Genomic DNA, 144,179 nt, shown 5'->3' on the forward strand with positions numbered 1-144,179 from the left:
GTTGAAGGCTGCAGAGAGGTTGAGTACGATCAGGGCTGAGGTGTGTCCTTGGTTAAGGAGGGTGCGTATGTCTTCTGTGGCTGCGAGTAGAGCGGTCTCAGTGCTGTGGTTGCTGCAGAATCCGGATTGGGAGGGGTCTAGGATGGAGTTTCCTCCGATGAATTTCGTTAGTCGGAGGTTGACAGTCTTCTCTGTGACTTTTGCCGTGAAGGGGAGGAGGTAGATAGGTTGTAGTTCTTGAGGTCCGATGGATCTGCTGTGCGCTTCTTGAGTAGGGGTCTACCTTCTGTGCATTTCCAGTCATCTGGAAAGATGCTGGTGGTGTTGATTGTGCGTCGTAGTTCCGTAGCGATGGTGGTGGTTGTGGTTCTGTGGAAAATGTGCATGGGCAGGGGTCCGTGGGGGCTCCCGAGTGGATGCTTTCATGGTCGATGCGGTGTCTTCGGTGGTGGACTGGGTTCCAGGAGGAGATGGTGGGCTGGCTGGGGTTGCTGGAGGGGGGAGTGGTTTCAGAGTAGGGTGTCTGGTCGCTGAAGTTGTTGTGGAGGCCCTTGATGTTCTGATGGAAGTAGGAGCCGAGCTTGTTGCAGAGGTCCTGGGAGGGGTTGATATCCGTGGTTTTGTTGGGGGGTTTGGGGAATTCCTGGATGATGCTGAAGAGCTCCTTGGAGCTGCTGGAGTTGGCAAGAATCTTGTTCTGGATGAAGGTCCATTTCGTGGATCGGAAGCGTTGGTGGTATTCTGTCATAGTGTTCTTGTAGGTGATGCAGTCCTCCGAGGATTTGCTGTTTCTCCAGTTCTTCTTGAGATATCTGCAGGTGCGTCTAGATTCTTGGAGTTTGGCGGTGAACCAGGTAGTTTTTCTGGGGCTCATATTTGTTGGGGGTAGGTAGGGGTGCAAGCTTGTCTGCGCAGTTGGAGATCCATCTGTGGAGTTCTTTGACTACGAGGTTGTCATTGGTCGGGGTGGCGTAGGCATCGCGGTTGAGGGTGAACTTCAGCTGCTCCTCAGTAATTGTTCTCCAGTTTCTTCCTGTAGGTTGGGGTGCAGGTTTGGACGCCGTGGGTTTGTCGATGTGGAAGTGTACGCAGTGGAGGTCCTTGCATGGGGGTTGCATGGTGCGGCTGAAGTGAATGTTACCTCCTATGAAGATGGGTTAGAGGGTGTGTCCTGCCTTGTGGGTGGGGGTGGTGACAAGTTGTTTCAGTCCGAGGTTGGTGAGGTTGTCCAGGAGGGTGGCGGAGTGATGCTGTTGAGGTGGAAGTCGAGGTCTCCGATGAGTATGTAGTCTGTGGAAGCAATGGCGTGGGGTCCTTTGAGGTTGGCGAAGGTGGTGGTAAACGCAGTTCGAGGTCCAGGAGGTCTGTAGCTGAGGGTGCTTCTTAGGGTCCTTCTGGGACTGGTCTGGATCTTGAAATAGAGGGGTTCGGTGGTGGCAGGCTGTCACTTGAACTCAAGGTCATGAGTCGGAGGGCGCTCTTGTGTACGATGGCAAGTCCTCCTCCTGGGCGGTCCTTCCTCTTGATCTTGTATTCGTCGGGCGGAGGCGATGTCGGGGCGGTGCAGGTTTCTGTGAAGAAGGTGATGTCTGGTGAGAGGGTGTCGATGAAGTCCCAGATCTCTATGGCATGGCTGTCCATGGAGTGCATGTTGAGGAGGATACACCTCAGGACTTCAGTGGTATTGGTGTCCGACGTGAGTGCGGGTGCCGTAGGGGTGCAGATGGAGGTGAAGGTCTGGCGGCAGTGATGGCAGGAGAACTGGCCGTGGGTGATGTTTGGCGTGGAAGCTGGCAGTTGTTCTTGTCGGGGTTGAATGCAAGGAGGGCAGCTCTGTCGTAGCGGTGGGTGGCTGGAGATCCAGGGTCCCTGGCACTGAATATAGATGGGCTGCGAACGGGTGCATGCGGGCTTGCCTTTGGTACACCTTTGGCGTGCAGCGACCGCCATTAACTAGGGAAGGGGGAGGGAAGCACAGCTGGGTGGTGGGAGAGGGAAACCAGCAGGGGGAAGGCCATGGGCAGCAGCGGTGGGGAAAACCCGTGCAAAGAGGACACAACAGAACAACAGGAAAGACAGATAAATAAAAATAAAAATCAGGCAAAGAGGCACACATCAAAAAAGAAGAATAACAAGACACCAGGGCACAGTAATAACAGACACACACAAGGACAGCACAAAAACGGACACAGGCAGAGAGGCAGACATAGGCCTCGAACACCTACTGGTAGAGGTGACGCGGGTCGGCGGCGGTGGCAATACAGCAGAGCTGCTGGGGGAGAGAGCAGGTCCCTGGTCAGGGGTCTTGCTCGTGCTCCCTCTCAGTGGCTGTCATTAAATAGGGAAGGGAAGTGCAGCTGGGAGGCGGGAGCTGGAAACCAGCAGGTGGAGGGGCCACAGGGGCAGCAGGAAAAACCTGTGCACAGAGGACACAACAGAACAACAGGAAAGACCGGAAAGACAGATAAAGAGGCACCAATCAAAAAAGCACAATAACAAGGCACCAAGGCACAGTAATAACAGACACAGACAAAGACAGCACAAAATCGGACACAAGCAGAGAGGCAGACAGAGGCCTCAAACACCTACTGGCGGACCATGCCGGGTGGGATAATCCTCGCCTCCGTGTCCTTAATAGAATTGCAAATTCTTGTCGCGAATGCTTGCAAATTTGTGATTCTATTGCAGGACCGGAGGCTTCAGATTATGCTTGTTTAACGCTTATTAAATACAACAGAGGTAATATCTCCCACCGGCTTATAATACGTTTTAAAGGTCGATTCTGATGACCAATCTGCACTACGTATTATATCCTGAATGCTGGAACCCAACATAAATGACTTTGAGGCCATGACTCCTCTGACTGAATGAGCACCAAAAATGGTGAAGTTTACACCAGCTTCCTTCATGACATAACGAAGCCATCTGGCAATGGTGGCAGCTGCCACCGCTTTAAAAGTCTTTTGTATGGCAATCAATAACTGAGCAACAACTATTAATACAGAGTTCCCCAGGTAAAGTCAACTAAATGACTGGCATGAGCCTCTCTCTCATTGAGTCAGGCAGAAAGGGTGAGTGTTGTGAACCCTTTTCGGAATTTTTAGGGATACCTCACACAGGTCACCGGTTGGACGACACTTGTAATCCCACCCGGTGATCGTCCAGCGTCATCATCGGTATCCTGCCCCTGCGACAGACTGGCGGTGCAATGCCTGTCGGGCAACAACAGATGTCGCACTTTGGCGGGGATCTTCTATTCCTTAGCCAAAGGGTGTGTGGGTGTGAGGGGCCTAAAAAAGAAGGGGTTTATGGTTGTGCAATAGTGAGCGTGAGTGTGATTTAAAAAAAGTCAGTAGAGTCCAAATAATGGGTTTTTAATGGCATGGCTCACTGCTTTATTAAAATAATAAGGGGTATTGAGGCGGGACAGTCAAGGTAGTAAAGCCTCATTCAACCCTTAGTGAACATATGGTCAACATGTTACTCGCCACGAAGGCAATTCGTCAGGACCAAAAAACAGTGCTCATATAATTGCAGGGGATCCCTCAGTGATCAGAGGGATCCAGTATACGACCTGGTGTGTGTCGTATGGTGATCCTTCGTCAGGACCCTTCCCAGAACTGAGTAGGAGAGAGGAGAAGAAGGGTGTCATCAAAAGATTATATATATCTCTGTATCCCTCGGCAGACCTTACATGCACAATTAACATGCTGGTATAGTGTAGCGAGGTGTCGATGGGTCTGTAGAGGCCCCATCATGAAGAGACATGTGAATGAGAGAGAGACAAAAAGCCATTGAAGAGAACGTGGAATTACCGCGTTCTGTGACTGTCAGGAGTATACATTTGGTGGGCATGCAGTAGATCTGCCCTGGGATATGGCATGCACAATAGTTTATACCAAATCATTTTGCTGAAACACGCCATGGGTTTACATTCTTGTGATATAAACGGCTGGGAATTTGCCCATTAGCACACGTGATTTCAAGCAGTATTTGAGACAACATTAAGGAGAGAAAAACATATTTTTTACAGGTTCTTGACAGATTCCAAGACGATCACTAGATGGCGTCAGTGTGCTGAAATAAGACTAAACCTTATCGTGAACCACCAAACATGCCGGGATAATGTAGCGCAAATGATCTCAGTCAGGACCTTACACGTATTCCTAATAGTGAAGCTCCCTCGCGCTGACCTGGTGGGGCCAGAACTCGGTGTGAGACACCTGAAAAGAGTAAGTTTTGCCGCCGGGTTAAGGGTTGGTTGGTCAGCGCGTCTTACCGTTTGGCCTGCTTCAAGCTCGGTCCCTGCCACGGCGGTCAGAGGAAAACGCTCGCGGAGGTCATAGCACGGAGCAGAGCGCCTTACCTGATTGTTCTTGGCAGAGGGCGTCTAGGCACCTACCCCTCCCACTCCGGATGATACCGCAGGACAGCCGGTGGAGCCGTAACGTCCCACGGTCTCTAGTTAAGACCGGGAAGCGCGGGCATCAGGTGGGCGTGTCCAGGGCGTGTTGCCTGGCAACGGAGCGCCGTGAGTGGACAGCGAAGATTCCCTCGTAGTATGTCAAAGGGGGAAAAAATGGGTGCCATCTTGGAAGGGGGAAGTAGTGTATAAAAACACTGTTAATATTGCTAGGGAGGTGGTAGTGGGTTCGTATACATATCCCTATGTGCTAGCTTCAGGGACGGGGGTGATTTTTTGTCTTGACTCGAACAGTTTCTGACGTAATAAGGACAAAGTAGTCCCAGCATTCAGCTATCTGGTGAGCATTGTCCAGGGCACCGCATCGTTGAGACCATTTTCATCGGTGTGTAGACGGTGCACCCATCTCTGCTCCAGTCTGAACAGGGCTTGTTGGTTCATTCCAGGTTGACACTCTAGGACAGTCCACCGTATGTCTTCAGTGGTGTGGTTGTGTTCCTTACAGTGGTCATATAGCCTGGTGTGTGTGTGAATCGGAAACAATCACTACCTCTCTTTACAAGAAGGATACTGACAGAAACAGTTTACTCCTCTACCAAAGCCACCATACAAAAGCTTTGCGGGACAATTTGCCTTTTGGGCAATTCCTTCGAATACGGAGAAACTGCAGCTCTGTCCAAAACTTCAAACAAGAGGCCCAGACTCTGCAACACAAGCTCCAGGACAGGGGATACCCCACACGATTGCTGAAGAAATCGCTCAAACGAGCATTGAATAATAATGGGAGATGCCCTACTCGAGGTTCATCCAAAAGAACCAGATGACACCATCACCTGTGTCACCTCTTACACCAGGCATTCTTCGTTCATTAAAAAAGCTGTGACCACACATTGGGGTATCTTGAACTCTGCAGGGATGGAACTGGCGCGACCACGGTTTGCTTTCAAGAGGACCACGAACCTGAAAGACACACTGATCCACACCCGCCCAAAGAAATCGTGTACTCGACCTGTCAGGACTCTATGGGATCTTCCCCCGGTCACTGGACACTACAGGTGTGGTTCTTGTGTAGTATGCCCCCAAACGATCCAAGGTAAAACTATTGAACTCCAAGGGGATTTCACCTGGACTATAAACAAACACACCAACTGCAACAGCTCGAGATGTATATATATCTTGGTGTGCCCCTGCAAGATGCTGTACATCGGGATGACGATGCGTCCTGTCAAACAACGCATCATGGAGCACAATAGTAATATCCGATGTACAAAAACACACACCAGGCTATATGACCACTGTAAGGAACACAACCACACCACTGAAGACATACGGTGGACTGTCCTAGAGTGTCAACCTGGAATGAACCAACAAGCCCTGTTCAGACTGGAGCAGAGATGGGTGCACCGTCTACACACCGATGAAAATGGTCTCAACGATGCGGTGCCCTGGACAATGCTCACCAGATAGCTGAATGCTGGGACTACTTTGTCCTTATTACGTCAGAAACTGTTCGAGTCAAGACAAAAAATCACCCCCGTCCCTGAAGCTAGCACATAGGGATATGTATACGAACCCACTACCACCTCCCTAGCAATATTAACAGTGTTTTTATACACTACTTCCCCCTTCCAAGATGGCACCCATTTTTTCCCCCTTTGACATACTACGAGGGAATCTTCGCTGTCCACTCACGGCGCTCCGTTGCCAGGCAACACGCCCTGGACACGCCCACCTGATGCCCGCGCTTCCCGGTCTTAACTAGAGACCGTGGGACGTTACGGCTCCACCGGCTGTCCTGCGGTATCATCCGGAGTGGGAGGGGTAGGTGCCTAGACGCCCTCTGCCAAGAACAATCAGGTAAGGCGCTCTGCTCCGTGCTATGACCTCCGCGAGCGTTTTCCTCTGACCGCCGTGGCTGGGACCGAGCTTGAAGCAGGCCAAACGGTAAGACGCGCTGACCAACCAACCCTTAACCCGGCGGCAAAACTTACTCTTTTCAGGTGTCTCACACCGAGTTCTGGCCCCACCAGGTCAGCGCGAGGGAGCTTCACTATTAGGAATACGGGTAAGGTCCTGACTGAGATCATTTGCGCTACATTATCCCGGCATGTTTGGTGGTTCACGATAAGGTTTAGTCTTATTTCAGCACACTGACGCCATCTAGTGATCGTCTTGGAATCTGTCAAGAACCTGTAAAAAATATGTTTTTCTCTCCTTAATGTTGTCTCAAATACTGCTTGAAATCACGTGTGCTAATGGGCAAATTCCCAGCCGTTTATATCACAAGAATGTAAACCCATGGCGTGTTTCAGCAAAATGATTTGGTATAAACTATTGTGCATGCCATATCGCAGGGCAGATCTACTGCATGCCCACCAAATGTATACTCCTGACAGTCACAGAACGCGGTAATTCCACGTTCTCTTCAATGGCTTTTTGTCTCTCTCTCATTCACATGTCTCTTCATGATGGGGCCTCTACAGACCCATCGACACCTCGCTACACTATACCAGCATGTTAATTGTGCATGTAAGGTCTGCCGAGGGATACAGAGATATATATAATCTTTTGATGACACCCTTCTTCTCCTCTCTCCTACTCAGTTCTGGGAAGGGTCCTGACGAAGGATCACCATACGACACACACCAGGTCGTATACTGGATCCCTCTGATCACTGAGGGATCCCCTGCAATTATATGAGCACTGTTTTTTGGTCCTGACGAATTGCCTTCGTGGCGAGAAACATGTTGACCATATGTTCACTAAGGGTTGAATGAGGCTTTACTACCTTGACTGTCCCGCCTCAATACCCCTTATTATTTTAATAAAGCAGTGAGCCATGCCATTAAAAACCCATTATTTGGACTCTACTGACTTTTTTTAAATCACACTCACGCTCACTATTGCACAACCATAAACCCCTTCTTTTTTAGGCCCCTCACACCCACACACCCTTTGGCTAAGGAATAGAAGATCCCAGCCAAAGTGCGACATCTGTTGTTGCCCGACAGGCATTGCACCGCCAGTCTGTCGCAGGGGCAGGATACCGATGATGACGCTGGACGATCACCGGGTGGGATTACAAGTGTCGTCCAACCGGTGACCTGTGTGAGGTATCCCTAAAAATTCCGAAAAGGGTTCACAACACTCACCCTTTCTGCCTGACTCAATGAGAGAGAGGCTCATGCCAGTCATTTAGTTGACTTTACCTGGGGAACTCTGTATTAATAGTTGTTGGTTAGTCTTTCTGGGACAGATACATTGGACCCCGTTAACAATTGTCCTAACTCCTTGCTTCCCCCTTATTGATACAAAATCAATAACTGAGAACAGCCCTGCGGTCTATTAGCCGCTGTATATTCCTCATAAATTTTCAAACATTTTACAACACATAATTTGTCATTCTCTCGAAAAGCATTATATGAAATGTGTCGAGATAATGTCTTGGTGCGTCCTGAAATGGAAAAATAAACTCATTCCGGAGTAAATACTCTACCTGTAATATCCAGCGCTCGCACGTCCGATGACCTCCTGCATGCCGAGAGGCAGAGTAACATGGCCAGTTTAGCTGAAAACTGCTTTCTGGATAAAAGGGAATTTACCGGCCATTTGTTAAATAACTCTAGAACCAGCGACACAGCCCACAACCCGGTGTATTTGGGTTTCGGTGGATTTGCCACCCTGATTTCTTTAAGCAATTTGCACACCACTGGGTGCATGCCTATTGGTTTTCCATCTAGCTGAGCATGGCCTGCTGAGATGGCCGATCTAAAATTATTGACTGACCTATAAGCCAACCCCTCAGAAGCTTTATCCGATAAAAAATTCAGCACATGGGGTAGTTCTGACCCCACGGGATCCAGATGTCGTTCCAGGCATCAATCCACCCATCTCTTCCAGGCCGAGGAGTATCTTTTCCGCGTGGATGGTGCCCATGCCTGCTTGATGAAAGAGCAAGTTTTGTCCGAAACACCTGGCAACTGCCACTGTTCCCTGAAAGCCTCCAAGCCATCAGCTGAAGTCTGCCTTCCATTACCAATGGGTGCTGTTCCTGATGAGGACCCAGCAATAACGACTCCGATATCGGGAGGAGTCTGGGTCGATCGCAATCCACTGCATCAGTTTGGGGAACCATGACTGTGACGTCCACCACGGGGTCACAATGACTACTTCCGCCTGTTGCTTGATCACTTGAGACATTGCTCTGGGGATCAGCGTGAAGGGGGGAAAGGCATACTGTATCCCCTCCGTCCAAACCTGGAGGAATGCATCTGTCGCTTGCGCCATCGGATCTGGTCGCCAGCTGAAGAACCTGCTTATCTGATAAGTTAGTCTGGAGGCAAATAAGTCCATCCTGAACGGACCCCAAATCCTCTCCAGCCATCGGAACACCCTTGGGAGCAACTTCCAGTCGCTGTAGTCCCTGAGGTACCTCGAGTTCCAGTCTGCCACTTGGTTGGACTGACCCGGTAGATATTCCGCAATTATCGATATCTGATTTTCTAGACAATAGTGCCAAAAGTCCTTGGCTATTTGACAAGCATTGACGACCTCGTGCCGCCCAACTTGTTGATGTACCTCACCGCCAACACATTGTCCAATCGCAGGAGGATACAACAAGATGTCTGCCTCGGGGACAACGTCCGCACCGCGAACGACCCCGCGAGCAGCTCTAGGCAATTTATGTGAAGAGACAGCTCCTCTGGAGACCATCTGCCACCTGTGGAGATGTCTCCGCAACGCGCTCCCCAGCCCCACCGGCTGGCGTCTGACTCTATTGTTACTTCTGGGAGAGAGCCGAAGATAGCTCGGCCGTTCCAGGCATCTACGTGTCCCAGCCACCATTGCAGCTCGGTTCTCACCTCTTGTGTGAGAGGGATACTGTCCGAATACGATAGTCCCTTCTGTAGGTGTCTGATTTTCAACTGTTGCAGGGCCCTGTAATGGAGAGGGCCCGGGAATATCGCCTGTAATGACGACGCCACCGCTGGAGGTGGCACCCAGTCCTGTGACCTGGGATGCATGATGTCAGACGGATCAAATGTAAATGGTGTGATCACCTGAGGAGCATTCACTGGCGCCGTCTTCGCCATCTTTGGAGGTGGATGCTCTTCAGAGGTATCCGTGTCTGTGTTCGTGGAAGTGTCCGTGTCAGTGTCTGTGTCCACATCTACGTGGACCTTACGCTTTGATTTGGCCTTACTCCCCGAGTAGGAGTGCTCTGCCGTGTCTGGAAGGGTAGCTAGAGCCTGCGCATGAGGCCATGTGGCAGTGTCAATTGACGGTTGACCGGACGTGGAAGCCACCGCTTTCTTCTTTTGTGGCTTGTCGTAGCCATGCCTCTTGGCAAAGCCCTCCAATTGCTTCCAGATTGGACGGAGGGCTGTAGCTAGGGCTTGTTGTACTGTCTGCGGGACCGTAGTCTCCATAGCCCTATTGACTGATGATTGAACTGATGCGTCCAATGCATTGACTATGTTGTCTTCAAGGACGGCATCCTGCTGTCCATCATACACCTCCTCCTCAGCATAGTCTTCATTGTACTGTTCCCACTCTGCCATTGCAGTGGTGTTCCTTGTCTGAACCGTACCTCAATGAAGCTATGCAAAGATATGCAAACACACTGTCCAGCCACAAGGAGGGTCAAAGGGGGGCGGGGGGGGTCAGCCCTGAAGCACACTCACTGTCACAAAGTTCAAAACCCCCTCAGCAAAGCTGTAGTCAGAGGGGCCAAAGACCCAGGCCAATGCACGATCCACAGAGCGTGTGCACACTCCAAATACTGGCCACAATATTTTACTACCTTTTCAGGCGTTTCGATAGAGCAGAGGGATCACTGTTGTGTCAATTACATCAAAATCGCTATGAATGACAGTTGAAGGTTCGCGCCGTGACGTGCAGCCCAAACGCGACTGAAAACCTACTAGAAACTAGCCCAATTTCAGCGCGTTTAGGCGCACGCCACGGCCGAGAGCCACCCGGACCCTACTCGTCTCATCGGCCTATTAGGGACGCCGATGCGCATGCGCGAGACGCGCTGCCTTGGAAAAACAGCCGGGACAATAGAGGCTCACTGTGCTATTCGGTGCCCGTCTGCCCCCGGTCAGCGACCGCCGCTACCTCACGCCACTTGGGCGATTCAAACCACCGAGGAAAGATTAGAGACTCGTTATGCGCCGCGACGCTAGCGCTCGATTTCAACACCCCCTCACACTTCAGAGTACTACACAACAGGTACAAATGATGACAATTCCTTGTCAATAACCCCACAGGTTTAAATTAAAATCTTGTGAACTGATCTTTAGCTACTACGCTACATCACTGTTAATAGCAGTACTCTAAATAATATTGCCCATAGCAGAGGGAGTAAACAAAGTGCACTTAGCTCTTGCTGTGAGCAGCAAAGAAAGAGGAAAATGGCGGCAGGCAGAGGCCTCTTATGGACTAGGGGGGCGTGCCTATATGCTAGTCATGATGGGATATGTAGTGTTTAACGTTATTAATATGAAAAGCAAGCATTTTCATTGGCTGCTGTGAGCTTCTAGTAAAGATTGAGAAGCATAATCTGAAGCCTCCGGTCCTGCAATAGAATTTAGAGAAAGTTGTCAACTGGAAGTGACAGTTTATATGTCATTCAATATATGAGAATATGTGTTAGTGGTGCAATTAAACTGGGCAGCTTATTTATTTTTTCATTTTTTTTTTTAAACGCTTTATCGGGTTTTTCAAATGCACATCATGGTACATAGCAAAGTAACTAGAGAAAAATACCATACAATTTTATTCACCAGATCATATAGTGTGGCATAAGTCATATGTCAAAGCGAAAATTAAAAGAACAGATTTTTTCTAATCTTCCTGTGATTTGGGGTTATTCCTTATATTTAATACAGTTTTATATCCTCAAACAACTCTGAATTTAGGCCCAAATTAGGCATAGCTGCCAAGGTATCAGATTGCTATGTGTGATATTTTCAGGGTAATTATGAGTGACATTTCAACAAGTAGGCGTGACACTAGCTCCGTCACCACTGACCAGAGACATCCAATCGTCACTGGCATGGCCCAAGATACTTCTATCAATCAATCAGGGAAGTTTAAAGCCTGATACCCACCCATGAGGGTCTCAAGGCGCTGAGGGAGGAAGGGGGCAGCTCTGGTCAGTTGAAGAGGCAGGTCTTGAGGGTCTTCCTGAAGATGTGCAGGGCGGGGGCATGTCTGATGTTGATCGGCAGCTCGTTCCAGATCTTGATCGTGATGTAGGAGAAGGTTCTTCCCCCCGCTCTTGCTCTGCAGATGCGCGGGGGTTCAGTGAGTGTGAGGTCGGCCGATCGAAGGGTCCTTTGGGTACCTGGAAGTAGATTATGTTGTTGAGATATCGGGGTCCAGTGTTGTGGAGGCATTTGTAGGTGTGGGCGAGTATCTTGAAAGTTACTCTTTTCTTGATGTGGGAGCCAGTGGACGTTACACAGGTGCAATGGTGATGTGTTCGTGTCAAGGGATGCTGAGAATGAGTCTGGCTGCGGTGTTCTGTATGGTTTGGATAGTTTGAGGAGCAGAGACTTGTTGATTCCGGCGAAGAGGACGTTTCCTTAGTCCAGTCTGCTGTTTATGAGTGCACGGGTGACCATTTGAAGATCTTTCAGAGGATGCAGAGGTTATTGAAGCAGGTGGATGCGACGGCGTTGGCCTGTCAGGTCAGGGTGGAAGTTTGATTCTTTGGCTTCTGCCGGTGAGGAAGGAGCGGAGCCTGTCGAGAGCGGTTCCCTGTATGCAAGCTTTGTGGAGTCTGGCGGTGAGTGTGCGGGGGTAAACAGTGTTGAAGGCTGCAGAGAGGTTGAGTACGATCAGGGCTGCGGTGTGTCCTTGGTTTAGGAGGGTACGGATGTCTTCTGTGGCTGCGAGTAGAGCGGTCTCAGTGCTGTGGTTGCTGCAGAATCCGGATTGGGAGGGGTCTAGGATGGAGTTTCCTCCGATGAATTTCGTTAGTCGGAGGTTGACGGTCTTCTCTGTGACTTTTGCCGTGAAGGGGAGGAGGTAGATAGGTTGTAGTTCTTGAGGTCCGATGGATCTGCTGTGCGCTTGAGTAGGGGTCTACCTTCTGTGCATTTCCAGTCATCTGGAGAGATGCTGGTGGCGTTGATTGTGCATCGTAGTTCCGTAGCGATGGTGGTGGTGGTGGTTCTGTGGAAAATGTGCATGGGCAGGGGTCCGTGGGGGCTCCCGAGTGGATGCTTTCATGGTCGGTGCGGTGTCTTCGGTGGTGGACTGGGTTCCAGGAGGAGATGGTGGGCTGGCTGGGGTTGCTGGAGGGGGGAGTGGTTTCAGAGTAGGGTGTCTGGTCGCTGAAGTTGTTGTGGAGGCCCTTGATTTTCTGATGGAAGTAGGAGCCGAGCTTGTTGCAAAGGTCCTGGGAGGGATTGATATCCGTGGTTTTGTTGGGGGGGTGGTGAATTCCTGGATGATGCTGAAGAGCTCCTTGGAGCTGCTGGAGTTGGCAAGAATCTTGTTCTGGATGAAGGTCCATTTCGTGGATCGGAAGCGTTGGTGGTATTCTGTCATAGTGTTCTTGTAGGTGATGCAGTCCTCCGAGGATTTGCTGTTTCTCCAGTTCTTCTTGAGATATCTGCAGGTGCGTCTGGATTCTTGGAGTTCGGCGGTAAACCAGGTAGGTTTTCTGGGGCTCATATTTGTTGGGTGTAGGTAGGGGTGCAAGCTCGTCTGCGCAGTTGGAGATCCATCTGTGGAGTTCTTTGACTACGAGGTTGTCGTTGGTCGGGGTGGCGTAGGCATCGCGGTTGAGGGTGGACTTCAGCTGCTCCTCAGTAATTGTTCTCTAGTTTCTTCCTGTAGGTTGGGGTGCAGGTTTGGACGCCGTGGGTTTGTCGATGTGGAAGTGTACGCAGTGGAGGTCCTTGCATGGGGGTTGCATGGTGCGGCTGAAGTGGATGTTACCTCCTATGAAGATGGGTTAGAGGGTGTGTCCTGCCTTGTGGGTGGGAGGGGGTGACAAGTTTTTTCAGGCCGAGGTTGGTGAGGTTGTCCAGGAGGGTGGCGGAGTGATGTTGTTGAGGTGGAAGTCGAGGTCTCCGATGAGTATGTAGTCCGTGGAAGCAATGGAGTGGGGTCCTTTGAGGTTGGCGAAGGTGGTGGTAAACGCAGTTCGCGGTCCAGGAGGTCTGTAGCTGAGGGTGCTTCTTAGGGTCCTTCTGGGACTGGTCTGGATCTTGAAATAGAGGGGTTCGGTGGTGGCAGGCTGTCACTTGAACTAAAGGTCATGAGTCCGAGGGCGCTCTTGTGTACGATGGCAAGTCCTCCTCTTGGGCGGTCCTTCCTCTTGATCTTGTATTCGTCGGGCGGAGGCGATGTCGGGGCGGTGCAGGTTTCTGTGAAGAAGGTGATGTCTGGTGAGAGGGTGTTGATGAAGTCCCAGATCTCTATGGCATGGCTGTCCATGGAGTGCATGTTGAGGAGGATACACCTCAGGACTTCAGTGGTATTGGCGTCCGACGTGGGTGCGGGTCCCATAGGGGTGCAGATGGAGGTGAAGGTCTGGCGGCAGTGATGGCAGGAGAACTGGCCGTGGGTGATGTTTGGCGTGGACAGCTGGCAGTTGTTCTTGTCGGGGTTGAATGCAAGGAGGGCAGCTCTGTCGTAGCGGTGGGTGGGTGGAGATCCAGGGTCCCTGGCGCTGAATATAGACGGGTGCATGCGGGCTTGCCTTTGGTACGCCTTTGACGTGCAGCGACCGCCATTAAATAAGGAAGGGGGAGGGAAGCACAGCTGGGAGGTGGGAGAGGGAAACCAGCAGGGGGAAGGCCATGGGGCAGCAGCGGTGGGGAAAACCCGTGCACAGAGGACACAACAGAACAACAGGAAAGACAGATAAAGAAAAAGAAAAATCAGGCAAAGAGGCACACATCAAAAAAGAAGAATAACAAGACACCAGGGCAAAGTAATAACAGACTCAGATAAGGACAGCACAAAAATGGACACAGGCAGAGAGGCAGACATAGGCCTCGAACACCTACTGGTAGAGGTGACGCGGGTCGGCGGCGGTGGCAAAACAGCAGAGCTGCTGGGGGAGAAAGCAGGTCCCTGGTCAGGGGTCTTGCTCGTGCTCCCTCTCAGTGGCTGCCATTAAATAGGGAAGGGAAGTGCAGCTGGGAGGCGGGAGCTGGAAACCAGCAGGTGGAGGGGCCACAGGGGCAGCAGGAAAAACCTGTGCACAGAGGACACAACAGAACAACAGGAAAGACCGGAAAGACAGATAAAGAGGCACCAATTAAAAAAGCACAATAACAAGGCACCAAGGCACAGTAATAACAGACACAGACAAAGACAGCACAAAATCGGACACAAGCAGAGAGGCAGACAGAGGCCTCAAACACCTACTGGCCGAGATGCCGCGTGGTCAGCTCTCCCTGTGACTGTATGTCATTGACAGATGTACATCCTGGATACATATGTTTCTTTCAACCATTTAAAGCCAATTTCCTTATTATATTTTTTTACAGACTTGAATTGCAATAGGTTAACCTATTTTTAAATATATGTACTTACACAGCTAACTAGACTTATAAAGAAACATCTTACCCAAACACCCATACTACCAACCTGCCGTGAGAAAACAAAGAGCTGTGATGCAGCCAGTACTTGCCATGTCAGATCGCTTTTTTCCTAACTGTACCTATTTGGTTCCATTTTTGTGAAATCGGTTGATGTTTGCACACTTCAGAGACAACAGTGTTTCATAATATAAGTGTTTATAATCAACTGCTATATGGTTTCTTTGGCTGCTATAGGCTAACTTACGGTTATTTGACAAACTAAATATATTTTCAAAAGCTCACAAAGTATTGCAATCTGTTCTTTTCATTTCATTATCTCAACTGACCTTACTGCTGCAAAGAACCTGAAATATAAGTAAGGGCACTCGTGAGAGGCCCCTGCGGTGAGCGGGCCTGCGCCAGCATTATGAAACGGAACAGAACTCAACTTGTTGTGCAGTCAGTGACTGCAGAGCTGTGAGCTGTGTCACTTTCACAATTGCTTTAGGGCTCCCAGCTGTGAAGTTACTTTGTGCAGCTGGCTGCATATAGGAAAATGCAGAGCAGCCTCTCAGCTAAAGTAACAGTTACAGGCTGAATGAAGACGTGCGTTTGGCATCCGGTGCTGCAGGAGATAGTACGGGCTACATAGCACGTTGAAGATGTGGTCCCTCCCCCAGCAGACAGCTGGTCTCCTGGGATTTGTAGTCCCTTTACCAGGCAGCTGCAGTGGTGTGGCATCCAGCGCTGCATTTGATAGTCCGGCACGATATAGCGTGTAGAAGATCTTGCCCCTCCTCCTCCAACTGCAGACAAACAGGTCTCCTGGGATATGTAGTCCCTTTACCAGGCAGCTGCAGTGGTGTGGCATCCAGCTGCATTTGATAGTCCGGCACTATAGAGCATGTAGACGATGTGACCCCTTCTCCTCCATCAGCAGACAAGCAGTTATCATGGGACTAATAGTCCCTGTAGCAGGCAGTCTGTTGACTGGGTCCAAACTGGGGTGGCGTGGTGGGCAAAAGAACGATGGATTTAACCCAGATCTTTTGACTGGGGGAGAATGGCTGCATTGACAGCATTCCGTCCATAATTTGTTTGCGTAACACTTTTCACCCTAATTTGGATGGGTATGCCCAAACGTGGGTCCCTTGCTCACTGTGCCACTGGATTCAAGCTAGCCTGGCTGAAGAAGGGTGACAAACCTGAACCGGTCCCGGGATGCTTGTTTCCGGTCCAGGGAGGACCTGACCTGGCAGTTCGGTCTGGATTGTTCCCATGGGGAACAGGGTCAAGACTGATTTGCGTATGGATGGGACTAACTGGGGTGGCATAGTGGGCAAAAGAACTATAGATTTAACCCAGATCTTTTGACTGGGGGAGAATGTTTGCATTGTCAGCATTTCGTCCATCATTTGTTTGCGTAAGTCTGTTGACAGTGCGTGTGGCTCTTTGTTGATAATTAAAGCTTGGCACAGTGGGGTGCTCTCCAGATCAGGCCGAACAGGGTTTTTCGGGTGGTCAGTCATAGCTCTGATCCTGTGCTTTCCTGTCTCCTCGGATTCCATACTCTTGCATGGACATATACTGACTGGGTTGTTACTACTTTGGCCTTTTACCATTGGAGAGCAGAGCCACAGACAACACAGTCCCTAGAGCAGAGTTCTTCAAACTGTGGGGCGCGACACCATCCTAGGGGGGGCGCGCACTTCTCTCTAATTTCACTACTCCTCTCTAATTTCACCTTTGTTCCCTGGCGCAAGTCGAGGGAGGAGGGAGGGGAAATCGACGGTGCACGAAGTGCCCTTGCTTTTGATATGTTTACCCTCCCAGGAGGGGGTAAATTCATTCAAATTCAGCGAGGAGGCAGGAAGTCTCCTCTGCTACACCGAAGGTAAACTGCCTCTCGAGGACATTTAATTTAGGAAATGAGGTCTGTGAGGGTTTCTGCTGATATTCGCAGAAGCCATGGTGACGCGGGAGGCGCTGCTTCAGGTGACTGAGCCCAAATGCAAATTTTGCTTCGTGAAAAAATGGGAACAGCGCCAACTGCAAACAGGAAGCATTTAAAGTTGACACAGAGCCCGGGCCCCCCTTTGAGATGAAGTGAATCCATAACAAGAGCACATAATCATAAAGAACAAAACCATCCAGAAATTGGGCAAAGTCACAACATTCATACCAAACAGGACATATCATTTTGACACCTTTAAAGCAATTGATTTGTGGTGCTTGCCAATGGTCCCTTAACCACACATTCCTGATTGTCTGTCCCCAGGTAGAGAAAAAGCACATAGATGCTGGGGGGGGGGGGGGGGGGTGTACTACTGATTTCAAATATCCTGAGATTGCGCTCGAGCTCATCTTTCCACCGCCCTGTGAGTGGTTCTACGGGCCCTGAAGTTTCTGAGGCGCCAGCGATTCTCTCCTCTGTGGTTTTCCGAAAAAAAACGCATGTTCCAAATTTTACGGCAGTTTTGTAAAAATCGCGTTCTTTTTACAGAACTGCTGATTTTGCAATTTTTTTGCAAATCGCGAAATCCTGGAGGGTCTGATTTCAGCTCTATGGATTAACCCCCTCCAGGGAGGGTTAGCGCTTACCAGAAAGGAGACAAAGTTTCATTTAAAACTACAAAGGCAGGCGCGCAAAATGCCAGCCAGCCATGTGTTTTTTTAACCAGACTGCAAATTGCTTCTCTATAAATAAAGAAGCATGTTCCCTTTTATTATCAGCCATAGTTTATTCAGGCAGCCCTAGAACACAAGTAAAAGTTATTTCAATTTATATTTGCTGTTCAAAGTATGCATGGACAAGTGCTAACAAAACAGCTTTAGGTGACTGCTTATTTTTGTACCGCCTGGGACATCAAAATAATGAGTTGGCAAAACTAATCACAAGACTGGGAGTTTGTTGTAGGATCACCACATTATTTATTTCCTACACCCCGATTCCTTGTTACTGCCATATTAGCAATAGTTTAACACATTTGAAACCCTACGCTGCCCTCAATAACATTCTGAGTTACTTCAAGTGTCTGGTAATGCACCTTGCATTCAGACAACTCGCTTCTCATTCTCAAAAATCCATCCACAGATTGACCGTCTGTGGCAAAAAACAGGCACACTCGTCACATTTATGTTGGTGGTGTTATCAATCAATGTCATGTGTAAAACAAAGCATCCTAATAAAAACAATTTGTGCACATTTTATCTAGGAAAATGGTGGTTTTAGCTATGTAATAATCTGTAATTTCAGCACACCCACTCACAAACCTGCACTTAACTAAACACTCTGTTGTAATCAATAAGATGATGGAAACTCCAGGATTGATTCTTCAGTTACTTTATTAATTAAGATGTTAAGATAATAAGTTATAAGATACAAAACCCCATCAGGAGCAGCTGCCCTGCTGCTCAGCCCTCACTCAACTGACATTCATAAACTACCCACATTCCAATCATCCAACATTCCATATGACATGCATACCAGCTGTGCATCAGGGGAACACAAGATATAACATATCTCCCTTCGTTATGGGTACAATTGTATAAAGCAATAAAATAGTTGTCAATAAGATGCACTCTAGTGCACAAAGTCAAGGATATTAAAACAGTGCACCAAAGTACAAATGGACAACACAAACAAAATATTTTAACACATCCCGCACCGCATTACTTCCTGAAATAAACAACTATCTTCATCCTACATCCTTATGTCACTAATTATACAAGTTGGCCAGACCAGTATAACAAGCAAGACACAAAGGAACAAACTTAACGCAACACATATCAGGAAACACGCGCACACCCTAGACTAAGAACAAGTACTCGCATAACTCATCCATACTACGGGAAACCACACACACACATCAAGCACACCTCAGCACCACACGTGCACACGACAAGCACTTACGTAGCCGGGAAACCACGTGCACACAACAAACCCAAACTGGACATATGCGGGAAACAACTTGTAGACAAGCTAATAAGTGGCTCAACAACCTGACGCCAACTCACACACAACACCCAGTGGGAACAAAGCTTGTTGAAATAAACATCAACACCGAAACAACACAACCAAGGGGTAACCATATACCACATAGCCCCCACAAACATGAGCTAATGAGTCGCCTAACATCTAGACACACTCACACACAACACTAGTTGTGGAACAACTCTTGTTAAATTAGCATCAACACCCAAACAACACAACCAAGGGGTGACCATATACCACATAGCCCCCACAAACATGAGCTAATGAGTCGCCTAACATCTAGACACACTCACACACAACACTAGTTGTGGAACAACTCTTGTTAAATTAGTACCAACACCCAAACCACACAACCAAGGGGTGACCATATACCACATAGCCCCCACAAACATGAGCTAATGAGTCGCCTAACATCTAGACACACTCACACACAACACTAGTTGTGGAACAACTCTTGTTAAATTAATACCAACACCCAAACCACACAACCAAGGAGTGACCATATACAGCATAACCACCTCCTACACGAGCTAATGAGTGGCCTAACAACCCTGACGCCAACTCACACACACCACCAGTGTGGGACAGCTCTTGGTAAATCAAAAACCTACACCCAAACCAACCAAACTCATAAATAAGACTATACAGCAGTCACCCTATACACAACCACAAATAAGGGTGTATAAAAAAAAAAATTTAAAACACTTAAGAATAGTACAATAGTTCTCATTGGCTTTCCCACCAGGTCTCCATGCTTAAAAGCCTTTCTTGATCTCGAACATAGCCCCGAACGTAGACTCTCAGAGCCACCACAAGTACTGGAAACATAGTCACGCTGGCTCTTGGACCCCAAATTACGGTACCCCATTGTGTTGACCGTTGAACTTTACAGAAGAAAGTCATGTTGATAACACACTGTTACTTTCCATTTTCCGTTTTTCTCACTTCGACAAAATTACTTATCCTGGGTCTCAACTGTCTCAAAATCCGAGCACAATACCCTTAAAACCGCTGTACATGCACATGGACCTCCTGAACTGTCTCGCCTTCCCACAACTGCTGCGGAGTTACCACACGAGCCGCGCGTTACTTAGCAACCCTCATTGTTGCTATAAAAATGCAAATGGTTGCCAGCCACGTCAGAACGTAACGGCATGAGTCACCAGGAGCTGCGGCTTCTAATCCTCGAAGGAAGACAGAGGAAAACGTGTGACGTGGAACACGCAGCTTGTCCACCATGAGCCCCAACAATTGTAACACGTCATCAAACAACAGACGATCTCCCAGTGAGAAAATGTCCTCGAGCACGATGAACACAACAGTTGACAGTTGGAGCCAAGTAAGATTACTCACCCAAGATCAATAAAACGTTGTTACTAAACCACCGTATTACCCTCGAATTCACTGTTTCTTTACTTCAGTTCCCCAGGCTCACACACCTAATAAGTCACTCGTTTTTTACATTTCAAACCCCACAAGGTATATTCCAAGTGAATCCTCCTACTTCCAACACGAATAACAAAAAGCTTTTCCAAGGATTAGTCACATTTCCACACCGAGGCTCGATCCTCTGCCCCCGAAGTTCAAACTAATTTAAGGTCAGCGAGAGTCAATCTTTTACTCTTTAACATCCATGCGCAGACTTCTCACTGAGGCCCGATTTTTTTTTTCCTGCGTGTACAAGTAAACGGCAAAGCGGCAGTCATTAAACCTCCTCTCTCTTAATTCGCACACCACTCTCTGAGGCTCGTCTTTCTCCCTTGGTTACAAATGAACTGCAGAGCTGTGATTTTCGTCACTCTCCACCGAGGCTCGATTTAACCGCCCCCGATCCACATAGAATGACACAGCAGCTGCAAAATTATAAATGCTTTAAATGCTTTTTCACTGAGGCTCGATTTACTGCCCCCGAATACAACAAACAACTCGGTGATGGATCTGGCAAACTTCAGTTTCAGGGCGACCGATGTACGGGTCACTGATGGGGTTAGTTTGCCAGACTGCGTCACACACATTTAAATTAAGAATCCTTTACCTCGAGATATCCCGGTTCCGCTTCCCTTACTCATCATGTACCTTTTCACTTCAGACTTGGATTTCTCTGCTTATTTCTTATCAGTACTCCTTAGCTTTTCATTTTCTTCAATTTTGCACGCGTAGATTCTCCAAAGATGCCGCCAAAATGTTGTAATCAATAAGATGATGGAAACTCCAGGATTGATTCTTCAGTTACTTTATTAATTAACATGTTAAGATAATAAGTTATCAATCAATCAATCAATCATAGGCATTTGTAGAGCGCACTACTTACCCGGAGGGTCTCAAGGCGCTAGGGGGGGGGGAATGCTGCTACTGCTCGAACAGCCAGGTCTTGAGCTTCTTCCTGAAGGCGAGGTGGTCTTGGGTCAGGCGCAGGTCGGTCGGGAGGGAGTTCCAGGTCTTGGCGGCCAGGTAGGAGAAGGACCTTCCTCCTGTCATCGCTCTTCGGATGCGGGGGACGGCGGCGAGGGCGTGACTGGCTGATCGGAGGTGTCGTTTGGGAGCGTAGTAGTTGATGCGGTTGTTGAGGTAGCTCGGGCCTTGGTCGTGAAGGGCTTTGTGAGCGTGGGTGAGGAGACGGAAGGTGATTCTCTTGTTGACCGGGAGCCAGTGCAGGTCTCTCAGGTGTTCGGAGATGTGGCTGTGTCGTGGGACGTTGAGGATGTGTCTGGCTGAGGCGTTCTGGGTCCATTGGAGTCTCTTCTGGAGCTTGGCGGTGGTTCCGGCGTAGAGGGCGTTGCCGTAGTCCAGTCGGCTGGTGACGAGGGCCTGGGTGACCGTCTTCCTAGTCTCGGTGGGGATCCACCGGAAGATCTTCCGTAGCATGCGCAGGATGTTGAAGCACGACGAGGATACGGCGTTGACTTGCCTGGTCATGGAGAGGGAGGAGTCCAGGATGAAGCCCAGGTTGCGTGCGTGGTCTGTCGGTTTGGGTGCGGTGCCCAGGGCGGGGGGCCACCAGGAGTCGTCCCAGGCGGAGGGCGAGGATCCCAGGATGAGGACTTCCGTCTTGTCCGAGTTCAGCTTCAGGCGGCTGGTCGACATCCACTCGGCTACCTCTTTCATTCCTTCGTGAAGTTATAAGATACAAAACCCCATCAGGAGCAGCTGTCCTGCTGCTCAGCCCTCACTCAACTGACATTCATAAACTACCCACATTCCAATCATCCAACATTCCATATGACATGCATACCAGCTGAGCAGCAGGGGAACACAAGATATAACACACTCCTATTATGTTGGACATTATATGCTGGATATGGCCCCGGATATGCGCGCGGCGGTCAATTATGTAGTGTACCAGATTACAGAAATTTCTGTCAGGTGTTGGGGGGGCCCAACAGCTGAAAAAAGTGAGCTGGGGGGGCTCAACCTACAAAAGTTTGAAGACCTCTGCCCTAGAGACTGCCCCTTCCCTAGGGGCGATAGCCAGGCTAAGGTGTCAAGCACAGCAAATACATGCCTATAAGAAACACTTTGCTTCGGGGGCGTTCCCACCTCTGGTCCAAGGGTTCCTTTGCTATCAGTCCACTCTCTCAAACTCAGATGCCTTTTCCAGCACCTTTAGTACTACAGCTGCCTCCAGGCCTCCTTCCTGTCAAGCTGGTTCTTGCTCTTCCCACAACGTAGGATACAGAGTTGGTATACATAATACCCTACCAGGTGTCTTTTCAGTCACTGAAAGGGCTCCCGCACTACCGCAAATACCCGTCTGTTGCCGACGGCTGCTCCTCGGTGTCTGTTGGTGCCTGCCTACTGCCGCTGACGCTGACGCAGTCACTGAAAGCCTCAATCTTATTAAAGACATCATTACTCCTCCACTACTGTGACTTATAGTGATACTGCTGTACTTGTTGTTCAGAAATAAAGACTTGATAATAATTCTGTGTTTGTTGGAAAACTGAGGACGTTATCATGACAATAAATGCGTACATTAAATAAAGGTATACTTATCTACACTAATCGTAGGATGAGACATAATGCCATAATTACTGATACACAACATAAGTTTGAGATTCTTACATTGATTCAGCACAAGTATTGTCAATTAAATTAATCTATAAGATATTAGGGCTAGTGCAAAATATATTATTGTTTAAATCAAATGCTTTATGGAGAAATATTAAATATGAAGGGCTATATATTTAACAGAGACAAATCCTGTGACATAAATTTTAGTGTCATATTTTACTAAGAAAATAATTAAGTTAAATGTGCAAAGGTTTAAAAGAATATCAGGGATAATTGATGTTTTGATAATAAAATGTTGTTTGTGTATGTATTATTGTCTTGAAGATACAGATTATGTGAAGCAAGGTGAAACATATGATAACTGTTTGTCTATCGGTCTTTTTTGGATTGAAGATATTGTTTATAACAACCCAATAATCATGTAAACAATATTGTTGTGTTGCATAAACTAGGGATCTGGCCAAGCTCAATAGGCTTTGGCTTTCCCACGCACGGGTGCCTGGACTAAGTTCAGTGCTCCATCGCTTAAACAGAATTCCAAGTTATTGTACCCCCACACACACACACAACCCCACAGGGCATACGTGTGGCGTGACGTGGCGTCCATGCTTTTGCTTTTTGTATTACTAACAGTTCTGCGAAGGGGTCAAGGATGCAGCGGTAATTCAAACCCAATTTTGTTCTTTAGCATAGCACTCACAAGTACTGTACTAAAAAAAAAAGACACTAAATATGTTTAAAAGTGTTTATTTCAACCGTCTAATCCTGTTGCTTAGTACTTGATTAATAACCACACAGAATATATTTAGAACAGCGCTCATGTATGTTACTAGCAGCAAGAATAATATTAACATTTGTAACAAGAGTGGAATGTTTCTTGGAGCTTAGCAACTGGAATACTTCTTCTATGTGCTACACTATGAGAGTTTGGAGTAGCTAACTTGCCTATAGAGTTTCTTGGACCTTGGCACACTGCATACGTATTCACATTTGAGAAGCAGTGACTATCAGACTTAAGTTAAGAAAGAGTGTTCCTTTGGAAGGAAAACACACATCAGCTGGGCTTAGATCTGCTCCTCTCTGATTGGCTCTCAACATAGGAACGGATGCTGCAGCCATCTGGCAGGAGCTTTTTTGGTAAATTGGGACGAAGACCTCCCTAATTCAGTGGTCAATTCATGAGGTACATAGAGTGTTAATGACTAACTTTTACTCTGCAGTGGGGTACTTCCCATTAATCCGAGACCTAACTGCTATGAACTAGCATGATAAAAAGATTCCAACGAGAAAACATGTACATTTTTCACATTCACTGTCAGACCTTGAAAGGCAGATATCATGGAGCTGGTAGCAGACTTGTGTCGCCTTGTGTGGTAGCAAAGTTATTGTTTGGATAAATTGAAACATTCATTAGTTCTCGGAAAGATATTGACATGCTGCACATCGACCACACACAGACAGGATAACGTGTTGGGAGTTTACAACAGTTGTGTGTCTAGTTATCTATTTGGGAAAAAAATATTGTCTGTGATAGCCATATAATCATGTAAACAATGTTTAGGTAATATATGTATTTGTATTTTTGAGATTGAAGATTGTTCTAATAAAATATATGTTCTTTAGGATATAAGACAATGCAGTTTCCAAAATTAAATAAGCATTTTGAGACCAGATGTTCAAGCTTCCTAGTCTTTAAGACATGTAGCTACACAGAGATTTGGTCGCTCAGGAAAGGCAGGATAATCCACTGGTGTTAAAAATGTTTTGTCCAGCTGGAAATTGAGAACAGAATTCCAGGAGAACACTGCCCAGCCAACACAGCCAAAGGATTGCTGTCTGGAACACAAAAGCATGGTCAATTAGACTTGATAGACCTATCAGAGAGAGACACTGTTCATGTAAGGCTCTTTAATGAAACAACAGGAATCCTTAAAGGATAAATTGGTAGAAGAGGTTATCCCAGAAGGACTAAAGCAGGCGAAGAAGAGGCCAAGAATCATAGAGACAACCTCCTGCACCCTTATGCATGAGTAAGAGAAGAAAGCGTGGCCGTGGTTCTCATGTATAATTCATTAGCAAATTGTTTTAAATGGATTTTAAAAATAAATTGGAGAATTTTGGAGGTTAGTGAGAAGAAGCTATCACTGTACCCCTCTGTTTGAACAGAGGTCAGAACCTCAGGAACCCTCACAATGACTGACATACATGGGGCAGTTGGTGTAAGTACATCAGACCGTCCACCCTACTTATGGTAGGCATTCTGACTTACGTGTTTCTCTTCAGGAACACAATGAAAAGACTGGTTGTGTCAAACTGAAAAAATCTATGAAAAATGACCTAGACTCCCTTGTAGAAAGCTCTCAGGGTATCAAGTACATTATGTATTGGTTTTACAAAAAGCAAACTCTCACTTTAGGAGTAAAACCAAAAAGTCTGTTGTGCAACCGTGTGAAAAATGGCAGACACTCACCAAACTTTAGGTGCTTTTAGAGGAGCTCCTGTTGCTCCTCTGAAGACACAGGGATAGCCAGGTTGGTGGAGATCGCTAAATATGGTGCATGGTAGTCCAACGGGGTAGTGGAGGTTGTTACGCCTGTTCCTCTGGCAGCCCATGGACCCCTGTCAAACTATAAATTAGCGGGACAGTCTTCAAATGTAACTCAAAATAGAAAAATCACTAAAGAAAGGCGGGTTGGATTTAGGGCATCCTATCAAAAATGCAACAAACCTTAATACCAGCCAAACCAATGACCCACCCACCAGCCTTGTTTAGAGTTGGACAGATTGTCAGCCTTTCATCGGAAATCCCATTGAGTCTGTCAATGGAAAACTTCTTCCGATGAAGAAAGGGTTTGAAGAAAACCCATCAGACATTATTAGATAAAGCAGTGCTATATAAGAACCTTAAAAAAATAAAAATGTGTATTTGCCAAATTCATGTTTAAATCCCTGTGGTATTTTTATGGATTATTAACAAGAGAAATGCCAAGATACAGACATATTTTAGCTTTCCTAAATAAATCAGGTATTGATTGGGTAAAAAAGACTGAATTAAGTTCCCAAAACAGCCGTGAATCCCAGATCTCAGTATTACTGGTAGCACTTCTCTCTTTATTAACACAGAAGGAGAGGTAGTACCACCTCAAGCAAAGAACCGCTTTTCACTCTAAGAGAAGGCACACTGGTGAGAATAGTCCCCTCTGATACCACCTGCACCAGACTCCCAGCTGAAAGCAGTCATGCTTTCGAGATTTGACCCCTCTATTACCAAATAAACTAGGCTTCTTGCTGACATCACAAATTATATTTAAAGTTTAGGGAATAAATCACATCTAAGATCGCCTTATATACACTCAGCAGTCAAATACCATGAATTCAAATACATTTGTTGTTTTATTATGTCTAAAAACATACATTTCTTTTTAACATGTAACATCTAGCCATCATTGTGTACATTTCATAGCATCATGATTGTTTTTGCTGTATCATAATTTAGTTCATGTTAATGTTAAAGTAAATCCCGGTACACACCTCTGTAGTGTGGTTATTAAAGGCTCTTGGATGTCCATACATGGGTGGTGTTTTTGGTGTTTGGTTATGTATCATTAATACAGATCTATAACGTATTGGGTTTCAAATGTATTATGCCACTAATGGAAGTATAAACCCTTTGTTCCTAAATATATATTCTCCAGTTTAGAACTTGTTGCTGTTAACGTGAAAGTAAAGTGAGTTTGACCCTGGAGCAAACCCCTGGAGTGTGTTATGTATAAGGATGGGTGTGCTGAAGAGCAGTCTTGTTGCTGTTCCTCACTGGCTGGGTGGTGAGGGTTTTTCCCGTGTGTGTTCGCTGGTGGTTCCGGAGGGTTGATAACTGACTGAATTTCTTCATACATTCACTGCACTGGTATGGTTTTTCCCCTGTGTGTGTTCGCTGATGACTCCTGAGAGTTGAGGAACGACTAAAACTACATCCACATTCATTGCAATGGTATGGTTTTTCCCCAGTATGTGTTCGCTGATGTGATTGGAGATGTGATAACCGACTGAAGCTCTTTACACATTCACTGCACTGGAATGGTTTGTACCCTGTGTGTGTTCGCTGATGACTCCTTAGAGTTGAGGAATCACTAAAACTACTTCCACATTCATTGCATTGGAATGGCTTTTCCCCGGTGTGTGTTCGCTGATGACTCCTTAGAGTTGAGGATTGACTAAAACTACTTCCACATTCATTGCAATGGTATGGTTTTTCCCCAGTATGTGTTCGCTGATGTGATTGGAGATGTGATAACAGACTGAAGCTCTTTACACATTCACTGCACTGGAATAGTTTTTCCCCAGTATGTGTTCGCTGATGTGATTGGAGAGTTGATAACCGACTAAAGCTCTTTACACATTCACTGCACTGGAATGGTTTTTCCCCAGTATGTGTTCGCTGATGACTCCTGAGATTTGAGGAATCACTAAAACTACTTCCACATTCATTGCACTGGAATGGTTTTTCCCCTGTGTGTGTTCGCTGATGACACATGAAATTTGAGGAATTACTAAAACTACTTCCACATTCATTGCACTGGAATGGTTTTTCCCCTGTGTGTGTTCGCTGATGACACATGAAATTTGAGGAATTACTAAAACTACTTCCACATTCATTGCACTGGAATGGTTTTTCCCCAGTATGTGTTCGCTGATGTGATTGGAGTTGTGATAACTGACTGAAGCTCTTCACACATTCATTGCACTGGAATGGTTTTTCCCCAGTATGTGTTCGCTGATGTGATTGGAGTTGTGATAACTGACTAAAGCTCTTCATACATTCAATGCACTGGAATGGTTTTTCCCCAGTATGTGTTCGCTGATGTGATTGGAGTTGTGATAACTGACTGAAGCTCTTCATACATTCAATGCACTGGAATGGCTTTTCCCCAGTGTGTGTTCGCTGATGACCCCTGAGAGTTGAGGAATGACTAAAACTACTTCCACATTCATTGCACTGGAATGGCTTTTTCCCTGTGTGTGTTCGCTGATGACTTCTGAGTGTTGAGGAATTACTAAAACTACTTTCACATTCACTGCACTTGATTGGTTTTTCCCCTGTGTGTGTTCGCTGATGACTTCTGAGTGTTGAGGAATTACTAAAACTACTTTCACATTCACTGCACTTGATTGGTTTTTCCCCTGTGTGTGTTTGTTTATGTACTTGGAGGTCTAATAACTGACTGAATTTCTTCACACATTCAGTGCATTGGTACGGTTTTTCCCCAGTGTGTGTTTGCTGATGTCTTTGGAGTTGTGATAACTGACTGAAGTTCTTCGCACATTCATTGCAATGGTATGATTTTTCCCCTGTGTGTGTTTGCTGATTATCTTTTAGGTGTGTTAACTGACTAAAGTTCTTCATACATTTATTGCAATTGCACGTTGCTTCTCCTGTGTGTGTTTGCTGATGGTTCTTTAGTAGCGATGACAAACTAAAGCTCTTGCTGCATGGGAATGATTTTTCTTTCTTGGTTAGTGTCGGTGGGTCGGGTTTATAATTGTCTGCATCCCATGACTGAGTTTCCTGAGGAGCTAACATGGTTGATGAAGCACTTGTGTTATTCTCACATTCCCGGTGTGTGTTTGGTATTTTGGGATGGTTGATTTCAGATTTCACAATGAAATACAAGATTCGCCAGCTACATATATTATTATTTTGGCAAGCTAAGCTTCTTTGTAGGTGGGTATGTCTTTAGATTGCATAATAGTTTTGTGTGTTACGGGTAAAGATTAGTCTTCCTTCTGGTCGATGCAAATTAGCACAGTCTGTTGTAGATCAAAGACCCTCTCTTTCTATTACCCTTCAGTTGTCTGGCTCCACTACCTTGTGTTTTTCTCGTGCTCATGTGGTTTGGCCAGAAAGAGTTTATAATACACTTAGCACGCTGAATGGTGGTCTGCCATCATTACAGGAAGCAGAGCAATGCTGTATCTACCTCATACCAAACACATGATCAAAGCTGGTGGTGCAGGCCTGTTTCTACAGGAGGTGGTTTGTCAGTGTTGTTGCCTTAATTTTCTAGAGGTCATTTCTTAGTCCTGTTGCGTGCATCCACTGATATGCTCTTGACTGCTTCTTCCAGGATCTATCAGTTTATGTTCAGGGTCCTCAGTCTCTGACTGTGCAGATCTTTTCCTGAATATTGGAGCTTATTTTGTCTAACCACTTTTTTCAGAATTGCACGATTACTGTCATTCTTCACGATCCTTTGTGCATTCAAGGCAGGTTTCCTATTGGATGTAAAGAGATTTAAAATCATTAAATGGAAATGTAAGAGAATGTGAATACACAATATTTAACTAGTTGTAAAAGATATCTCTTCTTTACCATTTTTGAAAGTTACCAAGGGCTATTTCACCATACACAGATATTTAACTAAATCTTTCATTGAACATGTCACTCTTACTTACTTCAGAAAAGGAGGTGATTTTCCAGTGTTCACAGAGTAACTTAGTACAGAAAGAGTACACATGGAGTGCCCACTAGCTAGAGGTACAGCGTTAGGAAGATGCAACATGGCCAAGATTTTATTTAAACAAGAAGGGATTGTGGAAAAAGAGATGGATCAGGATGTGCTGCTGTCACTTCAGTTTCAGGAAGTGTATAACAACGGTAACCTTTTCAAGAACCGTATCACAAACAAAACTCTTCAGGAAGTATATAATAAAGGTAACGCTCCAGGAAGTATTTAAGAAATGAAGCTCCATTCACACTCTTCTTGACAATACTTTCCTGTTCACACTGGAGCAGCTGAAGTTCCAACTCCTGTCTTTACTTTTCTGTTTGTTAAGTTATCTTTGCCAGTTTCCTGGGGTTGGTTCAAGCATTTGTGGGAAGATTACAGCATTGATTATAGAGATTCCATCACAACCTGTAATATACCTGCAATATCTCTGCTGCAAATGTGTCTGCTTTTTGTCTTTTTCTACCTTACCATGGCATCTGACTTAATGTTTTCCGTTTGGTGCCAGCATGCTACTCTGTGGGTGGATGGAGCGTTGGCAGAGTGCGACAAGATGTCCGTTGCTTGAGGGGGAGTGCAGCATTTACACCTTTGGGCATTTCTTGAAATCAACTTCACCTTACTCCCTGTTCATCGTCTTCCATACTCCCTTATGTCTGCGTACTCTCTCCACAGGGTTCACTCACAGCTAAAGCAGATGAGTGACTCGATGCAGACATCAGGTAATGATCTGATAGACAAACGGCCATGCTTGGCAGTACCAGGATCCCAAGCGTCATTAAAGAGGCTCGCCAGGAACATACAAACGGAGGAAGTGCACAGGTAGCTACTAATGAGGTACAAACAGAGGAGGCGAACCTGTAGGTATATGCTCCTTTTTCGGTCTGTTTCAGGACTTTACTGGGCTGGGTATTGGTGTGCACTATATCTTATTCCTGCGGCTGATAGAGGCACTTGCTGCAGGGGTGTTATCACTTTGATCCTTTACAAGAAGAGAGCAGAGCATTAGATAGCACAACACCTGGAGACTGCCTGCCTTGAGGGGAAGGTGAGGTTCCAGATGTCAGACAATATCAGCAAGGGACATGAATGGATCCTATGAATCACAGCGGCAAAAGAGACGGGTCTTCCACTGTTTCCGGATCAGTAAGTGATATTGACTCTTTCTAAAGTTAGGAGGCATAGAATTCCATCGGGTCGGAGCAAGACATGGAAGGAGCAACCTCCAGTTCTGCCTCTGCTGTGACGAGGGATATGGGCCAGGTTTAGATTGGCGGAGCGTAGTGTTCTGGAGGGCATGTAAAATTGCATCCAGGCAGCTAGGCTGGGTTCTCCTTGCTTGCATGGATTTTGTGGGAGATGGATAGGGCTTTGAACTTTGAACGCTTTCCAATAGGCAGCCAAAGGAACTTGCTCTAAAGTTGGGAAGCAGAGCTGAATCGGTTCAGAACAGATTTCTTTGAGCCCAAATAGAGATATTTGCAATAGTCCAGGAGCAAAATGATAAGGGATTGTACAATCAGCTGGCGGGATTGCCAGGAAAAGTATCCTATAATTGGCTTTGGGTTCCTTAGGATACCAAAACAGTTCCCCTGCTAGAATCTTGACTTCGGTTTCAAAGGATGAAGAGCTATCCATCCATACCCCAAGGTTTTCTACCACCACTTTATGTTCGACCGGTACATAGTATTTCTGGACATCATTGATCACTCCAAAGATGGGTATGTCTGCCGAGCAGGAGTTAGGTTTTAAACAGTTGTTGTGCATCCACGCTGCCACCGCTGTTAGACAGTTTCTATATTTGATACAACCGCTGGTCAACTCTGCTGACAGGGAAATAATTAGCTGAGTGTCGTCTGCATACAACACTGGTGAGATTCCAAAGGAATTAACTACCTTTACCAGAGGTCTGACGTGAATATTGACTAACTATTTTAAGACTCATGCTAAGCAACAAACTAACCCGAATGAAACCACCATTGTTATGGCTCTCATTAATGCGCGCTCATTATGCAGGCACAGTCAGGAAATAGCGGACCTTATCATCGATTACAATTTAGATATTCTTTTTATCACGGAAACATGGACCGATGATTCGTCGGACCCTGATCTAGTGATCGCAGTACCTAATGGATATAAAGTCCATCGACAGGATAGAGTTCGGAAAAGAGGAGGTGGGTTGGCTATTATAGCTAGGGAACGGTTCGCAGTCAGAACTTCACCCATTCCAACCACTTCATGCGAAGCGTTGCAGTTTGGTATCAAGCTCAGCGCTCTTTGCAATTTCAAGGGGTTACTTCTATACCGACCCCCAGGAACAAGGACAGGTTTCCTTGCTAACCTGAGTACCATATTGGAATCATTAACTACAGAAGAGTCTTTTACGGTTCTGGGCGACATGAATTTCTATTTAGAACAAAATAACCACATGGACACTTCCTCCCTTATTTCAGATATGTTGACACTGGGGCTAAGACAATTGGTTCCCTCTGCCACCCATCTGGCGGGGCATACCTTAGATGGTATATTTTCTAACGTCGAGGGTCTGCATATATCGGATATTCTACCGATGCCTTGGACTGATCATTACGCCATATTTAGTAAAATGACAATTAAGGCACACTCGAGTAAGAAAGCTATTTCAACCGGCCTAGGCTCCTTTAAAGATTGGAAGAACATAAACCAGTTAGATCTAAAAACACAATTGGACAGTACCTGTCCACAGGTGTCCACCGATCCTAACATGGCAACACAACAATACCACAATTGGCTTGGCCATGCTACCAATCTTTTAGTTTCCATCAAGTCCCTATCTAGGAACAGATCCATACCGACTGCTCCTTGGTACACTGAGGAATTAAGAATACAGAAACAATGTAACAGGAATAGGGAAAGGCATTGGAGGAAAACGTATGATACAGTGAGCAAGATTCGTTATAAAGAATCCTTGGCTGTCTATAAAGCAATGATTGTAAAGGCGAAAAATCATTCTATTCAGAACAAATTGACAAAGCTAAAAATTCAAGCAAGCAATTATACGTGATTACTAAAACATTGTCAGGTAACGCTCCTGATCTTATACCCCCCCCCATCACAACTATTGTGTGATGCCTTGGCTAACTTTTTCTTCTCCAAAGTGGACGACATATATCAAGCCTTCACTTCTAAACCAACCACCCCTTCTAGTATACACCCGATAAATGCCTTCTCTAGGTTTAACTAACTTACAACCGATCATATAAGGACCATTGTCTCTACAATTAAAACAGGATCCGCTCTTGACCCTTGCCCTTTCTCAGTCCTCCCACCAGTGATGGACTCTATCATTCCCGTCATTACACAAGTTTGTAATTCCATACTGAGCTCCGGTATATATCCTAACCCTCTAAAAAACACGCTGCTGAAACCTCTATTAAAGAAACCAAGCCTGGACACAAATGAATTAAAAAATTACAGGCCCATAGCAAGTCTCCCTTTTATAGCTAAAATGGCCGAAAAGGCCATGAATTTACAATTATCGGAGTACATTGAGAAACACCGACTGCTGGACGATACACAATTCGGTTTCCGAAAGTATCATGGAACCGAAACTGCCCTGATCAAAGCCGCAGATGACGTCAGAGCAATTCGGGACCATGGTGGGACAGCAGTTTTGGTATTGCTTGATTTATCAGCAGCCTTCGACACGGTCGACCGTAAGATCTTAGTCGACCATGTCGGAAAGATGGGTATCTGCCATACTGCTACAGATTTGCTCGCATCTTTTTTGGCAGATAGAACACAGGCTGTCACCTTAGGACCTTACCAATCTGCCAAGCTTTCGCTGCCGTGTGGGGTTCCTCAAGGCTCAACCCTCAGTCCGACCCTATTTAATATCTACGTGTCGGACCTTGCTAATGTTATCAAAGCACATGGGATGAGCCTAACCTCCTATGCGGACGGCACGCAATTGGTACTGGCCATCAAAGGTTACGGAGGCGAGGTGGCACAACGCTTCCAAAATGGAATGTTGGAAATTGGAGAGTGGATGGCAACAAACTGCCTCAAGCTCAATGCTGAAAAAACTGAGGTAGTCATTTTTGGGCCCCTCTCACCAGCCTGGTCATCATCTTGGTGGCCACCAGCCTTCGGAGTATCCCCGAGTCCGACGGATAAGGTCAGGAACTTGGGTGTCATTTTTGACGAGGGTCTTAACTTCATGGATCATGCAAACAAAGTAGCAACCACAGCACACCATAAATTAAGAATGATTAGGAAAATCAGTCCGTTCTTGCCAGAGGCAGCTACTAAAACATTGGTTAGCTCTCTGGTCCTATCGTCCCTTGATTACTGCAACGGCCTATTCCTAAACGCTCAGGTTAGGGTCACGATGAAGCTACAGGCAATACAGAATGCCGCAGCACGTCTGCTTTCAAGAACACCTAAATTCGCGGCCATATCTGAAACCATCAAAAAATACCACTGGCTGACGATCCGGAGCAGGATTAAGTTTAAATCACTGTGTATAGTGTACAAGGCACTCAATGATCAAGGACCGCATTTTCTTAATGACCAGCTGATTCCCTACATACCTTGTAGACAGCTTCGCTCCACCACCCTTAACCAGCTAGTGATCCCACGTTCCAAAACAGTGTCCTGGGGCGACCGCCGCTTTTTAGTCGCGGCACCCAAATTATGGAACACTTTGCCTCAAAACATCAGACTAAGCCCCTTACTACTCCAGTTCCGCAAGAGTTTAAAAACATGGCTCTTTAATCAATAATTTCCACCATATTCCTTTGAAGCATTTAACATCGAGCTGAAGTTACGCGAATTGTTTAGCGCCGAGACGCCTGCGGGTATTCGTTCGCGCTTTATAAATGGCAAAAATAAATAAATAAAAATAAATATTAAAAAGGGTAGGACTGAGCTCCAAACCCTGGGAGATGCCAGGAGCCGGTCCTCTGTGTGATGAGACGATAGAGAGGGGGTATAACTTGAAAGGACCACTCCTTTAAAAAGGAAGTAAACCAGGCCAGACCTTTGCCCCGTACCCCCAGGTCAGTGAGGAGAGTTAACATTATTGCATGTGAGACAGTGTCGAGGGCCGCACTTCAATCTAGGAGTATCACAGCCCGGGATTTGCCAGCATATACAGTACTGCAAAGGGATTCAGTAACTGTTACAAGAGCAGTTTCGGTGCTGTATGATCTAAATCCATTTTGGGAACAATCTAATATTTCATATTGTTCTAATATTTTGGTTAGGAGATTGTTTACATGTTTCTCTGCATCCTTGGACAGAAACAACAGAAGAGAAATGGGTCAATAGTTTTCTGGCTGAGTGGAATTTAGCGAAGACTTTTTTAGAAGACGGATAACCTTGGCGTGTTTCCATGATATTGATACTTCTTCAGTGCTCAGCAAGAGTTTGGGTAATTCTAGAAATAGGGGTCTGATGCTCTCCTGAAATTTCAAAATATAATCAGGTTTAAATGGGTCATCCGTAGATCCAGATTTCACTTGACGCATTAAGGTGGGAATAGAATCTGCGTCAAGTAGAGCCAATTGGTCCAAGGGAGCCCATTGTGAGTGGTAGGTCCCTGTGTCAAGAGACAGGTCTGACTGTTTTCTCACCCCTGTTAAAGTAAAGATAAAGATTATTGACCAAGCTTGCTGCAGTGGCTGTTAGAAGCTTCCGATAATCCAGGAGTGGAGGTGGGTTTATTCAGGTGTTAACAATATAGAAGACTTCCTCAGAAGGCGTACAGCTGTTTTAATTTGTCTGCAAATAATTCGACACAGGCTGTTTTAATCAGTTTCTTATAGCATTTAAATCGCTCTCAAGTATGGCATTCATGCGGCAGCATTATAGGATTTGTGCCAAGCGCACTCTAGTTCTTTGAATTGCTTCTTTTCTGAGCAATGCTTCATTGAACCAAGCAACTGGCCCTTTTTGGCAGCTATTTGTTTAAAATGCCTGTTGCACTGTTCTGTTTTTAATTAGGGGATGTGTCTATACCTTAATAAAATGTTCACCATTATTTGCCACATCACCCTATTTTAACCCACCACATATTTTTGTGTTTTGCTCTGCACTTCATCTTCTCTATGGTCAACTACTCAGTTGCTTATTTTGTTTTCTAAAGTGAATGTGGGTGTGATCCAACCTATTACCATTGGAATGGAGATCTCTATGATCATGAGATACACCATTTCTCTAGCTGGATGACCAAATGATAATGCTGATCACGACGAGAAGTTGATGGTAATCCAGATATAGGAGTTTGGTTCTCACCACATATCACTGTAGCGTTCTTCTTCTGTTTTGAGTTCCGTATCCGTTGGCTTTTTTTGTGACTTAGGTACCAACTTACCTCTGTGAAGTTGTAGATAGCCTGCCACAGTATTGGCCTTTAGACCCCCGGCTTGTTTTGTTGTTCATAAGTTAGTAATTGGGGATGTGAACCTGGGCTGGTCTTTAAAATTTCCCTTTGACCCTTCCTCTCCCGGTATTGTTGTAGCAGTAATCAAATGATCCAAGGCAGAGTTGAGCCATGCTTTGGTGGAAGCCTTCGCACGTTCTATATTGGAGTCTAATAGAGGCACACTCCTTTCGTTAAACCTTAAAAAGGCAGATGGGTCCAGTTTATGCCACGACCTCTCGTGGGGTTACCGGTAATATTTTTTTCAATGCTAGTAGTATCAATCGTCATTGGCACCAAATAATGGTTTGACCAGGCCCCTTGAACAGGGGGAGCAGTTTGAAGGGTGGCCAGGTTGGAAAAAATAGGGTCCAGCAGGTGGCCGGCCTCGTAGCTGATTGTTTTACTAACCAGGCCAGGGAACAGAATGCACTTAACACAGGTTCTGTGAATGATTGTGATACCAACCCATCTGCCACAGGGTGTATCGCATCTTTGAATGAGATATCCTGGAGGGAGAGCACAAACATGTTCTACATATGTAGATTGAGTGAGCCATGTTTCTGTGAGGAATAAGACACTGAGCTTGTGATCCAGGACGGGGATATCAGCATAGTGGCAGGTCAGTGCGCGAAAGTTAATGCTGTGCATTTGTAAAGTTAATGACAATGAGTTAGCCTTAGAGGAAGTAGTAGCAGAATTAGTGAAGTTACCCTTAATAGTTGAAGCAAAACGACAATGTCTGCAGTGCACTCCGGCCATGCCGTTTTCCCCAAAGGCGAACGGGTGTAGACAAACCTTGGTGCAAAGTGGTCTGAATAACAGCGGTTAAGGGGCAGATTGGGTAGTCCTAGGCGATGTCAAAGGAGCAGGGGTTCTGGACTCAGGCACTGACAGGCTTGCCTTAGGTTCACCTTCAGCACATCCGAACATTGACTGCCATTTTATAGCAGATCGGGCTCATGGAGCTTTCCCCAGGTGAAGCCACTAGACTGCTAACCTCTCTCACTCTGTGGGCAGAACAAAATGGCCACTGATGAGAACAGTAGCTCAACTACAGTGAAGAACGTCAGCAAATCGCACCCCACCACACAATCAAATTCATAGGATTCAGTAGCAGCACACAATGTTTAAGAATGTTAAAATTTAATGACACCAGTTTTTAAAAGCGCCTCGAGTCTAGCAGCAAAGTCTCACCACAAAGACAGTGTCTGTGCATTGGCCGCCTTTTTATGGCCACCTTTTATGGTAGATTGGACTTTGACCTTTCCATGAGAGGAGCAAAGCCTGAAAAAGCACAACACTTAGAGTATGACTGTCTTGAGGGGGGAGGTGAGGGTCCAGATGTCCGACAATATCAGCAAGGGGCATAAAAGGATCCTAAAGAACACCCTGCTTCTCGGGCATAGCCACAACAGATCCAAGGTTCATGTGCTATCAGTCCACTCTCTCAGATTCCATTTTCTGTGCCTCTGGGACTACAGCTGCTTCTAGACCCCCTTCCTGTAATGCTGGTTCTCTCTGCTACAACATTGGTTGCAGACTTGAAGAACGATTTGGAGTTTGGCTGAATTGTTATTGCATCACAAATGTGACAGATATCCCAGTCCATCTTAATACAATTGTCACTGGGTTAAATGCACTTCTAATATGGCGGGCGGAATACTCATCACCTTTGTGATGCAGTAACCTGTCCACCAAAATCTAAATGAGACCCTTGGTGTGCATCGTGTCCAGTGTCTTTTACGTGTCACCCCAAGCAGAGACCGCCATCTGCCTATGACCCACTGCACCAGTATTCCCTGCCCAATAGGGACAAGCTTCACTTTATTGCACCAGGTATACAGTATAAAGCATGCCAAGTACCTAATGCAAATTGAATGCCAGCACGCAACTGTAAGAGATGTGGCTGCTATTCCTGGCTATTATTGTTTAATTAAACGTAATCTGTTCCTGATTGCCAAGCCTCATTGTTCTACTTTTTAATAATCAGAACCTGATTCAATACAGCAATGGTCACAACATTCCACACTATCTGCAATTAAGGGACATCTACCTCTCCTTTCTGATAACATGAAATTACAAGATTTCTTGTTGGGTCCTAGGTCACCACATTCTAACTGATTCATATACGCCACTTACAATGAACCGTGGAAGCTGCTGAACACTAAAGACAAATTGACAGGATTCATTTGGAAAAGTCATTGCCTGTTGTGGACAAAGGCATGACTACATTGTCAACTCACATATATTCTTTAAATAATACTGTATCATATGCATTCAATGTTATACTTAATGACACTTCTCTCTTACAGCATGGGCAAAGTCAACTGAGAACGATTATGTAATTGAGTGGAAATTGCAGGGGTTAAAATCAAACCGTGTGCCATGGAAATATCTCAACACAACAGAACGGTTTTTGCCTTAAAATTTAACACGCACACAAAGACTGATGGCAAAAAAAGATGGACGATAACCTGTTCTACACAGGCTGGCTCAGTCATACATCACAGTTAGGTATGGAAGTTTAGGGTATCCCAAGGTATCTGGTAAAGGGTACTCCCACTATACTCTCAATAGTATAGGTACTGTTAGGTAGGAATAGAATATTATATATTTATATAACCACACAGTAATGTTATAATGGTTGAACCTGTTCCACGGATTCCACTAGTAAAGCAGAATTGTGTGTTAGGACAACAGGACGTGAGAGAGTAGGGAATGAGTCTATCTACAAAGTACGTCAGTCCCTGTTGGGCCAATCCTGCTAGCTCACAGTGCCTCACCTGAACTCCTAGTCTTCCCAGAGTAACAAGTGATTTCAGCAAACTCTAACACGACCCTCTATCCCCAAGGGCACTGTGGAAACAGATCCTCACCTTTGTTACTCACTTACTCACTCATGCATGCCCATTGTAAACATAAGAAAGACACAAAGAAAGTTTACGATACATTTATTGAAACTATCGTAGTCTATTAGGAAGCAAATATGCTGCGATCATTAGGCAAATGCAACTAAACATAGTAATTAGAATTATTACCAGACTGTATAGGACACACATCCCAACAATGGCAAATTATATATCTGTCTAGTTCTACCTTTATTTTGGGAGCACAGGGATATATTTGTGATCTGGGATTGGCCCAAGACCCCATTTCTGGTGTATGTATTTACATGGTCTGCATCATGAGTGTAAACTTAGTTTATGCAGGGTTGCATGTTAGGCACTGCTGTTGTTCCAGATCAGTCCTCTCTGCCGGAATTCTCCTCTCTGCCCACAAGGGGTCAGAACACCATTTTTATCGTTAAACAATTGTGCTGGAGATACAGCAGTGTGTTCGTGTTATGTCTAAAAGTAAGGAGCTGTTGCTGGACGAGCAAAGAAAACAGTGCACCATGTTGTTATGTATTCCAAACAACCTTGTATAAAATTTAAAGACGAAATCCGAAGAAGAGTCTGGGAATAACAAACATGTACAGCGTATTCTCAAAATAATATCGCAAACACAAATGTGTTATATGTGGCAATGCAGAGCAAGCAGGGGCAGCCTAAAACTTCTAAAACGCAAAACTAAGGGAGAGACAAAATGGGCCCAAAAGGGAAATCTCTAGAAACTTTTGTATCTTTTTATCCATTCTTGTAAGGATGGTTACACTGCTATTTATTGCCTAATAATTGCAGTACAGTCTTTGTATACAAGATTACGATGGTTTCAATAAATGTTTGAAAAGTCAATTTGTATCTTTCTTGTTTTTAACTTGGGCACGCAAAAGTAAACAACAAAAGGGTAGTTCTCTTTCCATGTACGTTTACTGGGTTCAGATGGGGCGCTGTGAGCTAGTTAGAAGCCAGGCAAACAATTCCTGATCAAACGTGTAAACCACGTTCCCATATGTTGACATTTATGCAGTCCAGAATACACAGTCCTACTTAATTTGTAGGAACCACAGCACATTCCCACGGGTAGGACACAGGCAAAAAAGAATTGGTTTTCAAGTCAGTACAAAAGGAAAAGAATATTCTTTCAAATTCAAAGAGATAACTTGCTACAGGGAATGAGGAGGCATTCAGTAAAGAACTGTCAGGTGAAAGACGTGTCTCACAGCACCCATTATACTGAGTGTGTTGACTTGGGTAATGAGCCCCTGTTGGACTCAATGTAGCAGCAACCACCATTTTGGAAGGGGACACAGATGTTCCTAAGTGCATGAATCCAAATATCATGGGGTCTGTGTTCTTAGCTAGCCTTGAAGGGAGGAAGGTAATTACCCTGAAGGATGCAGGTTCTTACGGGACTATTGTTGGGAGGGAGTATCTCAAGCACAAGGAGATTCTCTCTAGTGCGGTGGGGATGACATTGAGTGCCCGCTACCAGAGATGAGGTAGAAATTAATGGCAAGTCTACCACGGCCAATGAAGGGTTGAGCGAGAAGCAAGGCGCAATGATGTGATTGACCCTGGTTAAGTACCAGGAGCAGAAGCCTTCTCATGGATACATCTACGGTTGCTTGGACAGACAGATCAAGCTTACTGTTTATCTAATTAAATTAGACTGAGATTGTCTTTGTGACAGAATCTCTGCAAATGTCCAAAATCTTGAAGTACGAGTCCTGCAGCCACACCTTGTTAAGTTCTTTCACAAGTGCACTGGAAAATAAACCTTCTGCCCACTAGTCTGGCTCCAAAAAGGAGATCAACAACCACAAAAGCAAAGAAGCAGCTTAAGACACAGGGCGGAACAGCTGGATTACTGATAGAGAGCACATGCAGCAACATATGGACTTCTGAGATAGACCACATCAATAGGGATCATATTCTCACAAATTAGAGCTCTCTTAAGAAGATCAACCTTGCTTAAGACTTTGTGGTACCCATTTCACAGCAATAGCTATAAACGTAAAGTGTGTACGCTTAGGTATGACTTTATAATATGGAGTTTGGCAGATTTCAGTTGTAGTAGTAAGTCCTGCTGCCATTGTATCATTTTCTAGAGTTGGAATAATGTCCCTGCGGTGACTTTGGATCAAGAACTGTTGTAAATAATGGGCAGCTATGAAATGCTTCCAATATTGTGTCAGTTGAGGTGTTGAGACATGTGATCAAGAAACCTGTGTGTGCGTAGAACAGTTGAACTCTGGGCACCAATGGCCACATGAAATGTATAACTGAAGCCTGGAGGCTTGAAAAGTTAGAAACTACAAAAAAGCTCTGGTAAGGAGAGCAGAAAAAGTCCAAAGAGACAAGAGGTTACAGCATGGTAAAAAGGTTGGTCCTGTGACCTGCTGGAATCAGAGAGGTCATCTTTGTGAAAATAAACCTGCAAAGGAGCCAAGTGCAGTGCAACAAACAGGTGCAGGAAGACGTCCTGAGCATGAAGACGTCCTGACCAGAACAGCTGAACACACCTATCAGAACACTCCACCTGGGTATTTCAGGCAGGAGCTGGCAGGTGCAGGAGCTGGAGAAGCTTTTTCTTTGGGTCTCACGATCAGTCAGTGGTGACGTGGCAGTATTACCTTGCCCACAAAAACATTTAAGACACAAAAGGACTCACCAAAGTTAGTTTTAGGTCATCAAAGCATCCCAGTGAAAGTCGTTGATGGCTTTACTGATGCCCAACAGTGTTCCACAAAAGAATACCAGTCAGGTGTAAATGTTTTGACACAGTTTAATTTCCGGCCACATATGCGCAGCATTACACACGCATGGTTTGCATTGTCAGATTGTATGTGTATAAACTCTAATTTGAACTTTTCACAACTTGGAAAACGTTCGATTTTAATTCAGCAGAATGCTGGGGTAACTTTCCTACCGTAGTGGGAAGGCAAATGGATCACCCACCAAACATTGTGGTGTGTACAAGGGTGTCTCAAATGGGAAATGACAATACGCACTGGAAAAATGGCACGTCACCAAAAAGTGATACATTGCTACTATACGTGTTTACACTTTTTTTTGTTACAGATTGGGCACTCGGTATTCAGTTTATCAAGGCCCAGCGCTTGGTATCAATCAAGACATAGTGCTGGGTTAGACTAATTAAGGCCTTAACTGGTCTGGTAGTTGCAAGGTACTCAATTGGAAATAAAGGCAGTGCTGAGTCAGTGCCCTCTATGGAGTCCACTGGAATAGGATTCTGCTGCAGTGTCTTGAAAGCTTCCAGTTGCAGTCGCTGTTTTTAGAGGTCACTTGCTTTAGGTCGAATATCCCTCGATGGAAGGCATTGCAGGCAGACTTTCCAATCATTCTGCTCCTATCAGTGTCGGGGTTCCAGAACATTGCTCTTCCGCTCAGCAATATAACTAAGCAACTCGAGGGCTATGCTACCTCACCCTTTCTTTTTAATCTGTTTGTGGCAGCACTGAAGGGTATTCCATTCCTTTGGTTTGAACGTGTGTTAGAAACGGGTAGCGTGGTGCAGAGCGGGCGGGCCAAACTCCGGAGGGAATGTGTAAAGCATCCGTGCAGCACACACAGGCAACACATAAAGCACACTACAAAAAGAGACTCCACACCAGGTTGGGTGAAAAACAGTGTGTGTATTGTATAATGAACACATCAGAACGTAATCACAGTTGCTTACACAATGTGCCAACCGGCACTGGGTAGCAATTTACACAGGGACTATTTACAGGGCAGCGCCAATCGGGCCGTTGCCAGAATGATCACAAGGTATAAAGATGAATGTAAAACCGACAGGATTAAATGCGCCCCAGCCAGTACTTACTAGTAAAATAATGCGGGCAGCACTACTGCTGTAACGTCAGTCACAATAGCTCAGGCCGGAACATGTGAGCATAATTTCACATCAACATAAAACTTATCAACATCATTAGCACCACAGCATTCTCATAAGTCCATTTGTGTTACTGAAAATTCTGGACCCGTGTTATAAACATCATCGTATCATGACGATTTTGGTATCAGCAGACCGGAAATGATGAGTATACTATATACGAGCATTTTCGCTGTGTTCGAGTGATGGGATCGCCGTTAAATCAGAGTTTCCGTCCTGAACCCTCGGGTTCCATTTTGTTAACGGCGGCCATTTTGTGATTGCCCTCACATAGGCGAGTGTCTAAGGCCAAAACCGAGTCTGAAGGACACGTACACCTTTGCTGACTCCTCTGTGACCTGGGCAAGCTGACTCCACTGCCTGAAGCCAAACCTGTTCGGCCAGTTCTTTTCCCAGTGGCCGAATGAGATTAGTATCAAGGCACAACATGTCATAAACCTTTCATCGCACACGAACCATGCCTAATCTTGCACACACCTGTCCCTGTTTCTTTCTTTATGACTTGCTTTACAAGGAGGAGGTGCCCGTTTTTATTAGGGGTCCGTCGCTATCTGATGAAAATACTGGGCCTTGCCGGGTAATTGATTATGGGCTGGACAAACTGAATTGTGGGCTTGTCATCATGACTCTGCTTTTTCTTTGTAGGGAAAATATGTAAATGGTTAACTGTAAAATAAGGAATGTTTGCCTAGGGCATAATATTTTGTATAAAAGGAGAAGGCTGGCTTTGCAAGATTGAGCAGTCTCCTGAGAATATACACAGGGTGTTGTACTTCTAGGATATCTGTTACTGGCTGCAGTCAATAAATTAGATCTTTGACTTCACCTAGAAGACTCTGTGTTTCTGTGGTCTGAAACAGGAAGGACTCGAAGTCTTTGGGTGTGTCCCCTGGCACCGCTGGGTTCTTAAAAACCCGGTACTTCAGTTGGCGCCCAACGCGGGACGATTTCAGCAGTACCGGTCCAAGCCAGAGGTTCGTGAGGAGCTTCGTGTGAAAATTCTGGAGGAAGGCCGCCACTTCATCGACCCCTGTATGTCGACGTGGTCCGAAAGTCTTTGCTGCGAGGTTCCCCGCTTCCCGACGGCTACGAAGGACGGCTGCCCTGACTATCGCCCTGTTTTGGACCCTTGATGATTGGTAGAGCGAAACGATAGACGAGTCTTCTGGTAACGTCATCGATACCTCAGTTAAGTATAAGTGGAGCGTCTCCCAGTCCTTAGTTTGGTTCTAAGTTTTTGGGTATTTCAAGGGGATCTTTGATTTCCTTGGGACCGTTTTGTTTGGAACTTGCAAGCGCCAAAACCAAGGGACTCGTGTATTCACGAGACTATCGTATTCGATAATCCTTCGAAGTTTGAAGCTAGACTAGTGAGCGAAGATGCCTGGTCTTAGCAGACTTGGAAATTTGTTTTGTCTTGGTTGTAGTAGGGATTCCCGATTGGAGGACTCGTGTCCGGTTCCTCCAGTTGGAACTCCAACATATGAGCTCTATGTGAAGCATGGCGTAGACCCCATCACATATAATGAAGTATGGATCCGATACACCAGGAAAGATGGTGTTCTAAAATGGCCCCAATATGGTAGTTTTGACACCGACATTTTAGATAATTTGGAGGTTCGACTCTTTAAAAAGAAAGCCCGGCCGGCGATGTTTGACTCTTTCCGCCTATGGCGAAAGGAAGCCAAACAGAAAGAAATAAAATTAGCAAAGAAAAATAAAAGAGAAAAGGGTATTTCGATAACGCAAGCTGCTATGCAGTTCAAAGATAACGAAGAAGAATAGGCAAGTGAGCAGTTGCACAGGCAACGTAAAATGGCGATTGATAAATGTTATCCAGTTTTGCCAACTCTTCAGCAAGATGCAGCAAAAGAACTTGAAAAAGATCCTTTAATGTCGCATTTATTGAGTTCGCCACCCCCTTATGCGCAGAGTGCTACAGCACCCCCGCAACCTCTAGTTGTGCAACCTCCGGTTATTGTGCCTCAGGTTCTTCCACAGCCGCCAGCTCCTCCTCAGCCGGCTCCTACTCCTCTGGTGCAGCCTTCTCAAGGGCCACTGACTTTGCTACCTGCTCCGCCTTTAACTTCTGCAACTTTTCCACCTGTTCTTGCTACTTCCCCTACTACTGCTCCTACGTTGACCTTTTCTCAGTCCGCTTTATCTCCCGTCCTGTCGACCTCTACTTCTGTTCGACAGAGAATGACAAACACTGTTACTAGTCTTCTTCCTCTTTTCTTTGGGTCACAGAGTAAGACCCCTGAATCAGAGCGTAAACAGTTGCGTAGTCAACTGCCTGATTCACGAGAGAAAGAAATATTGGACCGCCTGGCGCGTAAATGGGTCACTCGCCCTTTAAGATATGATGTGGAATCTGTTTTGGATGTCTTCCGTCAATGGGAAGCGCCGAAGCAGAGATATGTTTTCGATAAAGCGTGTACTTTCCTTCGTGATGAATGGGAAGATGATGATGTGGGACAGGCTCCTTCTGAGTTGATCAATCTAAAGTCCGAGTTTGCGAAGGGAACTATTGTGGGTTCCGATGTTGGAAAAGCAGTTGCGACGTTGTCGTCGTTTAGGAGTGAGTCTCCTTCTCAGCAGTTGTTTGAGCATGACGTTTCTGCTAGGAGAAGGGCGAGACAGTATCCAATGAGAGAGGTTCCACTAATTTGGAGAGAGGGAGATCCAGCCGCTAATCCGGCTGTTCCGGGACATTTTCAGCTTGTTTGGGTGCATATTCCATGGAAGCGAGCTGAAGTTTTGGCTCTTAAACAGACGTTACCTGACCCCCGTAAAAATCCTGCGGGGTATTACAAAGAATTATCACAGACTGCAGGCTTATGTGTTATGAATTTAGCCGATGTAGACATGTTGTTCGGGAATGTTGTTCCACAGCCTTTATGGGGAAAGATTCGTCATGCCGATCATGATCAGGAATTAGGTGATACATGGGCTAATATTGCTGCTGCAGATGGCCGACAAGTTGGTGGTGCTAAACCCGAGCCTTTTGTTGCAGAACTCCCTGGTAGGATCATTACTTATATGAAGACTTTAATGCCTGCGATGTGTGTAAACTGTGATAAATTGTCTGCATGTAAGCAGAAGAAAGATGAAACAGTGTCTGATTTCTTCACTAGGTTTGAAGAAACGTTCGTCGACCATAGTGGTCAAGATATGAGCACCGAGGGAGGTCAACAGTTGTTTGTTGACAAGTTTGTGCACAATTTGCTTCCCGAGTTGTGTAAGAAATTAAAAGATTCAGAGAGGTCTTGGGCCGTTTCCTCTTCAGCGCAAATACTGGCTACTGCGCAGTATTACGAAAATAGAGATAAGGACGAGAACGATAGAGCAGACAAGAAAACTAAAAAGAGTTAAAGACGAAGGTTCTTTTACAGCAGGCGTATCCGCCTCGCAATAATCAGAGTAACTATCAGCAACCTCAACAGTTTCAGAGAAACTCGCAAAGGGTCGAGTTTTCTCAACCACGTGTTCCTGTAGGCCCCAGTCAGTGTTCATATTGTAAGGAAGAGGGTCATTTCAAATATAGTTGCCCTATTTTATTGCAACGTATGAATGGTGCTTCTGGTACAAGAGGTCGAGGTGTTCAGCAAGCTCCTAGAGGTAGGGGACGTGGAAGTTTTCCCAATAACGCGTGTCCCTTTCCTCCGCAGAACTCAATGAATCGCTTTGATCAGCAAAATAACGCGTCTGGTAGAACGGCTCAGTACTATGCTGATGACTACTATGCCGAAGATGAGAATATGGAAGGTGATGATTGCTAGGACAGCCATAGACAAAGAGAGGGAGTTGTTTCAGTTCCAGTAGATCAGAGTGGACCTTATATTGAGGTGATTACATCAGGTGTGTCAGAGCCTTTTCTGTTGGATACTGGTGCTACAAAGAGTTCTATTATGCACTCTAAACTCCCTGGCGCAACCCGATTTCCCTTTCTGTTGGACCTTGTGAATTGGAAGCACCCCTTATTCTGACGACAGGTTGTGGTGAAAACTTGTTAAGATTGGATCTGTTGAAAAGATTGTATGCGACATTGTATTGTTCCCCTTCGGGAGTACAACTTACACTGGGTAAGAAAGTGATCTCTCCGACGTATTTGTCAAAGGATAAACTTCCGGCCGAATTGTCTTCTCTTCCGGATATTCTTTGGGCTACTGGTCCTAATGATGTAGGTCTTTTGGAAATACCGCCATATGTTGTAACATTGAAAGCCAATGTTAGAATGCCGCGCATTCCCCAATACAAGATTTCTAGTGAAAGTGAAAAGGCGTTGTTAGCGATCATTTATGATCCGATTGAAAAAGATGTAATTGAAGAGACAAGAGGCAACGTTTGTAATAGTCCTGTTCTGCCTGTTTTGAAGCCCACTGACCCTTCCCAGCCACCTATTTACAGGTTTGTGATTGATCTTAGAGAGGTCAATAAAATAGTTGTGCCACAGTTTCCAGTTGTTCCTTATATCACTGCCCTATTAACTATGATTCCAGCATCAGCCACTTGGTTTTCGTGATTGACTTGAAGAATGCTATCTTCAGCATCCCGATAGCCGAGGAGAGCAGGGATATTTTTGGCTTCAGTTTAGGAGGCCGAAGCTTCCGCTTTAAACGCGCTCCTCAAGGCTACTGTGAAAGTCCATCAATATATAGTCAGGCTTTAAAAACACAGCTTGATACGATTGTTTGCCCGGATGGCGCTACACTTATTCAGTATGTCGATGATTTGGTTGTCGCTGCGAATACTGAGGAAATTTGTAAAGAAGCTACCTTGTTGTTGTTGTGTCATTTGTCTGATTTACATCACAAAGTGTCTCTTTCAAAACTGCAATATTGTTGACAAAAAGTAACCTACTTAGGTCATCTCTTATTGAAGGAGGGAAGGAAACTGACCCCAGAAAGAATTCAGGCAATTGTAAAATTGAGTGTGCCAAAGACACAGAGAGAAGTACGTGCTTTCTTAGGCATTACATCATATTGCAGACAATGGATACCGAATTTTTCTTTGCTGGCCAAACCTTTGGTAGCATTAACTTGTAAAGATACACTGAATCCCATTCCGTGGTCTGAAGATTGTCAGAAAAGTTTTTCCGAATTGCGTAATGCATTGTGTTCGGCTCCTGTGTTGGGTACCCCCGACTACAGTAAGCCCTTTACGTTGTATGTCCATGAGAAAGAAGGTTGTGCATTGTCAGTGTTGACACAGTCGTTCGGAGACAAGCAGCGTCCATGCGCGTATTTTTCGTCGACTTTGGATCCGGTAGCTAGAGCGTTGCCGAGTTGTTTAAGAGCCACGGTGGCAGCAGCTGTTTCTATTCGACAGTCTGCTGGTTTAGTGATGAATAACATGTTGATTGTGATGGTTCCACATGCGGTGGACACTTTGTTAAACAGGACCAAGACACAGCACTTAACTAGTGCTCGATTGTCAGGTTACGAATTGACCTTGTTAGCGAGTCATGTGCACATTAAAAGATGCAACACGCTAAACCCAGCCACGTTGTTGCCGATTCCAGTTGAGACAGAGAATGCTGAAGAGCAGCATGACTGTTTCTTTAGGACAGAAGAAGAAACGAAAGGGAGAGTAGATCTTAGGGATACTCCTCTTACTGAATGTGATGGTACTTTATGGGTGGATGGTTCATGCTTCAAGCTTCCGAATGGTGACACGACTGCGGCATATGCTGTTACGACTTTGCATACGATTGTTGAAACTGCACGTATTCCACATAATTCAGCTCAAACAGCAGAATTGATTGCACTTACAAGAGAGTGTGTGTTGTCGAAAGGAATGAAAGTGAATGTGTACACTGACAGTCAGTATGCATTTGGTGTGGGTCATAGTTTTGGACGTTTGTGGCGTGAACGTGGGTTTCTGACTTCGCATGGAGCTAAGATACAACATGGTCAGTTGGTGAATGAGCTTCTTGAGTCACTGACCTTACCGTTACAAGTTGCGATTGTGAAATGTAGTGCACACAAAAAGGTCACTGATGATGTTGGTCATGGTAATGCATTTGCAGATGAAGTCGCGAAAGAAACGGCAGGGAATGTGATGAGTCGAATGTACGTTGCAGGTCCAGCGAGATGGGTTCCAGATGTAGGTATATGTGAAGATACGATTGAGAGCGTGAAATCTATTCAAGCTGAAGCCACTGAGAAAGAATTGAGCGTGTGGAGAGAGAGTACGGGTAAACTGGATGCGAATGGTTGTTGGGTTGAATTATCAGAACATCAGCGATGGTTGTTACCCAATGCCTATGTGCTTGCAGTGGTTACAATACCGCATGGGATGGCTCACATCAGTGTGAAAGGGATTTGCAAGTTGTTGGATCCAGTATAGCAAAACACTGGAATTCCTAAGTGTGCGGAGAATGTGGTCAAGAATTGTATGGTGTGTCTGAAATACAATCCTGGTAGGGGAACCCCAACTCCAGCTGGTCATTTTGCGCCTCCAACGTATCCGTTCGAGGTTTTGCAGCTAGATTTCATCCACATGGAAAGGTGCAACAATTTAAAATACGTACTCGTTGTTGTTTGTGGCTTTTGAAGATGGGTAGAAGCATACCCCCTAAAAGATAACGCTGCCTTATCCACAGCTAAAGCCCTTGTCAAAGAATTTTTCCCGAGATTTGGAATGCCGAGAATGGTCTGGAGTGATAATGGGAGTGAATTTGTGGGTCGAGTGATGAAGAAAGTATGTGAAGGGCTAGGAATCCAGCAAAAGTTTCACGCTGCAAATCACCCCCAATCAGCTGGACTAGTAGAGTGCTATAATGGCACATTAAAACTTAAATTGGCCAAGCACTGGTCTTAAATGGCCTGACGCTCTGGCACCCCTATCAACAAGAATGACTGCGCACTCGCGAGTGGGACTTAGTCCGTACGAAGTAGTGTTCGGCCGCCCGGCCAACATATGGGGAGTGCCAAGACCAACAAAATTCAGCGAAATAGAACACCCTGTACTGCTTGATTATTTGTATGAATTGACGGCTAAATTGCGTGTTTTACAACAACAGGTCCACGACTCTCTGCCTCAGGTCTCTGAAGCTTTAGGACACCAGATCGATCCTGGATCCTGGGTGCTGATTTAGAATTTTCAGCGAACAAAGGATGACCAGCCCCGGTGGACCGGCCCCCATCTAGTCCTTCTCTCAACAAGATCAGCTGTTCGAGTGGAAGGAAAGAAGAACTGGATCCACGGCAGTCATTGCAAGAGGGTCCCTTTGCCTCTGCCGTACGACCGTTGGGTCCAGGAGGATATCGCTGACTCTGAAACTGAGACTGTGCCTCGTTTTCTGCCTTTTAGCGATGCAGGTGTAAAAGGAACAAATTCTGAACGTGAGAGCGACAATATTTTGCAAGGAGCTGTGCCACCGTCAATTCGATTGAACACTTCAGAGCCTGAACTTTTGCTCCAGGACCAGACATTGCCTGGAAGAAACCGCTATAATTTGTGACCGAGAGTCATGGACAAATAAAAAAAAAACAAATAAAAGTTTTTATGATTTTTCTGTTTGCAGGTTAACTCTCCACCGAAGATATACTCATTTTTGTTTTTCGAACCGCCATCCTGGTTCAGCTGTAGGGTCGCGGTTGCCCAAAGTCTTCGGGGTGCAACCCTGAGACACTAGGTCGAAGGTTCTGGTTGGCCTAAGGGAGTTGCCCTGGGTTGACAGAGGCATTCCTTAGCATAGAACACCCTACCATCGCGAGCAGCATATTTAGTTTAGGATGGATTTCTTCGAGTTGGAGAGACCTGCACGGACAATGATTTTTAGAAAGAAAATGTGTATAATGATGACAAAGAAACGATTTTTGATATTATGTATTTTCATGTTGCTTAGTGTAATGACGTTTTTAATAGGATATGTTTTATTCTCGTTTCAAGTGACATTTGCACCCACTACACAGCCCATACCTCCTTCTACTGTTTCCTCACATTCTTTTCACCCTCTGCCTGAACACGAGTCTGCTAGAAGATTGGAATTTGTCAATAATTCATTCGTACAGCTTTTGCACCAACACCAGTTAGTAGTGAACACAACTAATTGTTGGGTGTGTGGTCTTATGCCACATACGACAGATAAGGGTATCCCATATTTTGTCTTACCATTTAGCTACAATGGTTCTTTGTGGGTGTTTCAGACGATGTTCATATATGCCACCGAACCATATCCCCCACGTTCCACGAGAGGTAACTCGGGCAACAAGGCATTGGTAGTGGGAATCACAAATATGAGCAGAGACATTGACTTGTATAGAACGATTCCCAGAGATGAGTTACAGGCTTACGGTAGATGGAACGTAACAGAATATGGAGTTACTCTGAGTGAGAACCAGCGAGCAAAGAGATCCTCCCCGATTTGGATTGTACCCCATCAGGGCCACCTATGTCTGCAAGGTAATGGCAAGAATTCCAGAGCTCAGTTAGGGAAAAGTATCTGCACTGAAACATATGTTTTTGCGTCTCGGACTTCCCCTTCATTCCTAGCAGCTAAGGGTACCTATTTCATCTGCCATGATAGAGCCTATACATGGTTGCCCCCTGACTTCTCGGGCACATGTTTTTTTTCGTTCCTGTTGCCTCCCACCTACACGGCCGCGGCAGATTATCATAAGACAAGGATAGTTAGAGGTGTCATGAGTAAAGAAGACACTGCAGGACAAGAATTTGGAGATTTTGTAAAGGGTTTTCTGCCGTTTTGGGGGCCTATGGTGAACAGCAGGAACATAAGGCAATTGACAAGGGTGGTTGGATACACCGTAGTTGAAACTGCCAGGGCCCTTAGTAACTTGACTGCTGAGCTCCAGTCGGACCGCCTTATGACTCTTCAGAACAGGGTCGCATTAGACGTCATACTTGCAGACCGAGGTGGGGTATGTAAAGTGATCCAATCTAGTTGTTGAGTTTTCATCCCAGATAACGCTCGGACAGTGTACCAGGCCATTTCCAAACTGCATAAAATCTCTGAATCTATTCATGTGGATAAAGGAGACTGGTCGTTGATGGGATGGTTCTGGGAACTGTTATCTGCCTGGGGATGGAAGATTCTAATGTTCATTGGGATGATCTTAGCCATTCTTTTCCTGTTCTGTCTGTGCATACAGTGTGCTCCTACTATATGTGGCCTCTGTGCTACATCGTGTATAAGAAAACCCGTATCGAGGGACGAGCTAAGTAATAGGATGATGCTACAGCAACATCTCAATGACTTTAGGAATGTAGACCTGGACTCAGATTAGCATGAGTATAGGTTATTGCCTATGTAAGGGCAAAAGGAGGGTCTGTAGTACTGAAAATTCTGGACCCGTGTTATAAACATCGCCGTATCATGGCGATTTTGGTATCAGCAGACCGGAAATGACGAGTATACTATATACGAGCATTTTCGCTGTGTTCGAGTGATGGGATAAATCAGAGTTTCCGTCCTGAACCCTTGGGTTCCATTTTGTGAACGGCAGCCATTTTGTGATTGCCCTCACATAGTCCAGTGTCTAAGGCAAAACCGAGTCTGAAGGACACGTTCACCTTTGCTGACTCCTCTGTGACCTGGGCAAGCTGACTCCACTGCCTGAAGCCAAACCTGTTCGGCCAGTTCTTTTCCCAGTGGCCGAATGAGATTAGTATCAAGGCACAACATGTCATAAACTTTTCATCGCACACGAACCATGACTAATCTTACACACACCTGTCCCTGTTTCTTTCTTTATGACTTGCTTTACAAGGAGGAGGTGCCCGTTTTTATTAGGGGTCCGTCGCTATCTGATGAAAATACTGGGCCTTGCCGGGTAATTGATTATGGGCTGGACAAACTGAAATGTGGGCTTGTCATCATGACTCTGCTTTTTCTTTGTAGTGAAAATATGTGAATGGTCAACTGTAAAATAAGGAATGTTTGCCGAGGGCATAATATTTTGTATAAAAGGAGAAGGCTGGCTTTGTAAGATTGAGCAGTCTCCTGAGAATATACACCGTGTTGTACTTCTAGGATATCTGTTACTGGCTGCAGCCAATAAATTCGATCTTTGACTTCACCTAGAAGACTCTGTGTTTCTGTGGTCTGAAACAGGAAGGACTCGAAGTCTTTGGGTGTGTCCCCTGGCACCGCTGGGTTCTTAAAAACCCGATACTTCACATTGTGCCTAGCCTTAGCAACATTGTCATAAACATAAAGCATTATCAGTCGGCATACAGCTGTGGGCATAAACATGGGAACATTAGGGGCATATTATGCACATCGACAATGAGTGTAAGGGCCTCCACACATTTGCATAAATCATGAGGCTCCTCCCTAGGCATAAATGCACACCAGTAGCATGGGACCTACACACGAGGTCTAGAAGGAAAACATCCTTGCATCATCATATCACCACCAAAGTATGATCATGGGAACATATGGGCAGGGAATCAGCGCTGCACGTCTAAATCACATTATCTAAGTGCAACGCATATGAGGCACAACCACATTAGTAGGGATAATATTACCAATAGGCATGACCCTAGAACATCAGGGTAATACACAGTTAAGCATCATTATCACAGCCTCCTATTAGGCATAAACCTATTGGCAGTCCAACAGTCTGAGGCGTAACCTGTAGTCCTCAACTTAGCATGGGCCACCTTGGGCATGAAGTAGGAGGCCACAACATGGGCATAAACGACATTCGGTCAAACATAGCAATGCATTAGGCATAGACATCCGCATCAGTCACCGTGGGCATGAACCCCTAAGCATGAGGACAATATTCTTAGGGTAACCACACGTTATGCAGATCTCATGGCATAAGGCGTCTTCAAATATACGAAATGCACCAATCAGCCGGGCAGGGCACCCATAGTACCCTCTACAATGAAGGCCCAATCTTTGCAACTGCCCACTGTCCGGCAGGGCAGGTGAATAAAGTCAGAAATAAGTCAGAATAAGTCAGCCCCGGGTCCGTTGGAGCCCCCAAAACATCACTGGTAAGTGGGAGCCCCCTCCTCCTCCTCTAGTGGAGAAGTGTGGCTCAAATGGTTAGAGCGGCAGACCTTGATGCAGAGCTCAGGCCCGGGACCAGGGTTCGATTCCTGCCTCGGCGGGTCTCGGGCTCATAAATTCCTCTGACCTGATATTCTCGCCAGGTGCCTATTCTAATCATGGGCCCCACGCTGCAACTCTGGGCAATAGCTTGCTTAGTCTCCACAACGGCCCCCTACAGCGCTAGGGATGCCTGGCTGCACCCCGGGGATGCCCAGGAGTGGACAGGGAACTCATCCTGGAAAAGCCAGGATGAGTTCCCTGGCGGTATGAATACAGCGCCAGGACACACTAGATTCCAGGGTAACGGTGCGCTTTATAAATACGCCTACATTTACATTTACATCCTCTGGGGCTCAGAAGTCGGGAACTAATGCCCAGCAAACAATATTCTGCCCTTGTGAGAGCTGCCCGCTTCTGCGGCGCAGCTGGTGCTGTCTGTTGCCCTGGCCACCCTGTTGCAGACGCCCACCGTCGCGGTGCAGCTGTGATGCACAAATCAGCACGGGCACTGGGGTCCCCTCAAAGGGACCAACTGAGGGGACGAGCACCGGCAATGTGCCCCGACACACTCCCCAACCACAGAACGACCGAGTGCCACTCACCGGGCTCCTCTGGATAACTCTGCTCCTCGCTGTTGCGGAGGAACTTCCACCCGGGGCCTACGAGGCTCCGGTCGATCCAGGCTCCTCTCTTCCCACCGGGAGCCCCCATCTCACTTGGCTTCACACGGGCCCCCTCCTGGCACCCGGGACTTTGGTTTCCCCATTTGGGGAGGCTGGGTAGGCTCCCGTCCTCCTAGGCCTAGACGGCTCCGGGCTCACGGTCGGATCATGGGCCCGGAAGCCAATCAGAGCGCGGCTTCCTGGGCACACGGCCGGTGCCCCGGTTGCCTGGAAACGCTCCTCTTCACGCCACCGGCCCAGTGCGGCCTCCACTGCTACCACGGCGGCCCTCCCTAGGCCTCAGGGCCCGCGGCGGGGATCTTCATTGGCGCCCCTTCCTTCCTCGACGCGGCGTAGCTTATGCAGCTCCCCTCGCACCTTCTGGGCTGCGGAGGTGATCGGGGACTCCTCCGTGCGGCGGCCTGGCGCTGCGGACAATACGGGATAGGCTCCCGTCTTTGAATACAGCACCCACACGGGGTAGGCTCCAGTCTTTCCAATTCTTAAGGCGCCGGCATGCGGGGTGGGCACCCGCTGTGTTTCTAATTGGGCTGGCAGCGGGGCTCTCACTAGCCCTGTGGACAGCTGAGGGGTACAGTTGGGCACAGGGGCCAGCACACAGGCCCATGCGGCGGTACCTCCTGGCAGTAGGTCCCCTCTCATTCAAGTCCACGCTCAGTCTGAGCACATGGCATCCCAGCTGTGCTATTTATACGCCCCTCACTCCACCTACCAGACAGTGCCAGAAGCTTCTGGAAGGTTCCCTGGGGAACTGGTCCCAACTAGTTTAGGGGGAGGTGTAGAGCACCCAGGGTCCCAGGCGTCCCTCCAAAAGCTGGGGTTGCTGGGAAACAACAACTAGACTGGTAACCCCAGCATAGGCAGGCAGGCACACAGAAATGGTGTCCATTTTAAAAGTAACATGTTTAAATAGTGAAAGCCAATTTGCGCACGCTATTGCGCAGCATGTATTATGGCATCTCACACCACACATGGCCTGTACATTCCTCTACCAAGGAGGAGATATCCTCTAATGGGGGGGCTGAAAAGCGAAATATTTCAGGGAAAAAGGGCCAAGTCTAACAAAGTGTAAGCCAATGCCGATGACACACAGCTTTTCCTTACACTGGAACAGGATTCTGACAATTCCATCAGTCATCGGAGGATCTGTGATTCATGTCCTGATGACTGCTAAATGTATTCAGATGCTCTTGTAGTTTGTGGAACTACATCAGCTGGGAAGTTGGACCACAGGTCACCACATGAACTTTCCATTTTTAAAATCAAAAGGTTTGCTCTTCCTGCATTTTACAACCGTGGATCACGATATGATATTGCTATGGCTCCACAACCCTAAATGAGTGTAGTGGGTAAGAGCCTTTATTTTCTACCACGGCTTGCAGGAAACTGAATTGGGAAGTCCACAGTCTAGTCACGATATACCAATATTGCTAGAGTTAGCGACCGAAATATCATCCTTCTTCAATGGCTTACAGGCAAAAAACTGATCAATTTTAAAATTCTCATCAGGTCTTTTGCAGAGTGCAAAGGTATACCAACCTCGTTGGCTGAAGTGTTGGTGCCCCACACTCCTATGTCGCTTCTGTGATCCAGCGCCCGGGTCCTGCATCATATACTTTCCTTCCAGAGGGCTAGTTGTGAATGGGGGGACCTTCGGTGAATGTAAACAAAATATTGCCTCAGAGCAAAAAGAACTAGTTAGCAATCAAGTTTGATCATATCAGTTAATCATTCCAATTAAACAACCAAATTTGAAGGTTCAGAATAATATCTCCTTTATTTTCTTGTTTTCTTTATCACAAATGCAGAGGTTTGAAGCAATGATTCTCAATGATGAGTTGGTGTAGTTGACATCACCAAATATTTTGTTTATAGTCTATCCACTGTGCTCCTCTAAAAAAAGGATTTCTTTGGGACGTGGGTGGCCGTTGCCTTTTTGTTCCCTGGAGCATTTGCTTATGAAACGTGATCATATTGCTACATAATATATTGGTTTGCGCAAGGTGTAACCAAGCCACACTTCAAACTTCGGTGAATGTAGACAGCATATACAAATTGAGCTATCCTTGGCCCCTCAACTCATTCCGTCCCACTGTAAAGTCATAATTGTTTCAGGAGAGCTGTGTCATTGATTTTTCTGCTACCATGCAGCCCTGATGGCTTGTGCTTTGTCTGTCTGTTTCAGATCTATTAGTCTGTTCTTGGTTCCCTAGTGCCAGTGGAGTGGAGTTGGTTCCCTAGTGCCAGTGGAGTGGTGTGGCTCACTGGTTAGAGGCGGCAGACCCGGTAGCAGAGGACGGCCCGGGACCAGGGTTCAATTACCGATGCGGCAGGGTCGTGGGCCAGGGTCAGCGGACTTGACAATTCTCGCCTCGGTGCCTACTCTAACCAGGGATCACACTCGGCAACTCTGGGCAATAGCTTGCCTCATCTCCACAATGGCCCCCCACATACGCCGGGGATGCCTGGTTTCACCTTGGAGATACCCAGTAGGGACCATCTCACAGGGAAAGCCAGGACGGGTTCCCCAGCGGTCTACAGCGCGGAGATACCCCATGTGGGGTGATTCAGGCGCTTTACAAGACATCATTACATGACACCTGTGGTCACAGAACAACAGACAGAAAATGTGTTTCTGCAGCACCACTGCCCTGGATTATGCTTGTTGTTGCTCTGATGCCAACTGGGCTGGAAGGAGCCTGTGGTTTGTGGTGGCTCACCGGTTTGAAGCCACTTCCAGACAGAAGGTGCCTCCTGCGGATCTTCCAGAGCTTTCTTCCAGTCAGGTGTTGGTCCGTTCCTGCCAAAGCAGTTCAAAGATCATGTGAGTCAGAGCAGCTCTAGGTCACCTTCTTCTTAGTTGGCGTTTGACTGATAAAGTCACAGAGCTCAAGTTGTCAGAAAAAGCTGGATGTCACTGAGCTCAGAGGAAAACTGATTCTACAACGGAAGGGGATGCCAAGACCCCCCTCCTCCCACCTCCACCTTTCCAGTATCAGCTATGGGGAGCCAAAGCAATAGAAATTGTCAGGATGTCAGACACATTAGGGACACAGGACAGCCAGCATGTAACAGCAACCATCCAGCCAGACACACGCACATACACACACACCTGCCCTCCCCACCCTCATCCAGCAGTATTCCCCTTAGGGGTGCAAGTGAACAAAGTGATACCCTGACGAATAATCTGGTGCCATCACAGCCAGTCGCATCATAGCATTGTCAGAAGGGGAACAGCGTGGAGAAGCGTGGCTCAATGGTTAGAGCGGCAGACCCTGATGCAGAGGTCTGGCCCGGGACCAGGGTTCAATTTCCGCCTCGGCAGCTCTTGGACTCAATCTCCCTGGACCTGATAATTCTCCCCTCGGTGCCTAGTCTAATCATGGGTCCCACTCTGTGACTCTGGGCAATAGCTTGCTTAATCTCCACAACGGCGCCAGCAGCGCTTAAATGCCTGGCTTCACCTTGGGGGTGCCCAGGAGTGGACATCTCACAGGAAAGCCAGGAAGGGTTCCACAGCGGTATGAATACAGCGCTACGAGACCTCTGGGTAGAAGGCGCTATATAAATACAAACACATTTACACACATTTACACACACACACAACTATCCACTCTCAGTGTGACTGGGGTACACTTTGGCTGTTTTTAGTCTCTTGGTAAAGAGTATGGGATCGCAGGATAGTATGTGTATTCCACACATCAAGTAATTAACCAGAGAGGATACAACGGTTGCTAGCTTAAGAAGGTGACCTTCACAAAGACCGAACCCCGTGTAGGAAAAACACAAAGGGGCCCATTATGATAACATGCGGATCGCCAACGCCCGTATGGCGGTGGCGATCCGCCCGCCAAAAACCACTGCCCGCCTCTAATTTCCCCCTGCCACATTACCATGGCGGGGGGGACCCCGGCAGACAGGAAGACCGTCCGCCGGTTTTCCGCCGATAGGCAATCCACCAGATTGCCTACTGGGCGGAAAAGCAGTTTATATGGTGGCAGTGTCTAGTAGACACTGCCATCCATATTTGTATGCAGGCGGGGATGTGCCTTTCCGTGGCCACGGAAAGGCAGGCGGTTTTTAACATTAGGGGCCCGTAGCGGGCCCCCAGGGATTCTGGGGGGTGGGGCGTGCACATCGGGGGTACCTATGGTACCCCCCAGCAGTTCCATAGACAACATGGCAGGCACCACGCGGTGCCTGCCATGTTGTGCATGGGAGTGCACAACAGGCCTTCCTGGCATTGTGGCGGGCAGTGCTGACTGCACCGCCTGCCACAATGTCAGGAATGCTGGATGCCCCCGCCACTATGGCGGGCGCATCCTAATTGCCCCCACGGGACCCCCGCCTATATGGCGGGTGGTCCTGTTTCCCGATAGGATGGCGGGTGGACAAAGTCCGCCTGTCATCCTAATGACCCCCAAAATGTATTTTTCCCCTCAGATGTTCATACACTAAATGAGGCTCTCATTGGGTCAGAAATGGAAGCATTCAGCAAAGTGTCCTCAAAGTATTTGTAGCATTAAAGGGAACTAGCCGACCCATGTCTTTTCATGATGACGACAAAGTGAATTACAAGAAGCCAGCAGTCCCAAAGTAAAATGTAGAAGAAAGATTAGAAAAGGCTTTGATAATATAGAGATATAGTTCTGTGTAAAAGAAAGAATGGAAATCAGAATGAATCTAGACTTGAGATTATCATTGACTCCATAAATTTGCAACCTCCATGGAGACCTGAACTTTCACCTAGAGCACCGTAATGACTCCAATTCAAATACCCTCCTCAAATGCCTTGAGAACCTCGACCTTACACAGCACATCACCAGACCCACCCACAAAGCCAAACACTTCCTGGACCCTAACTTTTCCACACTAAACAGCATCAATCTAGAAATCAACCCCTATCACATGAACTGACAACACCCTTTTGAGTTTCAAGCTCACCACCCTGAATCACAGGAGAACCACCACCTCTGGACAGGCGACCGCTGCTAGAAGACCATCTCAGAGAAGGACTGGGCTTCTGCCCTCAACACAGGTCACCTCCAGCAACCTAACGGAAGACATCAAGAACTTCAATGAATGGATCACCACCTGTACCATCAACCTGGTCCCCCTCAACCATACCAGGAGCCTAACGGAAGATATCAAGAACTTCAATGAATGGATCACCACCAACACCCTGGACCCCCTCAAGCATACCAGCAACCTAACGGAAGACATCAAGAACTTCAATGAATGGATCACCACCTACACCAACAACCAGGCCCCCCTCAAGCATTCCAGCAGCCTAACGGAAGATATCAAGAACTTCAAAGAATGGATCACCACCTACACCAACACCCTGGACCCCCTTAAGCATACCAGCAACCTAACGGAAGATATCAAGAACTTCAATGAATGGATCACCACCAACACCAACACTCTGGACCCCCTTAAGCACAGCAAAAAATAATCTAAATCACAAAAAGCAAGCCAGCTGGCACACAGAACGGCGAGTGGAGAATGATCCAAGACACTGCAGAAAATTACGTCTTCTATTCTGCCCTGACGTGCTTCCACCAGCATGTATGAAATGTCAAGTGAACAGCCCACACCAACTGCATCGAAGCCAGCATCAACAGTACCAATTAATCTTCTCCATAATCAGAGAATTCAGGGTGCAGCAGCCACCACCAGCAACATCTCCCCTTCCAGGACCCATTGCAACCATCTCTGTAACTTCTTTTGGAAGGAGATCACTTCCACATTGCCAACTTCAACCTTCAACTTGACTCCAGAAACCTCGCAGCCAGTCTTCCAATCTCAGCTAAAGAATGGACCTTGACCATGTAGAATGGAAAGGGGCGACCACTCGGTCCCCCCGAACGTATGGTAGGGTGCCCTGACCCCCCCGGGAAACCATTTTGGGCGGGGGGCGTGTCCCGGCTGGTATGCCCGAAGCGGCGTAGCCGGGGCGCGCCTTTTCCCGCCCAAGAGGGGTTGTCCTAGACACCTACACCGTTGGCCATGGCCCGTAGGCGGATCGGAGGAGGGTACACTCCCTCCCGAGGAAGAATAAAAGAGCAACAATCTAAGGAAGCATCCTCTTGTTCCTGTGCTTGGAAGCTGCACCTCCTCGTTGCACGTGAGCCCAAGACGGAACAAGGAGCCAATTTTGAGAACTTGTAATTTTTGTGTTTCTCCTTTCAGTGATTCCGAAGCTTTGGATCCAGGACCTCGAGTCGAATAGCCGTGAACGATGCCTGGCAAGAAGGTCGGAAAGAAGGTGGGGACCGAACAAATGCTTCGCATGCTGGTGAAAGACATGGCGAACATGAAGAAGCAGATGGCGGCAATGAATGGTACAGGGAGACCGAAGAAAGTCATCGGGCCAGCATTGCCGGGAGTAGTCCCTGCCGGGAGAGGTAAACGGGCCAGGAATAGGGCGGCAGGGGGGGAGGCCCCAGTTCCCGAGTCACCTCCAGCAAGCCCGGTCAGTCCAGTGGAGGCCCCAGTTCCGAGCCCGAACGAGGGACAGCCGATCCCTGTGGTAGCTACACCCGTTAACGAGGGGGATATGCCTCCCGAGCTGGCCGCCCAGTTGGCAGCGTGGTTAGGCAAGAGCAACGAGGGTGCTGTGGCACCGGGAGACACGGCCGAGGAGGCCAGGTTAATAATGAAGCAGTTGCGGCAATCGAGAGATGCTGCGAAGGCACCTTGTCCTCTTGTTTCCCCGCAGAATCCTTCGGAACAACCGGCGTCGAGCGTGGGAAAGGCAGCAACAACAGATCCAGCTACTGGTTCGGGTAAGCAGCCGTTGCCAATGGCGGGGGAGGGATCGTTACCCTCAAGGAGGGAAAAGGTGGTTCAACATATCCCGATGGATGTGAAAGAAAGGATTTGGGCGGATAAATATGTGAACATGTTTTCGCTGTTGACCGATCACTATGAGATAGAGCACGTTAAAAATCAGAAGAAGTTGTTGCATCCGATTGTATGGCGTGCAAAAATGGCGGGTTTCAGGGTAGATGAAACGATCGCGAATTGGGCCAGAGCGTTTGGAATGTTCACTGCAATCATGGGGGAACGTAGGCCTGAAGTATTGTCGGAATTAGCTTGTTACCAGACACATATAATGGAATTTTATGAAACGTATGAAGGCAATCAATGGATGGGTTATGATAACAAATTTCGTAAGGCCAAGGAGCACAACTCATCCCTGACATGGGATTGTTTCAACTCCATTTCTTGGCAGAAGCAGGTTATGCCGAACACGACGTAGTCGTCTTCTTTCGGTGGGAATGGGGCGGAGCCTTCCCGCCATTATATGGTGCGCCCTTTCGGGCAGGCGCCAACAGTGATCAGCACACAAAGAATAACGGGAACTCGGGTAGAAAAGGGGTCTGTTGGAGCTTTAACAGGGGCAAGTGCACTAGGCCACAAGGGACATGCAAGTTCAGGCATGAGTGTGCAGGGTGCGGACAGTCTTCACACCCCGAGAGTTCGTGCAGAGCCAAGAATGGTGATACAGGAGGTAGAGGAGGGGCCAAACAGGTCTAACGTCGACCGAGGGGCCCCGTTACCTACTCCCGTTGATATCATGGCAATGATCCCTTGGCTGAACGAATACCCTGATCATGTCTCTGCCGGGGTGTTGCGAGACGGTTTCTCATATGGTTTCCGCATCCCGGCGGGGGATTTTCGGGGGGAAGCACAGTGTAAGAACCAACTATCGGTTCAACAAAATACGGCGGTGGTACAGGCAAAGATTGCAAAGGAGGTGGCCCGAGGTCGGGTTACGGGTCCATATGGAAACCCGCCGGTTGTTAACTTTGTTTGTTCACCGTTGGGAGTAGTCCCCAAGAAGGACCCGGGTGAGTTCAGGTTAATCCATAATTTGTCCGCTCCTAAGGGTCTTTCGGTGAACGATGCGAGTTTGTTCGGTGCGGTATGCATCCTTTGATGAGGCCGTCGCCATGTTGAATCGCCTGGGGCCCGGAGCGCTGATGGCTAAATCAGATATCGAGTCAGCGTTCCGGTTGCTCCCGGTACACCCACATGATCAGCATCTCTTAGGTTTTGTGTTTCAAGGACGCTACTACATGGATAAATGTATGCCGATGGGTTGCTCCATCTCTTGTGCGTATTTTGAGAAGTTCAGTACTTTTTTGCAATGGGCGTTCACCAGAGCCACGGGCTTTACGCAGGTTATGCATTACCTTGATGATTTTCTGTTCCTGGGGGCAGCTGGGGACACGGAATGTGCACAGGCTTTGAGGGAATTTTGTAGTCTCATGAAACGTTTTGGCGTGCCACTGGCACCAGGCAAAACGGTAGGGCCATCTACTTCACTCGAGTTTCTGGGAATTGAGCTCGATTCGGTAGAGGGGTGCTTCCGTTTGCCCAAAGAGAAGGTAATGACATTTATAGCTTCACTTAAAATGTGCCTCAGCGAGAAAAAAGTAACTCTCCATCAGTTGCAGCAGGCTGTGGGTCAGCTTAACTTTGCCCTTAGAGTGATACCGATGGCTCGCCCCTTTTCCCGCTCTATCGCACAAGCCATGGTTGGCCTCAAAGAAGGGCACCACCGCACACGACTGTCAGCAGAGGTTCGCCAGGATATATGCATATGGCTGGATTTCAACGGTCGCGTCGTGTGGAACAAACCGCCAGCTTCCTCCGAGGAGCTGGGGTTGTGGACCGACTCGGCGGGGAGTGTGGGTTTTGGCGCCATCTTTGGTAATCAATACTCGGCACGAACATGGCCGGCGTGGTGGCACGAAAGTGGGCTCACAGGTAACATTGGGTTTCTTGAGCTGTTCCCCATTCTGGTGGCCTTGAAAACATGGCCAGAAGGGTTTCGTGATCGCACTGTGGTGTTCTGGTCTGATAATATGACAGTTGTTGAATGTATCAATAATCAGGCAGCACGCTGCAAATGGATTTTGAGATTGCTGAAAGAAATTGTCCTGCTATGTATGAGACTAAACGTCCACTTTAGGGCAAGACACGTGCCTGGGGTACTGAACCAGGCGGCTGATGCACTCTCTCGTTCCCACATGCAGGCCTTCCGGGGTTTTCTGCCCTCAGCGGACTTGGTGGCGGCACCATTTCCCGAAGCTCTCTGGTCTCTCGGTGCCCCGGATTACAAAACCTCGTGGGAGAGAGTCTAGCACCCAGGACAAGGAAGGCATATGAAGGGGCGTTCCGTTCCTATTGGGAATTTTTGGGTTCAGCTAGGGGGGAGCATTGGGGGCAGGAGGAGTATGTCCTGAAATTTCTGGTATCACTACATCAGGCAGGCCGAACATTGGCAACAGCCAATAGGCACAGGGCCGCCATTGCCTTCATGGCGCAGGCTCATGGCATCCGGGACCCCACATCGTCCTTTCTCGTAAGGAAGGCTCTGCGTGGGTGGCAACGCCTTGAGGGTCGTAGAGTGGATGAGAGGCACCCGATAGGTCTAGAAAGGTTGTCCCTGTTAATGTCCGTACTCCCTGCGACATGTTCATCTCAATCAGAGACAGTGCTGTTCCGGGCCGCTTTTGCATTAGCATTCCATGGGGCTATGCGAGTGAGCGAACTGGTAGCGAGGAATAAGCAGGATACGGGGGAAGGTCTGTGTCGAGAACACATTCAAATTAAGGGTGAGACGATGGTAGTCTCAATAGCCAGGTCCAAGACCGATCAGGGAGCGATCGGGGACTGTGTGGTAGTCCAGCGGATTCCAGGGTCTCCCATGTGCCCGGTAAAATGTGTGGAGGAGTATTTAGCGCAGAGGGCGGCATCATGGGGGGGAAGCTTGCTGAGGCACACCGATGCCACCCCACTGACTAGGTTTCAGTTCCAGCGGGTGTTAACAATGGCAATCGCAGCAGCGGGCTTGAACCCGAGCGATTTTGGGACCCATTCCTTCCGGATAGGGGCTGCTACAGAGGCTACAGCCAGGGGTCTGAGTGTTGAAAAGATGAAACAGTTGGGGCGTTGGTCCTCGAATTGTTATAAAAGGTATGTGCGGTTGCACATGTTGTGAAGCTAATGTCATGCACTCACGCTTCTTGTTTTCTGTTTGGTTTACAGTTTCGCGAGCAGGCTTTGCGGGGCGGACTGTGCAGTTGACCCGACACCTGGGGACCAGCGGTCAAAGATCACCGGCTGAGGGAAGAGTGGTGTGGGTCGTTGGCCACTCATACGTGAGGCGAGCCGCGGACGTATTCAAAGCAGGTGACATGATTCACGTGGCTGGGGAATACGGGTGCAGGGTGACCTTCCACGGAAGGGGCGGACTCTGTATTGACCAGTTTCAAACTTTTATGGAGGGACTGCTAGGGCGGACGAGGTCACCGGCGTCTGTAATCATAGTACATCTTGGGGGCAATGATTTGGTAACCATTGGTCGACGAGTACTTCTTCTTGGGGGCAATGATTTGGTAACCATTGGTCGACGAGTACTTCTCGAGTTAATTTTATCCACAGTGAGTTGGTTGGCGAGAAGGGTTCCGGGGTGCACGATTGCATGGTCACACATGATTCCTAGAAGGGTGTGGCGGGGGGCCCTCTCGGTGTCAGCTTTGAATCAGTCGGTAAAGAAAGTTAATAAACTTAGTAGGTTGTTTCGTTCAGGCCAGTTGCATTGTATTCCACATGGATGTATTCGGGGGGACCATATGTATCTTGAAGATGGGGTCCATTTGTCCCGGGAGGGGAATGTCTTACTCATAGGAGACTTCATAGCTTGTTTAAAGAGTTTGTGTAGCCATGACCTTTAGTAGGAGTTTGTGGGGGGTCCGGATAGCCGGTCAACTATCCGGCCTGTGGCGGTAAGGTCATGATCGGTGAGCAGTAATTGGAAGATCCCTAGAGGTGGGGCGCCACCCATTATGGATGGGAGCGTCCGGGGGGAGGCGGCCATTGGCCCCCACACGGGGAGGCGGTACCCCTCTAAGGATGGGGCCGCCGAAAGGGAAGGCGGTCATAGGCCCCTCCCTGGGGAGAAGGGGCTACGGGCCCCTCCTGGGAATTTCCCAGGGGCAGGACATCCGCGACGGCGGATGTGGTAAGCAGTGTGGGGTGGGAGGGGGGTCTACGCTACCTTCTAGACACCTCACACGAGTCCTCGGACGACCACTAAGATGGCGTCGAGTAAATATGGGGCCCCCGTTAAGACAAGGGAAATTGGAAGTTGGCACAGAGGTACAGTCCTCTGTGCGCCGGCCCCTCACAAATAAGGGGGGGGGGAGTTCTGGTATTAGGGATCTGACACCGGTTACGACCTTGCCGTTGGCCCGTAATGTTAGGATGTACAATTTAATTTTGAGTATATGCATTTGCAGGATGTTTAGAATCGGCTAGGAGAACCTTTGTATTAGAGCTGTGTTAAGGTTAGCCAATAAACATCGTAATGTGAAAATGAAATTGTACATGATATGAAACTGTTATTTTAATGTTTTAATTTTGTTTCATATTTTAATAAATACGGCCGGGAGGGTAACTCCCTCCCGCCTTCCAAAAGTCAAGAACTGTGTCCGTCTTCCCATCCTTGGGGATAGTGTTGGGAGGGGGTGACGGGTATCCCGGCCATATGGAAAGGGGCGACCACTCGGTCCCCCCGAACGTATGGTAGGGTGCCCTGACCCCCCCGGGGAAACCATTTTGGGCGGGGGCGTGTCCCGACTGGTATGCCGGAAGCGGCGTAGCCGGGGCGCGCCTTTTCCCGCCCAAGAGGGGTTGTCCTAGACACCTACACCGTTGGCCACGCCCCGTAGGCGGATCGGAGAAGGGTACACGCCCTCCCGAGGAAGAAAAAAAGAGCAACAATCTAAGGAAGCATCCTCTTGTTCCTGTGCTTGGAAGCTGCACCTCCTCGTTGCACGTGAGCCCGAGACGGAACAAGGAGCCAATTTTGACCCACCCACCAGCCCCTTATGGCAACGATTAGTACTGCAATAAAGTCGATTAACGGTGATATTATCTCTTTTACAGGTTGTTTTAATAAAGTCTGGATTGTCTTTTTTGAGGATAATAAAATGGTTGCTATTTAGCATGTTCTTAGGCGAAGTATCACAGCCTTGTTGAATGATGTGTTACTTGTGTAAATAAAGGTTATTGTGTAATATCCAGTTTAACCGTTTATTCCGTCCTCATTAGGTTCAAAATGTCGTATTTATTTTGGTCGGGCGGTAAGGTCATGATCGGTGAGCAGTAATTGGAAGATCCCTAGAGGTGGGGCGCCACCCATTATGGATGGGAGCGCCCGGGGGGAGGCGGCCATTGGCCCCTCACACGGGGAGGCGGTACCCCTCTAAGGATGGGGCCGCCGAAAGGGAAGGCGGTCATAGGCCCCTCCCTGGGGAGGAGGGGCTACGGGCCCCTCCTGGGAATTTCCCGGGGCCAGGACATCCGCGACGGCGGATGTGGTAAGCAGTGTGGGGTGGGAGGGGGGTCTACGCTACCTTCTAGACACCTCACACGAGTCCTCGGACGACCACTAAGATGGCGTCGAGTAAATATGGGGCCCCCGTTAAGACAAGGGAAATTGGAAGTTGGCACAGAGGTACAGTCCTCTGTGCGCCCGCCCCTCACAAGTAAGGGGGGGAGTTCTGGTATTAGGGATCTGACACCGGTTACGACCTTGCCGTTGGCCCGTAATGTTAGGATGTACAATTTAATTTTGAGTATAAGCATTTGCAGGATGTTTAGAATCGGCTAGGAGAACCTTTGTATTAGAGCTGTGTTAAGGTTAGCCAATAAACATCGTAATGTGAAAATGAAATTGTACATGATATGAAACTGTTATTTTAATGTTTTAATTTTGTTTCATATTTTAATAAATACGGCCGGGAGGGTAACTCCCTCCCGCCTTCCAAAAGTCAAGAACTGTGTCCGTCTTCCCATCCTTGGGGATTGTGTTGGGAGGGGGTGACGGGTATCCCGGCCATATACCATCACCACAAAAGAGACTGCTGCAACCATGAAGACCCTCAGCTCCGGGGCCCCCTAGACCCATGCCCCCACCACACTTTCAACAAAGGTCTAACCACCATCAGTGAAGTTCTCACTCCCACCCTGGATGACTCCATCAATGCGGTCCTCTTCCCAGAAACCTGGAGGCAGGCAGCTGTCACAGCCCTGCAGAGGAAACCCTCTGAGGACCTCACCAAACTCACCAACTACGGACTAATCACCCTCCTATCATACATGGCCAAAGTCCTAGAGAAAACCATCAAGAAGTGTCTGATCAGCTACATCGTCAACCCCCAGCAGCCAGCTGTGAACTGGAGACAGGCGGATAGGCATACAGAGCCATGAATACAAACATTCCCACTTTCTCAAAGTGTTTTTGTCAAAATGGTCACAATGTCAAATTCACTAACACCACCGGAGCAGGTCCGCTAATACGAACTCATCAATATCAAACACTATACTGACATTCTTCTGCATGCAGAAAATGCAGCACAATAGCCTTTCCACAGGTCCCTAATGCCAATCCAATAGAAGAAGCAGGCCCTACCGTACCGAACACACCACTCGGTCCCATTCACTACCAGTGTATGTAGAGCACACACGCACCTGCCCTACCTCTTACCAACATCGCACCTAGTCCCCAGGGAGTACTCAGATATAGCAAGAGAAATGCAGAACCTTGTCAAGTAGCTTCTTAAATGCCAAGCCTAGTAACAGTAACCTGCATACACAGGCCCCGTCATGGCAAATCTGTGGCACATTTAAAGAACTACCTCCGTGGTTGGCACAACCAGTTCTGCAGGCCGTCGTCGAAGGCGTTGAGTTACGTGCCCTAGGTATATGTCTTACCTCTAGACAATAAACTTACAGAAAACTCAATTTAGCCAATCATATATACACTAATCACTAATCACCAGTATGTATATGACAAGCACATCATATTGACACTCAATGCAGTGTAAAATGAGATCAAAGTCTTTAGGCTAGCACATAGATCAGCGGAAAACCAGGAGGGGAAAAAGCAGAAGAACTGTTGAGGGAAAGAACACTAGAAAGGGCCATTCCCAACAGCACTTATTGGGATTGGTATGTGTGCTACATAGGTAACACAGATCTGTGCCGTATGTGCATAAACCCACTTATTAAGGAGGGCGGTTGGAACCTGGGACCTCTTGACTATCTCACTAGAGCTGAAATTGGTAACTCACAGGAAAATACATTGGTCCCTCCATTTAGTTCATTTACACCGTTCTGTGATTGGGATTAAATCCCAGATCCATAGCTCTAACGTTGGCTCAAATATTGGTACCACTAAACAGCACCTTACAGCTATAACTCTTCAAGACTCACATTCACATCACACTTAAATCAAACTTTTTGCTCAGAACATATAATTCAACCTTTGGCAATTTATAAATAATGTTTATTACATTTCTTTTCCTGGCCATCTTTTAGAACTCTTGTTCCCTCCCCTACAAATTTCTTTCTTTCATATTTTGGCCGATATCTATTAATTACTTTACTCCACCCTTTGTGTTTTTCTCTCTGTATCACTCTTATTTCTCTTCTCTGGCCTCCTCTTGCTTTTTCCGCTCGCTCATCTTGTTCTCCCCTTCCTGCTGAAGTGACAACTAGAGCAGAATGGCTTCAAGAGTCTCTTGGAATCCATCCTGCAGGCTTCACTTCATAGCATAATCATCATCAACACACCGTTGATGAGAGTGCAGCAACCCCTTGCAGCATTGACATACAAGTAACCCTGGGTGCTTGTGGCACTCCCACATTTGGAAGTCGTGCTGAAGTGTCACTCAAACCTGTCTAATTCTTCCAAACTATGGGGAAGAATTAGAACTTCGCACATGACTTTGCTTAGACATCTGCTGTGTGCTGAGTAGTACCTGACCATTCTGCACAGAGCAGACCCTCTTAGATACAGTGATCCTAAAGATTCCTGTACAGAGAGGAGAGGCCAAGTGTGGCATAAGTCTTATGTCAAAGCGAAAATTAAAAGAACAGATTTTTTTCTATTCTTCCTGTGTTTTTGGGTTATTCCTTATATTTAATACAGTTTTATATCCTCAAACAACTCTGATTTTAGGCCCAAATTAGACATAGCTACCAAGGTTTCAGATTGCTATGTGTGACATTTTCATATTTTCAGGGTAATTATGAGTGACATTTCAACGAGTAGGAGTGACACTAGCTCCGTCACCACTGTGCAGTCACCTGACCGTCACTGGCGTGGCCCAAGATACTTCTATCAATCAATCAGGGAAGTTTAAACGTGCTACCCACCCGTGAGAGTCAAGGTGCTGGGGGAGGAAGGGAGCAGCTCCGGTCAGTCGAAGAGGCACGTCTTGAGGGTCTTCCTGAAGATGTGCAGGGTGGGGGCACGTCTGATGTTGATCGGCAGCTCGTTCTAGGTCTTGGCAGTAATGTAGGAGAAGGTTCTTCACCCTGTTCTTGCTCTGCGAATTCACGGGGGGGTCGGTGAGGGCGAGGTCTGCGGATCGGAGGTTCTTTTGGGTACGTGGAAGTAGATTATGTCGTTGAGATATTGGGGTCCAGTGTTGTGGAGGCATTAGTAGGTGTGGGTGAGTATCTTGAAAGTTATTCTTTTCTTGATGTGGGAGCCAGGGGAGGTTACGCAGGTGCTGTGTGTTGTGTTCGTGTCGAGGGATGCCGAGGATGAGTCTGGCTGCTGTGTTCTGTATGGTTTAGAGTTTGAGGAGCAGAGACTTGCTGATTGGGGCTTAGAGGGCGTTTCCTTGGTCCAGTCTTTCGACAAGGAGCAAGTGGAGTACTCGTTTATGCTGGATAATGTGGTCTTGTCGAGGGATGCTGAGGATGAGTCTGGCTGCGGAGTTCTGGACAGTCTGAAGTTTGTAGAGTAGAGATTTGTTGATTGCGGCATGAAGGGCGTTCCCATAGAGCAGCCTGCTGGTGATGAGTGCATGGGTGACGGTCTTCCTTGATTCGGGGGGTGGGTCCATTTGAAGGTCTTGCTGAGTATGTGGAGGATGTTGAGGCATGTGGAAGCTGCAGCTTTGGCCTATGGGTCTGCCACATGAAACATGTTTATCCACTTTAAATCTGAGTTAGGGAGACTTACTACTATGGTAATACCGTTTGTGGCACTGTGTGTGACGATTTGAATTTTACTTGATTACAAGCATTTAATATTGATAAACGTTTTCCTAGCATTCTGCTGATAACTTAATCTGGAATTTTTTGGTGGTTACTAATGATAATTGTGCTTAGGGTGGTCAAAGTGTAATGTTAGTACATATCATCAGCATTTGATAGTGATAAAATATGGTAGTAGCTCAGCAGGACTTTCCTTGAGCAGAATTAGCTCTCACTACAGAAAAGGTTGGAGACCCCTGCCATAGATATAACGGACCGAAGGGAGCCGGAAGTCGACTCGAACTGGATTGCGAGATTTTACATCTCAACCCGCCAGCGGAAAAAAAACATTCTGAAGATGGCGTCGATGACCATGCGCAGTATCACCAAGAGGAGGAGTTAAAAAGCTGAAGAAAACTTCTTGGAACAAAAACAACTTATAATCATCTGAGCCCAACACTAGATAGCGGACTTATCTACAGCACACATGCCTCGAACATTAGTGTTTAAGTCAACTGCTTTATGGTGTAATATTAAATATGAAAGGCTATATATTTAACAGAGACAAATACTGTAAAATAACTTTTGGTGTCATATTTTACTAAGAAAATTATTAAATTAAATGTGGAAAGGCGTAAAAGAATATCACTTAAGTGAGCAAAATAATCTTGTGGAAATTTATTGTGACTTTACACTATATTTTTGAGATGTCATTCTTATTTACAATTGTTTTGATATCTTAAATTATTTTCATGTACTCGAAAGCTGTATTCAAAATTTTGAAAGATCTTACCGCAAAGAAAACTGTCAACACCACTATCACCTCCCCTGACCTCTGTAATAATATGGCCAACTTCTTCACCAACAAGATTATGAAAATCTACGACACCTTTCCTAAAGGCCCGCAGCCATTGGCCATTTTTGATCCTACTAGGCCCTCTCTCTCCTCCCTACCCGCGCTTGAGCGAGAGAGTTTCCAAAAAATCTGCAAAAAGATTAAATCGGGCTCTCCGGCAGATCCCCTTAAACCGGTTACCTTCTGTGAAGTCCATGAATCTATCACTGAGCACATCCGAGATATCATCAACCGGTCCCTCTCGACCGCTAAAGTTCCCTCCAAGTGGAAGCAGGCCTGGGTTTCTCCCATTCTAAAAAAACCCACTCTAGACCCCTCGCTTCCTGAGAACTTCAGACCTATCTCCCTGCTTCCCTGGCCTGCCAAAATTATCGAGGCACACGTCAATAACATTCTGACAGATTTCCTCCTCACCAATAACATCTTGGATGACTCTCAACACGGGTTTAGAGCTGGTCATAGCACCGAAACCGCCTTGCTCAGTGTTTCAGAGGACCTCCGTACCATCCTGGACACCGGAGGCACGGCAGCACTGGTCCTGTTAGACCTTAGTGCTGCCTTCGATACGGTGTCACGCGAGGTCCTCTTGACGAGATTGGAGGAAATTGGTATCACAGGGTTAGCTCTGGGATGGTTTAGAGACTTCCTTTTCAATAGGTCTTTTAGAGTCTCTACCCCTCCACACATCTCTGAGGAACATAACATTGGACAGGGAGTGCCGCAAGGCTCTTCCCTGAGCCCTACCCTGTTCAATGTATATGTCCGCCCCCTGGCAGAGGTGGCTAGAAGAAATGGACTTGCCCTGGTATCTTATGCAGACGACACCCAGTTGGTGGTGTCACTTATTGACAACAGTGGTCTGGAAGCACAACACTTTAAACAGACACTCACTGACATCACCAACTGGATGACAGCGAATTTTCTTCAATTAAACGCCGGGAAAACGGAGATTCTCCTCCTGGGCAAAAACACTTCGTCCTGGGGTGACAACTGGTGGCCAGATGCGCTAGGCCCATCCCCTACGCCTAAGGAATGTGTCAAAAACCTGGGAGTTTGGGTGGATTCTGCTCTAAAGTTCACGCACCACACAAAAAAAGTTGCCGCCACATGCTTTGGCGTCCTGCGTAACATCAGGCCCATTCTGAAGTTCTTTGACTGCCGCACTCGCCAACTAATCGTCCAGGCGACCATCCTTTCCAGACTGGACTATGCCAGCTCCCTTCTATTGGGGGCTAATCTAGCTGAAATTACTAGATTGCAAAGAGTTCAGAATGCGGCTGCCAGGGCTCTGGTTGGTCTCCCGCGCCATTCCTCGGTATCTGGAACCCTGAAGAAATTGCACTGGCTCCCGGTCGGAAAAAGGGTCCAGTTCAAAGCATTGTGCCTCGCTTTCAAAATCCTTAAAACCTCCTCCCCCCCAATGCTTCGCCCACTTCTGTCAGAGTACATCCCTAGGAGATCGCTCCGGTCAGAGGGGCAGCACCTTGCGATCATTCCCCGATTCAGACTGGCCAGAATGGGCGGCCGCTCTTTTAGCTTCCTAGCGGCCAAGTTATGGAACAGTCTTCCCGAAGCTATCCGTGGGATACAAGATCTCCTAGCCTTCAGAAAGGCTGTCAAAACACACCTCTTTCAACAATAGCTTCTTCCTTAGCGTCTCCACCTCACTGTATACTGTATTCTGTCCTTCCGCAGCGCCGGGACGCCCCTTCGCTGGGGCAGCCGTGCGCTATACAAATCACCATAGTAGTAGTAGTAGTAGTTTTGGGTGATAATTGACCTTTGTTAATAAAATGTTTTCTTTGTGTATTAATTATGGTCTTGAAGACATAGTCTTATGTAAAGCAAAGTGAAACATATGATAACTGTTTGTCTGCTTTTGGATTAAAGATATTGTTTATGATAACCCAATAAACATGTAAACAATATTGTTTTGTTGCATAAACTAGGGCGCTGGCCTAGCTCACTAGGCTTTGGCCTTCCCACCCACGGGTGCTGGGACTGAGTTCAGTGCTCTATCGCTTAAACAGAGTTAAAAGTTATTGTACCACCACACAACCCCCCTGGGCATATCTGCTGGTGTGGTATCAATGCTTTCTGGGATACCAACAGTTCTTTGAAGGGGTCAGGGACGCAGTGGTAATTCAAACCACATTTCTTTCTTTAGAATCTCACTGTAATGAGAAAAGACACTTAGGGGTCCATTAGGATGGCGGATCGCCACCGCCATGCAGGCGGTGGCGATCCACCCTACATCCTTCTCCGCCCACCACCCATTTCCCCCTGGCCATATTAGTCCACAAGTCGACTGGGCGGAAATGGTTTTCATATGGTGGCGGTGTCTGTTAGACACTGCCATCCATATTACGAAACATGCAGGGATGTGCCTTTCTGTGGCGGCGCGTTGCTGCCACGGAAAGGCATGCAGTTTTTGCTATTGGGGGCCCGTTGCTGGCCCCCAGGTAGTTGGGGGGTGCACATGGGGGGTACCTATGGTACCCCCCTGTATTTGCATGCACAATGCAGAAGGTACCGTGCGGTGCCTTCCACATTGTGCATGCAAATGCACAACATGCATTTTTACCATTGCGGCGGGTGCTGCTGAAAGCACCGCCCGCCGCAATGGTAAAAATGAGTGATGCGCCCGCCAGTGTGGCGGGCGCATCCTAATCTCCCCCACGGGTCCCCCGCACATATGGTGGGCAGTCCCATTTTCCTTCAGGATGGCGGGCAGACAAAGTCCGCCCGCCATCCTAATGATGCCTTAAATAGGTTTGAAAGTGTTTATTTCTACCGCCTAGTTGCTTAGAACATGAGTAATAATAACCACATAGAAAATAATTAGTACAGCACTAATGTATGTTACTAGCAGTAAAAATAATATGAACATTTGTTACAAGAATGGAATGTTCCTAGGAGCTTAGCAACTGGAAGACTACTTCTATGTGCTACACTACAAGAGTTTGGAGTAGCTAACGTGCCTCTAGAGCAGCCAGCAGCCCGGCAAGCCTTCCTTGGCGCCCTGCGGACCTTGCTGACATTGTACCAGTGTTTTACAATTTTCTTAAAGATTGTCTGCAGCAGCGCGACTCTGAGAGACTCTGCTGCTCTGTGGGGGCCCGGCGATCCTAGCAATAGCCAGAGTAAAGCTGCAGGGGCCTAAGAAGAGGTGAAATACAACAAAGCCTCATTAACATGCAAATGGTCCTTTAAAGACCTATGAAGTGCACGGGTGCGGCTGTGTGTGTGTGTGTGTGTGTGCGCAGGGTGAGATGACAGCGGGTGACAGAGGGAGTGAGAGGGAGGGAAAGGAGGGAGACGGAGAGGGAGTGAGAGGGAGTGAGACAGAGAGGGAGTGAGAGGGAGGGAGTGAGAGGGAGTGAGACAGAGAGTGAGAGGGAGGGAGTGAGAGGGAGGGAGACAGAGAGGGAGTGAGAGGGAGGGAGTGAGAGGGAGGGAGACAGAGAGGGAGTGAGAGGGAGACAGAGAGGGAGTGAGAGGGAGGGAGTGAGAGGGAGTGAGACAGAGAGGGAGTGAGAGGGAGGGAGTGAGAGGGAGGGAGACAGAGAGGGAGTGAGAGGGAGACAGAGAGGGAGTGAGAGGGAGACAGAGAGGGAGTGAGAGGGAGACAGAGAGGGAGGGAGAGGGAGGGAGAGGGAGGGAGAGGGAGGGAGAGGGAGGGAGAGGGAGGGAGAGGGAGGGAGACAGAGAGGGAGTGAATGAGAACGAGGGAGGGCATGAGAGGGAGGGAAAGGGAGTGAGACAGAGAGGGAGTGAGAGGGAGAGAGTGAGAGGGAGTGAGAGGGAGAGAGTGAGAGGGAGTGAGAGGGAGTGAGAGGGAGAGAGTGAGAGGGAGGGAGGGAAAGGGAGTGAGACGGAGAGGGAGGGAAAGGGAGTGAGAGGGAGTGAGAGGGAGTGAAAGGGAGGGAGAGGGAGTGAGAGACAGAGGGAGACAGAGACAGAGGGAGACAGAGACAGAGGGAGACAGAGACAGGGAGACAGAGACAGGGAGACAGAGAAAGCGGGAGACAGAGAAAGCGGGAGACAGAGAAAGCGGGAGACAGAGAAAGCGGGAGACAGAGAAAGCGGGAGACAGAGAAAGCGGGAGACAGAGAAAGCGGGAGACAGAGAAAGCGGGAGACAGAGAAAGCGGGAGACAGAGAAAGCGGGAGACAGAGAAAGCGGGAGACAGAGAAAGCGGGAGACAGAGAAAGCGGGAGACAGAGAAAGCGGGAGACAGAGAAAGCGGGAGACAGAGAATGCGGGAGACAGAGAAAGCGGGAGACAGAGAAAGCGGGAGACAGAGAATGCGGGAGACAGAGAAAGCGGGAGACAGAGAAAGCGGGAGACAGAGAAAGCGGGAGACAGAGAAAGCGGGAGACAGAGAAAGCGGGAGACAGAGAAAGCGGGAGACAGAGAAAGCGGGAGACAGAGAAAGCGGGAGACAGAGAAAGCGGGAGACAGAGAAAGCGGGAGACAGAGAAAGCGGGAGACAGAGAAAGCGGGAGACAGAGAAAGCGGGAGACAGAGAAAGCGGGAGACAGAGTAAGCGGGAGACAGAGGGGGAGAGAGAGAGAGAGAGAGAGAGAGAGGGAGGGAGTGAGACAGAGAGAGTGAGTGAGACAGTCAGAGTGAGTGAGACAGAGGGAGACAGAGAGAGAGGGAGGGAGAGAGAGCTAGAGAGAGGGAGGGAGACAGAAAGAGAGAAAGAGAGATGTGTGTATGCCGGGTCTGGTGGCTCAGTGGACAAAGGCGTCCACTGCAGGGATCTGTGATCAACCTCATGGTCAACGATTTCTTTGTTGCTTTAGCCCCACCCCCACCCCCACTGACCCCACCCCCACCGGTGCGGCCCTCGGACACAAACCAAACTGTAAATTTGGCCCCCGAGAGAAAGTTTGTGAGTACCCATGCTCTAGAGTATCTTGGGATTCGGCACACACCATACCTGTTCACATTGGAGAAGCTGTGACTACGAGACTTAAGTTGGAAAGAAAACAAATATCAGCTGGGCTTAGCTCCGCTCCGGTTCGGCACTCAGGATATGAATGGATGCTGCAGCCGTCTGGCAGGAGGTCTTGCGGTAACCTGGGGCAAAGAACTCTCTAATTCAGTGGTCAATTCATGAGGTATATATAGTGTTAACAACAGACGTTTACTCTACATTGGCGGGCTTTCCATCAACCCGAGACATAAATGGGATAAACCAGCATGATGAAAATATGTAAAACTAGAGTACCAAAATGTCAAACCAGATTACATATTTATTTTGCTCATTCACTGTCAACCTTGATAGGCAGATATCATGGAGCTGGTAGCAGACGTGTGTCGCATTGTGTGGTAGCAAAGTTATTATTTGGATGAATTGACATTTTTAAAACTGGGAAAATCTGGATTTTCTTGCCAGACTGGATCCTGCCATCATGCAATTTTAAAGCTGCTTAATAACAGAAGACGCATGCACAATTGGTTGGCAATGGAAAGTTTTGAAAGTGGAAGCCGAAACATTTGCGCATGGTTTTTGCTATCTTACATTACTTTGACTCTGACTTCTAAGCGGTGGCTGTGCTGCTGGATGCAGCGAAAGCATTTGATTCCTTTCAGTGGGACTATATGTTCACTGTTTTAACAAGGATAGACCTTCCACCGTTCTTCCTTCAATGGTTTAGGGTGCTGTATACCGCGCCCGTGGCCAGAGTGCGTGTCAATGGCTGGGTGTCTTCGGTCTTCCCGATCAGCAGAGGCACGCGGCAGGGTTGCCACCTGTCGCCAATGCTTTTCGTGTTAGACCCCTAGGTGTGCAAATTGCGCCAGTTGCATGCGTCAGCTGCTTTGCGTTTCCAGCAGCGACTCCTTGTTGTCTCATTATATGTTGACAACATGCTACTTTATGTTCACGAGCCAGCGACTTACCTGCTGGAATTACTCTACGAGTACGTTAAATTCGAGGGCTACTCTGGGTTAGGGATTAACTGGGCTAAGTCGACGGTGTTCCAGCTGACAGCTGGCACGCGTGAAGTTAAGCTGAACTTTCCTCTGACTTGGACCTTGTGAAATACTTAGGGATATGGCTGCATTGGGATCCTGACCACATAATCTCCATGAACTATGGGCGTGTTGTAACACAGATCACAGATAGGGCGGAGCAGTGTGCTCGGCTGCCGCTGTTGCTTGCTGATCGTATTGCAGTTATGAAAATGCCTACATTACCAAAATTGTTATATTTGTTTGTGAATATCCCCATTTGACTGATTATCTCTTTGTTCATGACGCTGCAATCAGCCCTACTGTGATTTGTATGCGGGGGTAAGAAGCCAAGATGTAGTTGGAATGTTCTGGTGCAGCCATTTGACTGGTCAGGATTTGAGGCATCCAATATGCGCTTATATTATCTTTGCGTGCAGGCACAGCTTGCCCATTATTGGTTCTTTCTGCAGCCTCATACGGCAATTGAGTCTGACGCGGCACTCCCAATGCCGCTAGTGGCGCAACACTCTCTGGAGGGAACGGCGTCCTGAGGACGGAGATGTCTCTGGTACAGTGCACTGCTTGGGCCTGGCGGACGCTTGCCAAGAGAGCACAGCCGAACATTTCGGCAGCTCAGGAGACTGTTGGTGTTACGTAAATGGGTGACGTACATGAACGGGGTCAGTTCCGCTCACTCCAAGATGTACAGGATGCTCGGGATTCCAGGTTGATCCTGGGATTCACCTATGTGAGTGTGGCAGGCGGTCAGAGCCGTTTACCCTAACTGTCCCACTCAACCACAAACACTGCAAGCACAGGAGGCAGTGCTGGCTGGGAAAGAAAGCAAGGGTCTGATCACTAGGCTATATGATGCGTCACAGCGGGAGATGGAGCCAGGGGACCACCCTTCATATATTAAGTGGAACACTACGCTGGATTATGAGTTACCGCTAGATCACTGGAAATTTAGCTGCGAGTTAAATGGGCGCCTGACGACGAACTATAATTTACACATCATTCATTTAACATTTTTGCACCAGTTATATTATACTGCAGTGCAATTACGCAGATTCGGCCTGCGGGACACAGCTAATTGTGTAAGGTGCAGGCAGGCTGACACCGATTCTTTACACCTGGCGTGGCAGTGCAATGGGACAGCTGCGTTCTGGGCCAAGGTTGCGAGTGTGCTTTCAGATGTTGTGATGGAGAGCCTGCGGTGTATACCGGAAGCATACCTGCTGGGTAGCATGAAGTATCTTAAGCCCTTCAACAGGCGGGTAGTCGCTCTCTCGACCCTATGGATAAGCGTGCTCTGGCGCAATGCTGACGTGCAAAATCCACGTCTACTGTGAAGAAATGGATCCGAGACTTAATATATTGTAGGGAACAACTGGAGTCCTATGCGGAAGAGCTGCCTGAGGCCTCACGACCCAAAGACTTTTGGGCTCCACTGACTGTGTACTTATTGAGCCACCCTGACGTGTAACGTGCCTCACGTATTTACATGATCTCTTCCCTCGTGTGTCTGGCCAGGACTTATTGGACTTGGAACTACCTTTTTTGTGCTATCACTCAAATGTGTTCACATGGCTTTTGGATCCGACAATTGTATGAATCAAAACTATTTCAGTGCCGAAGAGGTGGTGGGGAGGGTCAGTTATTTTTTTGAATTTTCTATGTAAAAAACTAAAATTGGCTTGTATCGACACATGTGAGGATGATATTGGTGCACCCCAGCCTTGGGGTGTTGTGTATACTTGTTGCAAGCATTTCAATAAACAAAAATATAAAATGGTTGACAGAACTGCGCTGTTAGGCCAGATCTAAAGGAACACTCCCTTGCTTTAAACTGTATGGTGTTACCAGCTTGGTTGCTGAAGTACTTGAAAGAGTTGATATGAGATAAGGAACATGAATGAGGAAAAACTGCCATATTGTACTATTCCATTCAAAATAGTTTGGAACGCTGACTGCTTGTTGAGGAGTAAAAAACATATACAGAAAAAAAAGAAGTATGTTCTGGTATTGCACATGTTTAGGAAGCCATGGCACCCCTAGAGGAAAGACCCCATGAAACAGGTTCAATCAATTCCAGATTGTTTCATGGACCATGTAACCCATCTGGAAAGAGTAGCAGAGGAGGCAGGACAATGAAGTTTCCTAAAGTAAAGATGGATTTGAGAATCAAGCTCTCAGAGAGCCGATGTTTAAACTTCCTAGTCTTTAATACATCAAGCTACACAGAGATTTGGTTGCTCCGGAAAGGCAGGATAATCCACTGCTGTTAAAAATGCTTTGTACAGCTGGAAATTGAGAACAGAATTCCAAGAGAACACTGCCTAGCCAAAACATCCGAAGGATTGTTCTCTGAAACGCAAAATTATGGTCAATTAGAATCGATAGACCCATCAGAGAGAGATCGGGATTCTCAGGCCAGGCATTTAACACAATAAAGGCTACGTTTTCACATTATAACATTTGATATTTTGGTAAAGGAGGTCTACTTATGCTAATTATTTTTTAATAGTCAAATTACTGGATGCTTCACCACAGGTTTCCTATCAATAGAGTGTGGTGTAGACGATGGTCCATCTAAGTGTGTTCACTTTTCTGTAAGACTTAGATGAAGACGCTAGCTAGCTTTAGATATTTGCCACAATAGTGACAGAGCCACAGCATTTAATGGAGTGTGACTGGTCATTGTGATCCGTAACATTTTAATAACAACACCTTATGGGTTCAACTGCATTCACTCCTGGCTTCGAAGAGATATAGGCAGGATTTTATGCTGCACTTTCTCCCATACACATGTTTTACATTCGAATACTCATGATGTAATACATCTTGTTACAATGCGATTCATTCACAAAATGTTCCAAGATCCAAACATTGTTCATTTTCACCTTTCCAGAGGGGGGCCCTGTGTGTACCATGCAGGGGGGCCCCCTTTAGTTTTGTTACGCCACTGCGAGCAGCAAGCAAAACCGATATACTCAGCCCTGCCTGTTCTTACATTTATTTATTTTTTTATTTTTATCGACGTATAAAGTGCCCGAATCACCCCCAAAAGAGCTCGGTTTTAAAGGAGCTTTCTAAATAGAAGGTATTCTGGGCATTTCCAGAGATGAATAGGGAGCTGATTCCAATAATAGAGGGCCAAGTGGAAAAATGCTTTCCCACCTAAGCGGGATTTTTGGAAACGCGGGACAAGGAGCAAGGATTTGGCTCATGAGCGTAGAGATCTAGGTGGCTGATACGCTTTTCTACAAGATAGCCAGGACCTTCACCGTTTAGTGCTTTGTGCACAATGCAGCATATCTTAAATCTGACCAGCTTACGTATTGGAAGTCAGTGCAAACATTGTAATAGACAGAGAGAAGCTGTTATGGCAAGGGAGTTTGAGACCAGGCTTGTGCGATGTTTTGGACAGCCTGAAGTCCACTTAGGGAGGACTCACTTGCTGAAATCAGGAGAGCTTTACAGTAGTTCAAGCATCTTATCACCAGAGCCTAGATGAGTGTTTTTCGTACAGTTAGGAGGAGAAATGGAAATACCCTGTGTAGGAGGCTTAATATATGAAAGCATGAGCCCAAAGTGATTGTGACTTGCTCTTTCATTGTGAGTTTCTGGTCCAGACGTATGCCTAGGTTCTCGACCACAGTCTTAGGGACCGGGGTATCACCGAATTCCGGAGGCCACCATTCTAGATACCAGAGCAGAGGCGCTTCTCCGTATAGCATGATCTCAGTTTTCTCAGCATTTAGCTATAGGAAATGATTCCTCCTCCAAGTAGCGATGGCATCACATTGGCTGGACCCTACGTTTTGACACTGTTGAAACACTTACATCTTTTGAAAAGACAATTTAGTGGTGCACCTCTCCACTCTCATGAAATGAAATGAAACACAATTTATAACTCGCAACTTTGCCCAACGGGCGTCAAGGCTCCTAACCAAACATTGTCCAGAGTCAAAGAGCATGCTACTAATAGGTCTCGATGAAGAGCCGCGTTTTTAATGCTTTCTTAAAAAGGGCCAAAGAGGGTTGTGCTTTTAACTCAGAAGGGAGGTCATTCCACAGTTTTGGGGGCCATATAGGAGAAGGCCCTTCCACCCCATCTGACTCTGTTTGTTCGAGGGACAGATAGGAGATTCTTAGAGGCAGAACGAAGGCTTCTGCTAGGGGTGTAGGGGACAAGAAGAGAGCCAATGGCTTCTGAACCTCCACCTGCTAAAGCACTGAAGACCAGGCATAGAATTTTGAAGGTGATCCTGAGATGGATCGGGAGCCAATGCAGACTCTTCCTGGCGAAAGTAGCCGAGGAGGTGTTAGGGACGCCCAGGACAAATTTAGCAGCCGCGTTCTGGACGGTCTGAAGGCATAGAATAAGGCTCTTATTTATTTCCGTGTTCAGTGCGTTACAGTAATCCAGCCGTGATGCCACAAGGGCCACAACGGTCTGTTTACGAGCTTGGGGGGAGAGATAATGGGCTATTTTCCTAAGAATCTTAATGACTCCCCAACAGGTGCACACAGTACGGTTGACCTGCTGCGTCATGTCCAATGACGTATCAATAATCACGCCCAGATTACGGGCTGATATTACAGGCACAGGACATATTCCGAGGGAGGGGGGCCACCATTTACTGGACCATATGTCTTGATCTTTGCCGAAGATCAAGACCTCGGTTTTCTCTCCGTTCAGCTTCAGTGAATTTAGAATCATCCATTCAGAGACTGCCTGCATGCAGTTCCTGAAGCTGAGTGCGGAGGTACTCACCGAGTGGGAGAGGGACACCATGATCTGCGTGTCATCGGCGTATGACACCACCTCCATCCCGTGAGATCTTACTAACCTGGCAAGTGGGGCCACATAGATGTTAAAAAGGGTCGGACTCAAGGCCGACCCCTGTGGGACCCCACATTGCACAGGCTTGGCAGGGGAGAGGAACTCTCCTAGCTTGACCCTCTGCTCTCTTTGGCTAAGGAGAGAGGACAGGAGGCTCAGTGCTGGGCCCTCCACCCCTATCTCCTTTAGTCGAGCTGTTAAAGTCAAAGGAGATAGGGTGTCAAAAGCTGCAGTCAAGTCGAGTAGGACCAGCAAAATGGTCTGGCCTCGGTCAACCTTAGATCTAATATTGTCGACCACTACAGTGAGAGCCGACTCGGTGCTATGGTACTTTCTGAAACCGTGCTGAGATTGGTCCAAAAACCCAGAGACCTCAAGAAAGGAAGTCAAATGCTGATTAAGATGGCATTCCAGCATTTTAGCTGGGGCAGGCAGCAACGAAATTGGTCGAAAGTTTTTGAGGATTTCAGGATCCAGAGTCGACTTTTTAAGCAGCGATTAGCGATGGCAATCATGCCTTCCGAGAAAGCAGTCTGAGTATTATGGGAATTTTAGTCAAATTACAGTAAAAGCTGGGTGTCATCAGCATACGAGATTGGTGTCAAGCCCAGCTTTCCAAGTAGTCCAACTAATGGAGCAACATAAATGCTGACCAGAGTAAGACTATGGCAGGATCCCTCCTTTGGTCGATTCCATGGTCTGTGATTGGAAATGGCCAAGATTGATGGTCCGAGTCTGATGAGTGAGAAAGCACAAAATCCACTGAAGGGCTTGTCCTTGGATTCCAATTTCTCTGAGTCTGAGTAGGATGTGATGAGAAACAGTGTCGAAAACCGCTGACAAATCCAGCAGCACTAGTAGTACTGCTTGTCCATTGTCAGGGGAGTGTCTTATATTGTCAGTGACAGCAATCAGTTTTGACTCAATACTGTGCAGTGGCCTAAACCAGACTGGGAGGAGTCATGGCATCCAGTAGATTCGACATAGAAAGAGATGTTTATGAATATGCTTTTCCAATAACTTACTCAGAAGGGGTAGAAGAGAAAATCAGACGATAGTTGGACGGATCCTCCATTGGAACATTAGCTTACTTTCGGATGGGAATTATTTGTGCAGCCTTCCATTCAAGTGGTAATTGGCCCTCTCTTAGTGAAAGATTAAGGATTGAGCAGGTAGATGGGGACAACGGTTTAAAGAGTAACGAGGAAATGTTGGCTGGAATAATATCCAAAGGGGAACCTGATTTAACTGTGTACAGCAATGTCCCAACTGTATCAACTGTGAGAGGGGTAAAGCTTTCCAGTGAATGCACATTGGTCAAGGATGGAAGATGGTGGAATGCATTGTCATTCAGAGGGTTCCTGTCTTTAGTGATTTTATCATAAATGAACTTGATTTTCTCTATGTAATGATTAGCTATAATATCGCAGAGTTCTTGAAATGAAGCAGCTTCATTGTTTCAGGCCTTCGGGTTCGTAAAGAATTTAAGGATTTGGTATAAATCTTTAGGGGTGTTCCTTGCCTGGTTAAAGTGCAACGCAATATGGGCTCTGTGTGCGTTCTTTAAGTTCTTATTATATTGAGCCAGAGAGGTCTTATACCTTTCTTTATCAATTAAATCATGGGTGTGACGCCAACATCTTTCCAAGTTCTTACAAAGAAAGGTTTCCTTCCGTAAAGGGTGTTGCCGCAGGAACTGTCGCATTGCACCGCATCGAGGAAAGTGCCTCGCACCCCAGGAGAAGCGCGCCGCTGTCCAAGCTGCTGCCATCGCATTTCTGAACAAGGATGTAACCGCTGCAGCCCACGCATCGAACCGAGAACTTCTCGCATCCCCGGAGAAGCAGGCCGCATCTGGAAGATCTTCACGTCTTTATTTCTTTGCACCGGAACTTTGCCACATTTCCATTGCTGCAACATTGCTTGTTGTGGAAGCGCAACGCATCGGAAGGTACATTGACGCAAAGTGTTGCATCTTAAGAACTGAACTAAGCTAAAACTACCATCCTAAAGTAACAGTATTGTGTATTTTTGTCGTTTATGGTCTTGTGGTAAATCTATATAAAGTATACTTATTTTTTATATAAAACCTTGTGTGGTGTCCATCTGTCTTCCGGTCCGGATATTGCCAACGCCCTTCCCCCTAATTATTTTATGATCAGGAAAGACCGGGGAACCGGTAAGGGAGGCGGGGTTGCATTGGTGATTGATAAACGTTTTGAGTGCTCTATTGTCCCGACGGATGACATTCATGGAGCAGAGGCGCTAGGCTTCTGCTTGAATATTTCACCTTACCAATCCTGTGCTGGGCTGTTGGTTTATAGACCACCAGGCCCAATTGGTTCTTTTCATGAGGAGCTTTATACAGTGATGTCTTCCTTGTGTGTGAAGTTTAAACACTGCCTACTTTTAGGCGATTTTAACATCCATATGGATTTGGCTGATGCGGCTGATACCATCAAGCTCCTAGATAGCACCAAGCCATTGGGCCTGTTGCCCTATCTTGCGTCCCCCACTCACAATAAAGGCCACACATTGGATCAAATATTTTCTACTATTCAGATTGTAGTAGCTGCACCTAAACCAGTGTTGTGGTCCGACCACATGCTGGTGAATTTTGATATTCTGTATAAATCCAGGTCCACCACCAGGGGTCCTGGTGATCAATCCCAGGTCCCACGTGCTTTCCACAGGGTGTCATCGAATTCGATAGCACAGTACCTGACGGTACACCCTTGTTTGTTCACTGGCGATCTAGAGGAAGATCTAGAGCTCTTTCAAACGTGGCTAGCGCAGTGTCTTAATAAGCTAGTACCTCCCCAGTCGGTTCATAAAAACTCCACTCGTGCCTCGGCACCCTGGTTCACGCCGGCGCTTAACACCAGCCGCAGGCATTGTAAGAAGGCCGAAAGAGCATGGCGATTGAACTACGAGGAACCACTGAAGGAAGCCTATAGATTGTGCGTTAAGGCTTATCATAAAGAAATCTATTTGGAAAAGAAATCCTACTTTGCTAGGAGGATTGATGAGGCTACTAACACCAGCAAGGAAATCGTTATAATTTTGAAGGAATTCACATCGCCTGCCTCCATTACACCTAAGTGTTCTTTCTCAGAACCGTGGGTCACTCAATTGGCGTTTTTTTTGCCAACAAAATCCAGAGCATTTAGGCGTCTTTTTCGCCTGTCGTACCTGTGGGAGCCTCCAATCCCGTGCCCCTGTCGCTTCTGCCCGCCTCTGGGCGGACTTCACTGTCTAACTTTCCGCCTCTCTGGCCTAAAGTTTCATTGGATTTCTTATCCAAAATGAAATCGGGTTCCCCGCTGGACCCCTGTTCCGCTAAGTTTTTAGCCAAAATCGCACATGTCATCAACCCCATCATTAATCCGATTTTAAATCACTCCCTTGAATTGGGTGTGGTGCCGCAGGCCTGGAAACAGGCGCTGGTTTTGCCCCTCTTGAAAAAGCAGACCCTTGACTCTAGTATTCATGCTAACTATCGGCCTATCTCCTTGCTCCCGGTCCCCGCGATGGTCGTGGAAAAGCACGTGCAGTCCGTTCTCTCGGATTTTGTGGAGACACACGGTGTCCTCCTTTACACCCAGTCCGGGTTTCGGGCGAATATGAGTACCGAAACGGCACTGCTGGAGGTGTCGGAGGCCATCAAAGAGGTCCAAGATGGCGGAGGAAAAGCATTGCTGGTGTTGTTAGATCTCTCTGCGGCATTTGACACTGTCCCCCACAACCGCCTCTTTGTAAGACTCTCGGAGATCGGGGTAGAGGGGACGGTGTTCAGATGGTTTGATTTTTTTCTTTCTGACCGCCAATGCGCCCCTCCGTATTCAGCCGTAGTGCCACCATTGTAGTTGGGAGTTCCCCAGGGGTCTATTTTGAGCCCCACTCTCTTTAACATCTATATGTCCCCCTCTGGCGGCGCTGGCTGAGTCTTATGCTCAGCTCCAGACCACCACCTCCTCCCAGGCCTTCAAAACTGACGTCAAAGTTCTCCTCCTTCAAAGACACTTCCAAACTTAATTCACGCCCTCTCTATTATCGGAAGGAAGACCTTCCATTGTAGAAAATTCTATTCTCTATCACTTTGGAAGTGCCTTCCCAGTGTGTTCTTGTGGTTTGAGAGTCTGCCATTTATTGCAGTATTATCCTTCTACCTGTGTTTGGTACTCTTTTGTAACATGCACACGTCACTTTTCTCTTGTAACACACTGTTTGCTACCTCTTACATTTCGTTTGCTTTCGATACTTGCATAAGTGCCACCATTGCCTGCGCAACGTTTGTTCTTGTGTTTGAGTGTCCTCCATTTATTGAAGTATTATACCTCTACTTGTACTTTGTACGCTTTTGTAAACTGCACACTTGTCACTTTTCCTCCTGTAATGCACCGTTTGCTACCTCTTGTATTTTGTTTCCTCACAATTGTCACTTTTGCTTCGTGTAACTTAACGTTGGCTTTTGTAATTTGTTCACTTGTAATGTTCTCCTCATGTATCAGTTCTGCTCCTATTGTGAAGCGCTCTGACACCTTCGGGTAAACTCCGCGCTATACGGATAAAATAAATAAATAAATGTACACATTCAGGCACACACACACTCATGCACACACACATGCACACACACACATTCGTGCACACATTCATGCACACACACATTCAGGCACACACACTCATGCACACACACACATGCACACACACACATTCGTGCACACATTCATGCACACACACATTCATGCACACACACATGCACACACACACATTCATGCACACACACATTCAGGCACACACACTCATGCACACACACACATACACATTCATGCACACACACATTCATGCACACACACATGCACACACACACATTCGTGCACACATTCATGCACACACACATTCATGCACACACACATTCATGCACACACCTCCCTCCTTTCACGCACCTTTGATCGTGCTGGGGGTCGGTTCACTCGAGGCGAGAGGAGGGGCCGGGACCGGCTCAAGCTGAAGGACCCGTGGCCCCCCGAGGCCTCGCCGCCTCCATCCAAGGGCCCCGTCGGGGGTCTGTGGTCGCAGCAGATGGAGCTGAAAGGGTGGAAGAGGGGGCAGAGCTGCCAGACAAAGGTCAAACCGCTGTGGGGGCGGGGCGGGCACGAGGAAGCAACCTGACCCAGGATTGGGTCACAGGGACTCCAGGGAGGGCAGCGGGTCAGAGGTCACGGCTGCTCCTGCTGGACCCTCATTGGAGGAAGCTCCCGCCGCCAGGATACCCGGCCCTGCGGGTGATACTTGTGGGCAGACACCCAAGGTCAGCACAGGACGGTGGCAAGGCAACCATGGGTAGGGGCCGGAAGTGATGTCACCATCCGGTGCGGGTGCTGTGTCTGGCACCGCTGACCCGGAAGAGGAAGCTCTTCCTCTTTCATGCACTGTGCTGATTAGATTTCATCCCGTGAGCGCCCTCTGGTGGCCACTAACAGAACCTCCTTTCCTGTCTCCAGGAGTGAATCCATTTCACACAAGAAACATTTTGTGGCAGGAAAGACCTGCGTTTTTAGATGTCTCAGAAATGAATGTTTTTAAGACACACACAGTCCAAGTATACAGGGTCTCATTCTTGGTTGCTGCTGTAGAAAAGTATTTACAGCTTCACTGTACATGAGCATCCAGGGCTTTAAGTGGGATGAAAAAACTGGGGGGTCTCTCAAAGGGGCGTGGCCAGTGTAATTAGGGGCGTGGCTTTAAATCACTTACGCAAAAAATCTGTGCTTAGCATAGTGTGCTGCCCGACTTGTATTTTGCTGTTTCTGTCATTGCATCCAGATATTTGATACAAGTAACATCATACCTACCATAAGTAAGTAATATTGGTTTTGTCAATGGTTATTACTTGCAGAAGATAAATAAGCTGCAACTATAACTTGTATATAATATTGACAAAGCTTCAAATTAAATCCCTGGTGATCCTACCACAATGTTGCTGCTCCCGAGTTTCAGAAAGAGAAGGGAAATCCAGAAAGAAAATGACTCTTAAAGGATTTCCCTTCCCCCACAACGCTCCCCTGGCATGAGGTCATGCTGTAACTTCTCTACTACTGAGAAGTGAGCAGTGTATATCCTTGTGCCTGGTGCTGTCTCGAAACGGGTCTCTATCAGGCTTTGTTTTGAGCCCTGGCACTTTTTTGTGGACTACAGTGACCGCAAACAGCGGTCTTTGCAGTCCTGGAAACAAAACGGGCTGCCTGTTTCAGGGCTCAAAACAGAGCCCGATAGAGACCCGTTTCGAGGCCCCCTGAAAAAAACTGCCGGTGCTCAGACCCCTTGAGACCCGGCCCACTTAAAGCCCTGTGAGCATCTTCAAAACACTGATGCAGAGGACTAAAGAGTATTTACAGGAAGCTGTCAACTGTGAGCGAGACTTTGTATTTCATTAAATATGTGAGAATATGTGTTAGTGGTGCAATTGAACGGGCAGCTTATTCATTTTTTCATTTTTTTTAAACACTTTATAGGGTTTTTCAAATGCACAGCAGGGTATATAGCAACGTAAATGGAGAGAAATACTATGAAGTTGTATTCATCAGATCAAATTCAGTTTGGCATAAGGCATGCTTTAATGCGGAAATGAAAAGAAAAGCCTGTTGGATTCATTACGGCAGTGCCAACACGTAAGTGTATTGTTTTAGTGGTGTTTGCTGGCTCTGCCTATAGCCCCGTACACATGTTTCATTGAGGACTAGACATGTGGCAGACTGTATTCTACCACACACAGCACATTTGAACATCTCATAATTCCATTCCACACAATTCAACTATAAACAATTTAACCTACAACATTCCATACCACATAATTACAATCCTAAAAATTAACAAGCATTGGAAATGCAATAGGTCTCGCAGCATTAGAGTTAGTGCTTTTTGAATTGTTTATGGGTTTTTTTTGTAAATCTTTAGCATTTTTGTTTCCTGTAGCCAATGCTAAAGAATTACAAATAAAAAAAGCCATAAACAATTCTAAAAGCTCTAACTCAAATGCTCCGAGACCTATTGCACTGTGTGAGGGTGAGGGGTTGAGGGTGAGTGAGGGTGAGTGAGGGTGAGTGAGGGTGAGTGAGGGGGTGTGAGGGTGAGTGAGGGGGTGAGGGGTGTGAGGGGGTGTGAGGGTGAGGGTGGGTGAGGGGGTGTGAGGGTGTGTTAGGGTGTGGGGTTGAGGGTGAGTGAGGGGGTGTGAGGGTGAGTGAGGGGGTGAGGGGTGTGAGGGGGTGTGAGGGTGAGGGTGGGTGAGGGGGTGTGAGGGTGTGTTAGGGTGTGGGGTTGAGGGTGAGTGAGGGTGAGGGTGTGTGAGGGTGAGGGGGTGTGTGAGGGGGTGTGAGGGTGAGTGTGAGTGAGGGTGTGTTAGGGTGAGGGTGAGTGAGGGGGTGTGAGGGTGAGAGGGTTGTGAGGGGTGTGCGGGTGAGAGGGGGCTGTGATGGTGTGTGAGGGTGAGTGAGGGTGAGTGGGATAGGCAAGACCTAAAAATCTATCCAACAGCTGTACTGAATGAGTAAAGTGAAGTGCAAAAACCAATCAAATGTCAGAAGTGATCCTTCTGGTGTTAATAATCTTTAGAAATTCATAGTTCTTGAACATGCTGTAGAGCACCTTCAAAGCGCAAACAACGTTTTTAACAGCTTAATCGTTGTGATCAACAATGGAAAATGCTGCATAACCAATGAGTCACCTCTAGATGCACAAAGGCATTAAAGGGCTTTACCTGCAGAGCGTTGCGAACTGCAGTGGTAGATCAGCTGCTGCAGGGGAGGAGGAGAGGTGGGCTGATCACCGTGGCCTCTGCGGCTATACAGGGGATCTGGGAGAGGCTGACCCCGGGCGGCCGATGACGAAGGGCACTCTACTTAACACGGAAGTGGGGGTGGGAGGAGTGTAGATTTTGGTGTTAAGAGGGAGGGCACCAAACGGGGAGAAATGTTAAAGGTCAATGTGATTAAACAAGTTAAACAAGTTTTAAAAAAAAGGTACACTGGGGGGAGGAGAATCACCAAAACGTGCACTAACCCTCTATGAATTTCACGAGCCTGCATTCTGGCGTCATGGTGTACCACGGCATCCCTGCCAAAAGACTCCCCATTCCGCTCCCCCCAAATGATTAAGCATTTGCTAATGTTTTGTGACATAAAACCGGGAGATTATTATTTTTTTCCCTGCCTTAATTGAAGGAAGCATTTAGTGGAGATGTACCCATTATTGGCGCTCGGCGCGCGTGCAGCGCGCTCGCGCACTCTGGTGCAGGTTTGGACGAGCTTGCAAGATTTATGCGAATGGGCCTGAGGGGAGAGGCAATTTGTAGCCGAGACGGACAATTACGTGGCCCATGAGTGCAAGAATGACTGCGCCAGGCGGCTAATGGGTAGTAAGGCTGCGCCGGCAGCCATGAGCCGCACAGCGGTGTAACAGTCAGCAGAGCACCTCTGCACACTTTGTACTATCAATAACAAAATAGGTGCTCGATTACTCTTCCACCTCCCCGGGGACTCTCAAAATGGCTGCAGGTGACTGGGAGCAGGTAGGAGACGGTTTGAAAACTGGTGTGGGGTGGAACTGTAGTGCCGCCTGTGTAGCACACTGGGAAGGACGGCCAGAGGGGCGCGATGAGAGTGCCGCGAGCCCGTGACGACAGGAGCGGTTCTGTACGAAGCCGGTCACATGTTCCCTGGAGCCACTAAGTAGAGCAGGGAGCAACTCGCTGGTGGGTGGGTTGTATCCTTTAACTTCCGGGGGCGGGGGGATGCGGTTGTGCCAAGCAGTAAATAAGACTGCGGGTCGCGCTATTCCTCTTTGCTAATATGGCTGTGTATTCCCTGTCTCTCTAGGCACTTGTGACTTTCCAATACTTGTGGAAAGAAGGGAACGTGGGTGCCAAAATAAATATTTCCAAAACGCGTGGCTTATGTAATAAAGAGCTTACCTTGAAACTTGTAAACTTAAAGAAGACGGAGGGAAGAGAGGGGAGGGGGAGGAGAAATGCGACACAGCGGGAAGGGGAGGGGGCGGAGCGGGTACAATAAACAAGACGGAGGGAAGAGAGGGGAGGGGGGAGGAGAAATGCGACAGGGGAAATGCGAGACGGCGGGAAGGGGAGGGGGCGGAGCGGGTAAACAAAGACGGACGTGCACGCGCTTTTAAGCTCAATGCGCATGCGCATTGAGCTTAAAAGTCACGGGCACTGCAAGGAATCGCCACGATTCCTTGCAGTGTGGATAAAGAGTGGATAAGTCCCAATACTCTTGCCTTGCTCGATGCGCATGCGCATCGACAGGCGAGACCTAAAAAGCATATATTTCCACTTCACGCCATACCACATAATTCAACATGACATAATAACATTCCACACAACGTAATACCACTCCAAAATTGCACTCCACACAACACAATTCAACTACAGATAATTTCGTTTCAACCTACATAATTATACTTCACACAACATATTTACACTCAACTCCAAAACACATAATTAACCTCCACAAAATACAACTCTGCAACATGCTGCATAATTCCACTCTGAACAATTATACACCACACCATGCAACATAATTCCACATGTGACACAATTCCACAATTCATGCCCACACAATTCATCACACAACATAATTACACTCCACATAATACCGCTCAGTACCACATAATTTACCTCCACATAATTATGCTCTACTCCATACTGCATAAATACACTCCACATAAATCCAGTCTTTGCCACGTAACAACATTCCACATAACTACACTTCCCCTCATTTAAAAAAAATATCTTTATTGAATTTCATCCACACAGACATAAAACAATACATTGATCTTGTTTTGAAAAAGAAAACCACTATTAGTTGCAAACTTGCAGAGGTACTTTTACGACTCCTTAGGAGACAGTGTAGCAAAAGCAATTACACCATATGCACTAACACTGTTTTCACGTATTATTCATGCGATCGACAGCTGCGATACTGCTTATCTCTTATATTTAACTGGGGGACAATGCGACTCTTCAGGTGCTATAAAGCTATCCTTTACGAATATTTATGTGACAATATACTAATGGCAATTGTTAGAAATGGGATTTCCGGTTGGCTAAGGCTTGCGCCAAAGTCAGGCAGAAACCACCACTCTAGTCAGGGCAAGGGAGTTACATGCCAAAGATAACCCCCGCTCACCCTCTAGGTAACGTGACGCGAGCAGTAAGGCTTATCCCGGAGGCAATGTAGGTTAAGTGTTTGCGCGTGCACCCAGCAACAACACCCAAGGCCCACCACAAAGGAAACTCCACACAAGGTTATATATAAAATAGCCTTTGTATTATACCAAACACATTAGATAATAAGCACACACTTTACAATGTGCTAACAGGCACGGGCGGAATTTACAGGGGATATATGTACAGGACAGAGCCACATGGACCACTGTCAGGAATAAGCACTTTTAGAACTAGCACTTGGTAGAATTAGCACTTTGTAGGAATAACACTTAGAACATATAATAACTGTAGCACCAAATAGCAAATGTAGCACACAACCAGTAACCACTGGTAAAAGGTAAGTACCACCTACGCAACCCTAACCACCTTAGGAAAATATCACGCAGGGAACCATGAGCTTACTAGTATAACTTATACTAGGAAAAACAACCACCTCAGTATAAAAACACATTCAGAGGTATAGGCACAAAGACATTATACATGATGCAGAAATTACATTAGGCAGGTCATTACAAATTGTGCAAAGAGCACATAGGGCCAAAAACATGTACCCCACGCAAGGGCACAACACATGAACTGTCCCCAGGCCACCTGGCCTCTCAGGGGCTGAAACGCCCTGTGTCCAAAATGTCAGGGCAGGCTGCGCAGGCAGCAACTAGAAGAAATGCGCAAAGGAACAGGCCTAAACGGAGCAGCTGCCCACTAAGTGCTGGGCAGCTATAGGGACTGCGCCTGGCACCAGCGTGCCTTCCGAGCCTCCTTTGTGGATTCCCAACTGACACGGATGCCCCCGAAGATGCTGGAGCCTCGTGGGTTTTAAAGAAATGACTGGGGCCTCAGGAGCCTCGTGGCTCTGAACAACAAATGCCCCCTTTGAGCCTCGTGGGCTCTCAAAACAATGCTGCCACCACTGGGGGAGCGGCCCGCTGCTAGCTGGGGCCGCTCTACCACCAGGAATACCTGGGATCGTGGGAGCCTCGTGGGCTCTGGGATACAAATACAAAATGCCCCTGAGCCTTTTAGGCTCTAAGACAAATATGCCCCACACGTTGGAGCCTCTCATGGGCTCGGGAAAGGAACCAATGCCCCCGGGAATGTAGGAGCTTCCTCGGGCTCTAAACAAATGCCCAGATTCGTCAGAGTCCCGCTCGGGGGACTCAAGATACACAGCACTGCCCCAACACGGCAACCATGCAGCCCCACTCACCGGGACTCATGCGGCGGCGTCTCTGCTCCTAGGCTGCGGGGCTCTCCCTGCACTCGGGGAGCCTCGCTGCTCTGGCGGCCGGTGCTCCTCTTCGCCTGCAGCTGCGGGGCTCTCTCCACACCACGGGGGGCCCGCTGCTGTACAGGCGGCTTCTCCCTCTTCTTTGAGAGTGCACCGGGGCGCAGAGTAGGCCCCTGCCCGCTCCGGTAATCGTCCAACCGCGACTCCTCCGGGGAGGCGGGGTAGGCTCCCGCCCTCCCTGCTTCCGGTTTCCGGCTACTGCTTCCGGGTCGCCGCCGGCAGCGCGGCAGCCCGCAGGAGCTCTTCTCGGCAGCAATCCAGGGTAGGCTCCCGGTTACCCAATGACAAAGAAGCAGCGGAAATGAGCAGGGTGGCACCTGATTAAATAAATCAGGAAACGGGGTGGCACCCGCAAATAAGCACCAAGCCCCTGGCAGGGTGGGCACTCGTCAGGTGCACAAGACGGCACAACGGCATGGGGATCCCCACACCCGGGGATCCCTGGAGAAAGGGAATTGCAGCCCTGGGCTGTAGTTAGAAACCACAGCGCTCCTCCGGAGGAAAAATCAAGCGCTGACCAGGTGCTTTAGGGAATAGGGTCCAAAGTCCAGCAAGGTTCCTAGAAAGAGAAAGGTAGGGGGGGGCAAAGGCTGGGCCCAGGGACCAGCTCACAGGGCCCTCCAGGCAGGAAGGCACTCCCAGTGACGGTCCTCCTGGCGCCCAGCAGCAGCAGGCCCCCCTCAGATTAGGATCAGGAACAGAGAACCTTTTGTAAGGGGACACAGCCCCTTCTTATACCCAGAAATCCTTTGTCTACATGGGTGCAGGCAAGGGGCAAACCAGATACAACTGGTTCCTGAGCACTTTGTTTTGCTCAGCCCCTCTGCCTATTCACAGGATGGGTAGGGTCATCAGTCGCACCACAGGGGGCGGAGCCAGCATTGTGTGGGGGAAAGCCCAGCCCTATTCAGGTCCCAGGTGCACCCCTCCCTCACATCACTCGTGCAGATCTCCCATTCACCACCGGGGCAGACCCATCCTGGCTCCAGGAGCCTGGCACACCAGCCAGCTCCAGCCAATCACAAGCCAGCCAGTCATTTCACATAAATTACACAGACATGCCAACTTCTAGAAGTCAAAGCAATCAAGAACAGGATTAACTATTTAATAGTTTTTTTTTTTGTTTTTTTTTAAATTTTTGAAAACCTTTATTGTGCTTCAAGTCAGAACAAATACGGGCCTACAACCTTCCGGCCGGCCACGAAAACATTTGTGCATCATTGCAGCGTTACGGCGACACAGTAATATCTTCGTTTCAAGCAAGCATTACATGGAGTACACTATAATTATCGCATTACCATGCCTCAGGATCAGTGAAGGTTAATTTTAAGGTTTTCATCGCGACAATTAAGGTCAGGTCGTAATTCTCCGCACTGGTTTAAACAAGAAGAAAAAACTAGGGCCATGTAGGTGGGACTAAACAGTAGACACTCGGTTCGATCAGTGCTGCTTGCAACATGTAAGTCCCCACCAGAGGACGGTCACACAGTATGCACACCCCGAAGAAGGACGCAACATACCCAACCAACTCCGCGCCACCACCCATCCCCCAGTCTGCCTAACATGGGCCTAGGAAAAAAGGAATTACATAAGAACAAAAGGCACCATAGAAAATAACACCAACTAAAATGTACCCCCCCACCCTACACACATGCAGAGGCTACGGCCTGCCCCCCCCCCTAGCAGAGTGTTTCATCTCCCCAAAAAACCCGAAATGTAGCAAGAGAAGAGAAATGAAGAAGAAGGAAGAAAAGAGAAATGTAAGAGAAAGAGAGACATAATTCACACAAGTCCAGGGAGGGAAGAAGAGTGTACTACCCAACTACTCCCAGAAAGGGGAAAGGGAAAAGCGGGGAGGAGCCCACCCAACAACCAAACTCCCGGTCTCCCTCGCCGCCATTATATCCTGCGCCATGTACAACACAATGTCAAAAACTGTATGTCCGGTGGACCCGAATCAATAATACCCAGTACCTCAACACAGCACAAGTCATCCCCCACGCATGCGAAGTGGACATCAGGAGAGATCAACAGCGACATATAGCAATCAACAGGACATTAGAGATTAATCAGCCAGTAGAGCAAAATGTGTGCCAGTCCAGGTCTCCGCCAGCCGATCCAACCAAAGCGACAACAATCCTACCATCACCCCTGTCCGGACCGGCAGAAGTGTTCCAGGCCTGTCCATCGCTGCGAGTCACTTTCAACCGGGACAAAGAAGCAAGATGGCCGCTCACGAAGAAAGGGATCAATGAGAACGCCTCGTGCCGCAGGGTTCCAATACCAGGTGTAGTGTGCCGCAGCAGTGCCAGTGAGAATTGCAGCTGGGGTAACAGTTGGCAAGGAAAGTAAAGAACTGGGTTCCGATAGGCCGCTCATAAGCAGAATCACAGTTTCCAAAGTGATGGGCGTCTCCGCAACTGTATCCTCGTTGAAGAGCAGACACGTTACATTGTAACTATGAGGACTCCGCACCACCGTCCCTTCACTCGGCAACTTTGTTTCCCGTCCAGGAGGAAGCAGGGGCGGCGGAAGATACTCCAGCCGGGACTGTCTCGTGGTAGTCATCGCCTCATCAAGTCTCCGGGCCAGCACCCGGGCAGTGCTCCGCATATCCACCCTCAATGCCACTAGGGCAGCCAGGACATCACCACGGGTCGGGTCACTCAGTTGCAAGCACCGGACCTCACTATCCCGCTGCTCCCCCGGTGCTTTCAATGGCACAGGAGCATAAGGGCACTCAAGCACACTGTAGTCAGGGTCAGCCCGCTGCTCAGCAGGAAGAACAGGCGCCATGTTCACCACCACTGCAGGCAATTAGTAGCGAGACGGGGGTGTCCAAATAAGCCAAGATGCAAAGATGCAGCCACCGGGGGAGCTCCGAGCACAAATCGGGAACAGCACAGGGAGAGGCCCTCCACGTTGCTTGTGAGAACCGGCCATCCACTGCGGGAAGACGCACCAAAATGGAGTCTGCCCGTTCCTCACCAGAGTGGCAAAGGAGAGCAAGTCACGGGAGCCTTCAGCTTCTTCCACGACATAGCCAGCGCGGGGGGGAGACCGACCCGGATGAAAGGGCCCGACTCCGGTCGCGTGGCCAGTGCCTTACACCCCCGTGGGCATCAGCGGTACCCCAGTTCGTCTTCCCGTCCACGTCCCTCGGCGTCCAGCGGCTGCCAGCAACACAGGGACCCGGGGAGCGCTGGATGTCGAAGAAAACACCGGATCTGCTGCCAAACCCGCCGGCAAAGGCATCGGGAGAACGCCAGTTTCTGCAGCGCCGGTATCCCTCGGTGTTAGAGCGGCGCAGGTCAGGAGAAGTGAGCAGGATTATTGAAAGAAGCCAGGCGGCTCGCGGAGCCGGGAGCTCAAGCGTCCGTCCCGTCCGCCATCTTGGCTCCTCCTCCTAGTTTTTTATTTTTAACAAAATTTAGGACAAGCAAAAAATTCTCAATTTTTTCATATACAAAAGGACATATTTACAAAAGGACACTAGAAACTAAGGGAAAAATTTGGACTTCATCAGTCATACAATGTTTCATACATGTCACATACATTCAAAACACAATCATACCACTCAGGGACAGGGGAGGTGTGGAGCACAATTAAAAATCTGTACACTGAGATATACTACAAAATAAAGCAATAGGCCACTGTCTGCGGACACAATTTACATAAAAAAATGACAGAAAAAATGACCAAACAAGTCACTGTATACTGTACAATCCTACAATAGTTTACAACCAAAACTTTTTAATGGTAGAACTCGGTATTGTACTAGCGACCAAGGGAAAACCTATGAACTCTTGTCGCTCTCGCAGACACCGTGTGGCTGGGGCCTACGCGTTTCGAATCCCGCTGACTTTCCTGGGATTCTCTTCAGGGCCTTATGTAGTATCTGAATGGGAAAAAGAATGAAGAAAAAATACAAAAATGCAGAAATTACCAACAGGAAAAATGTTTTTTAAGTAATCAAGAGACTCAACATCAGTAAACCCGACAAAGTGAGGTTCCATATCTCTATTTTCTTACCGGTGGAAACAAAGCCAACTTAGAATGGTAACGAGGGGGCACAATACAGTTGTCTTTGTATCTATAAATGCAAAGGTATATATTTAGATTAACCTCCTATGACTCAGTGGAAATGAGAGGTTTAAGCACAATCGACGGGCCTACTTGCCTGATGTCCTTGCTTAGTGGGCCTTCGTCAAGGGAGCTGAGGATAGTAGAAACTCAAGCTGAGAACCAAGGAAGAACTCGTAATCTTTCTGTTGGAAAAATGGTAATTTTAGAATTGGCTTCGATTCGTAACCCAGTAATTGGTCTAAAATCAAAATCAAGCTTACCAATGGCACAAGCTGGCCTTGGTTTTTCAAACTTCAAACCGGAGTCTGGTAATATATCTAGTCGTTCTATAAGATGGAAAAAACGACGATTATAAGAACACATTAAATGCCATATTTTAGGTTGGCACAGTTGTTGAACCGTTATTACCTAAGCAGATCATGCGAGGGACCGTAAAGAAATGTTCTCAATTCCTCACAGGGCGTAAGCGATTTAAAGAAAATGAAGCGGTAACAAAAGTTGGTTAGTTTAAAAGGATCGCGCAACTGACTAAGTCTTTCTATAATGTGATAGTCACATAACTCCGCTTACCGCCAATTTAGACCAAGGTATAATAGTCAAGATTCCTGAAGATATACTTTTGCCTATGTCTGGGAAAGTAAGAAAAGTAATGTAAAACAGGCGCATCAGTTAACCATAGACTGGAACTTAATATAAGCAAAAGCGCTTACCGCCTGGTATCTCTATTATCGCTTCTGGCGACGTTAATTTTGGCACGCTCGGGAGAACTTAATTTTAGTCCGACCTGGAATGAAGCAAGCCGGGTTTTTAGAAAATATAAAGTACTACCAACAAAGGATCAAGAGCAATGGGAGTTTAGACTTACTCGTATAGTTAGCCGGCAGCCGCCGGTCAACTGGCGTTGTGGAGAGTACTAATCTCTGGCGCATGCGTCTCGCAGACCATCGGTTGCTGCTCTCTCACCTATATAGGTTAGAGAGGCGCGCTTTTAGCGATGGAAGGAAATACCGGACAGGATTTCAAAGCCTTACGCAGCAGATATATGAATGTGCGTATTTAACACAGAAAGTATTCATGGTTGTCAAGTGGTTCTCACAATTTGAAAATTTTGCTCAGTTCATTAAGACCAGATGTGGTCGTGTCGAATTTAACAATAAGGTATGCCTCCCTTTTAGACAGTTGTAAGTTCATGTCCCCCCCACGGGGATCCTTTTCGATCCGTGATATCACCGTCCATTTGAGGTCACTGATTTTATGCTGCAATTGTGTCCAATGTTGCACCAATGGTGCGTTCTCAATTTTATGTCTCAGTCTCGATTTATGTTGTGAAATGCGCTGCCGCACTTCTTGACTGGTTTTACCTATATACAGGAGTAGGCAAGGACATATTATGCCATATACGACATATTTGCTTTTACAGTTGCTGAATGAATTGTGTTTCCACGATATTCCATTATGTTGGAAAAGGGAACCTTCCTCTGTGGATGCGCAACACAGACAGCTGCCACATTTATGATGTCCCGTCACCGGGGGCATTCCCATCATTTGTCGCAGTGTGGGCGGTTTGGATGTTGGCAAAGCCGCACGTACGATGTGATTGCCAATGTTGTTTTCCTTTTTGAATGCGAACAGGGGCGGTTCTAGAAGGTTGTCATCCAAGTTGTTCACTAAATGCCAATTTTGCTTAATGATTTTTTTGAGCTGATTGGCATTAGGACAAAAAGTTGTCACGCAAACCTGTCGTTTCAAGTTGGGTTTCTCTTTTCGTTCTAGAAGGGTTTCACGTGGGGTCCACTGGGCTCGCTTTTTGCAATTTTTTACTAGCTTTTTCGGATAGCCTCTATCGCACAGCTTAGATATTAGTTTCTCTGAGTGTAGATGGAAATCCTCATTGTACGTGCAGTTTCGGCGGACCCGCAGAAACTGCCCGTAAGGGAGATTTTCCTTGAGGCTGCGGGGATGGTTGCTGTTAAACATCAGAGCTTTATTACGGTCCGTGGGTTTGGTAAACAGCGTAGCAGCTAATTTACCTTCTCTCGGGAAAACCTCGACGTCCAGAAAAGAAATTTTACTCGCGGACTGAGTAAGGCTGAATTTGATGTCAGCTGTCCTAGAGTTTAGCCATTGATGGAACAGGGACAAGGTGTTATTGTCTCCTGTCCATATCATAAACACATCGTCAATAAATCGGAGCCAAGTTCCGATATATTGATGGAATGGGTTGTTGTTATGTATAAAGGTATCCTCATACAGGGATATAAAGAGCACCGCTAATTCGGGCGCAAAAGGGCAGCCCATAGCTACACCTTTCACCTGGAAGAAGAACTCCTTATTAAAACTAAAGTAATTCTTCTTCAAGGCAAAAGTGGCGAGATCGAGTAAGAATTTTGTAGGTACTCGCATTGGGCGTGGTCTTGAATCCAAAAAGTGGGACAATGCAGCAATTGCTTCGTCCTGAGGAATCTGTGTGTACAAGGATGTCACATCTAGGGTGACCAGGGTGTCCCGATGTTCACAGAACTCAATTTTGGACAATTTATTAATAAAGTCCGTGGTGTCCTGCAGGTAAAATATCACCTGGCACATAAATTCCTTCAAGAAACAATCTACGTATTTTGAGATGGGCTCAAGCAGAGAACCACATCCTGCCACGATGGGTCTGCCTGGCGGATGGTTGTCATCTTTGTGGATTTTAGGTAATACGTAGAACGCCGGAATCTTGGGGTGTTTGGTCTTGAGATATTCCAGTTCTTTAGGGCCGACAAAGCCTTGATCGAACCCATCTTGTACTATCAAGAAGAGTTCGTTTTGAAGATCGGTGGTCGGATCCTTTTCTATTTTGCGATAGCAGGTGGGGTCATTTAATTGTTTCATCACTTCGGCGGTGTAATCATTGGTATCCCAAATCACTATAGCACCGCCTTTATCGGCTTGTTTTACTACTACAGAAGTGTCATTTTTTAGAGTATTCAATGCGGTCATCTGATTCTTAGTGGTGTTAAATTTCACAAACTTTTTTTGCTTTTCCATGGCCGAAATAGCTGAAAGAACACTTTTTTCAAAGGTTAGGAGTTCTTTTGGTATTTTATTTGAAGGGGGACAAAACGTCGACTTATTTCTTAGACCGGTCACCTCCATATGATTTTGAGTCGGGGTGTCCTTAAAGAAAAGAGTAAGTCGTAGCTTCCTACAGAATTCAATGAACTCTGATTTCATCTTTACAAAATCAGTTCTTTTCGATGGTACGAATGATAGACCCTTGGCTAAAATACTCTCTTCTTCTAGTGTGAGTATTCTTTTAGAAAGGTTAAAGATAGGTGATATCCTTAGTTCTTGTAATGCTGGCATCTCGTTTTCATCTCCCATGGGACCGTGTATCTCACCCTGGCCCTGGGGCGAGTCTGGCCTCTTCCTAAAAAATGGGGGTTAGAAGATTGATTCTGTTGTTGTTGGTTGCTATTCCAGTTATTCCGATTTCTATTAGGACGGTTGTAGTTGCCGCCAGCGTCACTATCCGTTCCTGACGACGAGGTGTCGGAAAAAGAGATAAACTGTTTCCTCGACCTGCCTTGATTCTCAGAAAGAAAACAGCGTGATTCGGTGTTTGAGTAGAAATCTGCCTTCAAATAAGGATAGGTATTCTCCAACGAGAAGGATTTTTTATCCTTCTCGAATTGATTACTTTTTTGAGTTACCGTATAATCTTTGAACTCTTCAATCTCCTTTGCTACTTTTTCTAATAGTGCCTTAGCGTCAGCTATGGTGGGATTTGTGCTGATTTCGGCTTCTAATTTTGCGATTTCCGCAAGTTCCTCTTTAGAAATTCTTACTGCAGTTTCAACAGTCAGGACCATGAGGTCTCTGCTGCACTTGGTCTCTATAAGAGAGAAGCCTTAACGGTTCAACAACTGTGCCAACCTAAAATATGGCATTTAATGTGTTCTTATAATCGTCGTTTTTTCCATCTTATAGAACGACTAGATATATTACCAGACTCCGGTTTGAAGTTTGAAAAACCAAGGCCAGCTTGTGCCATTGGTAAGCTTGATTTTGATTTTAGACCAATTACTGGGTTACGAATCGAAGCCAATTCTAAAATTACCATTTTTCCAACAGAAAGATTACGAGTTCTTCCTTGGTTCTCAGCTTGAGTTTCTACTATCCTCAGCTCCCTTGACGAAGGCCCACTAAGCAAGGACATCAGGCAAGTAGGCCCGTCGATTGTGCTTAAACCTCTCATTTCCACTGAGTCATAGGAGGTTAATCTAAATATATGCCTTTGCATTTATAGATACAAAGACAACTGTATTGTGCCCCCTCGTTACCATTCTAAGTTGGCTTTGTTTCCACCAGTAAGAAAATAGAGATATGGAACCTCACTTTGTCGGGTTTACTGATGTTGAGTCTCTTAATTACTTAAAAAACATTTTTCCTGTTGGTAATTTCTGCATTTTTGTATTTTTTCTTCATTCTTTTTCCCATTCAGATACTACATAAGGCCCTGAAGAGAATCCCAGGAAAGTCAGCGGGATTCGAAACGCGTAGGCCCCAGCCACACGGTGTCTGTAAATTGTGTCCGCAGACAGTGGCCTATTGCTTTATTTTGTAGTATATCTCAGTGTACAGATTTTTAATTGTGCTCCACACCTCCAACAACCAGCACCAAGGACGCCTTCAAAAACGCCACCCGCATACACCACCAACTGATCCGAAATGCCAAGAAAACAGCGTTCAAGGATCGACTAGACAACAACGCCCACAACAGCAAGGAACTTTTCAACATCGTCAAGGAATTCACCAACCCCTCGGCCAACTCCAACGACATCACCCCCTCTCAAGCCCTCTGCGACAGTCTGCCACAGCACCCTTTTACAACGCCTCAGAAACATTGGAATACAAGGAAAAGCACTTGAATGGATCACCTCGTTCCTCACCGGAAGAACCCAGAGAGTCCGCCTTCCACCATTCAAGTCCGAGGCCACTGAAGTCATCTGTGGCGTACAACAAGGATCCTCACTCAGTCCCACCCTCTTCAACGTCTACATGAGCCCCCTTGCGGCCATCGCTCGCCAACACAACCTCAACATCATCTCCTACGCGGATGACACTCAACTGATCCTTTCTCTCACCAATGACCCCAGCACCGCCAAAACTAACCTACACGAAGGAATGAAAGAAGTTGCCGAATGGATGAAACACAGCCGTCTGAAACTTAACTCAGATAAAACAGAAGTCCTCATCTTAGGTACATCCCCCTCTGCATGGGACGACTCTTGGTGGCCGGAAGCCCTTGGAAAAGCACCCATCCCGACAGACCACGCACGGAACCTAGGCGTTATCCTGGATTCTTCACTCTCAATGAACAGACAAGTCAGCGCCGTATCCTCATCCTGCTTCAACATTCTTCGCATGCTCAAAAAAACATTTCGCTGGATCCCCACCGAAACCAGAAAAACAGTCACCCATGCTCTGGTCACGAGCCGACTGGACTACGGAAACACCCTCTACGCAGGTACTACCGCTAAACTCCAGAAGAAACTCCAACGAATCCAAAACGCCTCAGCCAGGATCATATTAGACATCCCGCGTAACGAACACATCTCTGGTCACCTGAAAGACCTCCACTGGCTACCCGTCAATAAGAGGATCACTTTCCGACTGCTAACCCACGCATACAAATCACTCTACGACATCGGACCAGAATGCCTCAACTCACGACTGTCCTTTTACTCCCACCCCCGCCAACTACGTTCTTCCAACCAAGCCCTCGCCACTGTACCTCGCATCAACAAGACCACCATGGGAGGCAGATCCTTCTCATACCTGGCAGCTAAAACATGGAACTCACTCCCCACTTACCTTCGCCTTACCCAGAACCACCTAGCATTCAGAAAGCAGCTTAAAACATGGATATTTGACAAGTAATCCTCCTCCCCTCCCTAAGCGCCTTGAGACCCTATGGGTATGTAGTGCGCTATACAAATTCTTTACTTGACTTGACTTGACTTGAGTGGTATGATTGTGTTTTGAATGTATGTGACATGTATGAAACATTGTATGACTGATGAAGTCCAAATTTTTCCCTTAGTTTCTTGTGTCCTTTTGTAAATATGTCCTTTTGTATATGAAAAAATTGAGAATTTTTTGCTTGTCCTAAATTTTGTTAAAAATAAAAAACTATTAAATAGTTAATCCCGTTCTTGATTGCTTTGAGTTCTGGTTTGGTCATTAGTTGCTTAAATAGTATTCACATCAGCACTGGCACCTTCTTTTGTTCATTGATATTCTGGCTCAGCCTTGCTGATTAGAGCCCCTCCGTAGTTGTTTTTCACACACACACACACACACAACAACTTCTAGAAGTGGCACTTCCACACTAGACACATGGACGCCGTACACATCATCGCGCAGCATTTAATCACACGAGTCCGCACATACCAAACTCGAGCCTGCACGCCCCATGCATCAGGAACTAACATGGACACATACATTCCCCATGCATTCCTATGGGAGGGCAGGCCAATCTCACCACACTCACGCACTTTACCCTCGGACACAGTGATAGTGCGCAGAAGCCCAAAAGTAACTAACACCAAGTCACATTAACAAGCAAAAAGTTTAGGGGTGAACCTGCCAGAAGAGCCAAGTCCAACAGCAATTCTCAATCCGACAGAGATATTTCTTTATAAAAATCATGAACCGATTAAAACAACAAATAAATGATAAATGCCTAAAAAACAAAAAAACAAAAGGGGAACATGTTACTAATGAAAGGGGGTGATAAGACTGCCATCTAATAGTGGCTGTGGTTGGATTGTAGTGCGCATATAGTTATGAGTGCGCGTAGCTCAATGATTTACTAAATGTGCTGCCAGAGAGGTGAGTGCAAAAATGATCGCAGTAGCTATACCTGGACACTGTACGAACTGACAGTAAAGGAGACATGTTAGAGTGAGTATACTGGGCTGGGCTGTCAGATGTCACACGTAGTCAGCTATCAGGTGGCAGCTGCTTTATCACCACGGGCCACTTGCGGGGATATGCCTTCCTCTTTGCCATCTGGATGCACAAGGGTACGTAGGATGGCATCCCAGGACTGTGCAATACAATATTTACGCAGTCCTGCAGTTTCTTCTTTATGCAATGTGGTGCTTTCAGCTTGCACCCACATCGCTATAGATTTCTCCCAACTAGTTATCGCTGGAGGATCTTTATGCTTCCATCTTTTACTGATGAGGTGATTGCATGCTATTAGGCCCAAATTTTTAAATCTAGTGACAACCTTGTTCCGTTTCGTTTGTGCATAGAGTCCCAGTATGCAGGCCTTCCAAGTGTACGCTTGGGAGGACTCAGTGCATCTCTCAAGCGTCTCAACGACTGCACACCAATATGTTTGGAGCTAAGTGCAGGACCATAGCATGTGTTATAGACTGGCGTCTGCCAGTAGGCATCTAGGGCAGGCGGAGGGGGCAGTACTAAAGTACCAATTTATTTTGTCTGGGGAAAGGTATGCTCTGTGTATTATATATGTTTGAATCAATTTAAATTTAGAGCTTCCGGGTATGTGAGTGGAGCCTGCCAGGATTCTGTCCCATTGCACTTCCGTCCACGGCTGCCCCCTATCTACTGCCCATCACACATAGAGCGATGTTGCTGGTTTCAATGTGTGCGTGAAGAGGGCCTCCGCTAACCAATGCACTATATGGGAGTCCTCTCCCATGACATGGAGATATTGTAGGAGTAAATGGGAGGTTAATTCCTGTGCAATGTCTCCCCATGCAGCCGTTAAAGATCTGATTATTGCATTGTACAGAAGGAATTGTTCCGCAGGGACACCATTGTCATTCCTTAGAGTTTTGAACGTGAGCAGCGTTCCTTCTGCATATAGGTCCCCCATCGTTTCCAGTCCCGTCTTCTTGCCAACATATAAAGGCTGAATCTGGCACTGTCCCAGCCTCTGAGCATCCCCATCAGTGGTAACGATGGAACATAGTGAGTCGTATCTCGGGTGAGGTACAAACTTCTGCGATAACATCTGTGCGCAAGTTCAATGTACCTTTCAGGAGGATAGGGGAGTGATGCCACAGGGTGAAACAAATGGCAGACTCGTGGCTGAGACCACTGAGGAAGCGCTGTCGCAGTATCTTCTAAGTTGTTACAGCTTAACCATTTTGTCACCCACTGCAATTGAGATGCTAGATAATATAACTCCATACTTAGAACTGCCAGTCCGCCTCTGCTGGTAGGGGCATATAGCTTCCGAAGCGCCACTCTAGGCCTCCCTTTATTCCAAATCAAATCCCGCATCTGGCTTTCCAGGTTCTGAAGTATCTTCACTGGGACATATATTGGAAGGTTTGAGAAATAATATAGCAGTCTCAGCAGGATTATCATTTTCGTTAAAGCAATGCGACCCATTACACTTAATGGCAAAGTCTTCCAAAATTGCATCTGTGCTTTGACCGCAGAACTGGCTCGTATAAGATTTCCCTCCAGTATATCAGCTGGAGATATGTACATGTACATGCCTAGGTATCAAAACGTGGTTGAGTACCAGGGCAGATCGGTCACATTGATAGATATGGTGGTCGCATTCAAATTTTCGTTGAATGCATATACTCCTGACTTGGTCCAATTTACTCGAAGCCCGGACATTTTTTCAAATTGCTGGAAGATGGCTGCTATCACGGGGGGAACATTATACAAGTCTCGCACATATAATAACAGATCATCTGCACATAAAGAGACTGTGTGTAGCCCATCTTCCATCGGTATTCCCCAATCTATGCAGTTGGCTCGGAGTAGCACAGCTAGGGGCTCCATTGCAAGGGAAAAGAGCAGCGGCGACAGAGAACATCCCTGCCTTCTCCCACATCTTACCCTTACTGTATCGGAAATTAGCTTCCCTGGGTGGAGTTGAATGGTGGGGCGCTGAGAAAGCAACTGGATCTTCTGCATATATTGATCACCCACATCATATTTGCATAAGACCGCTGCAAGGTAGGGCCACTCTAGGGAGTCAAAGGCCTTTTCCAGATCAAGCATCAGACAGCCAGAGCGCGGCCACTTATCTAAGGCATATTTCTGGAGTCTGAAAAGCTGGAAGATATGCAGGGATGTGTTCCTGGTGGGGACAAAGCCATTCTGGTCAGGATGGATCATCGTTCGCACCAAGGGGGCTAGGCGCTTAGCCAGGAGGGATGCGAATATTTTGTAATCAGTGTTTAATAAAGCTAATGAACGATACGAGCCAAGAGATTCTGGATCTCTACCAGGTTTAAGGAGTGAAACCAATGTTGCTTCATTTTGCGTGCCTGTTAAGGCTGAGTCTTCAATAGCAGGTTCAAATGTTTTTATTAATTATGGTATCAGAACCTGTGAGTTAGCCTTATAAAATTCGTCTGGCAGGCCTTCTGGGCCCGGTAATTTGCCGTTAGATAAAGAGAAAATGTTGTCCCTAACTACCTCTGATAGTATAGGGTCGTTGAGTTCCGCACTTTGTGCTGGCGTTAGCTGTGGCAACGTCAAGTTAGTGAGGTAGGACTGAATATCATTCGATGTAGTCTGGAGCTGGGATTTATATAGCTGGGCATAGTGAGCCGTAAACGCAGCATGTATGTCTCTTTGTGTGTAGACTGTGATGCCCTGGGGAGTACATATGGATGTTACCTGGCAAAGTGACTGTGTCTTGGCAAATCAACAAAGATAGCAATCTGCCAGCCGTGTCCCCTGTTTGATGTGTTCGCGCTGAGTGTGCTGCATAATTTAGGCATTGCAGCCGCTCTATCAGTCTAGCGCAGGGTTCTTCAATCTGTAGGGCGCGCACCTCTGGGGGGGCGCGGCGCCATCCCAGGGGGGGCGCAGGCTCCACTTCGATTTTCCCTTTGTGCCCGTTTCTTTGTCTGGGTGATTCTCCCAGGAGGGGGCCAATTCACAGAGTCGACACCTTTGGATGCGTGCGAGGCAGGGGTCTCCTCTGCTAAAAACGAAAGCAAACAAATAGACACGCTTTCAGTTTTAGCAGAGGAGACCCCTTGCCGCCCACTGCAGCTGAAGTGGTCAGCTCTGTGAATTAACCCCCGCCTGGGAGAGTTAGCTCTTTCCAGAAGGGAGAGAAGGTTTCGCGGCACGGGCAGGGTGGGCTCTGGTCCAGGGCCCCAGCCTTTCAAGGGGGGTGGGAGTGAGGGGGAGTTGGGGGGGGCGGGAGTCCTTCAGTTATTTTGGGAAGGGAGGGAGAGGTTGCAATCCGGGTTTGGCCATGAATCGGGACAGTGGGCTCTGGTCTGCGGTCCTCAACTCATGAGGATCTTTGTGTGGGCACCCGGTGTTCAGGGATGTTGGTCTGCAGATTCGAATTTGAATCATAAAAGGTGTGAGGGTGGAGTGGTGGATGTATGGGTGGGGGGTGGATGGATGAGTGAGGGGATGGATGGTGAGTGAAGGGGTGAATGGATGGTGGGAGAGAGGATGGATGCATGAGTGGAGGGATGGATGGGAGTGGATGATGTGTGTATGGTTGGAAGGGTAGATGGATGGGTGGAGGGGTGGATGGATCAGTGAAATTTTGGATAGATCGATGGGGAGGTGGATGGTGGACGAGTCGGTGGGTGGATGGATGAGAGAGGTGATGGATGGATTGATGTATTGATGGGTGAAGGGATGAATGAATGGATGGATGGATGAGTGAATGTGGGGATGGATGGGTGATTGAGGAGGGTGGATGGACGGGGGGATGGATGGAGGAGTGAAGGGGTGGATGAATGGTCAATGGATGGATTCATGAGTGGATGAGTGGGTGGATGGGTGAAGGGTGGATGGAGGGATGGGTGGCTGGGTGAGGGGGGAATGGAGAGAGAGGGGGAGGATGGATGGATGGATGAGTGATGACATGGATGAATGATTGGCAGAGTGGATGGGCAGGTGTGTGCATGGATGGGTGAGGAGAGGAGCATAGAGATGGATGGGTCAGAGAGTGCATGCATGAGTGGGAGGGAGGGTGGAGAGCGGGATGGATGGGTGGATGGATGAGTGGGGGGTTGAGTGGGTGGACGGATGAGTGACTGGGTGGATGGATGAGTGGGTGGGGGGATGGCTGGATGGGTGAGAGGGTGGGTGGTTGGATGGCTGAGTGGATGAATGGATGGATGGGTGGAGGAGTGGATGGATGGGTGGAAGAGTGGATGGATGAGTGGAGGAGTGGGTGGAGGAGTGGATGGATGAGTGGGAGGATAGCTTGGGTGAATGGTTGGATGGATGAGTGGGTGGATGGATGGGTGGAAGAGTGGATGGATTGGTGAGTGGATAGATTGGGTGAAGGGATGGATGGATGATGGATGGATGGGTGAGGGGTGGATGGAGGGATGAAGAGGTGAGATGATGGATGGAAGGTGGATGGGTTTGCAAGTGGTTGAAGGGGTTTGGATGTGGATGGGGCTCAGATGGAGGGACCGAATGAATGGTGGGGGAGTTGGTGGATGACAAGGTGTACATGATGGATGGGGAGGGTTGTGATGACTTTCTTTGCTTTCTTGGTGCAATGGGAGCTGTGGTTCAGAGTGGGAGGTATTTGAATTGTTTGGCTGCTCCCTTGCCTAGGTGTTACTGTTCTGTATTCTATGTGTGCTCATGTGTGGGATCTATGCATCATGCGTGTGACATTTTGCGTGACGTCCAGCTGCTACTTGAATGCGGGCCCCAATGGGCAAGGTCGGGTTCCATGTTTTGGGTTCCGCTTGGTGAAGCACCCATGGTGTGTTCCCTATAGTGGGTTCATCACTGCGGTCCTCCCTTTGGTTCACTTGTGCATGGTGCTTTACATCTTACAATGTATTTGTTTATTTGTTGGGGAGTTTGTGAGATTGGGTTCTCAGCACTTGCGGTGTTGAAGACTAGGTACCGTTTAGAACTGGATGTGGAGCACAGCCTGAGGATGGCAGTGGCAGGGATTCACCCACAGATTGAGAGTCTAGGTGTGGCTGGGCACTGGCACACCCGTCACATTCATGTTGGTGGTGTTGTTGTTGATCTGTGTCCTGTGTAAGGCAGGGCATCCTAGTGGGGAGAATTTGCGCACATTTTGTCTTGGAGGATTGTGTTTTGAGCTGTCTGGTACGCCTCTGTCGTTTCGTCACACCCACTCACAGGCCTGCAGTTTGCTAGGCACTCTTGTTGTGTTGAGTATTGTTTGCCGGATATGGCCCGTGGTGTGCGCGTGGCAGTCGATCATGTAGTGTGCCGGATTCCCGAGGTTTCTGTTGGTTGGTGGGGGGGCCCAACATCTGGGGGAATACAGCTGGGGGGGTGTTGGACAGGCATCGTGAAGGGGCCGCTCCCTCCCCGCATAATAAGGCCCGAACACCGGCTCTCCCGGTGTCCCCAGGAGAACCACCCCGGCAACCCACTGAAGCAAACCACAACCCGTCCCAAACGGGACGCCTGCTCCCGTACACTCCGACATCGGCTGGCCCGGGCCTACATCAGCAGCATTGCCCCGGCCCAGCCGCCATCTTGGACACTGCACCACGAGGCCGCGTGGCCTCAGCTCGACCCCAACCCTGGGCCTGGCCGGGCCCCGACATCGAGGCACCACCATCCACCCAGGAGGTGAAGAGACCACTTGGCAGGTCAATGGGAGAGAGGAGTGTCGATGGCTCTCCCCCGCCAGGTGCCGATCGCCCCCGGTCTCCCCGGGCGCTGGCTCCACCCCCCTGCTGGGTGTCTGGACTCCCTCATCCCGGACCTCCCGACCTCCAAGCGCGAGGGTCCGGACATCAAAGGAGTCCAGACCTATAACTGGGGCAGCTCCAGAGCAGGAAGGCAGTTGTATCCTGGAGTCGAGAGACACCTTGAAGAACTCATCCCCGACGGACTGCTGGCGCTGCCGCAGCCCTGCCTTGTGAACTACCTCCGAAGCCTGCTGGCGCTGCCGCGGCCCTCTGCAACCTACACCTTCGTCGGGACCTGCTGGCGCTGCCGCGGCCCATCCTTGTGAACCATCGCTCTTGCCTGCTGGCGCTGCCGCGGCCCTCTGCAACCTACACCTTCGTCGGGACCTGCTGGCGCTGCCGCGGCCCATCCTCGTGAACCATCGCTCTTGCCTGCTGGCGCTGCCGCGGCCCTCTGCAACCTACACCTTCGTCGGGACCTGCTGGCGCTGCCGCGGTCCATCCTTGTGAACCATCGCTCTTGCCTGCTGGCGCTGCCGCGGCCCCTCTACAAAGAAGTCATCATCGTAGCCTGCTGGCGCGGCCCTCCTTACCGGGTCCCCGTCTAACATTGGTGGTCAGCGGCGCGATCCGAACCAACGCGTAAATCGTACAGAGAGTAACTCACCCCACGACTCAACCACCATGACAACAAAAGAGAGCGGAACCACAGAAAACTTCCAGATGGAGAAACTAGAAGAGTACAACCACAGAGAGCTAAAACAATTTTGCATAGAACTAGCCATTGCTACCACAGGACTGAGCACGAAAGAAGACTTCAAAAAGGCCCTGGAATCTTGGGCAGAGACGGGTACGGCCGTACCCCGAAACCAAAGCCTCGAGGCACCGGAAACGAGCACCACTCCGACGGAAGAAAGAAGATCGGGTCTCTCCCCGGAGGAGATCCAAGAACGAGAAAAAAGCAGGCTCCATGAATTGGAGCTGGCTCGACTTCGGTTGGACGGAGAACTGAAATTGGCGGAACAAAAAATAACATTGGAACACTTGCGGCTCCGAGAGGAGCGGGAAGAGAAACAAAGACAGAGGGAGTTAGAAGAGAAAAAGCTAGCCTACGAACATGAGCGCAACCTAAAAGAAATAGAGCTTCGGAAACAGAACAAAGAGCTCGGGGTGCCCGAGCGCCCGAACACTCCTGCCACTACAGACCCTAAAGTCCACATCCCCAAGGATGTCGTCAGAGAATATTACCGGAACGACGATATCCATCAATGGTTCAAAGCCTATGAGGTAGATATGACCTCCCACCGGATTCCCCGAAGCGACTGGGGAGCCGGGTTACGGGGGAGGTTCATCAACGAAGGGCGAGACGCCCTGCTGCAACTCCCGGACCATCAGATGACCTCCTACGACCACATGAAAGCCGCCCTCCTCACTCGATATGGACTCACACCCGAGATGTACCGCCAGCGGTTCCGCGACCGCAAACGGATCCCGGGTACAACTTGGGTGGAATACGTGAACTTTTTCAGCAGAGCATTCGAGGGGTGGATCAAGGGCAGCAAGGTGACCACTTATGAACAACTCTTTGACCTTATTGTGTGGGAGCACCTCTCCAACAATTGCTTCGTCGAGCTCAGGCAGCACCTCCTCGACAGTAAACTAACTGAACCTCGGCAACTCGCCGCCGAGGCTGACCGATGGGAAAGCACCCGAGTTGCCCGAAACGGGCCCAGCGAACCAAACAGAACCAACCAAGGACCCCATCGCCCCCGAGGGGGAGGAGGAGGCCAGGGTCGGGGCAGAGACGCCGTCCCGGTGGCTCCCGCCAGCAACGCCCCACCCCCGGCCGGCAGAGGGAGCCTCCCGATGCGACCAGGGTTCAGCGCCAACGTAACCTGCCACCGTTGCCAGCGACCCGGCCACTACGCCAACGACCCTAATTGCCCGAAGAACCAGAACCCTATGCCCCGCCCGGTCACTGCCGCCGCCCTGGGAGAAGAGCAAACCCCAGAAGATTATGAAGAGTACGGGGCCGACCAGCCCGAGTGGGAACCAGCCGCCATGTCCCTGGTCTGCCTAGGGGAAAGAGGCATGATTCAGCGGGCTCCCCTACCCGCCAATACGCGAAAATACAGCCAGTGGGTCAACATAAATGGGCACCAGGCTGAAGCCCTACGCGACACCGGGGCCAGTGTGACGGCAGTCCGCTGTCATCTGGTAACCCCGGAGCAGATCTTGCCGAACGTACTTTGCCCCGTCCGGTCAGCCGACAACTCAGAAAGCCTGTGTCGGATGGCCTGCGTCCCCTTCGAGTGGGGAGGAGTGTCTGGAATGCTGAAGGTGACTGTCCGTGATGATGCCCCAGTGGACTGCCTCCTGGGGAACGACCTCGAAAGTTCCCCCTGGGCCGCCGTCGAAAGAAGAGAGCACCTGGGGATGTTGGGCCTCCCTGAATGGGCCTGCGTAACGACCCGGTCCATGGCCGCCCGCGCCATCTCCAGTCCCGAAGAACCCGAATGGCCAGAACCTCCTCCCCCGATCGTCCCGGAGGGAGACGCCCTAAGCGCCAATCCCCCCGAGCCAACCGAAGAAGGGCCCTTTCAACTCCAGGACCTTCCCGAACTGGCCCAGTGGCGTCAAGAGGGTGGTCCCACCCAGGAACAGTTCCGACAAGAGCAGAAGACCTGTCCCTCCCTCGAGGGACTCCGGCAGCAAGCCCTCGCCCAGAACACAGGAGACACCGCAGGGGCTCACTGGATTTATTGGGACAATGACCTGCTCTACAGTGAGCAAAGAATTGCTGAGCTGGGACCAGTCGGGTGCTGGTGGTGCCCCTCCGCTTCAGAGACTTCCTTTTGAACTTGGCACACTATGTCCCCCTTGCTGGGCACTTGGGGCAAGACAAAACATACAACCGCCTGGTAACCCACTTCTACTGGCCCAAAATGCGAAATGATGTCTACAACCACTGCGGGGCCTGCCCCACCTGCCAGGCCAGCGGGAAGAGCGGACGAAAGATCAAAGCACCCATGCAACCCTTTCCCGTCGTCACCACCCCGTTCGAACGGGTGGGAATAGACATTGTTGGGCCACCAGACCCCCGAACGGCCCAGGGGCACCGGTTCATCCTAGTCCTGGTGGATCACGCCACCCGCTATCCCGAGGCCATTCCTCTTCGGACCGTGACAGCACCCGTGGTAGGCCGAACCTTAATAGGGATCTTCTCTCGAGTGGGCTTACCCCCGGGAAGTCGAATCATACCGAATCATTTTTCCATATAATTATTAATAAAAGACAGCTCATTCAAATGAGAGGCAGAGTCCGTGGGATCTGAGTCATACGGGCTTTAATGGAAAATCCTCGAGGATTGGATATCATGTTCCATCACCTCTAAGGTTCAGGAAGGGACATTCAACGTTTTATTAGCATTACACATTATATATAGTAAAATGGTACAATTGAAACCAATACAGTAGGCGTAACAGGTGAAAGAGAGAGATAAGAACACATGTGCGTAACAGGAGGCGTGTAAGAAGGCGTACACATGGGCGTGTACTGGACATGTCAGAGAAACGTCACAAGAAACGTCACATGTGGGTGGATGCATAGAGAAAGTTGCAGGATCAGCAGAAACCTATGACCTGAATGCGCGCGCAACTAGCATGACGTGTAACTGGGGAGAACTGGGGGCTTTGACTTTAGCACTAGGAGAGGAGACTGGTGTCTGGAATGTCAGGGCAACCTGTACCTATAACATATCTGGTATCTCATGTTTGGAGGATGTAGTGTCTGAAGTAAAAGGTCTCTCGGGCAGAGGCCGTTCAATACTGAATGCTAGTGCGTGCATGCGCGTCTTAGTGCAACGTGTGGAGCCATGGGCCTACCATGGTAACAGGTTCAGTAAATCACTTGCAAGGAGGACAGGAAGGCCGGGCCCTTTGCTCTGCAGCCGGGAATATGTTTACCTATTTCACTAGACTGGAATGTGTTTTCGAGGAGGCTGAGCAGATAACTGTAGGCACAATACACTTTTGGCAGGCAGTCCAGGCCGAGCCGGGCACCGCTTCGCTGGCAGGAAGTAAGGCAGGGGTCAGGGATGCATACAGCTTTCGGAGACAGGAGAGATGAGACAAAGGGGCCTCGTTTAAGGGCCTAGCTCGACTGGGCCAGAAAACATGGAGAAAACGTGTGCGAGATTCAGAAGTGCACCATATAAAGACGTTGGCACCATATGCCTAGAAGCCTAATTAACGGGATTTCTTTGCATGACTGGATAGCTGACATGTTAAGGATGGACACAAATGTATTTGCGTCTTTCTGGTATGTACTGAACAGAAGTTACACGACATACAAGGAACATGGGTGCATGGATAGGGTGCGAGTGGGGGACACATTAGCTACCTGAAAATTTCTATTACCTCATTCCCTCCTTGGACCCTACTACACCCTTTAGGATATATCTATATTCATGAGACCATCTATCTGTTCGTAAAGCATCATTTGTTCATCTTTCTTTATTCGGGAACGGGAACGTGTACTTGGACGGGGAATACAAGCTGTGGCGCACAAGCCGCAAATCGCTGGCCCACATTGCAGACAGAGACAACAACTGAATACTATGACCAATATTATTCCTAGGAATGATAACAATTTCCATCCCCAGGCGGATATTACACTCTAGAACCAACCGGACCAAGTCCAGGAGCCTGGATTCTGGTGTATCAGGTGAGCTATTTCATGAAGCCGAGTTATGGCCTTATACACGGATGGCGCGTTATTAGGAATAAACACGCAACAACTGGATCCGATGACTCTACAATCCCCGCCCCTATCGGCCAGGATGGCGTCAAGGACAAGGCGATTTTGAAGAACAACAAGTCTCATAGCAGACTGTTCCTCGGTCAGGTTACCTAAAGCAAAAATAGTCTCATTCACTACTGCTTCCAAAGTTCTGGTCAATCTTCGAATTATCCTACTATTTTGGACAGGACCTACAAAGAAAAAGAATCCTTTATTGAAATCTGTATATTGCTCCCATGTTGTTTCAGTCTGGTCGACAATTGGGGTCTTGATCTCCCTTCTATGTCTTACATGCACAAGGTTCGGATTTCTGTGATAATCAGGCGGGGCTAGGAAAACAGGTGGTAATAGGAACGCAATATAGCACGTCCCATCCCAATCCAATGGCAGACGTACATAGGCTGTCTGACCACATATGAAATAGGAATGGCGGGAAGCTTTGAAAGTAGACTTTCCTTTATCGCTAAATTCGACCACAGTATTACAATCACTGTGTCCTAGATGTACTGAACCATTCTTTCTGACGCATAATTCACCTTTCACTGGCAAAACTGTAATAGACGGCAAGTCCGAATTAGTCTCAGACTGCACATTCAGGATCATGAGGTTAAGTGTAAAATTACCTAATCCATACACTTCATTCTCTAGATCGGTCCCTGTCCTTTGGGGAAGACCTTCTTTGTCTGGGAAACATATTTTATTCATAACTGTATTCAGGTTCCCCCATATCCAATTGCCTTGGGAAACCTTGGACTTACTATCTAGGGAAGACATTAAAGTAAACCATGCACCACACGAACCATTATGTGTGAACGGATAAGGAAAGAGGGGCAGAGCTCCCTTGTACTTCTGATAGGGAGGGAGTCGGCCACATACCCAGCAATTGGTGGCATTGCTGGTCTGGTGAGAATGGTGTAACATACGGATGAATGTATTGTTGCGCATGGCTAAACGATAGGACAATTCGTGTGGGGGCAGGTCACTAAAAGTGTGCTCTACAGTGTCATTAGAGGAAGCATGTACATGTGAATCACGAGGAAAAAAAATATGTAACATTAAACTAATGCATATAATCGTAAGACTCAGAAGAAACATGGAAATTAATGCAATAATGCATCTGCTGTGCAAAACTTTACAGTACTTTTTTCTCTTTTCACTACGCCTATCTCTCTGACTACTTGGGTCTATCTTATTCATGTCAGAAAACCTGTCTAACCGCTTCACCCGAGGGGGACTTAAACAATTAAACGCTGTCTGACTTACTAGACCTTAACTTGGAACGATACTCCTCTTGGGAAGTTTTCTCTAGCAGGGGGAGTTTAGAGTCAGTCTCCGAAAGTGGGCAGTCCTTAATCGGAATTTCTGGACACAGTCCGTGAGATTTCTTAACGTGGCTCGAGTTCAGCCACCCTTTTCTTCCTTCCAGCTTGACTGCAGTCCTCGTTGACATCAATACCAATTTTGGCTGCTTCCATCTGGGTTCCAGCGGACTTTTCCTGTCAAAGTTCCTCACGAAGACATAATCGCCAGGGATGACCTCATGCGGTTTCACTTGGGTGTTGTCTGGAAAGGCAGCCGCGACCTGTGAACGACAAGATTGTAGTGCAGACATCAAGGAAGCCAAGTAATCTGTCAGCATAGTACTATCAACATCAGTTATGCGTCTGGGCATAGGCGTACCCCACATGTTCGGGGGACGACCAAAAATAACTTCATACGGAGACAATCCTGTCCTAGAATGGGCTACCATTCGCATGTAAAAGAGTGCAACTGGCAAAGCTACTATCCAATCTATACCTTTTTCTGCACAGATTTTTGCTAGGCGTGTTTTCAGGGTTTGATTATGTCTCTCTACGAGACCTGCGGCTTCGGGATGTCGGACACAGTGGAACTTCCACTGGTAACCTAACAGGAGTGATACCTGTTTCATAAGCTCGGACGAGAATGGCTGTCCATTATCAGAGTACACGACACGGGGCAAACCATATCGTGGGAAAAACTCACGTACCAGTTGTTTTGCAGTGGTTACAGCAGTGTAATCGGGGACTGGATATGCTTCTGTCCATCAGGAAAGAGCACATACAACTACGAGGACATACTTGAATCCTCGGCATCTGTCCATCTGGATATAATCCATCTGGAGGACTTCAAAAGGATGGTCAGGAGGATTTATTTATTTATTTATTTATTGGCATTTCTAAAGCGCAGCATATACCCTGGGGTGTCTTGGTGCTGAGTAATTTGCCGGCTGGATGTAAAAACTGCCTTGCTCTGATCACTATTCTATACCTAGAAAGATTTACTAAATTATTTATTAAACAGCCAAGTTTTTAGTTTTTTGCGAAATTGGAGTAGTGTGGGACATGCCCTAATGTCCTGGGGTAAAGTATTCCAAAGTTTGGAAGCTGCCACTACAAACCGTCGGTCTCCCCACATCACAGTTTTGGTGCGTGGTACCATAAGTTGGTTACTGTTGGTAGAGCGCAGTTGGCGTGTGGGTTGGTACGGTCGTAGATGGTCTTTAAGGAACTGTGGGCCCTGTTTATTTAGGACTTTGTATACAATGCACTGGGATTTAAATCTTGCTCTATTCTGAATCGTCAACCAGTGTAGCTTGGAAATGGCATTGGCTAGAGGAGCAAACTTTGGAATTCCCAGAATCAGACGTGCTGCTGCGTTCTGTATAGTCTGCAGTTTTTTTAGGACTCTTACTTGGGCGTTGATAAAAAGCCCATTGCAATAATCTAGGGATGTCAGGACTAGTGAGCTCACCAGAGTTTTAATGGCGGTGGTAGGAAGATAGGGACTTATCTTTCGGATCATGCGCAGTTTATGGTGGGCTACTGAGGCCACTTTGCTGGCATGGTCCATAAAATTCAAATGGTTGTCAAAAATTATCCCTAAATTCCTTACTTTAGTCACTGGATCTGGGGGGGCACCAAAAGTTTGGGGCCACCACGAGGCAGGCCATTCTGGTGAGAGTTGTCCAAAAATCATAACTTTGGTTTTTTCCGAGTTTAGTTTTAGGCAATTTGCTGCCATCCATTCACCTAGTTCTGTCAGTCCTCTCTGGAATCTTTTAGCTACCTCCTCTCCATCACCCCTTATAGCCAGCACCAATTGTGTGTCGTCCGCGTTGGAGGTTAGGCTCATCCCATGTGCCTTGATGACATTGGCCAGGTCCGACACATATATATTAAAAAGTGTCGGACTCAGGGATGAGCCTTGAGGTACCCCACACGGTTGTGACAATTTGGCAGATTGGTAAGGGCCCAGAGAGACAGCCTGCGTTCTCTCCGAGAGAAAGGAGGCGAGGGGAGCTCTTGCCGTGGAGGAGATGCCTATTTTTCCGACACGGTCGACCAGAGTACCGTGGTCGACCGTGTCGAAAGCTGCTGAGAGGTCCAGCAGTACCAACACTGCTGTTCCGCCTTGGTCTCTTATTATTCTTACGTCTTCGGTTGCTTTAATAAGGGCAGTTTCAGTCCCATGATATTTCCTAAATCCATACTGAGTATCATCTAACTTCTTGTGGGTTTCTATATACTCAGTTAATTGTAGGTTCATGGCCTTTTCCACCACCTTGGCCATGAACGGAAGGCTGGCGATGGGTCGGTAGTTTTTTTGTTCTGACTTATCAGCTCACAAATGAAATCCACCTTGTTCCACGGGAACACCTTTTCCTGGATTGAACTGACAACAGATCATGCAAGTACGCACTTTCTGTTTTGCTGCTGCTCGTAAATGTTTGTTGAACCAGAGATTCTGTAAACTGTCTAACATGGCTTTCTCTCCTAAGTGTGCTGGACTATGTGCTGTGTTAATGATAACTTGAACCATAGAGTCGGGGAGGAACCATGTGGCTCTTCCCTTCGTCATCCATCCCTGATCTGTCTGGATCCCTCCTTGTTCAGTCCATTTCTTGATTTCGTCTGGGGTTGCGTGTGCCTGTATGTCGAGTACATCTAGAGTGGGATCCTTAACTGTCAGGCAATGTGTCTGTGACGGTACTTCGGTCTTTGTCATGTCAGTCGGAATGTCTGTCTGAGCTGTGAGTTTGGCTGTTCGATCTGCCAGGTCGTTACCCTGGGAAATAGTGTCGGTGACTTTAGTATGTGCTTTGCACTTCATAACGGCTATGGCTGTAGGCAAGTGTATTGCTTCTAACAGGGCTTGAATGAGGGGACCATGCTGGATCTTGGTACCGTGAGAAGTTAAAAAACCTCTCTCTTCCCAAAGAACTCCGAAGTCGTGAACGACTCCGAATGCATACTGAGAATCTGTGTATATGTTAACTTTCTTGTTCTTGGCTAGTATGCAGGCTTGGGTCAGAGCAATGAGCTCTGCAGCTTGAGCAGATAGTGTGTCAATACGGTGTGTTTCTATAACTTCAGTTTCAGTGGTCACTGCATATGCGGCCACTAACTCTCCTTTGCTTGTTCTCATACATGAACCATCCACGTAAAGTGTCAGGTCTGGGTCGGTCAATGCAATGTCTGTCAAGTCTTGTCGGGGCTTTGTCACTGTATTAATGACTTCTACACAGTCATGTGGTGCTGGATCAATTGTACTCGAGGGTAACAATGTGGCAGGGTTGAGTATGTTGCAGCGTCTGATTTCTATGTGTGGCTGAAAAAGTGTCAGTTCATAACCTGTCAATCGTGCTATGGTCAAGTGTTGAGTCTGGGTACGGTTTAGAAGAACTTCCACGGAGTGTGGAACTTGTACTGTCAAGGGGTCTCCTAATACTATTGAAAACGCTTTGTCTGATAGCTAGAGCTGTTGCTGCAACTGATTTTAAGCACGCAGGCAGAGCCTGGGCTACTGGATCCAATGTACTAGAAAAATAAGCACAAGGCTTATGGTGTCCTGCTTGATCTTGTGTGAGAACAGATAATGCTGTGCCATCGCGTTCTGTGACAAAAAGTGTAAAAGGCTTGCTGTAACATGGTGTCGCTAAAACTGGTGCTTGACATAAAGCTTTCTTCAAGTCATTAAAAGCCTGTGTATGTTCCTGAGTCCAGGGGAGGACAGTTGAAGTCGCTGCCTCCTGTGTTGTCAACTGTATGAGTGGTTTGGCTAGAAATGCATATTGGGGAATCCATTGTCTGCAGTACGAAGTGAGGCCAATAAAGGCCCGTACTTCCTTTTGTGTCTTGGGTTGTGGCAGATGTGCAATTAACTGGATACGATCTGGAGTCAACTGTCTACCCCTCTTGGACAGCAAGTGTCCAAGGTATACCACTTGCTGGGCACAGAATTGGAGCTTCGAAGGGGACACTTTATGCCCCTTTTCGGCCAGAAAATACAAGACTGTCAGTGACGCACGCTCGCAGTCACGTTCGGTCCGTGCGGTGATTAATAGATCATCAACATATTGCAGTAGAGCAGTGTCAATAGGCATGTGAATACTGTCCAGTTGTCTTTTCAGTGCTTGGCTATAAATACTAGGACTTTCCGTGAACCCTTGAGGTGCACGTGCAAATTTGAAGCTTCGGCCATTTAAACAGAATCCGAAAAGGTATTGGCTATCGGGATGAATGGGGACGCTAAAGAAGGCGTTCTTAAGATCGATTACAGTAAAGAACGCAGCTTCGGAATCAATGGCAGTCAATAGTGATGAAATATCTGGGACCACTGGGTACTGTGGTACTATGCATCTATTAAGTTCTCGAAGATCGATCACCAGTCGATAGACTGGAGGTGCATTCGGGTCAGTTCGTTTAAGAATCGGAATGATTGGAGAATTACATACATTGGAGTCAGTTTCTACAACTACTCCTTGGGCAATGAGCTCGTCAATAATTTTCAGTAAGGCTGCTACAGCCTCGGGTGGCAATTTGTATTGTCGGATTCGGGGCAGTACAACACCTTGCTTGAGTGTGACACGATAGGGTGTAATGTGCATGCAACCTACATCAGTTGGACCTTGCGCCCATAAATGCTGTGGAACATTTTTCAATCTTGCATCAAAATCTCTCAACACATAATGACCCTTAAAGTCACGTAAAAATAATCTCACTCCTTCCGGAGAACAACATATAACAGCTCCTAGAGCTTTCAGCGTTTTAATACCAAGCAAGTTTTCGGGACATGATTTCGTAAGTAACAGATCTGTAGTACGGGACAATGGACCAACTTGCAAGGGGAACTGGCTTTGATACTTCGTTAACAATAGGCTTTCCTGAAAATCCAAGGGAAACATTCTGTGAGCCTGAGAGGGGTGCCCCTGGAACCTCGTCATGACTAATGGTAGTTCTGCTCGCCCCTGTGTCAATCAAAAATTTTCTGTCTTTCCCTAATACCTGACTATGTACATAGGGACCATCTTGATCTACAGGAACCTCGATAAGGGGCAAGCCAACCTCCCTCTCTAGGCTGTTTCATGTGTACTGCTGATAATCGGGGTAATCGGACTGTGCATACTGGTACATTTGCTGTGTGACGTGTTGTGTTGCGGCAATGGGTTGGGGTTGGGGTACAGCTACTGTCTGTTGCTGTGTATTCTGTGGAGGTTGCCTATTTTGTGGAATATTCTGTGGGACGTGTTCTGGTCTAGGCGGACGTGGTCTTTCTTTCGTTTTGCCTGTAGCAATATTGTGTCTGAGAACGGCACATTCATTTATGAAGTGACCTGGCTGTTTGCAGTAATTGCAATTCCCTTTAACAGGAGCTGCAGAATGACTAGTCTGTGTGTTCTGCGTGTTACCCCTCTTCTGACCATCTGCTGGAACAGACTGGGCAACTAGTACTTTCATTTTCGTGTCTTTCATACGTCTCTGTTCGTGATCATGTTCCTCTCTAATTCTATTCTGGTGATACTGTAACATTTGTAACATTTGGGAAGGCGTATTTGCTTGCCATGTGCTTTCGACTTTCAATACTCTGTTTTTAACCTGTGGTAAGGAATTCTCTACTAATTTGGTTACAAAAAGATGTGGATATGATTCGCTACTTGTTTTCAGGCCACTATTAATAATGAAACATTTCTGGGGGGGCGGAGCTTGCTGGCGTTCATGAAAGACGTGTGAGAGCTGAGCTCCTCGCCTGAGCCCCTTTAATATTCGCCAAAGAGATCCTTTTTGGCGCCTCACTAACCTAGCGGGGGCAGATTTTGCTTCTACGATCCCTGGAGCTGCTGGGGGCACCTTTCCGGATCGAAATCGTTGGTGGCATCGATCAACAGGCCGGCGGAGTTTGGCGTGGCGGACCAGGCCGCAATCCGCGGACTATCCTTGGAAGCTGCCCGCCCTACGTAACGCTACGTGCGGCGTGAGGTCACTGTGTGGTCCCGGTCTGCCGGACTGCTTTCTATCCTGTGCTGCTTCTGGACTGGTTCGCACCAGTGCTTTCGCCATTGCTCACTGTCGCACTGCTACTTCGTGAGTGTCTACTGCGACTCATCGGCGGAGGCCTGGGGCGCTCCGGAGTGGCCTGAGAACCAGACGGCGGGAAACTGCACCCTACGACTGCCGGTTGGTGGGCGCCACCGCTACTCCGATCTGCTTGGGGACTGGAAGGACACTGGTACCGGGACGTGTGCTTTGGAGTGTACTGGCGCTTCTCGACACCCAGCGGTGTGACCTGCAACGTGGCGTGAGTCTGGAGGTTGGGATTGTCCCCCTGGACTAGTCTGTACCACGCGGCCTGCGGCCGCCATTTTTGACCTCCATTCTTTGCTACGCACCGGACTGCTTCACGGAGTTCGCTTCCCCGGCGCCCCCCCTACATTGGGCCGCCTCTTGCTCTCTGCTTAATCACCATACTGTGAGCTCTGCCATGGGTAAGGGCGACAGAAATCAGCCGAAGCTCACGTTCGAACAACGGAGGCCAAGGGGCGCGGAGGGGGCTCCTCCGGAAACCTCGTCGCAGGCAGCTGATAGCTCGCTCTGTGCGGACATTCGCGAAATGCTCTGTACCATGGAGAAAGGTCTGCAGGAGAGTATGTCAGCGATTGGCTCGAAAATTGACGCCTTATCATTCCGAATGGACCGGATGTCCGAGAGGGTGGACAAACATGCGGAAAGGTTGGACATGGCGGAGCGTAGGCTGACGGAGGCGGAGGAGGCCCAAACGGAGTGGGATAAGGACCGTAAGCAATTCGGCCGACTCCTCCAGGTTATACAGGACAAAACGGAGGACCTGGAGGCGCGTTCACGGCGCTCCAACGTCCGCATCACGGGGGTGGCGGAATCCACCAACACTGGAAAGATGGAACTGTTCGTCGAGAAGTTGCTTCACAAGCTGCTGGGGGAGGACGTCTTCTCCCCCATGTTTATCGTCGAAAGGGCTCATCGCACTCTGGGTCCCAAGCCGCAGCCCGGCCTCCCTCCGAGGCCAATCATTGCCAAACTTTTGAACTACAGGGACCGCGATCTGGCTCTACGGCTGGCGAGGGAGAAAGGGGAATTACAATTTGAAGGCATGAACATTTCCCTCTATCCTGACTTCACGGCGAGGGTGCAAGAGGAACGGAAACGCTTCGCCCCCTATAAGAAGCAGATGAGAGATATGGGGCTGGACTATGCCATGTTGTACCCGGCGACACGCCGGATCAATAAACAGGGACACTCGCACTTTTTCACTGACCCGGCGGACCTGAAGAAATCGCTTAAGGAATGGGCCAAGGAGCAGCGTAACAGCCCGAGGGGTCAGCGTACGGATGAGGAGGAAGCTGTATCTTTGGAGGGTCAGGGCTGATCTGTCCCTCGCCACGGAGCCAGGTTTGGCTACTTCATCGTGAATGTTTGTATTGCATTACAGAACTCGATGTGCCTCTTCTTTGCCTTCATTTTTTTTGAACCTTAATTGATTGGCCCGGTGTGGTGCCACTGAGCGGGGCTCAGACTTTTATTGCTGTACTTCTGTTTTTGGGGGGGTGCTCCCTGTAGAACGTTGGAACTGATTATCCACCACTCTGCTTGTTTTTCTGCTGGAACTTAGGTGGGGCGTCGAACGCAATGGGGGTGGGGCGGGGAGCGACGACTGTGTCTGGTCCTTGTTAGAGCGTATTATAGTCTAGCTAGAACCTCTGCCCCTGCGCTTTCGGCTTTTTGACCCTCTAGGGGGTCTTGGGTTTGTAGTGGGTGGTTTCGGGTGGGTTCGGGGTGGGTAGTGCCATGCTCTGTCTGACCGGGTTGGGGTTGGTCGGCTGTGGGTGGGTGATTGTTGGCTATGTTCTTGTGCTGTTGCTGACACGCTGTTTGGGGTTCGGGGTTTGTTGGGTGGGGGGTTTGTTTTTGCCGACTACTGCGCTGTGTCTGATGCTTTATCTGCTCTGCAAAACTTTTTTTCTAACCTGCTATGTCGACCACTGAATCACTAGGTACAGAGAGCGCCCTAGGCTCTCTGCGATTGCTAACCTGGAACGTAATAGGGCTTAACGATTTCCGCAAACTCAGGAAGGTCTTAGCGTACTTGCAACGCCATCGAATTGACCTTGCTTTGCTGCAGGAAACACACCTGCCGCTTTCCAGTCCTATGTTGCAGAGGAGGGGTCTTGGCCCCGCTTGTGTTGCTGCGGGGTTCACCACGCATGCTAGGGGGGTGCTCACCTGGGCTAATCCCAAATCCCAATTGTCACTGACTCGGGTGGCGGTAGACCCGGAAGGGAGGTATGTGGTTGCGCGTTGTGTTGGGAAGGATCATGATCTCTTGCTGGTGAATGTGTATGGCCCCAACTACGATTCCCCAGATTTCTATTCTTCGCTAGCTGACAGCTGCAGGCAGTTTGTGGGCTCTAGAATGCTGTGGTGAGGGGACTTTAACTTGGTGCTGAACCCGGACCTTGACAGATCTGCGGGCCCCCCTAGGTCCCCTGCGGCTTCCGCGTTGCTTCTGTTGTCGGAATGTGTGAAACTTGATTTGCTTGATGTGTGGCGTCATAGACACTCGGGGTGAGGTGGGTTCACTCATTACTCGGCCTACCATAACATTCATACACGCATAGATTACTGGTTTGTTTCCCGCTCCTTGCTCGATGCGGTTAAGGGTTGTACGGTCCTGCCGCGCACGCTGTCTGATCACTCGCCCTTACTCTTATTGCTGGTGGCTCCTCCTAGGAGGATTCCCCCATTCACTTGGAGGTTCCCCCCGTATTCCCTCCTAGATGAGGTTTTCAGAGGGGAACTGGCCGAAGACATAGAGGCCTATTTCGCAACCAATGTGGGCTCGGTGGACAGCGTTCAGGTGCTTTGGGATGCGTTTAAGGTATACATCAGAGGGATGACTATGGCAAAGCACTCTGGGGTGCTCAAAGCTATCAGGCGCCGCCTGCAACTGCTTGAAATACAGCTCACTGACCTGGATCGTCAGGCGGTGGACTCGGGGGATGCCGCTGGCGCGGTCACGCTTAAGTCCTTGCTAGATGAATTTCAGGAGGAGGCGGATAGGGAAATTAAACATATGGGCAAATATGCGACAGCACGTGTGTATGGGGAACGGGAGCGGCCTGGTGCACTCCTGGCTAAACTTATGCGCAACAGCAGGCCCCCATTGGTTATCGAGGAGTTAGTGACAGCTGCTGGGGAAGTGGTGACGGAGGAGCATGATATCCTGGCGGAATTTCACTCCTACTACACAGCACTCTACTCCTCGAGGGATGCACACCTCGAGGAGGAAATTGACGACTATTTAAGCTACATCCAAATGCCCTTCTTGGCCGACTGGCAGAGGGAGTTTCTTATGACCCCAATCCAGAAGGAGGAGATAACGGAAGCGCTGGAGGGCATGAAATCTGGTAGCGCTCCTGGAGCGGATGGTCTCACGGTGGCTTTCTACAAGGCCTTTCAGGACAAACTTGTCCCGTACTTGATGCTCTTGTTTGATGACATTTGCCAGCAGGGCAGCATGTCGAAATCCATGAGAGAGGCGCTGCTTATTACCATCCCGAAGCCTGGTAAACCCCTTAATCAATGTGGCTCCTACCGACCGCTGTCGCTGATTAATGTGGACGCGAAACTGTATGCCAAGGTGCTTGCGACTCGTTTGGCGTTGCTGGTCCCGGACCTTGTTGCCCCGGAGCAGGCTGGGTTTGTTCCCTCGCGCAATCTCACCTATAACATCCGCACGGTACTGGGCACGATCCAGCATGTCAAGCACGAAAACAAAGCTGTGGCCATCTTCTTAGACATGGAGAAGGCCTTTGATTCTGTTGAGTGGTCGTTCATGCTGAGGGTCCTTTGTAAGTTTGGACTCAGTGAGCCGTTTCTACAAATGTTGGGAGCCCTATATTACAAGCCTACAGCGAGGCTAAAGATAGGGAACCTAGTCACTACTCCTATCGAGATTGGGAGGGTCACGCGTCAGGGTTGCCCCCTCTCTCCATTGCTGTACGCCATGGTGGCGGAACCCCTCGCCTGCGCTATACGAGAGTATCATCGGTTCGAAGGGATAAACTTTCCGACGTACTAGATCGGTATCTCAACATACGCGGATGATACTCTGCTATATGTCCGGGACCCGGAGACTAACCTCTCTGCGGTGCTGCGGGAAGTGGTGAGGTTCGGGGCTCTCTCGGGCCTTCGCGTCAACTGGAACAAGTCGGTGGCGTTGCCCCTGACGCCGGTGACACTCCCTTTCGACTCGGAGTACCCGTTACAATGGACCACGGACTCTATCCGCTACTTGGGGATACGCATTCATACTGACCCGGAGGTCCTGATTCGCGAGAATTATGGGGTCGCCTACTCTAAACTGGTGGATGATGTCGAAGTGTGGTCCAGGCTCCCGCTTTCTCTCATGGGCAGGATAGCACTCATGAAGATGGTAGTGCTCCCCAGGTTTCTTTTCCTATTTGTGAATATACCGGTGGTCCTTTCCAAAGCCTTTTTCCGGCAACTTACCCAGACGCTCATCCGCCTGGCGTGGGGGGGAAGCAGCCGCGAGTGCAGTGGCAAACGCTCACCCTTCCGTATGAACAGGGAGGCCTTGGGGCTCCAGACCTGGAGCGGTACTATAGGATCGCTCAGGGTGCACATCTTCATACATGGATTCATGGGGATCCGGGTATCCCTCATGTGAAACTGGAACGGCTCTTTGCAGACCCCATCCCGCTTCCGGCAACAGTATGCTATCCGCCTGATCGGAGGGTCGGCAATCTGGACTCTATAGCTGCCACGAATCATGCTTGGCATGCACTGGTTGGCTCCCGAGAGTGCGTGCTGCTGTATTCACCTTTGCTCCGTGTGGAATGGGCAGCCTGGTTGGCTCCACTGACGGAGAAGGGCGTCCTGAAGGCGCTACGTGACTTGGGTATCGTTACCATGGGAGATCTCTTCTCGAGTGGCACCCTGAAGACATTGCAGCAGGTCCTTCAATCCTGTCCCGGGGCAACGCTGCTCCATAGCTTTCAATATCACAGGGTTCGTAGAGCGGCCCTCGCCATGTTGGGCCCGGAACTGGCTGAACCGCCGGAAGTGCCGGAGCTCACATATGTAATCAAGACCCCCTCTTCTCGCAAACTGGTCACAGCTCTCAGGACACTGGGTGATAGACAAAGGCAATATCCCCCCTCCAAGGCCCGGTTGGCCTGGCAAGCTGACCTCCAATCTCCTATCTCGGACGACATGTGGCGTTATTGCGCTACCAATACTAGGAAAATCTCGCTCAACGGTCGGCACCGTCTGGTGCATTTTAAATTCCTACAGCGTGTCTACTACACGCCCGAGAGGCTGCATAGGTATGGGCTGAGGGACTCCGCGGAATGTGAGCGCTGCCACTTTCACACGGCAGATTTTCTCCACATGGCCTGGACTTGTCCTGCCATTCATAAGTACTGGGTGGAGGTCTTTGCGGACCTCAGCGCTATTTTTGGTGAGGTGATTTTGCCCAATCCGGCGCTCGCCTTGCTCGGTTTTTCAAAACCGCTTCCTGTGGCAGTGAGGCGGCTTGCGGACATGGCATTATTGACAGCAAAGCGTCTGATAGCGCTGTGTTGGATGCGGGGGCCAGGTCCCACTAAGAAGCGATGGGAGGCAGACTTGCTTTACTGTTGCACGCAATCGGAGGTGTATAGTGAACTCCTGCCTCCGAAGAGTCGGCCCAAAAACTTCTGGGGGTTGTTTAGGGCATTCCAGAGTGCGAAAGAGGATGGTGAGTCGGATCCAGAGGGAGAGGAGCTGGATGTGCTGCAGGAGGAAGGGGCTGCGTCAGCTGTGGATGAGGAGTGTGGCAGTTGAGGGCCTCAGCGTTGTGAATGAGTGGTGAATCGTGCCTGGTTTTCAAGGTGTGTTGTGTTGGAGGGTTGCATGGGACGGCTGTCCTAGTTGTCGATAGCCGCTATCCCCCCCTGAGCTTTATCTCGCCCTAGTGGTCATGTGATTGACACCCATGGCCCTATTGAGGGGTTTGTGGTAGTGGTACAGGGTGGGAGCGGGAGTGTGGACACAGGTTTAGGTAGTCTGGCTAGTTTTTTTTCGGGGTGGGTGGGCTTGTGTTTGTCTGGGGGTTTTGATTCCCTTTATACACCTTTTCTTGGTTCCCCGATGGAGACAACTCCGACTCTGGGTTTATACGCAGTTCTTACCGGGTGTCTACACTGATCCTGCCAGCCTGGCACGCCACACTGCGCCTGGGACTGATATTGATGGCGATGCTGGGTGTGCTTTCTTTCTATATGTTGCGATCACTCATCGGCTGCTCCCATGGACTGAAGCCACTGCACACTTCTTCTACACCTGCAGTTACGCCGCCAGGCCCCCGGGCTGTTGGTCTTTACGGCTGTGTATTTCACCTTTACCCAGGGACTGGAGAGTGACCCTTTGATGCCGCCGGCCTCCGGGTTGTAGGCGATGTCGGCTGTGTACGTAAATTGAAGGTGTAATAAAGTATAAATTTAATTAAAAAAAAATAATGAAACATTTCTCGAATCTGGAATAAAAATCACTAGTGTCTTCGTCTTGTTTCTGTTTGCAGGCTGAGATTTCATCCCAGTCTTCCTTTTTAACTGTCAATAATCTAGGCAAAACTTGTACTAATAATCCTGGTAATGCTTTAGTTTTGTCCCCAAGACCTAAACCTGGGGTACGTGTCTTTTCCTCGTCTTCTAATTCAGTCCAGATAATCTTTTTATCTCCCACCTCCCATTCTTTTTCTTTCAGTTTCTCGTAAATCCCTGCTGGCAACAATACTTTTAACATTTTAAGAATGTCGGAATACGTGTAATCTCCCATCAGTAACATGTCTTTTAATTCACGGTGGAACCCTGCAGGATCTTTATCGTGACAAGGCACTATTTTCTTCATTTCCAATAATTCCATTTTTGTCAATGGAGTGTATACAAATACGCGTTGAAGCGTACCCCCTGTAGTCTGGACGGGATGAACTTCTCGTAAGGGATTCTGTCTGTCTAGGTGATATGGCTGTCTTACTGGAGGTGGAACAGAAACAAAATGTGGAGTCAGGAAAGTTCTGTATTTGTGAAGTTGTTCTAGAATGGTATTAATTAAGTCGGTACCTAGGCCTCTCCATCTTCTCAGGAGTAAATCTTGCAATATATTATACAATGGACCTGGATCAGATTGCTGATTTTCATATAGTGTAATGAGATGTTGGATCATGTATATACCAGCTAGTCGCTGTTCTTCTGGAGTAAGGCTCAAAAACGTTTGCGCTACTGAATCATCTTTATATATACTGTCATTCCCAGCCCATTGGACTGCTGGCCGGGCTAGTTCCTGGTCACGCATGGTATTAAGTTCATGGTAACCTATTCTTTCTTTCAGTATTTTATCAGTATCTTGAAATACATGTTCAAGAGAACATTGCTCTGGTATGGGGGAAAGGAAACGTTTCTTGTTTTCTAGACTAATGGGTCTGTCAAAAGGTCTGTCAAAAGAATACTGTTTAGGAAGCTTCACTCTACCTACGTACGCTATTGTGCCCTGATTTTCTACTTGATTCTCTATTTCTTCCTCCTCTGAGGATTCATTCTTGTCTGACTCGGCTTCCCTTTCAGCCTTCTGGCTGTCATGCATCGTTACTATTTCTTTACGGATCTTTCTGGACATGGCATCTATACAATTCTGTTTATCATGTTTACAATCTGCAATATTCTGACTCCATTTTATCAGTGCATCCATCTCTTCTTTGGCAACACCTGGCCGATCTCGTTCCCTTATCAAACAATTAATCAAGAACCGTAAGATAAATCCTTGTGTCTCAGTTTTTTGATATGCCATGGCCTCACGAACACATTCTGGTCTCTCCCCCGTTCTAATAAAATGATATATATTGTCTAGATGGTTTGTCATTTCTGGTAATAGCATCAAATAATCTGTAACACGTCGTAGACGTAACGAGGCTAACATCATGTCTCCCTCTTTGCCACGTACTGGATCATATCTACAATCTGTAATATACTGTCTAAGGTTTTCGTATGCAACCGCTTTCGGTGTACGTTGCAATGCTAATTCTCTGACTGTCATTCGTTTCACTTGTGGCGGGGTGCGGAGGTGGCCTCCTACGGCACCTCCTGAGGCGGAAGCGAGGGCATGAACTGACTGGGTTGTAGCTGTTGAGGTCATGGCGGGTATAAGAGGTGTATGTAATGGGGGTGGACTCTGGGTTGCAGCTGTCGCAAAAGGATTGAGAGGACCAATAGTAGGGGGAACGGTAGCAGTAGCAGCAGCAGTAGGGGAAGTGACAACAGGCGCAGGAAGATGGAGATGTGGAGGGGTCGTGGTTTGAACAGACGGAGCAGGCTGCTGTACATTATTAACGGGTGGTACGGGTACATTACTATATGATGGAGCTACGTCATCTAAATAGGAAGAAAGGAAAATATCTGCTGCGGTCGGTTTGTGACGGAGTTTAGTCGGAACCAATGGTGGTGGCAAGTTACGGGGTACTTCCGGGATCGCCTTGGGCAGGCCCGCGGCAAGAACTGGATACATGCCTGTAATGAGTGCGTTTCTTTGACGGTCTAATTGTTCAAATCTGACCTGTTCTCCTTCTTCTAGTAACTCTTTTTCTCTGGCTTTTTCGGATTCTTCTCTACTTTTCTCTGTTTTTCGGATTGCTTTTTCTGTCCTTCTATGCGATTCTTTACGCCACAATTCTATGGCATCTTTCTGAGATTGTCTGGCTTTCTTTTTCCACAATGCTTCTTCTACTCTCATGATGCATTCAGCATTCCATGTCCCTGAGACAGGCCATCTATACTTCTCTTCCAGATCCTTGGTGTAGTCCACCCATAAATCTAAATACAGTACGGCATCTAAGCCATGCTTGTGGTACATAAAATATCCTGGAGTGTCCCTAGGCGGGACGGGAACTGCTTCTTCGAGTATCCCTTTCCTAGTACCTATCTGACGGAATTTCGAGAACAGTGGCATGGCTGGAGTGATTCGGACGTGAACACAATAAACACAGTAATAAACAGCAAACAATCATTCATACCACGATATTAAAAACACATTAAAACATTTCAGACTGAATTACCTGGTATACAGAAAACACATATTCTGAAAATCTCGAGATAATACTGAATAACTAGATGCACTGCTGAAACAGTACAGACAATACCGGTCCCATAAAGAGACACGTCGGACCGTATTCACCTAAGTGAACACGTCTGGACCAGATCTGTGTACCCAGACGTGTCTTGACCGGGCGCAAATAAATGAACCCGTCTAGATGCGTTCCCAACAACGGTACTCACCTGGAAGCAAGAAACTGAAGGCCTCGGAAACTGGACTGGACTGGACTGCTACGACATCTGGCTGTTACGCATAACGCTACCACGCATGCGCTTCGGAACAGGTGGGTCTCTGGACACCTCGGACCTTGCTCTCTCGACTAGGGCTCTGGTCGGGATCCTCCGCATTCCTCACCGCCTCGTCTCGACGTCGGACCGCAGTCTCCGTCTCCCCCGTAGGCCCGAGGGAAGATAGCAGGAAAACCCGCAAACGTGCACGGTTTCCGTCGCGGCTGTAGAAGGGGTCAAAGCCTGCGTGACTTCACCGGCGAGTGGGGAAGGGGGAGTTCCTGTTCGGGCGCCAAATTTTGTGGTAAATTAATTTTACCGAATCATTTTTCCATATAATTATTAATAAAAGACAGCTCATTCAAATGAGAGGCAGAGTCCGTGGGATCTGAGTCATACGGGCTTTAATGGAAAATCCTCGAGGATTGGATATCATGTTCCATCACCTCTAAGGTTCAGGAAGGGACATTCAACGTTTTATTAGCATTACACATTATATATAGTAAAATGGTACAATTGAAACCAATACAGTAGGCGTAACAGGTGAAAGAGAGAGATAAGAACACATGTGCGTAACAGGAGGCGTGTAAGAAGGCGTAACAAGAAACGTCACAAGAAACGTCACATGTGGGTGGATGCATAGAGAAAGTTGCAGGATCAGCAGAAACCTATGACCTGAATGCGCGCGCAACTAGCATGACGTGTAACTGGGGAGAACTGGGGGCTTTGACTTTAGCATAAGCATGGGCGAATTTTGCGAATCTCGCGTTCGCGAATTTTGCGGATTTGCGAACTCGCAATCCGCAAAATCCGCGAATTCTCGCGAATTTGCGGATTTTTTTTTTTTTTGTGTTCGCGCGGGTTTCTGCCAGTTCGCGAGGGTTTTGTACAATTTTGCAAAACGCGAACTTACCTGTCGGGGCGCAAGTTTCGCGAACTTGTTGTTTCTACGTGTCCAGCCTGTTTGGGACACTCTTCTTCATCACTGCCACTCTCTGTCACCACTGCCACTCTCTGACTACTCATGCCACCCTCTGGCCCACCCATGCCACCCTCTGTTTCATCACAGCACCCTCTGGTTGTCCAGTCAGTGTACATTATTGTGGCAACGCAAGCACACCTTCCCTGCCTCAAGTGACCTGAATTAATTTGGGGCTGATTAATGTGTCACAGAATATTTTTTTAGCTGGCACCTGCTTCCTTAGTGCTTCCTGATTAGTGATCTTTTGCACTTGCTAAGTGCTTTCATTGTTGCAAAATTAGTTACAACACCTGCCCTGCCCCAACTGACAATAATGAATTAGGGGCTGATTAATGGATTTGAACCTCCAGCCTGGCTCCTGCTTGTCTCCCTTAGCTGTAATTCAGGACCTTTGTGGCATATGTGTAACTATTCTGAGGTTCAGAGCAGGGTCACATAATAGTTGCAACTGGCAACTGAACTCTGGAGGGGCCCCTCAGGAAGCACTACAGGAAATGGCTACTAATGATGAGCCTGAACTTTTGAACCTGGTAAGTAGTTTCAGTTTTGCTAAGATCGTATTTCTGCAATTTTGCGCTTATTCGCGGGGCGCGAAGTTGTACTGGGAAGCCGCGAACTCACGCGAACAGTGCGAGCAAGCCATGAAATCCGCTGCTCGCGGATTTGCGGATTTTGCGGGAGATTCGCGAATCTCGCGGATTGCGAATTTACCGAAAATCCGCAAAATCCATGAGCGAAACGGATTTTCCGCCCATGCTTACTTTAGCACTAGTAGAGGAGACTGGTGTCTGGAATGTCAGGGCAACCTGTACCTATAACATATCTGGTATCTCATGTTTGGAGGATGTAGTGTCTGAAGTAAAAGGTCTCTCGGGCAGAGGCCGTTCAATACTGAATGCTAGTGCGTGCATACGTGTCTTAGTGCAACCTGTGGAGCCATGGGCCTACCATGGTAACGGGTTCAGTAAATCACTTGCAAGGAGGACAGGAAGGCCGGGCCCTTTGCTCTGCAGCCGGGAATATGTTTACCTATTTCACTAGACTGGAATGTGTTTTCGAGGAGGCTGAGCAGATAACTGTAGGCAGAATACACTTTTGGCAGGCAGTCCAGGCCGAGCCGGGCACCGCTTCGCTGGCAGGAAGTAAGGCAGGGGTCAGGGATGCATACAGCTTTGGGAGACAGGAGAGATGAGACAAAGGGGCCTCGTTTAAGGGCCTAGCTTGACTGGGCCAGAAAACATGGAGAAAACGTGTGCGAGATTCAGAAGTGCACCATATAAAGACGTTGGCACCATATGCCTAGAAGCCTAATTAACGGGATTTCTTTGCACGACTGGATAGCTGACATGTTAAGGATGGACGCAAATGTATTTGCGTCTTTCTGGTATGTACTGAACAGAAGTTACACGACATACAAGGAACATGGGTGCATGGATAGGGTGCGAGTGGGGGACACATTAGCTACCTGAAAATTTCTATTACCTCACTCTGGCAACAGTGCGGGGTCACCTACCGGTTCACGACCCCTTATCACCCGCAAGGAAACGGACTGGTCGAGCGGTTTAACCGCACTCTCAAGGGAATGATCATGGGCCTGGAAGAACCCCTACGTCGCCCATGGGACGTGCTGCTCCCGTGCCTCCTCTTCGCCTATCGAGAAGTTCCCCAGAAATCCCTCGGCTTCAGTCCCTTCGAGCTCCTGTACGGACACCCCGTCCGGGGCCCCCTCAGCCTGGTCAAGGAAGGGTGGGAGATGGCCCCCCAGAAGACCCCTCCGGACGTATATAAGTATCTCCTGACCCTACGCAACCAGACCCGGCGATTCAGAGAACTCGCCAAAGCCAACCTTGAGGCCAGTCAGGAGGACATGAAGAAATGGTACGATCAGCATGCCTCCTCCATCGAGTTCGAACCAGGCCAGCAAGTCTGGGTTATGTCTCCAGTCGAACCCTGTGCCCTGCAGGACAAATGCAAAGCAGAACCGACCTTATAAAATTGCTAACTATACATTTTAGCGTGGGGAATAGTGTACCCAGTATTTGCGCTGTTAATCCAGGCAGTAATACCGCCCATACCAACGTGTTACATAAAAAAAAGGAAGCACCAAAATGTACCGAGTAATGGATTAAAAGCGAGGAGTTAACAATCTAAATGCAAATGTTTAACAGCATTCTTCTGACATAATCGATTGCAAACGCATAAAGAACGCGATTTATAAGAACCCCAATACTTTGTGTGGAGGGGAGCCTCTCTGATTAAAGATAATATCTATCCGACCATTGATTCAGATTGTGGGCAATTGATTCAGTAGTGGGTTAAATACTTTGATATAGCGGACGACGTATAAACGCTTCATTATTGCATGTTTTTTTAGGAGGTGAATGTAAAAAAAACCCTCTAAGAATAGTGACAAGGAACTAATCCCTACTGCACGAAAATAGCCGGACGCCATCCAGTCACGTGCTTCATTTTTTCGTTGGTACCTCATTGATAGGGGTGAGTTTTTTACAAGTAATTGATGCATTGGTTTTTAAATTATTAGACCACCCTGGGAACTAACTGGTATTCCCTTTTGAATTCTCCTAAGGAAACCTTTTGAAAGAAACTGTCCTATATATCGGTGGCTCCTTTTTCCTCCATTGAAAGAAAACCCCTTTTAATATTCAGGTATTTATCTGTATAAATGGGTCATGCACACACATTTACATCAAAGTTAAATGTGCATATATATATATATATATTTTTTTGTAATGGAAGGTCTTATATGTGTTTTCAGATAAAAGGGAATCCCCTTTACAAATGTTACAATCCATTGGAAATTCATGTGATATTCTACCATGAATCTAGAATTGTCTCCTTCAATTTAAGATAGAGGAAGACATCACGAGTTCGTTGTTTCTTAAAAGTAAGTTCCAATTCTTTTCCTTGCAGCATAATTATCTTGGCTGCCATAATAAAACTTAAAGATGCCCAGCACTGCATTGCCAGTAAAGAGTCAATGCCTCATGGAGCTTTCTTCATGAAACCTTTCCTTGTAGCTCATGAGATCTAGTAGCCACGGTAGTTTGTGTCACTTTGATTGTTGTTCTAAAGATGGCTTGAGAGAAACCACCACACATTAGAAATGAATTATGTCGGTGAGAACATTGTCCCTTTGCTAGAAAAATAGAAGATGATAACTAAGAACTTTATAAGCTGTAAAAAATAGTAATAGGTGAGATACGACACTTATGAACTGTGAAAGAATTATGTGGTGTTAATTCGTTGTTTCTCTGTTGCATAGAACCCCGTCCTGATGAAGGTGTCAACTTAAGAACCGAAACGCTGCGTCGACAACTTGTTTTTTTTTTAAATTGCTGTTTTTAAATTGTGTATTGTGTATACCTAAGAGATGTACATCACTTTTGCATGATGCTGACACTCTTTTTTAATACTTTTCTGTGGCACAGTTATTTGATGTTTATTATTGTAAAAAATTCTTTTAATAAATGACTAAGATATTTTATTTGAATTTGTTGATTTTTATAACATGGTATAAACTGTTATGAGTGGCTTGAAATTGTAAAGATCTCGTGAGTTACAGTGGCATCATAGGAGCAAGTGCTATCCCCCTTTTTTGAGTTAGTAAAAGGGACTACCTTGTTTTTCTTCTGCAGGACAAATGGACAGGACCCTTCAAGGTGATAGAGCGCAAGGGCCCTGTCACCTACCTGATAGACATGGAGTCCTCCCGGAACCCCCTGCGAGTCCTCCACGCCAACAGACTCAAACCCCACTTCGTACGCTCGGAACTCAGCCTACTGATGGCAACAGATAGTGGGACGGAAGAAGACTCCGAGCCCCTCCCTGACCTACTGAGGACCAGTGAAAAAGATGGCTCAGTGGAAGGGGTCAGACTCTCCGATGCCTTGTCCCCAGAACAACGCCAAGACTGTCGGGCTCTCCTGCTACAATTTGCGAACCTGTTCTCCCTCACCCCAGGGGTCACCCCCTGGTGCCTTCACGACGTGGACACTGGGGATAGTCCACCTATTCGACACAGAGCGTACCGAGTGCCAGATCGGGTGCGCACCTGCATCCAGGACGAAGTCTCCAAAATGCTGGCCCTAGGAGTGATCGAGCCATCCGACAGCCCCTGGGCCAGCCCAGTCGTACTGGTCCCCAAGGCTTCCGCCCCGGGCGTTGCCCCCGAGCTCCGGTTCTGTGTAGACTATCGGGGCCTGAACGCTGTTACCTGAACCGACGCTCACCCCATCCCCCGGGCGGATGAGTTGGTTGACCGCATGGGGGCTGCCCGCTACCTGAGCATCTTCGATCTAACAGCGGGCTACTGGCAAATCGGCCTCACCCCCAGGGCCCAAGAACGATCTGCCTTCTCTACCCCGGATGGCCACTACCACTTCAAAGTGATGCCATTCGGCATGAAAAACGCTCCAGCTACTTTCCAACGACTCGTGAACCAGGTACTGGCGGGCCTCGAAGAATTCAGCGCCGCCTACCTGGACGACATCGCTGTGTACAGTCGTCACTGGGCGGACCACCTTCACCACCTCCGAGAAGTCCTGCATGCCCTCCAGCAGGCCGGCCTCACCATCAAAGCCAGCAAATGTCAGATTGGCCAGGGGTCCGTGACCTACCTCGGACACCAAGTGGGGAGCGGTCTGGTGGCCCCCCTTCAGCTCAAGATCGCTGCCATCCAGTCCTGGCAACCTCCTGTCACCCAAACCGAGGTCCAGGCCTTCCTAGGGCTCACCGGATACTACCGGCGGTTTGTAAAGGACTATGGCAGCATTGTGGGGCCCCTCACAGAACTCACCTCCAAGAAAAACCCCAAAACGGTCAACTGGACTCCAGACTGTCAAGCGGCCTTCGAGAAGTTGAAGATCGCCATGTGCACCGCCCCGTGCTCCAGGCTCCCGACTACAGCCGGGAATTCATCGTCCAGGCGGACGCCTCAGATAATGGCATTGGGGCAGTACTCTCTCAACTCAACGCCGAGGGAGTCGATCAGCCAGTGGCCTTCATCAGCCGACGCCTGTTGGCCCGAGAACAGCGCTGGAGCACCATCGAGCAGGAGGCCTTCGCAGTGGTATGGGCCCTCAAGAAACTCCGGCCCTACCTCTTCGGTACCCATTTCAGGGTACAGACAGACCACAGACCCCTGCAATGGCTGATGCAGATGCGGGGGGAGAACCCAAAACTGTTGCGATGGTCCATCTCCTTGCAAGGGATGGACTTCACTGTGGAGCATCGCCCTGGCCAGGACCACGCCAACGCGGACGGCCTGTCACGCTTTTTCCGCCTCGGCGAGGAGAGTAACCAAGAGGATGGGTGACTCTCCCTGCCTTCAGCTGGGGGGGCCGCATGTTGGACAGGCCTCGTGAAGGGGCCGCTCCCTCCCTGCATAATAAGGCCCGAACACCGGCTCTCCCGGTGTCCCCAGAAGAACCACCCCGGCAACCCACTGAAGCAAACCACAACCCGTCCCCAACGGGACGCCTGCTCCCGAACACTCCGACATCGGCTGGCCCTGGCCTTCATCAGCAGAATTGCCTCGGCCCAGCCGCCATCTTGGACACTGCACCACGAGGCCGCGTGGCCTCAGCTCGACCCCAACCCTGGGCCTGGCCGGGCCCCGACATCGAGGCACCACTCTCCACCCAGGAGGTGAAGAGACCACTTAGCAGGTCAATGGGAGAGAGGAGTGTCGATGGCTCTCCCCCTCCAGGTGCCGATCGCCCCCGGTCTCCCCGGGCGCTGGCTCCACCCCCCTGCTGGGTGTCTGGACTCCCTCATCCCGGACCTCCCGACCTCCAAGCGCGAGGGTCCGGACATCAAAGGAGGCCAGACCTATAACTGGGGCAGCTCCAGAGCAGGAAGGCAGTTGTATCCTGGAGTCGAGAGACACCTTGAAGAACTCATCCCTGACGGACTGCTGGCGCTGCCGCAGCCCTGCCTTGTGAACTACCTCCGAAGCCTGCTGGCGCTGCCGCGGCCCTCTGCAACCTACACCTTCATCGGGACCTGCTGGCGCTGCCGCGGCTATCCTTGTGAACCATCGCTCTTGCCTGCTGGCGCTGCCGCGGCCCTCTGCAACCTACACCTTCGTCGGGACCTGCTGGCGCTGCCGCGGCCCATCCTCGTGAACCATCGCTCTTGCCTGCTGGCGCTGCCGCGGCCCGACCTTGCAGACCCCTAAGCTCGAGGATTGAGAGCTCCTTCTTGCCGCCCCTGTACCGGACCGGTACCAAGACTGTCCCGCTACCCTCTCCCCTACAGAGACTAGAATTGGGAGGATCCTCGTGTCCTGCCCCCACTGTATCGTTGATAACCTTGCCTCAAGAACCTTATATAAAGTGTGTAGATCTCATCCTTGTGTGGTGTCCATCTGTGGGGGGGAAGCTACTTGTCTGTACGATCGCTGGAGACGGCCATCACCGGAGGCCTCTCCCCCTGTCCTCGGCCGACCCTCCGGGTCCCCGTCTAACAGGGGGCTCAACCTGGAAAAGTTTGAAGACCTCTGGTCTAGCGTGTTCCTCTCGCTTCCTTGTTAAGAGCTCCCGTAGAGCTTTCTGGGGCCTCACGCTCGCCCAGCTCCAGCTCCTTCTCTACGGCAATGAGTTCTGTCTCTAACTGCTTAAGCATCCCAGCTTGCGCCTGTAATGATGTGAAACGCATGGGGCACTAGGACCTGCACGGAAGACAGGACAGAGGCGGACGGAAAGGGAGGAATCAGGGGACACTTTAGGCAGTTAGCCTGTGAGGTGGGAAGAGGGCAGACGCTGAATAAAGAAGGTCCAACAGTTCCCGCCGAGTCTGTGTCGTGTGTGCCCACCCAGACACAACAACTGGCGACGAGGGTGGCCAAGGGACCTGCGGTAGTGCAGAGCTGAATAGTGAGCGTCGGATGCCCGGCAGTGGTGGCGCGTCCAGTGCATCGAACCGGTCAAGGCGCATATACAGATCATGTGCTCCTGAATAATAGGAATATTGTTTGTCGGAGGGGTTTCTATGGCGCCATATATCAGTTAAACGCCATTGCGCCGTCCAGTTAGACAGCACCTTCATGGGAACATATGTACATGTCCCTGTAAGAGGAGGGAAAGAGCGGTCCAGTGAGACATTTAGAACACTATTACAGTCACCTCCCAGTATCATTGGGATACCACGCCAGGGTGCTAAGACACTTGAAAGATTATCAAAGAAAGCCCCCTGATCTGAGTTGGGCGCGTAGAGCGAAGCAATAACTATTTGTCTACCATCCAATATGCCATTGATTATGACATATCTTCCCTCTGCATCTATTAATGAATCTGTTACCTTAAAATGGACTCCTGGCCTGACCCATATTAGGACCACCCGAGCAAACGCCGAATAGCCCGTCGCATAGATTTGTCCCCTCCAGCGACGTTGCAAAAGTACTATCTCTGTTTTAGGGAGGAGAGTCTCCTGCAGGAGAGCTATTTGCACCTGGTGGTGTTTAAGATAAGAGTATATGAGATATCTGCATGATGGGGCATGTATTCCTCTCACATTCCAGGTACCAATCTTAATCGAAGCCATGACGTTTAGTTAGTACAATCGTATATATGCAACAGGCAAGCCAATGAGGCATACATAATGAGCAGCGATGGTGTACCCACGTTAGCAATTGCAATGGCGTTTGCGCTGTCTTCTCAAATGGCACGTTCCGACACCCCATAAATAACAACATCAACAAAAACAAACAAATAGATAATACCAAGTGGTTGAGCATACAACTAGCAGCTGTCCAAACCATGCCTTGACGCAACATCTAAACGAGGACTATGGAGGGTATGCTGCGCACAGCACTGTACTTGTATCAAGTTTTGAAACAATATCATTGAGTTCCCCATGCTACCAGCTAGTGCTATTCGAGCCAGAGCTGTGCCGCCCTCAATAGGTATCGGTATCGTCTGGAGGTAAAGAGTGAAAAGAGAGTCTCCCAGATCGTCCCCTCATTTATGTAAGTATGTTGAGTAGTAACTGAGTATATCCCCAATCCCTGAACACCCCCGATCCACCCCCGCAGATTACAAATACTAAATCCTGATCACGTTTAGCTATTCGCTGAGCTTCCAAACAGTTCAAGTACAAACAGGTTATACTTGCGTGCCTCACAGTGAGTCTGCTGCTACATCTCTCTAGCCAACCGCATTTGGTCCATTTAAACTATATTGTCCGACGTTTGTGGGGTAACTTTAGGCAGTTCGCAAGAGTCCTGTGAGTCCTGAAGGCTGTCCGATAAGTCATCATTACTAGCCTGGTCCTGTCGGCTGGAGATGGAAGCAGTGTCGTCAATCTGTCGTCCACTGATGTCTAGTGCGGCCTGGAGGGCTGCTCGCTGTTCAGTTATTGCCTGGTCTGGTCCAACGGATTGGGAAAGCTGCAGCTGCTTCCGTCTACGATTCACTCGGCGGTGGCGTGATGAGGCATCAGATAGCGATTTGCTCACTCCGGAGGTGGCAGTCTCAGGTCCCGGTGGGGCGTATGTGTCCACCCATTCTTCTGCTTCCTCTGAAGTACTGAAGAAATGCATCTTCCCTTTTGCGGCTACCCTTAAGTGTGCTGGAAACAACAGTGAGTATTTGACATTGTGTTGTCGCAAGCGCTTCTTCACTGGCTTGAATGTCTTTGCTTCTGCACTTGCAAGGTATAGTCAGGAAAGAACATTATCTTGTTGTCTATTTGGACATCTTGCATTTTTGTGGTTTCCTGTAATATCACAATCCGATCTCTATAGTTGTGCAGGTGTATTTGCAACGGTCTGAGGTTAGAGCCCGCCGGTGGGGGTCGTGCAGGCACCCTATGCGCACGTTCAATAACAAAGTTGGGCGAGAGGGCTCCCTCTGGCAACAAGACTCGGAGCGTACTCAGTTGGGTGTCTTCCTTCCTTGCCCTCCGGCGGGCCCACCATGCGGTTGTTGTTGCACCGAGCAATACCTTCAGCATCCTCAACTCTATCCTCCAGAAACTCCACTCTGTTCAGTAGATTTTGCACATATTTGTCCGCGGCCGTTACTTTCAGTGTAATATCTGCAACAGAATTTTCCACTGTGGTGGTACGGTCTGCCAGCTTTCGTTGATCTGCTCGGAAGTGTGTGAGATTGATTGCCACTTTATCTATGTTGTTTTCCAGTGAGGCCCGTGTTTGATTAAGTGCCTCCCCTAATTTCTCTACTGCTGCGAGCTCGGCGTCCAGTTTGGCGGAAGTAGGGTTAAGTGGGTTCTGTTCAGCCATCTTGGCCTGTTTGGTTTTGGATGAGGGGATTTGCGTGGTTGTGCCAGTTTTTGTCCAGTTTTTGCTCGAGTGCCATGCGACATTGAGTTGAGGTACGTGTACTCTGTCTTCAGCATACGAAACAGGCTACGAGAGTGTGACTGTGCCTTCAGACGGACCCATGTGTGAACTGCTTAGGCAGCAAGCATAGCACGTTCATAGCACTATTGCGTGAAGCAGATAGGTTCTCCTTGTTGTGCTCCTCCTTACAGCAGTCCGTTCACTTGATGCACCCAGAAAGGTTTAGAATGTCCGCTATAGCGCCCAGACACAGATTTATTTATCAGGTCTGCAGGTATTTCGCCTAGTTCTGGGCAGAGAGAGCTGCCCTACACCAGATGCACAAGTGAGGTATTGGGTCAGTCCGATCTTCTTCTAATCAGTGCACCTCTGCTGCCCCAGGCGGCCCACTCGCATGGGTTGGTGTGAGGCTAACTCCAGGTGACACTGAGAGCGGGACACAGCTTCAGAGCCAACACCCGATACACAATGTTGCGTGCCCTTCGTTTTTTATGGGCTGGTGAGGGGTGACCAAAGGGTCACACGTGTGGGGTCAACAGGCCGGCAAAGTGCAGGTAAATCCCCCACAGGACAAAGGCCAAAGCAAGGCACAGGCAGTCCTATCCCGTCAGGGGGCCGATGTCAGGACATCTCTGCACGTACCTTGCAGCCTACAGGGCATGGCCGGCTCCCAAGTCCACTCCTTGAACAACACCGCAGTCAGGGCACCTCGGTGATCACGTCCGGAGCCCCGTCCCCTCTACATACAGGAAGCGATTGGGCATTCACACACTATGTCCTGGCAGTCAAAGCAGGCATCGCTCAGTTGCCTTCTCCTGTCGGGACAGCGCCACCCTCTCGGAATCTCCTCACAGCAAAGCTGGCAGGGTGATGCTCGGTACACTCGGGCACAAATGCAGAGCCGCTCAATGATGCAGGGCCACTATCGTTGGTCTCCAACTGAGCCGCAGCATTCCGATTAGCGCTGTGTGCACGCCGCCATCTTCCGCGACCCTGTGGGTGGGGCCAAGCCCCGGGCTGAGGTTGCAGAACTCGCCGGCCTAGTTGAAACCAGCGCAGCGGCCGCAGAAGCGAGTGTCCCGACGCGGATGTAGTGGCTCACTTCCTTCCAGGTTGGTGTCAGGGCTTGAGAACCCTGGCAGGTGCGGCTAGAGCAAACCTTAGCTCCAGCAGCGCTGTAGTAACAGAGAAATTATGTTGGGATGGGGAGCCCCGGACGGAGCTCTACTCAAGCACGTCCGATCCCATTGCTGGCTTAGCCAACTTCCCTTCACACCATGCCTCATAATACCACGCAACACAATTTTCACTCAACAGCGCACACTTCCACGTCACACAAATTCAACTCTACACATTTCCATTCCACACCACATAATTCAACAATAAACTACATAATTCAAACCAACAACACAATTACACAACACACCACATACATCCAATCCACAAAATTCCACATCATGCTACAATATTTAACAGCACACCAGGATAGGATAGGATAGGATAACAATTTATAAAGCGCACTAAACCAAAAAGGTATCAAGGCGCTAAGCGGAACAATAGGGAGACAAACAGTCACCAACTATGATGCAAAAAGCCAGGTCTTCAAAATCTTTTTAAAAGAGGCAAGTGAGTCAGCCGAGGTGATAGAGAGAGGTAAAGTATTCCAGAGTTTGGCGGCCGCAATAGAAAAGCAACGACCCCCCCATTTAGAACGATCGAATCGAGGCAAGACAAGATTTTTCTGGGTGGAGGACCTCAAGGATCTGCCTGGGGTGTACCAATGGAAAAAGGTTGCAAGGTGTGATGATTAAATACCATGCATAGCCTTGTATACCAAATTCAGGGTCTTAAAGGTGATGCGCTTCCTAATCGGAAGCCAATGTAAGTTCCGAATACCTTCGCTGATGGAATAATATTTGGGAATATTCAGAATAAGTCTTGCCGC

At 48.1% G+C, this 144,179-nt stretch overlaps 1 pseudogene across 1 annotated transcript; it reads right to left on the minus strand.

Annotated features, from left to right (window-relative positions):
- Positions 1-23,722: 23,722 nt before the first annotated feature.
- Positions 23,723-87,523, minus strand: LOC147663351 (uncharacterized; annotated as a pseudogene). Its single transcript, XR_015305348.1, has 3 exons — positions 87,090-87,523; positions 76,276-76,415; positions 23,723-29,251 (listed from the first exon to the last, which is right to left on the minus strand). The product of XR_015305348.1 is annotated as an uncharacterized LOC147663351 (transcript).
- Positions 87,524-144,179: the final 56,656 nt, after the last annotated feature.

This window comes from Lissotriton vulgaris, unplaced genomic scaffold, assembly GCF_964263255.1.
Source record: "Lissotriton vulgaris unplaced genomic scaffold, aLisVul1.2 SCAFFOLD_300, whole genome shotgun sequence".
NCBI classification, from domain to species: Eukaryota; Metazoa; Chordata; class Amphibia; order Caudata; family Salamandridae; genus Lissotriton; species Lissotriton vulgaris.